Below are 144,179 nucleotides of genomic sequence, written 5' to 3'. Positions count from 1 at the left end.
CTTTTAAATACCTCCAGAGATGCTGATTTCACCACTGCCCAGGGCAGCCTGTTCCAGTGCTTGTTAAACCTTCTGGTGAAGATATTTTTTCCTAGTATCCAGCCTAAGCTTTCCCTGGCACAACTTGCCCCAAATACACATGGTGCAGGTATTTCCCTGTTTGCCTCCATACCAGTTGCTACACACACATATCTTCCCATCTTCTGCCAAAATCCAATGACATCATACTGCTTTAAAAGCAGTGAGGCACATGCCGGGAAAATGAAGGACACGTCTCACACAAATTTGAAATCAAGAACCATAAATGGCAGACATTTATTCAAATTACTCAGCATCACCCTTCAGAAGTAAGAGCAATAATATATTTTTGCCACTCACCATTATATTGGGCATGCTACACTTTGAAAAAAGTATCAGTTCCCCATTCTATCACATCTCATGTTGTATTTAGCTGAACCTACCCAGTCTGTGGGTAAACCATAGCGACATAGTCACTGCAAGGCTGACACTGCCAGAGGGCTGAGCAGAGTTAAGAGCATCATCCATTTCTATACATGGAAAAGCCTGTCTACACAAGGATAGGAGCAGAGAGGAGGGCTCTTCTCCATTATCTGCCCTCATGGATGCCAAAGACTCCGGGTTTCTTTGTTAGACTAAAGCCACAGCATGACAGATATGGACCAAATCAGCTCCAGGCTGACTCCTCTGGCAAGGCTTCCAGCATCTGTGCATTAGTGAGGAACAGCTCATGAAGTTCCTTGGAGCACTGACCAGCTCCAGACTGAAGCAGCAGCAGCACAAGCAGGGACAGCACTCCTCTGCTCCATGCAAAGGCATCTCCTCCTTCCACACTCTCAAACTGCTTCCTAGACAGAGCAGCCAGGAAAGCCCTTCTATCACCATGGTTCTCTCACAATGCACAGGAAGGTGAGGTTCTCAATTCCATTCGCCTCTGCCCGAGGGAATTAGAGCTCCCTTGGGTAGCAATCCTCTGCGTGGCTGCTGCAGGAGTAAATCACCCTGGGGATAACAGCATTTGAATGTCCTGTGCTCTGTCAGAGCTACAGAAAACCTGACATGACAGGTATCACAGTTCCCTTGTGGCAAAGCCATCCTGTAGCTGTTAGGGAGATGTGCTGGGAAATTTTCAAGGTGCTGCTTTGGCAGAGACTTGTTCCATTTGGCTTATATTGCTCTGCAGGAGATGTACATGTGAGAATAATGCTGAGGTTGAAGACATTATTATAAAGATGAGAAAAGGAGAAGCTGGAAAATGTCTTTCACATGTAATCTTCTAGTTTAGATGGATATTAATCCATGGGTAAACCTGGGAAAGAGACAAATTTTGTTTTCTGACTATTCTAAACATCATTTCATCTATTAGCAGAAGTCAGGAACACATTCTGATACTATTATTATCAGACATTACATCTTGAAAACTGCCTATTCTTTTCCAAAGTGTTTCCAGTGATTTTAGCTCAAGGATTCCGTGCTTCTTCAGCTCATAATCTTTTGATGTTATATGCAACTTTGAGCAAACCTCTTGGTCCAGGTCTCCTCATTATGAAACAGAGGAAAAAAAATCCTTGCCTGATTTCATTCTATTAAATGAAAATTGCAAGAGCCGTGTGAATGCCCCAAAAGTTGGGTGTCATCCCCCCTGTGTTTGGGGAAACACTCACTGTAGCCGGTGTGCTCAGGATGGAGCTAATTTCAGTACCAGCAGCCTGAGCAATGCTGTGGTTTAGATCTGAGACCAAAGCAGTGCTGACAGCAGAGCGGTGCTTCAGCTACTGCTGAACAGCGCTGGCACAGCCTCAAGGCCATCCCTGCTTCTCTCTCTGCCCCTCCCCAGGAGAAGGCTGGGGTGGGCAGGAGGGAGAGGCCATGGCCAGGACAGCTCCCCCGCAGTGACCCAAGAGATTTTCCGTGTTCCTGAGCACCATGCTCAGCAGTAAAACTGGGGGTGGTGGTGGTGTGTCAAAACAAGGCATTACTCAGAGACTGTCTGGCCATCAGCTGCTGGCAGGAGGTGGTGGGTGATGGCTTTGCATCAGTAGTTTGGTTTCTTTTTCTTTTCCCTTTTACTAAACTCCCCTTACCTCAGCACACAAGTTTTTCTTGCATTTGCCCCTCTGATTCTCTCCCCAACTCTGCTGGGGGGGATCTTACCTGACAGCTGGGATCCACTCGTCGCACTCTTCTAGAACCTCCAGAAAGAAATCATTCCCAAAGCACAGCTTTCTTCTCAACAGCTAATCAATCATTTAGCTACTCTCACTATCACACAAGTGAGCTCCTTCACTCCACTTCCTTTAAGTTTACAAGAAACCCTTAATTTTGCCTACAGGAAAGAACCATGAACCAAGGTTCGGACTCATTATCTAGTAAATTCAGAGCTTTTCTTTCATTCTGAGACACTTCCTGAATAACTCACAGGAAATAAGAGATGGGGGTGATTATGTTTCACTTTTTGAAAAGCTCTTGGGTCAGCTGATGGCCACACCGTGATGCCAGAAATCTGATTTTTTAAAAAATACCACAAGGAGTTGTTTTATCTCTAAGTCCCAGTATAGATGGTGCAAATGTGGTATACGGATACAATAGAAGCAAAGTTTGTAGGAAGAGACAGATCAACTAATCTGAGGAAGCAGAGAGGATCTCAAAAGGTCTTTGTTCTTTTTCCAGATACAGCAGAAGATCCAACAAAAACACTCGTCCTCCAAATCTTCTCTTGTAACACCTCTAAATATTTTTATAGGTGTTATTTCAGTAAATACAAGATTATGACAATATTATCATCTGTTCCCAGAGAAAAGGGAGTATTTCCAAAACTGGTTAAATGAAAATTGTGACTTTGGTTGAAATCCTTGAAGTTCAAACCCGCTGTTTCTGAAACCAGTCCTTTTAAAGTGTCTATGTGTTTGCACTCCCTGAAACTGTAACATCACAATTGTACTAAATCAGACTTACTAGTCCCCAGATGAGCCAGTACGTAGGGCATTACAGTGTAGAGAACTTTTCTTATTTTTTTTATGCAAGGCCTAACACAATTAACTTTCTCACAGCTGACTTCCAAGCATTTCAGTCATAAATAGGTGTGTCAGTTAAATGGTCATTTTAGGTCATTCTGTTAAACCAGTTTGAAGGTTTTCTCTAAAAATTAAGTAAGGCTAAGCACAGACTGATACAATCTTCATTCCATGGACCAAATACTGGATATTCTGCAGCCTTTTGGCCTTTAAGCCATCTACAGCCATGTCCCTATTGTCAGTACTGGAAGATTCAAATGGCAAAGCAAATTAAGCTGGTTCAAAACTTACTTGAGTCGAGAAGCAAACTCCAGGGCAGAGACAGCAGAAATCAGTGCCAATCAATTCTTAAACTCACTCCAATAGATGGTGGCCTCTGTATTAGTTACATTAAATATATTAGTAGCTCTCAGAAACTTTCATGAAAACCATACATCTAGAATCCCCGACGCTATTTCCTCTACAGCTTCGGGCAAGAAGATGGCAAAGACTTTGCCAAACAGCCACCTACACTAAAATGTACATTAACGCAGCAATAATCATAATATATTGCAGAAATTTAATGTAATTAATTGGGAAAACATTTAATGTAGAGCTAGAAAGATTTATTCCTGTAGACACAGGCATATTCCTCCTTAAAATGAGTGTAAGTTCCTGTGCCACTGGGTAGCTCAGGCACATTCAGCCATGAAAACAGCTGCAGTGGCTTTTTTTTTTTTCAGGAATTATCACTTTCAAGAAATACATTATTTTTTCTTATGGTTTCCTGATTTTTTCTTCTACAATCCATACCTACTTGCATGTCCACATTAGACTAATTTATTGTGCTAAGGCTGAGAAGGTACTGGCATTCAGGCTCTGCAGAAATACTATTTTTCCATATTTGATTAATTCTGTTTGAGGGTAGAAAGTGTCAAAATGCTTCAAGCACGACCTATGACTGAGAATATGCTTACTCTGGATTATGACAAAAACACACTTGAACAAGAGCTGAAGTTTCCAGTAGCTGATATCTGCATGGCATTAGTTCTTCACTTCAGTTTGCAAAACACTACATTAATGACTTGAATTTAAAACTCTGCTGAAAATGGCTTTTCCCTTTCCTGCCAGGATGACTGATGGATTTTCTGCTTTAGGGATGGGGCTCCATAGAGGAACATAATGGTGCTGTTTCTTGCCTCTGAACTAGACACTAATCAGAATTTTAGGAAATGTTATTTCTGTAGAAGAAGAGTGAATGATATGGTAAGGACACTTCCACTTTCTTGTTCTGGTTACTTAATTCTTCCCAACACTTCTATATTATAGTTCTGAAACTATTTCACCACCTAGTTCCACGGACATTCTAAGAAGCATCCAATGTTTCTTTTTCCTGATTTAGAATTCCAGTAGTATTGAATTCCTACTCAGCTATGATTTCTTCTGAGGTTCCCGATAGTCTTAGGAAATCGCTTTTCCTCATCATCCTTTAAAAAAAACCCATTTAAAATAAGACATTTAAATCAAAAATTTATCCAACCAGAGGCTGGAAGTGTGTTTGCTAAAAGGAAAAAGCTAAAGATCAAAAATGTTGAAACTGGTTTTGTTTTAGTTAGAATGAGTGGTCTTGATCAGAAATATCATGGACACCACTTTAGGAAGTTTCATTACACAACATTAACATATCAAACAAATCTGCAAACAACTCAGTTTTTACCAGCAAACCTTTTGTTTCCAGTCTTGCAAGTGAATGACAAGTACTTATTTAGACATAAGAATTTTATTTTTTCCCCTCAGTTTAGCTTTAAAATTGACTGGTCTTTGAGGAAAGGTGAATAACTGAAACTCACATCATTCTATATTAACCAAAGCAGAAAATCCATTTAATATATACAAAATTGGCAAAAAGTCTGTAATATGGATCATATATTAAGAGTTAGGACAGTGTTTCCTGCAACACACAGACACACACACACAGAATTGTCTGCAGTATTTCAAATCATCAGATTTAGGAAAAGGTGTCCTGTCACAGCTACAAGCCAAGATATCCTGCACTGCTCAGCTGGAATAAATAGATGTGGGCAAACCCCAAGGTTTTATCCAGAACAAGCTCAAAGAACTGGCTTCTGAGTAGGAGTGAAGTGATCTAAGCCTGGGAGGAAGTAAACAGCCTCCACTTGTTGATCACTTCCATGCACCAAAGAGCTTTTTACATTCTTGTAAATAGAACCACAGCTCAAAAATCAGCGACATAATGATAGGGTTTCCTAAAGAACCAAGAAAACTCCTCGAACTTCTTGGATCCAGAGGCAGCAGCAATAAATTCCAGTCTGCAAGGTCAGGCTGAGGCGGCTGATGCTATTGTGCCACGGGCAGACAAAAGGGAAACTGCAAAAGTGAGATTATCCAGGGGAAACTAAAGCAGGGCCTGAAATGGCTGAACATTTGGGGGGATACAAACTGTAAACTCAGCAGGGTGAACTGCAGCAAAGAGCCAAAGCACTGAGGCATAACAAAGCAGAACAGAAAGCTCTTGCCTGGATGTGGACACAAACAGATCAAGGGCTGTGTGAGAGACCCACATATACCCAGTGTGTATCCAGCTTATCTAAAACACCCATAAGCATGAGACTGAGCCACCTTAGCCCATAGAAATGTGAAAAAAACCCTCTTAGGGAGAAGTGGTGGGACCGCTGTGGATCTGACCGATGTCATGGCTTTGGATGGCTCAACCTGCTTATTTCAGCCTTACTGTGATTCAGAACATGGGCCCTGGCACTTTGCCCTCTGCATCAAGACACTTTTGGTTTTTACATCCTCCCAAGGGCAAACCATGGAAAAACAAACAAACAAAAAAAACCCCAACCAAAACCAAAACCCAAACCAAACAAACAAAAAAAACCAAACCAAAAAACAAAAGGAAACAAAGCAAAGAAAAAACCGCTCCCCCCCAAAAAAAAACCCCAACAAAACAACAAAACAACCAAACAAAAAAACCCCACCCACCCAAAAAACCCGCCAGGGAAAAATCTTACATTAAAAATAAATAGACCCCGTTCTATTTCCCCTAGCTAAACTAAATCTTTTCATTTATGTAAACAGAAGACTGAAAAAGGAATGTTGTGTTCCAAGTCAGAGCCTCAATGCAGAGAGATGGCCACATGTGTATGTCATAGCAATGAGTTCATCCACTTTTGGGAATCCTGGCAGCCCTCAGGCAAACCTCTCAGTGAGTCTGTCAGTAAAACATGTCCAACATTACATCATCAGAACGTCCGATACAGTGATGTATATAAAGGATGTTTAGTCCTGCCCGTGGAAGAAGTGTAAACATGCCTGTAGCTCATAATTATTGCTAATCTATGAGTCACAAAAGCATCAACACTTCGGTTGTTCAGCATGAAAATCCCATTTTTGGATGCACATAGAGCTCTCAGGCGGCATCTTCTTATGTCAGATTATTTTTCAGGTTATTTTTCCCCCTTTTGCACCGCATGACCTACAGCACAGGAAATGTGCACTTACTGCTTTTCTTTAGCCTACAGCAGCCAGAGGATCACCTACTAATTTCTAATTAGTTCTGTTTAGATAAATGTCTTCAAGGCTATTCTAAGACTTTATAAGGGTCATTATGTCACAACTTATTCTCCAGGACAATTTGTGGTGACTTAAGACCACGGAGTAAACCACAGCTCAACTGGCTGAATGATATCTAGAGTTCACAAGTAAAAAATACAATTTCTTACAAATTGAGCAGAGGTCACTCTTTAGAAAATGACAGAACCCCCCAATATGTTGTACAGACTTGTCCACAGAGAATTACTCTTTTAAACACAAAGACCCGTAAGATTTTGACTAATGTTACAGAAACAGAACTACTACATTTAGAGGAAATATTCTTACCCCCTCAACAAATTACTCATGCTTAAAAATGAAATTTTAAATACGTGTAACCCTTCATTAACCTAACCATACTGTTTGCCTTTCTTTCTTCCTGCTTTCCCAGGAACAGCTTCACTTCCTTTTTATTTCTAGGCAGTATCTAATCCCTTTTGTTCATGCACTCTATGATGCATCTCACACATTACAGTAAGTTGTGATGTGCACAGAATTACTTCTTCAAAACAACTTTGTTAAGAGTTCTTTAACAAAATCTGAGGTTCAGTTTTTCCCACATCGGTTAAGTATCCTGTTGCACCCTATACTGAGAATGAGTTAAAGTGAACTTCACTTCATATTTCACGTTGAAACCAGTGCAGTACGGAAAATAGAGGGTTTTTTTCTTTATATTAAATCATGCAGAGCATACCTATTGTTCATACAGTGCTTAATAAACGCTCACGATTGCCCAACCCCCAAAAAGGACAAGTGTGCCGCAGCACCAAGCAGTGCTTTATCAACAAAGCGGCTAAGAGCACACAGAGGCCATGCAGGAAAAGCCAGATGCTACAAAGCACAGCTCCAGCTGTGACTCATGCCTTGGTACCGGTTCCTTGGGCTGAATTCCCAGGAATTCCTCCTCCTTTCAGAACTGGCAAAAGGAAACACTCATCTGAGGGCATTCCCGAGAACATGTGGGACTGGCTTCTTACTCAGCATTTACGCAGGACAAATTTCCCTTAAGTCACGGGTGTTTTCCTAGGGGAATGCTGCCTTCATCCAAGGCATATTAACACCAAATTTTCAGTCACGCTTAGTTTTAATATACTGATACAATACTACAAATGTAAATGTATTATAAAGGATTCTATTTGGCAGCGAACTGAATTCCCTGCTGCTTGGTGTAAGGATAACGCTGCCCCATCTGCAAACACGGGATGGTTGAGTTTCCTTGCAGTTTGCTAATTAATTGGCAGGAAACCGAACATTTCTCCAGTGCCAGGGCTTCATCGCATGTTTCTAGAAAATATTTTGACAGCCAGCAAAAGCAACCTTTCTCCAAATTATTCAGTTAGCTCTGACTGTAACACAATAATGAAAATGTAACATGAAGTCCATGTGATTTTTTCACTTTTCTTTGTAATGTATATGAAAAACATAAAGTACAGATATTTTAAAGCAGAAACTTGACTTTCTTCACAGCAAAATCAGCATCTTAAGGGTGTAGAATATAATTCTGTACAAGTAAAAAAAAATATATATATATTCCCTCAACTTCTACACAGATTTTTTTCATTGTCCTAAATCATTTGATATTTACAGTATTAGATGAAATAGCAAATATGCCAGGGACCTGTATCATAAACAAGTGCTTTACCCTTTTCTGTCACACCAGGGTCTTCTGTGCAACAAAATTCTATAAAATTCAGTTGTAATTTTAGAAACAGCTAACAGACTGTTTTATTATTCCTAGTAGTTTGGATAATTATTAGAATTAATTACTAGAATAATTAAGGTGACAAAGTAATGACTTTCCACCTCAAAAAACTTCATTGAATCACAAGATAATTCATGTTAGGAGAAGCCTCAGGAGGTCTTCAGCCCTCACTCTGTACTTCCAATATTTGATTGCCCTTACAGAAAGTTTTCCCTTGTACTTGATTACAACTTTGGTTGTTTGTATTTGCACCCATTCTCCTAATGAAAGGCTGAAATATTCTATCATTTATCAGGAGCCTCTACCATGAGGCTCCTGATCCATCACCAGGCAACTGATGGTCTCAACTTGGAAGTTCACCATCTTTTCCTTTCATCATCTTCCCATTCCTGTAAATTCTTCCACACAAATTATTCATTGCTGTGTCCTTTAACCGAGACCTGCTAACACAGGAGGCTGCTCTCTATCACATTGTCCAAAGTCTTCTCTTTTTGCTGCCTCCACCAGTAGCACGTGGTGATTTTCACTTGCCGTATTTCAGGCACTTGGGCCAGAAACCCTTGTGCACTAAGGCTGTGTGAGCACATGGAGCTCCGCATCGTACATGTTATGATGCACACGCATACACGTACGCACAGTAAATACTATTGCCAATAATAACCAAACATAACCTGGGACTTATTTTTGTACTGGTTTAAGGCTCTTTCCTCCCACTTGGTTCTATCAGAATGGTAACACAGACATAACTAAACCAATCCAAAACAGGCTTTCTTTCAGTCCACTTTACCACACCTGACAGTGATGCTCTGGATTAACAAGTTCTGTCTCTACGCTGCCAATAAAAGGGTTTTCCACCACAGGGGCAGCCGGCGGGCAGCAGTTTATTCGGTTTCAAGCAGCTGGTTTTGCACTCATCAGCTCATCCTGAGAGTATAAACACTGGCTGGTGATATAGATTTTGACGACCGAACATTTTGATCTCTTCGAGATCTTTGCTAAGGAAGTTCCTGTTCTACACCTGCACAGGTACGCGGCTCGTGAGGAGGGACGCGCTGCTCTGCCTCCTCCGGAGCCGCGTCCTCGCCACCGACGCAGACACAACACCGACAGAGGATTCCCGGGCGTTTCTTCTCCCGCTGCTGCCGCCGGGGCTCGGGCAGGCGGAGCGGGGAGAGCGGAGAGCCCGGGGGTCGCCGCCGGCGGGGAAAGTCCCGCTCGGAGCCGGGAATTCCCGCAGCGGCGCGGGGAGGACGCGGCGCTCCGCGGCTTTCGCAACGCGGGGCCGGCGCCGCCCGCCGGCCCCCGAGCGACCCTGGCTCCGCCGGGACCCTCCTCCCCCTCAGCGCCCCTCCTGCAGCCCGCATTCCCCCCGCTCGGCCGGGACTTCCCCCGTGCCCGCCGAGCCTCCCGCTCGCCCCGCTCGCTCGCCCCCAGGTTTCTCCCCCCGCCCCCGGTGCCGGTTCTCCCGCTCGCCCCTGCCGGGGTTCCCCGGGCAGCGCTGCCCGCGGGGCCGCGTCCCGCACGGGCTGCGGGGGAAAGAGCTCCCTGCACGCCCGGGGTTCTCCCCCCGAAGGCGGAGCGCCGCCCGGCCCGGCCCCGGCGCAGGGAAAAGCAGCGGCACGGGCGGGTCCTGCGAGCCCTTAAAGGGAGCGGCCGCCTCCTCCCCCGGCGGCGAAGGCGGAAGAGCGAAGCCGCCGCCTCGGTTCTGCTCCGCTCCGGGGTTTATGCACCTGTCCGGGCTCCCGCTCGCCCTGGAGAAGGAGGAGAAGCGAGCTGCCCCCGCCATGTGCTCGGTAAGCGAGGCCGGCAGCACGGACCCCTTGGTGACCCGCTTCAGGCAGGTGGAGGAGACGCTGGAGAAGCTGCACAGGGAAAACAGGATCTTGAAGAATAAAGTGCCTCGGTACAACGCGCTCTGCACCTTGTACCACGAGTCCGCGCAGCAGGTGAAGCACCTCCAGCTGCAGCTGGCGGCCAAGGAGGCGACGATCCGGGAGCTGCGGGGCAGCCTGGCCCGGCAGCGGCAGCCGCAGCCCCCGGCGCCGGGCGGGGATGCGGCGGCGGGCGCGGAGCCGGCGCGCTCGCTGGTGGAGAGCCTGCTGGAGCAGCTGGGGCAGGCCCGCGACCAGCTCAGGGACAGCGAGCGGCTCTCGGCGCGGAGAGTGGAGGCGCTGAGCCAGGTAAAGCGCGGGGAGCGCTGCGGCATCGCCGAGAGAGAGAGGCGCTGGGTGCGGGGGTTCTGGCCCGGAGCGCTCGCTCCGTGCTGGGAGCAGCTGGGGGCGCGCAGGAAGCGGCGCTGACAGCGGGGCGGCCGCGGAGCGGCGGGGGCTGAGCGAGGCTTGAGCCCCTTCCAGCGATGCCCGCTCCATCCCCGGGTGCCCCAAGCAACTCGCCCCTTTGGGGCCAAAGGTAGCGCCCCTTGCGTTCAGTTCGGAAAGGCAAACCCTAAGGTCCTAAACCAAAAACTGAGCGTGGCACTATAGGTCTTCATGCTAAGTTCTTCAACTATTCTCGCAAGGAGAAAGAAGAACGGTAAAAAACTCCTTGAATTTATCAGATGCAATTTTGTTCTCAAAGAGAATCAGCTGCTGCCACGAATTTTTTCTATTGAAGTGTTTCGTTTGAAGTGCTCTTAAAAATGGATTTTTCTATTGACAGGGAGGTAGCACGTTCATATTTGAAGAAGTAACTGACAAGTCTGGATTGCGTGGAGGTAGATTAGGGAAATCAGTCTCTTTCTTGACAGAAAAAAACCCTGAAAACTGCATCCCTCCCCATCCAGCACAAGTGCTGTTTTGGTTACTGTCATTAAGACTTTCCCAGGTTCAGTGTGAAATGCTCAAAGATTTTTAAAGCATTTATTTCTAGAGGAAGCTGCATGAAGTAATTTCCAAACTGAGCAGCAGTACTTAAAACTGAAACAAGTGTTTTTGTCATAAGTAATCTCTTGACCTAATGCTTACACAAAACATTTTCCATATATGACACTCACCTAAAATACATTTTAAAAAGTTCATGTTTGGAAATTTGTTAGATAATCTCACTGACCCTTTGCAGACAGATGACAACCTGTGGTATCTGAACATATTTGAAAGGCTGATGCTGAATATCTTTAAAGGGGAAGCGTAGCATTCAGCATGACGCTAAAGAATTTAAACTTCAGTAATCAGAACAAGTGCTGTTTATTTATGTCAGTGTTAATATTCATTACTTGAAAGAATGAAATGCTATGCCCAATCACAACACTGATATTGGTACTAAATGATAACCAAATTTTAAAAAACCCCACATTTTTGTGCAGCCAGAGGCCAGTGTGCTGGCAAAGAGTGATCCCAGTGATTTACAGCTCTGTTAGCACTCCTGAGAACTGGGAGGATAGAGCTGAGGTTGGAGCTGTCTCATGGTCTGCACTGGCATCCAGAGATCCTCGATGCTGGAGGAGCAGTGCTGCAGAAGTTTCTGGTACCGGCATCTGCTACTCGAGGGTGTGTGAAAAACCAGCTTGTTTGTTTACAGTCAGGACAGGTGCCTTTCAGGAGCATGGAATTACAGGTGGTTTGCAGCAGTCACAAGCAAACCTCTTCCTTCTCAAAACACCTGCAGAGGTGTTAATGCAGTGTGGATGCTCCCACAGGGCTGTGATAGGACAGAGAGATGCAGAAACAAGGTACACAGTTGTTTCCCAGGGCTGTGTCAGACCCCCTCATGTACCTGGCAATCAGTTGTGGCCAAACTAGAGCCCCTGCTGCCACATGGGGTTTATTTTCTGCTTGCTTGTCCTTACCATTCCTATCCAGGAAAGTTGCTCGGTGTGCTGCCTCTGCTTTGTCCTTGTGACAGTGCCAGGCAGTGAATACACTTCACAGGGTTTGATGACTTTACAGTTCCTTTATTTCTTTTGAGGAAAATCTCTTATCTGGTAGCTTAGTGTGCAGGACCTATAAGTATTTTTCAGTTTCCACAGTTACTCATCTTAAATTACTTTGTTTCTTGTTATCGTTGCTGCTGTACAGTCATAAAACCTTCCTGAATTTTTGCTGCTTGTTCATCCATTCTACTGATTATAAAATGCTTGCATGGCTCCCTGAGCAGCTCTTGATTGATTGATTCACCAGTTCCAAGGTCTTGTGATCATACAGAAATAAAAAGGATTTAGTCTACTTTTAAAGTACTTTGCAATGAGTACAGAAGCAATAAGGAATTACTACAATATTGAAGTCAGTCTTAGATATATTTTGGCTTTTGAATTTATTTTGCTTTTAAATAACTTCCCCTCCCCCCTCTGTTTAGGAAGTGCAGAAGTTGAATCAGCAGCTAGAGGAGAAAAATGGAGAGATACAGCAGATGATAAATCAGCCTCCATATGAGAAGGAGAGAGAAATCTTACGACTGCAGAAGACCTTGGCAGAGAGGGAGAAGGCTCAGGCCACCAGTGAAGTTCTGTGCCGTTCCCTCACTGATGAAACTCAGCAACTTCAACGCAAATTGGCATCCACAGCAGAAATGTGTCAACATCTGGCAAAATGTCTAGAAGAAAAGCAGAGAAAAGAGAAGGGGAATTCAGATGACCAGATACCTACAGAAAGATCTAATCAGGTATTCTTACAGCTACTGTGTGTGTGTCTTTAAAGTCTTATTAGCTTCTGAGATGTTAATTACAATATGATAGCTGTAACTGGGGAATGGTGAGAAACAGCCCTTTGAGTAATTTCATGTAGGGTGTGCAGACTGCCATGGCAATGGTAAATACTTCTGCCTATCTAAAATTTAGGGTGAAAGATGTTGTCTACCACTTCAACTTTGGCCATCTCATCATCAGAGGCTTTTTTGGAGAGGAGAACTTGAGAGGTTTCATCCAACCTCAGCAATTCCCTGATTACAGTTCTTCCCTCAATAACACAGGAGACAGCACCCACCTTTTACCACCCCTGCTTCCGTGCAGCACTAGATGGTGCTGTGATTTTGAAGCTGATCTCTCCTGATTACTTGTTTAAGTATCAAAATCACAAAACAAAGCAGAGATATTTCAAACTGGTATTTATATTAAGAATTCTGTGACATGTGATCTTCTCGGGTCAGGATTTGGCTTTGCACACGTAGTACAGACCTACAGAAAAGTTGGTTAGGGGAATGTGAGTCAAGGTGTCTTACCATTTTGGTTTTTTTCCTCTGGGATTCCCCCTGGCCCCTGAGTGAAGGGCAATGCTTCTCTTTGGGAGGAATGTTTGAAAAAAAAGCTTCATAAGAGGACTGTGTCAGAAATGCTAGTGCAGGGCACAAAGAGACCCCTGGAGTTTGGTGTGCTTTGCTAATGGCTGTTGAGGCTTCAGTTAAAGTAAAGGTAGATCATTGTTCTGTTGTTCCAGAAGTCCTGATGGCTGAGAGTCATTATGTAATTCATTAAAACACCATAAGGAAATAACATCAGCAGTGCTGCCTCTAGTAACACATCAGAGCATCGAGTAGGGTGTTACAGACAGTTCTCACGAAAAAGAATAATTCTGACTTCTGCTCTTACTGCGACACCGCGGTAACGCTGTTGTTCACATGACCACTCATCTGTGCTGTTGTGATGAACTCTATACACACTCATGTCTGCTTTGTCAAACATCCCAGAAGGGTTCCCAAAGAAAACTTTACATTAAAGTTACTTGTAAGAAATAGGGGTTGAGTAGATAGAAGAAAAAAGGACTTTTTAAGGGACTTGAGGCATTTGGCCTTATCATATTTAACGTGTAATTGATAGACAGGAAACTTGATTGACTTTGATATATGCAATAAGAAGCTAACCTTGTGCAGTGGGGACTTCCCTCTTGAAGAGGAGAAATTTCAGATGCCATTACTAGCTGATTCTAGGGAATTTTGCACAAAAGTGTTCTATATTACTCATGTACACCGGGGTTTTTTTAAGCAGATGTCACAACTGTAAAAAAGAGGTATCATTTTAGTCAATTATTTAGCAAGCAGGGTTTTTTCCCCTCAGTAATTTCTTCCTAGTACTGGCCAAAATTGACAGTAATAACAAAGCAAGACGAAGGCATATCTGTGCCTTTGTCGTGCATTCTCCCACTTCAGATTAGTAGTTTTGCAAGGAGTTTGTGTAAACTCAAACTCTGTTTTCATGAGGTTTATTTAATAGCAGTACCACGGTCATAAAAAACTAGATATATGGCTTATTACATAAACCATAGTAAGTAATCTACACATTGCTTTAAAAAAAAAAAAAAACTTCCAGTTAACAGCACAGCCAAACAGCCTCTGAAATTTTTTATCTTAAAGTAACACCTAACTTTATCTGAAAATTACAGCTTTTAGACAATGAAGCTTCACTTCAGGCTCTTATCTGCAACCTACGAGAGGAAAACAGGATGTTAAAACAAAAAGTAGCTCACGTGAGTACTTTCATTTCATCACAGGTTAATATTTGTTATTAGATTAAATTTGGAATAGATAAGGTCTGGTTAATCTAATTACGTGGCAGTTTAAAGCAAGACAGTTTTTCTTAGTCCTTTCAACATGGCACATACTTTTTGTTCCCTTAGCTAAGAGCAACTTCTTGCATAATTTTTAACACGCTGGGTTTTTGTTGTTAAAAACACAATGCAGACGAAAATTTCCACGTCCCTTCCACGGATGAGTATTGCACCCCAGAAGAGCAGCACTGTGCCCGGGGTGAACACCAGCCCCTCCCCTTCCACTTTATTGAACACCGTCCCTTTGGACTGGGAGATGGGAAGGTTGCCCACGAAGAGTCTGCACAATCATCTCCTGCTGTACAGTGACTTACCCACCCTCAGGGCTCGAGTCAGCAGGTTACATTATCCCCTAGAGAATTCTGGTCCTGCGCACACAGCCAGCCCGTGAAAGCTTGGAAGTTTGTGTCTTCCTGCTCTTCATGCCTCTCCCGGATAAACTTTCAGGTGGAAGATTTAAATGCAAAATGGCAGAAGTACGACGCCAGCAGGGACGAGTACGTGAAGCGGCTCCACTTGCAGCTGAAGGAGATGAAGTCCCAGCTGGAGCAGCACCATGGCGGAGCTCCAGCACAGAGGAATTCTGACCTGATGCACAAGGAGATATGCCGGTTAAACAAGCTACTGGAAGAAAAAATGAATGAGTGCATAAAAACCAAGAGAGAACTGGAGGACTTGAAGAAGGCTAGCGAAGGAGATAATGAGCGCATACAAATGCTGGAGCAACAGGTCATTACGTTTCTTTTTCCTAGAGATGGGAATTCTTAGTTTCTTCCCAGACCACTGAAGTCCAAGGGGGGAAAAAGGGATTTATTTTTTGGACATTTTGCACGTGTCTGTGCACATTTGGCTATATAGATACTTAACAACACAGATTTAAAGGAAACTCCCTGCTTAAAGAGCCCCATGCAGTTCTGCTGGCCTTAATACAGAATATGAAAGATCTGTAAAGGAAATACAAACACCTTTGAAATACAGATACGATAGAGAAGATATACTGAGATTCTGGGAATAAGTAATAAAGGAATCATAGTCTCAGCTTTTCAATCTAACCTCCCAATGCTCTAATTTATAAAATATTAACATAATAATTCTATTTCAGGTCCTGGTTTATAAAGACGATTTCACATCTGAGAGATCGGACAGAGAACGGGCACAGAGTAAAATACAAGAACTTCAGGCAGAAGTTGCATGTCTGCAACACCAGCTAGCAAGAAGACAGGTAAGAAAACAGCATGCTCCTTTTATAATTTAAGCATGCCAACAGGAGTTGGGATTAAAATATACTTTTAAGTATATTTTTAAATTATCTTAGTATTTCTAAAACAGTTTCAGCTCAGTGCAGCTATCAAAAACTTCAATTGTTTCGTAGTCAGTTCTGGTGGAGTTGCTTCCCAGGTCAGATGTAATACCCCTTTCCAGTCCCTTTTCTTCTACTTTTGGATCAACATGGGAAGGGTGAATTCTTAGAAGGCAGAGGACAGCCATGACTCTTGGCATCTTTAAAGTAGCACACTGGCCGTATTCTGTGTTTTCTACAAACCTTCTTTACAATATTAACACTGCCAAAACTGATCAGTAATTTATTTACAAGCCCTCAGATCAATATTTGAGTGGTGTTTCAGATGAAGGTGATAAAATATCACCCTTTAAAGAATGGATTTTTATTACATCTTTCTCTTTCTAGGACTCAAGAGACACAAGCAGTCATTTCAGAGTTCACGCTGGTAACCAAAATCATTTGTACGTTCAGACGAATGTTGAGCACCTGCGAGGCAACAGCCCAGGCCAGGCAGGCACGAGAAGAACAAGCTCACAGTCTGAGCAAGCCTCTCCTCCTGGGGACAACGGCAACTTGGGGTCTGAAGGCAGAGTACAGGGTGAACTCAGATGCCCTCATTGTATGAGGTTTTTCAGTGATGAACTCAGTGATGAATTCCTCAAGCATGTTGGTGAATGTTGTCAGTGACCACAGGATGTGAGGGGTGTAAGTCAATCACTACTTTTATAGACATAAAACTTGCTTTATACATATCTCCTACAGTCCTAAAACAGAGTAATTCAAATGGAGAACTCTGGGGAATTAGGAGGATGAACAATATCTACCTCTTGCTTGATTTTGCCTTCTCTTGGACTGTGTGAAAGGCTTCAAGAGAAAGCAAAGTGTTTTTCTGAAGAATTATTTTTGACAGCTACAAGGAAGGCAAGTGTAATGGAGATTCTACTACAAACTAAACTGAAACCTACGGTGGTAGTTTAGTTTCAGAGTGCAGCTTGACTTCATTTGGGTCTAATTGTCTACCACAGTCTGATGTGAAAAAAAATTACTCAAGTTGAAATTTTCCTCCTCTTCCAAAAAATGTAGGCTGAAGAACAGGAAGGAATATTTGGGCAGAAGACAGGAAAAATCTTGTTGTGCTTTGTCTGGATTAAAAGCGAAAGTATTTTCTTGACTCTTGAGGCTGAACCTTCAAACTTCTCATCTGAAAATCCTTCTGTTTAACTGAAGTCAGAAGTGAAGAAAATGTAAAAAGGCTGGTTATTGACTAAAACTAGCCTGCTTTTTTTGCACAGAAACGAGGTACAGGGATATTTATATTGTCTGTGCCATAAGTATCTATCTTACAGATTTGTAAATGTGTATTTGTGTAATTATTAATTGTATTACTATTTGACCTAAGGATTATTTTTATAATAAAAGTGATCGTGCATTTGCTTTACTACGTTAGTAAAAGGGTCAAAAAAAATCTCTTGGTGTAAGTATTTAAATGTGAAATAGTAACTATACTAAGGGCTAATTAAATGTCATGGTTTCAGATATGAGTTATTTCATTACTTTAGTGATAACCAGCTTCTCAGACTATTTTCAAATATGTTGAAAAAAAAAAAAAAAATCACTCCATCTCTGAGTGGAAGATTGACATTTCAGACACACAGGAACATATTTAACCCCCTACCCTGCCACACACGTGACTATGTCAATGCTAACTTAAATTTCTTCTTATCCTGTCAGCACTGAAGAGAGCTTCAAGCAATAGCAGGGGACTGTTTTGAGGAGTGTCAGCAATTAAAGTGTTCAAATATAAGAGTGCCACAGGTTTTTGCAGCCTTGGCTCCAGGTGTTTCTCACTGTGTCAGAGCAAGAGTTAAGGAAGGGACAGAAAGTAAAGGCCTAGTGCAACCACGACACTTCACAATTAAAGAAAACTCACTTTGTGTAACATCACTCTTGTCTTCTGCTTTGCTTCATTCCCTTTTCCACACGTCAAGAGGAATGTGGATATTTTTCTGAATATTTCCTTTTCAGGATCCTGTTGTAGCCCCAAAGGAAGATGATGGTTTATGCCACTGTTTTAGGTGGGATATTACCCAAAGCAATCCTGGGCCATTGCAAGCATCAATGGTTACTATTAATCTAATCTACAACAACTGCAATCCTGTGATTCACGACCAGCTTGTTCTTCCCAACAGAACATGCACAAACATACAGAAGGGTTTTGGGGTTTTTTTCCTTTATTGTTTTTTTTTTTATTAGTGACCATTTTTTTACATTGCCTTTTAAGGTCTTAAGAGATCAGATTCAGCCCAGAGAATATAAGCTGAGAAACACAATTAAACTTCCTGTGGCATAAGCTAATCTTACTTTTTTGATTGTGCTCATTAGACAAGCCTGGTTTACAGTTTCAGTGTACATCGATACGATAATGCCAGTGATTGATGCAGCAAAACAGGGACTTGATTTTTGGACTGATTCACACCAGAAGACACTTAAACAAACACAACAGTAAAGTAAGTTAGGCCTTGACAGTACCTTTTTGAAATTGCATTGAGATGATGACTACTTTAACATATCAGAAGCTGAAGTCTGCTATAGGTTTCCATTTATGTTAATCCCTGTGGGTATAGTTGGATAGACTGACCTACAATAGTAAATAATAGTTTCTAATAAGAAACAGGTGCAGGAATTAGACAGGAGAATATGCAGTACACAGAAATGAATAGTGCCTATCCTTGTGAATTTTAATTCTGTGAATTAGTCCCTAGTCAAAGCAGAGGTTAGTTTCACACTAATCCTGGGAAAGGAGAGCACTTTAGTGTTGGGAAAGTGGCTATACCTCCAGCAAGGACAACACTGAACCAACAATAAAAACAGGTGAAGTTACAGATCAAGCACAGATTATAGCTACCACATAAAGCAGTAAGTGAGGACCAGCATTTCACTACCTGTGGCATAAATCTAGGACAGATCTGCTGGTTTTCTGTACAAAAATGCCTCTCTTCACAGCTGTTTGACTTTTACCTCTACTGAGGTTTTTGGGTGGGGTTTTTTTTTCCAGCTGGTAAAAAGCATGACTGTTTCTTGTTCTGGCTTAAGCAAGAAATGTTACACTATGAAGAACTATCACTGTCTTACATGCAAATTTTTGTTTCAGATGATGGGCCATAAACTATTGCTCCTAAGAAAAGTAGTCTGTTATGCAGTGCTTTGACTTTTACACTAAATTCAGTGGTAGGTCTGTTGATAAAACACTACAAAATCTTTACGTGCTCCCTCCTCGCCAGGCAAAGCACACACACCAAGGCATCCCCAGCAACTGCCACCACCCCCTACTCCACAAGTCAGATTTCTCAACTTGTAGACCAGAGTGCATCAAACCTGTCAGCTCCACTGTCCCAACATTGAAGTGAAGGTGGCTGTGAGTTTCCAGCGCTTTTGAACCCTTTAAACTAAGAAAAGCTCCTTCTGGCCTCACACTGGTGCTCTCTTCTTTCTGGATGGTTGTCCAAACAGTGTCTTGCTTGCTTGAATAGTAACAGCAACCCAGCTCCTTTCCTAAAAGAAAGCAATAAAGGCATAGTGAGTAAGAAAGTAACTGCATGCAGTGAAAGGAATTTCAGTGGCATAAACTTTGTGAACTTTCATTATCCATTTGTACTACACTCGTTCACTGAAATGCACATCATCTGTAAACCTGCAGAAAGACATCCTCACACGAGGGACTCTTGAAATCATACAGAAAACCTGTCTGCCTATATGGACGGGGCTCAGTTCCTTATTTGCTGTATTGGTAACAAAAGGCATCCAAGAGAAATGAGCCCTGTTTCCAGGCAAAGTTAATGCCTGTTTCAGCTTCTGTAGATCTCTCATTCAGGTGAGCACTGCCTGTCCTGCAGTGGCATGCCGGTACCAGACAGGAGGCAGGCAGAGACACTGCACTCCCACAGAGGCTGAGAGCAGGCAGGGTAACTGCCTCTCCTGGGATTTGTAGGAACGTGCCTTAACATACTAAAAGCTGCCAAGATGGATTTGTCCAATTACCTTCATGATTAGCCCCTTCTCCTAAAATTTCTCCTTCACCAAATGACTGTTCCTCAGTTTTGCCCTCCAAACCAACCTGAGTTCAGACCCAGGGCAACTCAGCTCCTGAGGATGTGTCTCACCTCAGCAGCAATGAGATTTTCAGACTGTATAATCTCCAGCTCCTGGCAAGCTTGTTCTCATTTCTGCTGGACCTAATTATAAAGCACTTTGCTGAGGATTTTAAAGTAAAGGCTGTTTACTAATAACCACGCTGGTTGCCATGCAGAAGCAGGCCCTGAGCACACAATCACGCCAGCAGCTGTGGGCAACACTGACTCACTGTATCTTAGAAAATACAAATGCAAGAAGCCTCAGAAGTTGGTACCTACCCCAAAAGGCCCAAGGGATAAAAGATCAACAATAATGCTTTTTCCTGTAGCATGGGCAGTACGGAGGCTAAAAGGTTTCTCAAATAATGTTCAACTTCTAAGTCAATGTCTGCTTCAGGCTTCAATGATTTAGGATGTCACAACTTTTAAAATAAACCTTAAATAATGCCTCAAGATAACATGCTCACTAATAATAAAACCAACTACAAGAATAAAAATTGTTCAAGAAGCAGATACCTATACTCTATGCTTTTTTTTTTACACTTCCATTTCCTGTGGCTTTGCTGCATGTGTATATATAGAAAGTAAGGGAAATTCCAAACAAGATGCCACACCATTATACTCAGAACAGCAGTGCTTCTCATTCTAAAAAAGGGAAGTCTCAAATGCTTTTTCTACAAAATCTATGTGAATTCAAAGTATGCTGTAGTAATATTTCATAGTACCATGCTCCAGTAGCTATCAGCTGGGACATAGAGGGTGTTTCAGCTAAAAACCTAAAGTGTAAGAAATGCTTATGAAGCACTAGGTCAGCCCAGCAGGACCTCAGCAGAGCAATGGGATATAAGGCTAAGCACTCCTACCTTCTTACCTGATGCCTCAAGTTCTTCTCTGAGGGCAGAGCACAGCCCAGCACCCTCCCTGGAGCGTTCCCTGAAGCAGCCTGTCCTGGGGGTCAGGGCTCCAGCAAGGTCAGCTGGGGATTTGCAGGGTGCTGCAGGAATTGCTTACACAGGAGCTCCTGGAAGCAGCAGCCATCCCAAGTGCACAGCACTTGTGTCTCCACTCCCACTGCTGCTCAGGGCCTTATTCCCCTTTCTCGTTAGTCCACTTCTTACCCCTCCTTTTACACTTGCTGGTAAGAAGCTGCTGGTGCAGGAACACTCCACAATATGGGAAGGGTGTATGGTGTCGAGAGAGGCCAACAGCCTCCCTCAGGAGCCTGAGATACTCCCATGGCTCATGGGGCTCTGGCGTGGGGAACACCAAATCAGATGGGGGGTTAAGAGAGGTGATTTCAAATGGGTGTTTTTGGTGCCTTCTAGAAGTGTGTACTTAACCACACTCATTGCCTCACCACCCTGCCCCAGACCAACCCTCCAGCCCATCTTCTGGAGACCTGGCTGATGGCTGAGCAGGGCAGCTGGCTGCTCGTGCTGACCCCCAGGGTCACAGGAACTCAGCTTGCCTGAGGCTTCCACCCTCTGGTTTCTGAAGGACTGGGAGGGAGGAAAGAGCAGTGGGACCCTCCTCCCCCACCCTGCACTCATCAAATCTCTTTGTCAAATCTGTCTTCATATAAAAAGCATTTTAATTCTTTTTTTTTTTTTACTCATAGGCAGATACCTTGGTTACACACAAATATCACAGGCCATTTATACAGGAGGGACACCAGGCAGCCTGGTGGGTGCCCCACCAGCTCTTTGGCCAGCACTGGAACACCCCATGCCTTGCTTAGCTTCTCGGTGCTTTCTGCAGCCAGGCTTCCTTCAGCCACGTCCCAAAATTCCCCTGCACAGCCCAAAATGGCACATGTGACTGGAACAGTGAGTTTCTCAGCTCCACAGCAGTCTAGACTTGGACGATACCCAGTTACCTTCTCTGCTGAGACAAGACCCTACACTATGGGAACGGTGCCTTGATGGCACCGAGGGCAAGGTCATGAGCTGTCATCTCCCTCCAGCTGTGCCCCCACAGCCCTCCCTGGGTCGTGCCAGCTGCAATTTCAACCAGCCAGCCACCTGCAGCCACCACCTGGGCCCTGGGCTGGGGGGAGAGCCACAGGCACACAGAGCAGCTCTGGGAGCTGTGGTGGTCCCACTCACAGAAGCCTGTTCGTTTCCTGCCCAGTGCAAAGCAGGAAGGAGGTCTCAGACCATGCTACAACAGGGCAGGGTCTCCATCTCTTTTAGGACTCACAGGTGGAGAGGTGAGAGATGCTCAAATCTTGGACTAATTGAGCCCAGCTCATACAACACAGAAAATGAGCAAAGAAAGGAGCTCAGACACTCACAGAAGAATCAGCCCTCATTCTATCACTCACACATCTCAGGGAAATTCAGACCTCCAGAGAGGCATGCGAAGGTCCACAGACATGCAAGGAAAAAACATCACCTACCAAGAGAAAGTGGGAGCCGGTGGGATGTGAAGTGACTCATGCACACGCAGCTGAGCAGAGTCTAATAGAGCATCCTACTCCTCCTTCCCACCACCTGAGCTTGCCCTCAGTGATGCAGATCTAATTTAGTGATTCTCAGCTCCTCTTCTGACCTCAGCGCTGAGCACCTGCTCCACCTTCTGCAAGGCCCGTTCTTACCTCCTCAGGTGGAAGGACAGCTTGTGTCACTCCCAGTGACAGCAGGCAGGTGGGAAGCAGACATCCCTGGAGGAAAACGTGTCTTCCTTTTATCCTGGCTGCTGTCATAAGGGATGTCCCTGTCCTCCAGTCTCTCTCTCCTGAGCAGTCCACTTACCCATTATCAGGACCCACTTCTGCCCTATTCCAATCCCAGTCAAACACAAATGGTTCTTGGGGTATTCACCATCAGTTCAGTGTCACCCAGAGCCTGTGACACTGGCCAGCCCAGCTGGGTGCCTCTAATCACCAAGCTTGGCCCCAAAAGCACCCTGCAACTGCCCTTCTTGCTTCTTCGAGCACCTCTCCTATTAAAGCCACGAGTGGTCATTGAAAGGCATTTCAGCTCCAGCAGTAACATCATCACTTTCCCCTGTGGCACATTTCAGGGCCAGTCTTCTGGCAAGAGAGACACTCCAAAATAAACAGGGCACAGCTGGGGCCTGGTGGTCTGCTTGGCCCAAAGGGGAGGGGTCTCTGACAGCCCAGGAGGCTTCTGCCACGTGTGAGCCAGGAATGGAGGGGATGGTTCTGGAGCACTTGCCACTGAGCAGAGAGGCTCTGGAAAGGGGAATGAAGTAGAATTTGTTTTAAAGAAACGCAGAGGCAAAGATATGGACTAGACTATTCTCTGTTCCAGAGAATAAAGTCTGTGGCTGACACCAGGAACCAATGTGGGGTGCAGGCAGGCTTTCCCCTCCCACACAAGATCTATCCTTTGATAACCAGGTACGGAATCCCCTAAACTCTCGGCATGGTGACAGCTCCTGGGGACAGTGGAAAAAATTGATGAGCACAACTACCTCGTCACCCAAAGAAGGAGTGACAGGTTATTTTGTGAACTGTTTTTAGGCTTTGTTTTGTTGCACCTACACACACCGGTTGCATGGCACCACGCCCCCTCCTTCAAAATGTCAGAGTCTTCGACTCCTAACAATAACCACTGAGAGGAGAAAATAGTGTGTGCTGGCCAGGGTGACTCCTGTGCAGTGGGGACTGTACTGGGCTGGCCTTTCTCCTCAACTCAGATTGCACCCACCTTGTCCTAAGTTTCCTCCTGGTGGTATGTCCTTTGATAAACAGTGGGCAAATATTAATTTTTACCTCTGTAGTTTCCAGGTGACTCTCTCAGGGAAAGTTTACTGGAGCTTTAATCTTCCTGAAATGGCAGCAAGACTGAATAACCACTTCCTCTTAGCACAGCTGAGGAACTTGAAACGTGCAGTTGTTGCAAAAGGGTGTGAGGACACTCTCCCCTCCTGCCTCTGCTGTACTCTCCTGCGTGCACCAATGTCACTTGTTACACACGCTGGGCAGTAACAAGGTTGGGAAACACTTGAGCAGTAAAAGCCACTCTGACAGCCTGGAAAGACAGGCAAGTGCTACCTTTTACTCCTACCCACGGTCAGCCTGTGCCTTTGCATGCCCAGCAGCTGCAAACAACCTTGATCAGGCACTCACCGTAATCCATACCTGGAGCTCTTTCATAGCCCGGGCAAATGAATGATTTTAAGCCAAGCCCCAAAAGGATTGCCTGCACTGGAGGTACTTGCAAATATTTCTGTTTTGCTGCAATAATGCAAAGACAAGTAGCAAGAACAGACAGTAACTTGCAACAGGTGTTCACAAATCTGATCTCTTAGGTTGCTTCTGTAACCAGAGGGGCACGTAATGTTCCCAGAGTGCACAGAAAAGGACCCCAATGCCGATAATAAGAAGCTGGGCTTGTGTAATTCTTCAGCAGTTCTGCATCTTTGAGCAGCCTTCTACAAGGTGGAGTTCATGTTCTTGAAAGGGTTACTATTAAAATGGCTCATGTTTGACTGGCTTTCAAAGTTCCTGTCTCCTCTATGCAACTTTCTGCCTAAGGAAGACAGAGGGATATGACTTAAGTTCTCCTTGTCACTTGCTAAGTGACAACACAGGAGCAACCCTGAAGTGTTTCTAGAGACTGTGCTAACACAAACCAGAACAAGTTTTGTGCAAAGAGTGCCGCTGTTTTGACACCATGCCAGTGAGACAGCCCTGTAATTTAATGAGAAAAGCCCTGAGCTGGATACACTAAAAATCTCAGCCTCAGGTCACCTGTACAAGCACTTCATATTGTCACAGGCTACAGACTCCATTGAGGCTCTTCTTTCCACAGTTTTCCACATTATTGAACAGTTTATCCTCCTCTGGTTCCATACTTGAGTTCTCTTAGCCAGTTTTTGCCAGGACCAACAAGTTCCCTCCACGTGCATTTTTTGGCACTGATGTGCCCAGGGTGAAGAGGCTACTCTGGGCCTTGATGCACTGCTGTAGTTAAAGGCTGTGCCCAAATTCAGAGACAGCATACTTAAATAATTACAGGAATCATGCAACTTTTTAAGTGCACTATATAAATAACAAAACACAAACCCCCACTACCTTTGAAAGCTGTATTGGCTAAAAATCCCAGCTATAGAACACAGAGCAAGTCTCCAGTACACCCAGCCCCATTCTACCACTTGTTGTCCATTAACAGGATGTGGTTCAAAACATGCCTTACTCAATATATATCAACACATCATTAACACCGATTTCCAAGCAGGCATGGTTTGAATAGTGAAAGTTCAGCTACAAACAAGTTTAGGGAGCACCTGTAGTGGCAACACAACCTGCAAGTCACCAACAAACTGTTGAGGGCTTCAATACACCAAACCAGTACAACCTGTAGCTACACAGTTGTTTATCCTGGTGCAATTATTCCAATTCCTGATGCAATGGCCCATGAGTCAAGAAGAGTCTTATCTACACAAGAGGCTGACAGTCAAAGCAAGAAACAAATTCAAACTCCAGGGTAAGCAGATCCTTCACACTTGAAAGCCAGAATCTCTTGGAAGTAGCATCTGTGCACTACAGGTTTGGAAAATAGCACTTTGTGTGTCCTGGAGATTGGGATTTCCACTCCAGCACTGTAAGTGAGAGGTCAAAGAGGGAAAAGGATAATATAAACACAACAAAAGGCTATAAAAGCTTATGGGTTTGGAGGCCAAGACTGACCATAAAGGAAGGGACTTTTAGGAAATAAACAGCAGAATATCTTTAAAGCATCCATTAAATCAATAATGGAAAATTCTGCATGCATGCAAGAGTACTTCAGAGAAAAAGACAAGGGCATGCAGCCAGTACCTAAAGGAAACTCAGAAAGAAACTTACTGGAACTTCTGAACAAAGACAACAGGTCGAGGCATGAATTATTTGCCTAAGCCAAATTTATGACTGTCACAGTCAATGGAAAGTTTTCAAAATCCACAGAATAGCTGAACTTGGGAAGAGGAAGGTCTGAAGATCATGTAGTTCAACATCCCCTACTCAAAGCAGGGTCAGCTAGAGCAGGTTGCCTGGGCCTGTGGCCAGTTCAGGGTTTGACCATCTCAAGGATGAAGAGTCCACAACGTCTCCATGCAACCTACTCCTGGTTCAATCATCCTCACAGTAGAAAAGGTTTTCCTTATGTTTAAATGGAGTTTTGTATTTCAACCTGTGTCCCCTTGCTCTCTTGTTTTGTCACTGGATACTGCTGAGAAAAGTCTGGATTCACAGTGCCCCCATGTCAGGCATTTATACACATTTGGAAGATCCCTGAGTCTTCTGTTCTACAGGCTGGGCTCTCACCTCTCCTTGTTTGATGGATGCTCCAAGGCCTGAACTACCCTGGTGGCCCTTTGCTGGACTCTCTCCATGTCTGTCTAATACTGGGGAGTCCAGAACCAGACTGCTCCAGATGTGTCTCCCTGGGGCTGAGCAGAGGGGAAGGATCATCTCCCTTGACATGGTGGCAGAGCTCTGCCCAACAGCTGCCACCTTTAGTACAAGGGACACAGCACTGGCTCATGCTCAACTTGCCTGCTGGCAACTCCTGGGTTAACCTGAGCTTGAGCTATTTGGCACTGGTCAAGAAAGGGAGAAATTAGTCTGGTTTTCATCCTGCCCCTCCTCTCTGACCCAGATCCTGAGACAGATTTGATGTATTTATTTATTAACTATCGCATTCAACGTATTCAAGATCTACTTGCAAATAAATAACCCATGGAGGGACAGAGGAGACACTAAAACATCAGCTAAAACACGAGACAAAACACTTATCTCAGGAACCAGTGCTGAATAATCAGAAAAAATGGCACACTTAGCATGGTTTTAAAACAAGCACTTATGGAAGTGTTTATAAGAAAGGCAACACAGTTCACTGTTGGCAGGATGGATGGTGAAGGAAGGAAAGAAATCTTCCACTTAATTTTGGCAGACTATAGGAAATCCTCAATTGAAAAGCTCAGGCTTATTCTGAAAATGCAGCTAACAGACTGATAGAAAATGAGAGAGCCTTGAAAACCTGGGAGGTCCAATGCAGGAACCCATTTTATAGCTAAGGTCTCCTACATCACAGCAAGTTAAAATCCTAATAGAACAGTTTTACTACACTATACATTCGACTGTATGTGCTTCTGAAACTCACATGTATCCACACGGCATTTAGGACCTTGACATTAAACTGAAAGGTGAAAACAAAAGGAAGGACTTGAACTCTGACTAAGAGGAAAGGACTGAAACCTGACAGAAGTGCAGAGTTCCTGCTGTTCTTACCAAAGTCAGCCGTAACAGAGCAGAAAACACAACAAGCACAAGTGATAACAAGGAATCCATGAATTTAAACTAGGGATTTGTGGGATATATTCAGTTTTTCAAATGAACTAGGCTGCTGCTACTCATCAAAAAGTTTATAATAATAATAATAAAAAAACCCCAACTGGTTGATTTTTTTTAATTCCCATAAAGAATCAATCTTGTTTGGGAAGAAACGGATGAAACTTCACAAGCCCAGAAAGGACAAATATCTTAAAAATGACAACAAACTCACTTAAATCTCCCCTCAAAAGAAAAAGCAGATGATTTTTAGGCGCCTACCTGACAATAAGGTGATTTATTCTCAACAAATCCATATTGGCTGCTACTCATGGTGGAACTGCTGACTGTTTGTTTCCTCCTTTTTCAGTGTAACAACAGCCTGGTGAGCAGAGGCAAAACAGTAGATATCATGAAATATAGTAAGAGTTTCAATGCCTTTTTTCACATGACATTTCAGTAAGTAAACTCTGAAAAACATTGTTTTCAGGGGTGCAAAAAGTGATGTGGGAGAATATAGCAGCAAGGCTCCTTAAACATTGGTCCTGAACCTAACAATGGGATATTTTCATCGCTGCTTGGGGATGGGACAGAGAAGATGTATTAAATACACATGCAGATCCCAAATGCAAATAAGGTGCCAGCGCATAGGTGAAAGGAATCAGAATGGCTTTGGCAAATAGATGATTTGGGAAAAGCTGGCAATTCAGCAAGTACAGACACAAATTTACATTGTTTGAGGACAACAAACTACACAAATATGTAACACTAATGGGCTAATTCCTCAAAAAGGATCAGATGCTGGATTGAGCCACAGGCTGCTGTGCATAAGTCAGACAAGAAATTTCAGATAATAAAGAGAAGAGCTGTCAGCTGGATGTGAAGAATTTCCTCTGGTCTGCCTGGGGTTAACAAAGCACAGCTGAAGTACCACACTATGCTTTGAAAATTGTACAGCAAGAAAAATCTGGAGAAAATAATAACAACAACATAACAACACTGCCTGCAAAGAATCTCCAAAATCCTTGTATACATATGTAACAGGAGAGTGTATATTTGATTAAATCTTCAACATGTGTATGGACAGGGCCAGTGCTCTAAGAGACAGGTTGTTCAGGGGTGCCTCTTTCATTCTGTCCTGGTGAAGATTTTCCACCACATACAGAAATCCTGACAGGGGCTCAGACAGACTGGAAGGAGACCTGAAACTGACTCACCTGACCTGCAGATGGGTCCTCTCTTAACCTTGACCTTCTGGTTCACACAGCCTCTTTTTTCTCTCTCTTATGTCCCCTGGTAGAATAAACAGTTCAACTGAGGTTGAGTTTCAATAAAAGCTTTTTGGTTCTGCTAAGTTAGCTTGCTTCAAAACCACCAGCTTTTCAAAACTCCCAGCTATCTCCAGGCCAGGTACTTTCACTTCTTTCAAACATCTCACTCAGATTTCGTTGATTCCTCAAATATTTTTATTTGGAAATCACTTGATTCCATGTTCTGTGAAGTGCATATCTGGGAGCTGCATCACTTGCATGCATCCTCTAATCCAAGGACACAAAAGACAGACAAAAAATATTGCATCCCCATTACACTAGTTAGGACCAGAGAAATTATAAAAGCCACGATTCTTCCAGCTTCCTAAAGCCTTCAGCTACACAGACCTTAATTGTGCTCTCGAAACTGCACAGTTAGAAGAACCTGAAACTGCTTTGCCAGATCTACAGCTCCTCTTTGTGCCCACCTCCTCCCTTCTCCACTCTTCCAGGCTTAACCTTTTGTTCCTTTTTTTCTTGGCTCCTGCACGAGCTTTTCCATTAAGCACCACCACCTCAGGGATGACTGAAATAAGGGCTCTTATTGCTGGACTCAGTGATTGTGTCATTTGATCAGTTCCTGCTCCTTGACACAGTGGTAATGAAGTCACCTCAATACATTTAATCTGGGCTGGGCTTTAATCAGCACCAGTGACTAATGTAAAACAATTGGAAACTAGAAAGGGGAAAAAAAAAAAAAAAAAAAAAAAAGTACACTCCCTGTGCTAACCCTCTATCTGTAATAAAAACAGTCCCTGATCCCAATGAACAAAGTTCCTGGATTTTTAATGCCTGGATCCAATTTCTCAGGTTCCACTTTCCAGATGTCAGCCTCACAGCAGCAGGCTGTAATAGAGTCTCATAGTGCTTAAAGCTCCTACTGCTGCCTTAAAACACAGCTGAGACTGGAGTGACCTAACATCCAAGAAGCCTCCACTGCCAGGGACAGCTCAGCAGCTGCAGCAGAGCAGTGATGGGGTTCCACCACCCACAGCGTGGGTGAAATGGGTCAGCACACAGCAGGATGCAGGCAGGTCTGCAGCAGCAGAATATGGGCCAGCTTTGGAGCCTCCCAGTAACCCCAGCCTGTCCAGCTGGGTGTTGCTAAGAGTGCCCAGCATTGCTGCAAACAAAAGACAGCAGAGAAAGGCACTGAATTTATGGACAAAAAGATGAGTGGAAGGGCAGATGTGGAAGAAAGGCTGAGAAAGCAATCCTCTCTTTGGCAGGGCTGGTGAGAACAGCTTGTCTGGCTTTACCTCCTGCTTCCCTGCAACCTATCCTTGCCAGGTGGAGGTGGCTGTAGGAGCTGGGAACAGCCAGGGTGCTGCAGACACCTGCTACTGCCACCTCCCAGCTAAGGGGAGCTGCCTCTGGCTGCAGCTGGCTGCTCCAGCTTCAAAAACAGAGGCGTCGCATACCCGAAACCAGGAGATGTCTGCCACAGGGCTGTCTCTTCTGATGGAAAAGAGAACACTTGCAAGGGCTGAGAAAAGTAAATAAAAAGGCTGGGGGTCAAAGCAAAAGGCAGAAAGGCAAGGGGATTTTGTCTGATAGCAATGAGATGAATGGCAGGCAAAATCTTCTAAGGAAAAGAACAAAAATCAAGTGAAACAGAAGAAAACAGAACAAATACGTAACGCTGGCTTTGTATTGCACCCCAAATACAATACGACTTCACAAAGAGACACAGCAGAGGGGCTGGAAGGTAAGAAAGTCCAGCAGAAATGGCAGTTAAACACCCAACTAAAGTCTGATGTCATCTTTGATATTATTTCAGGATAAGGGTTATAGAAAGGTGTTATCTTTCACTAGACCAACTAATACCTTGGACAGAAGTCCAGCCTTGAGTCCAGAGAAGGGCAATGGAGCTGGAGAAGGGCCTGGAGCACAAGTCTGATGAGGAGCAGCTAAGAGAGCTGGGGGCTTTCAGCCTGGAGAAAGGAGGCTCAGGGGGGCTTTATCACCCTCTTGCAACTGCCTGAAAGGAAGCTGTAGCCAGGTGGGGGTGACAGGGTGTTGGCCTCTCCTCCCAGGTAAACAACAGGGCAAGAGGACACAGCCTTAAGCTGCACCAGGGGAGCTTTAGGTTGGACATCAGGAGGAATCTTGTCATGGAAAGGGTGATCAGACATTGGAACGGGCTGCCCAGGGAGGTGATGGAGTCACATTCCTGAAGGTGCTAAAAAAAAAAAAAAAATGGATGTGGCGTTCAGTGCCACGGTCTGGTTGACAAGGTGATGTCAGGTCACAGGTTGGACTCGATCCCAGAGGTCTTTTCCCACCTACTTAACTCTGATTCTGTGAAAACAGCCATCCCTCCCCTTCGGTTTGGTCTGAAATAGTATTTTATTCTTTTCCATGTAATACATGCATCCTGAGCCATCTCTCTGGGACAGCAGAATTTGCTTTACTTTGTGGTAATGCTGAAGAATTACTCAAATTTTCCTTCTGATTTTTCCAAAAAGAAAAAGAACAACTGCTTCAGAGTAATATTACTGCTTCAGAACATTTTAAGTTTATTTTAAAAATTTCATTTAAAGCTTCAACAATAGTACTGCAGTAATTGTCTTCTATCACCTTGCAGAGCTTTCCCGAACAGCTACATTTCTTAGCATATACGTGGACTTTTCAGTACACCTGAAAAGTGACCTAGTGCCCAAAGTTTTCATAGCATCAATGATATCAGCACATGTCACTGACCTTTAAAGTTTCTTTTTGCTTCTACATTCCCCCAAACCCAAAAGTAGTTCAAACTAGTAAAGCCAGTGATGAAACTCCTTAGTTGCTGCAAAAATCACAGCACTTTCCATCCCTTAAGTGTAATTTTAGGAAGGTTTTTGAAATCAAATTCCATGCATGCAAAACAGATTGGACTGCCAGGATCACCTTCCTGTTTTGTTTCAGTTCCTCTTGTTACAATCAGGAGAAGAAAGTGATTTGCTTTTGTATTACTGGGAATCATTGATATTCTGAAGCAGAGCTCAGGCGTGTTCCTTTGGAATCAGAAAAGAAACAAAAACAATTTTAGGGAAGATTTTCCTTTCCGTTTCTTAAGAGTTGTGTCATTTGGGAGGGGAGAGAGGGAAGGAAGGAAAACAGACATGGAACTTGGAGAAGACCAGTATAATAACAACAATATAAACCCATCCTCTCCCTCCCTGGCAAGTCAGCTTCTGTAAGAATCACAGATCCTTGTCTTAACTGATATGGATTGGCACACCACTCCAAACACAGTCTGAGCTGGTGCTTATAGGCTCTCTCGTGAGTCACTGAGGAAACATTAAGTTGGTTTTAAGCTCTCTGAACAAACCAGGGCAAGGATCAGGTGCCACAACAAAGACAAAAAGCAGCTGGGAATTGGAGAGAGAAACCAAAGACATTGTACTAACTTATAAATCTGTATCTCATCACCACTGTACTGTAGGGTTGCCTTGTAATAAATTACATAAAGACAACATATAAAACACATTAGAAGGGAACCAAATAGATACAGAAAGGCTCTAACCCAAGGAAAGATTAAAGAAGCTCAAACTTCTTAAGCAGGAAGAGAAACGGCTGATGAGTGAAGTTTATCAAATCAGGAGTGAGCAGTGCGGCGAAGGGAAGATTAGTACGTGCTGCTTTTCATAATGCAGGGATTCAGGGTCAAGAGAAAAGAAATCCCCAACCAAACCCAACCCAAAAGGTCATTTCATAACAAAAGGTAAGATCAGACTTGGGAACTCACTGCCATGGGATGTTTTGGATGGCAAAAGGATAAAAAATGATCAGATGAATTGAAGGAAGAAAAGTCTATTTGCTTTTAAGCACAAGTGTGGATGACAGGATCTGGCTCAGGAAGTCCTGAAATCACTAACTGAAGAAAGCCAACAGGGAATCCTCAGGGAAATAAAATTAGAAAAAGAATAAATACACACTCATCAGTATATTATTCGTTACTGTTCTCTGTCAGAGGCTGCTCCTAGATTCCTTATCAGTTTTCATATTCTGGCACACACAGAAAGGGAACAAAGCTCTGTACCTCTTCTTGTTCTGGGAGATTCCTACAGAAATTCCGTCTCGGCCTGGGGGTTTGCACAATTGATTTTAGTCCTGTTCACTCTAGTTGTATCTGGGAAACTGACACAAGAGATAAGAAACCAGATTCACAGATAAAGCAATTCATTTTATCATTAAATCATCTGCCGGTACTCATGTAACACCGCTGCAGCCCAGCTACCTGAAGGACACACTGAAATTCCAAAATGTCCAACATTGTGTAATGCTCATCTGGATACAGAGGTCCCTTTACCCAACTTATTTCTGGAAAACGCAGCAAAAGGTCCAATCCAACTGAAAGGACAGACATCCCTATGGTACAAAGCACGCAGAAATAACTGGTTTCAGGCCATTCATCTACCTTCCCCCCTTCCTTTAAAATCCCTCAAAGAATTCTAATATTTATTAGAAACAACCCAAGACCTGAAAAATGACCAGTTAGATTTTCTTTATTGTAAGCCACCTTCAGATAGTTTGTCCAGCAGATGAAACATTTTGGTTCGTGTTTGTGATTCAGCAGAGTGGTTCCTGGCACTATCAGCACAAAGCAAGGAGTCAAAAAATCTCCAGTTTTGTACCAATGCTTTCAAAAGGGACTTTTTCTGAGGAATTAATTGTAACGGCGTTACTATAAACACATCCTTTGCTGAAGGTGCTTGGAAGCAGTGCCCTTTACAACAAATATGCTTTGACTACAGTCTGATTATCATGGAGTGGTTTGGGTTGCCAGAGATCTTAGAGACCATACAGTTCCAATCCCCTGCCACAAGCAGGGACACCTTCCACTAGATCAGATTGCTCAAAGCCCCATCCAGCCTTGGACACTCACCACTTCTCTGGCCAATTATGTATCTTGATATCTCTAAAAAACACAGAAGAGTTCAAAGATATCTGTGGCACAAGACATCCCTCTCCACCCACTTAATAGAGGTGTATGGAGTCTCTGAATGGGCTAGAGGAAGCTAAACCTGAAATTTTTATTATGTTCCTCACATCCTCCACCCCCAGGATTTTTTCTGTGAATGCCCACTGAATAACCTGGAGGAAGACACACGTATTGTGGTTTCCCATCTCTGCAGCAAAGTGAAATTCCCTTTGGTTAACCACCTGCTAGCTGTATAACATAGCATTTGCTTCACAGCAAACCTTAACCGAAAGGCACACGGACACCACAGCTGTGGTAGGTTCACAGAACTCCACCGCTGGAGATTTTTACTGTTGAAAATCCAGGGATTTTGCATCTGTTTGCTTGAGAAAAAGAGCTACTTCCCTGCAGTTCTCTAAACATGCCCTCCCCTTCACCCCACCAGTTTTACCCGGGTACTTTTGACCATGAGACGCAGGCGCACAGAACGTTCACTTCCTTCTCGGGCTCGCTGAAATTCCCTGATTTCATCACGCACAACCCGCTCTGACAGCCAGGACGACGCACAGGAAGCCAAGAAGCTCCCTTGTTAACGACAGCCTGAGGACAACCAGCTGCCTGGGAAATCACAACAAACACTTCAATTTATTCAAACAAGATTTGGAGGCAGCCACGCACGTGCGTGCACACAGAACACACGTATTTATCAGGAAACCTAGGGGGACAGATAGGAGAAGTGTTTACTGCCACAGCTACAAACTTTTCCTAGAACATTGTGTTTTTAAGCTTTCCATGTCACAAAAACTTGCTGAAGTGGGGAGCTGTCACCCCATCCACCTTAACTTTTATTTGACCGTGGGTTTTCAAACCATCCCAGGAATGAAAGTGCAGCACTAGAATCCCATTAGTCACTTTGATACCACAATGCCTTCATGTTACTTACATTGACATATGTTATATTTGTAACAAATAGGTTAAGAATCCTTCTAGAGATTAGAAGAATTGCCTGAAGCGATGTATTTCAGTAGTGACTTGGAGAAACCACCAATAACATCAGGAACTGAAATACTGAAATTGGGGCTAAGGAAACCTAAGGGTGGGGTGGGTGGTCCCATTTAAACAACTTTAAACACATCTTCACAGCGAGTCAGAAGAGCAGGAGGGAGTCTTGAGGTGTTCACCTTTAAAAAGCAAACTACCAGCCACAGGAAGCTCACACAGAAATACCATCTGCTTGTGTTATTACCCTGCTATCTACTGCTGAGGAGCTCTGCTCACGTCTGCTCAGAGAAACCAGGAACAACATCTCAGCAGCATTACTGGGAACACAGAGGGCCATACACAGCCCTTCATTCCTGGAAGATAAAGCACAGAGCATCACTAAACACTCCAAGGCAACATAACATTGCAGGGGCAGTTTCATTCATCCAGAGAGCTAACCAGCCTCCTCTGATTATACAGGAACAGGAGAGGATTTCCCACATTTCCTGCAAAAGAACGTGGAACGTCACTCAAATCTGTTCCCAAGGTAGGAGTACTGGCGTCCAAAATAAAATCCCTGCATGTTAAAGGCTGTTACAAAGCCATCAACATTCGTGTAACCCCAAAGGGCTGGCGTCACTCTGTATAACCAAGGGGACTCTCAAGCAGTGTGGAAATTCCATCCTTAAGTCACTGACTGCGACATCCTCTGGCAGTTTTCATCACTGGTACTTCATGCCAGAAAAAGAAAAAAAATCTTTCATCTCAGAGTGGCCTTTTTTATGGCTCGTTACTTGAACTCTTACATGTACGGGTTTTTTTCTGGTTCAGTGTGCAGCCAGAGGGTCAAGAGGTTTTTTCTTTTTCCTTTTAAGCAGATTTTAAAATTCTTCTGGGTTTTCCCCCCAGTCTCCCCATCCAGAAACTGAATTATGTACCTGCTGTCAGAGCTGCCATGTGCCAGACGTTGTCTTGCAGTCATGTGGCCAGTCTGCCCCATCACAGAGCCATGTGGGTTGTGTCACCTCTCCTGAACAGATTTCTGGTGCTGTTTGTCCACTCTCTGTGACCAGGGACTGCTTGTTGAAAAATGCAGGACCACAGACAGCAGAAATACAAACCATGAACGGGCTTCAGATCATCTCTCTGACATCATATTCAGACCATGTTTCTGAGGCTCAGAAACAGAGGTATAAAGGCTTTAGAGATACGGGGCAGTCCTGAAGCAGGAACAAATGACAGACCATGGCTGCTACATTCACTACATCAAATCAAGCTTCTCCCACACAAATCTCTTCTTTCTCCTGCCTTGTGATTCTCATATTTTCACATGGTTTCCTTTTTCACTCTGGCATGAGCCACTAGTCCAAGACAGAAATGTACATGGTAACAACCTTTAACTCTGCAAAAGGTCAAGAGGAAGGATTAGGCAGAAAAAAATAGGAAAGAATGTGTTTTCCCTCCTTACATGCATCACAGCTCTTAAGCTTCTTTTCTCCATGAGTGTTAAATCCAATTGTTTTGGTCCTTTTCCTTAGCAACAGAAGAGAGAATGAGACTTTGGAGCTTGTAGAAGACACTGATAACTCTGGTGTAAACTCCAGAGCAAACACGACACAGATGTGAGCTCCATGCTGCCATGGTGACTCAAGAGAGAGGGGAGGTTGCAGTCACTGCGTGCAAAAGAACACTGATCTCCAAACATGCTCCAGCCCTGAAACAGTGGGGGCTGAAAGGTGTCCTCCAGGTCAGCAAGGTTTGTCCATGGGCTCACAGCTTATCACTGCTCATTACTGCCCTGGGAAGGCAAACCAAACCACCTCCCCACCTGAGATTCTGCCTGTGACAAGCACCAGCAGGAAAGGCAGCCCTGCAACACCCACACAGCTTCTTTCCCATCTCCTGGAATGAGAGAAGGAAAGTTTTGCTTCCAAGAAGGTACAGAGAAGCAACAGAATAGACACTAGATAAGAGGAAATAAACCCCTTCATGGAAATGTAATTTATTCAGAATACCAGAAAAAAAAAGCGGCGTCATAGTGATCAGGCCTTAAGAGATTACAGAAAAGGTGTTATTTATTATAGGAAATAAATACTAATTTAAAAAGGGTAGAAAAAGTGATTTGTTATGTGGTCAACACAAGAAGAAGAATTTGGGCTTCCACTAACTCTCTACAGATCTTGAGACTAAAGGAGAGAGTCTCAACAGTTCAGAAAATGAACTGTGAATGTTGGATAAATCAGAGGAAAGTTGGAAAATTCAGATAAAGTTGAAAATTATGAGAAAACCAAATTAATCAAATGTGACAGCACAGGAAGAGAGAATTTCAATGGATAAGTTGGAGTGTCATGCAAAGTCAGTTTCTTAAAACCTCACTGTTTTGTTAGAAAAAGTTATCTTACTGTTCCATGAGGATGTTGTAATTTCTGTGCAAATATTTCTGAATGCAAGAAGGGGTGGGGAAATTGTTAGCCTATTAACTTCTGGACAAGTCAGGGTAGACATGTTTTACATAATTCCTAGTTCCAGTTCTGACTTGGTGCTAACTTACTATGGTACCTCTTTTGGGTTTTGTTCAAATGGTTCCTTAAATCATGAAAGAGTGCTAATGAATGATTATCATCCTTCAGTATCCTAAAGAGCGGAAACAACACAACTTGTATTTTCTATGGGACAGGATACAATTTTATTACTCCTGGTCCCGTGGAGAGTTAGCACTAACATCAGTGATAAATGTCTTTTTGTTAAAAAATAGTATTGAAAATGAAATAGTTTGATCAAATATGAAACTCACCATTACTGAGAGGAATATTTTCCGTGATCTTTTGTTTGTGCTCAGTACATTACTGGCCAATATAGCAGCATTACCTGAAATCAGAAGCATGTTAAAAGGATGCCTGACAGGTAGCATTACCTCTCAGCAGAAAAAACCCCCCATCCAACCATAAAGGCTTGTGAAGGACAAAGATGAATAGAGGACATAACTATGGATACCTGGCACACTCCCAAAGCAGGGCACCACCAGTATAAGTGGAAGGAATACCCAGTTCTGCACTGATGGTAGATGAGCTGACATACTAAAAAAAATAAAAAAGCCACCAGGCATGGGAAAGAAAAAGATGATGACAGTAGGCAACAAATGGCAACTTCAAAAAGGTTCCAGATGGCAGCTGAATTTTTGTCCACTCTAATCAAATCCCAGCATGATCAACTTGCGACCTCTTCAGCACACACACAAACTGAACAAGAACTCTGCCCTTTGGAGTTCACTCTGATGAAGGTAGAAGCAATACCTCTTCTCTCCTCACCCCAGAAAAAAATACCACCCTCAACACTCTAAGAGGAATTGATATGAGCCTAAAGAGCACTGGCCCTTTTTGAGGCAGAGACAGTGGAACATCTTGGGATTTCCTACCCAGCGTGTGCATTCCCACTGCAAAGCACTGAAATTCTTAAGGCTGTGAAACTGTGCCACCTATGTGATCTTTGAGATGGTTTTGGGGAGGGGGGTGTGTGATAATTCTGCTGCTGTGGTTTGGTTAAAGATGGTTTCCTGTGAGGCTGAGCCTTCAACATACTAGTTTCAAAAGAGAGGAGAAGAAAAAGAAAACCAAAAAAACCCAAAAAACTGACGAGCAAGCAAGACGCAAGCTTGGACTCTCCAGGAAACCACAAAATAACCCCTCTGAAGACTGCATGAAGTGCTATTTCTGTGCCTTTATCATCTTTTAAGGAGACAAGAATGGAGGAGGAACAGCTAAAGAGGAGAGCTGAGCATGAAGCCAGAGCTGAACACATGCTGAGCACAAAGGAAAGAAGGACCAGGGAATGCCAAACCCTACTGAAGCCAATGGGAACTTCAACAGCAGCTTCGTGGAGCTGGGGCCACATATAAGGATGAAAGTCCTTCTAGACAGGAACAAAGACAGACACTGACTGTCAGCATCAGAGCCATGCATGGGAATGCCCCTGCTGAGATGAGCAAGCGATGCATGAATGGTGTGCTGGAATTACCAAGGTGGTTTGAGTGACTGCAGGGCAAGGCCACCACAACCAGACCATGGTTGAGGGATGCTGTTATTTTAAGCACATCTTCTGCACAGCGGGAAGACAAATGAGGTGTGCAAATTGTTAGTGGGATACCATTTGTGCATTAGCTACACAAGCCATTACCACAAGGGTTTGGAAACTAAACGGTCAAGAGCAGAGATTGGCCTCAACCCTGGCTGTAGCAGAGATGTATTGTATCTGCTCCAGCTCAAAAGCTGCCAGTGAGAGACACACACCTTGAAAATGTAACATGGGAGTATGGCTCATCTGCTTCATTTGGTTTTACCACTTAAAACTGGGCAACCTTTCAAAAAAAGATCAGCTAGAAGAGGAAAGCATTTATATGAGACTAATGGCTCTTAAATGACAACGACCTGACCTTTGCCTCTGCCATGCCTCATAGTTCAAATTAATTTTCTAGCAGTGAAAAAACAGAGGATACTGCATTCATTAGGCTGAACTCCAGCTTTAAATGATACCCGCACTTCCAGAAACCACGGGCACCTAACAATCTTCAAATTATGTTTGTTCTACTAAGCATTGGAGCAGAATCCAACCTAAAAAATTGACAGATATCAGTTTAAAAGACCATCTGACCAAGGCAAAACAGTGCCTGCCTTTCTGGAAATTATGAGAAAGCTTTCCCCCATAATTTTCAAAATATTAAATAAGAAAAGCTCACCTAAATAATGAAGTCAAAATATTAAGTCAGAAAGTCCTCTGTAGCAGATGACAGATCTAAGCTGTAAAAAAGGAAGCATAGAGCATTTTTCAGCATAACTAACTCCTTTCTTAAACATCTGTTTTGACCATTATAGCCTTTCAGTTAAGTGAATGCAGTTCCAAATAGATTCACATTTTGCATTTGAATCGCATGAAGTTTTGTTTTAAACTTATAGTCACAACTGTATTAATGGTAGGAAGGTAAACTCTGCTTTTTAAAAATCTTTTGTTCCAAGTGAAACAATAAAGCTATAGGGGGGAGAGAAGGAAAAGTACTTTTTCTTCTCATAACAGGAAACCCTCCTTAAGAATAATGATTATTGCATATTAACACAGACGCCCCTAACACGATGCATGAGCAACCTCTGTGTTTCACTATTGCTACAAAATTATTTAGTCTGTGTTCAAATGGGCCTCTGGTTTGAACACAAAGAGGAATCCATTGATAAGAAAGGGATGCTCCATGCTCTGACACTGACTACTGCTTTCAGCTAGTCATTTAACTCTGTTTACTCTCCTATTGATCTTACAAATGTCATGCATGCCCTCAGCATCCATCTGTATATGAAAAGTGAAACTAAGAACAAAACAATCTTATCAGACCACTTCTTTTTTGGTCCTTGTTTATTAGCATGAACTACACTGAAAGGTTATTAGAGTTCCAAGTACAAACACTTTCCAAGTTAAGAAATGACTCTTCAGCAAAGCATCAGTTCAGCTCTTTCACAACCATGCTATGGCTGCATTTTTATAACCATACCCAAACCAGGAGATTCTTGCTTCACTGGAAGTTTAAGTGGACTCAGCTGGGGGCAAGACTGCTGCAGTGAAGGAGACATTGGTACACCACACATTCTCCACATGGAGGCATGCCACAGAGAAGTAAGAAATCCTAGGAAAAACCCTTCCTCTTTGCTGGTACATCCTATCTTTCATCTCCTGAAATACAGCAGCTCTGCATTTGCCTTTGCTTAGGAAGAGCTCAAGCAAGGCTGGAGCACAGGTTTACTGTGCCTGCAGCAGAGAAGCCATCTGGGTTTGGGCTGCCTCTATTCCTTTGGCCTCTCATTGTGGCTCAGGTCTACTTCCCACGACATCGATATGTTCTCTGACAGCTGTCCTCCCTTGGCCCCTGAGGAGGGATCATAAGAGACAGAACAAAGCAGCAGCACACTGAGGAGCAAGGCTCCACCCCTGTGCTCCTCTGCAGAGACCGATGTGCCAGGTGGGATCAGAGATACACAACAAATGCACCCCAAGTGCCAGACAGGAGTGGAGATACAAGCTGTGAGATAGACAGCTAATGCTCCAGGGGATCAGAGAATGCAGTGTAGCTCAGAGGGTGAAGCTGGCTTGGCAGTGGAGGGGATAAAGCTTAATTTAGCAGTGGGTGTGGAAGGGTAAGTGTGCACAAGAATGAATGGAGCCAAAGCTTGCTTTGATAGACCTGGGTATTTAAAGTTACTTTGGACCGAATACCCTGTTACCACAATACTGCCACCATTAAGGTACACCGTGCCTTCTCAGGTCATGTTTTAAGGAGTCAGAAGTTAAATAAAATAGATGAAAAACATTACTCAAAGAAGAGGAAAGGAAACAATGGTTTGCACATAAAGCCTAAGTGCCCGTATAGAACATGGGACAGATAAGGACAGCATTCTTTACACCACAGATCAGAAAATGACCCCAAAACACTACTCTGGAAATCTTTAACAACTGAAACAAGAAAAAAACCCCCATAATTATGATTTCATCAAAACATACATGCCCTTAGATAAGCGGTAAACTGAGGAAATTACAGTAAGATATTCTTGTCCTCTCAAAGCATGTGAAAAGCTCTACTCCTTGTTGAAAAGGATGCCACTAATAACAGGCTGTTCCTATCTTCATGTGTGCCTAGTGACAGGCTGCATGCAATAACATGACGCAGCCAGACACTCCTTCCCAAGCTTTTATAGCTGCCACCAGACTCTGATCCATTTTATTGCAATGTCTTCACCACCATCAAGCCTTGCAAGACACACTGTGCTGGATATAGGCAGGTACAATAAAGGAGAGAAGAAAGCTGAGCAACCTGCTCACAGCCACTGTACAGCCCAGGGACACAGCACAGCTCTAAGAAAGTCTCTCAAACTATGTACAGTAAAATCCCCCCAAAGAGAAGTTACTAAGACACCTCAGCCAATGAGCACATTGTAACTTCCACAGCTATGGAGAAGTGCTCAGGGGAAGTGCGCACTGAGCTCCTAGCAATTGTTCTAGGATAGTTCCTCTTCAGATCGTTTTGGAGCTATTACAGCCTGGGTGGAATTCACCTGAAGAACCCTGGACATGAAAAAAAATTATTTCTAATCATCAATAGCTACACATGTCTGAGTAGAGATGAGGATGTGGGAGCAGGGAACTGCAATCTTCCAGCTTCTGAGAAGAGAAGGAGGAAGTACAGGGCCAATGCCAGCTGATTCTGCTCCCTTACACTGGAGAGAGGAAGAAAGAGCTTCCTTCCATTCTTCCTCATTGGGGACTAAATCACTGTGGGACATTCGTAGTCCACTGTATGGAAAAATGCCGAAGAAAAGCAAACTCTGCTTGAAGAAGGCAGAACAGAAGTTATCACAGAGACTGAACACGTTTTTGCAAGTGCATCAAGTAGGTAAAAGAACATATTAAAGTAAATCATCCGGAATTTAGAATATTTGAGAATAATCATAAGGAGTGACCAATCTCAAAGAGGTAGACCAGCATCATTCTACAGGTACACAAACCTATGTCACAGAAGTTGAACACGAAAGAGCTGGATTAGAAATGCCTCTATCTCCTTCTCTGTGCCTCACTCACTCGTCCCAGAAAGCAGTTATGAAAGGTTTCTCCTCGGGATTCACAGTACCCAGGAATTCCATTCCTGACATTTCCTACACAAGTGGAGCAGTTTCTTTGCTTCACAGAAAGATTAACAATGTGACACCAGAACCTGTTCCACAGAAAAGGAAAATTAAGGAACAAATAGTAGCCAGCGTCCCTACTCTCTTCCCAAGACTCTCCCTTTCCCACCCTCCAGGTGTGGGCTATCTCTGAAGGGCCTGTACACAAAAAATACTGGAAGTCTGTGTGCAGGCACAAAGCTGTGATATTTTTAGGAGTTGAGATATGGTGGGATAGTTTACATGACTGCATTGCTGGGATGGATGGATGGATGGATCTCCAGGAAGGTGAAAAGAGAGAAGAGAGGGGCCATGTTCTTTGCAAAGAAGTGACCTTAATATGCAGAGCTCTGCAAAGCAATAGGTGACAGTCTGATCAAAAGCTTAAGGGTCAGGACGAGAGAGGAGACCAACAAGCATAATGGCACAACCAGTCTGCTGCAGCCACCAAAACCAGGAGAAAGTTGATGAAATCTGCTGTCATCAGCTGGGAGGAGAAGCCTTTTGACTGTAGGCCCTGTTTCTCTCAGACACAGGGGAAGTGGACAGAACCTCAAGGTGTGCCAGGGAGGCTCAGGATGGGCATCAGGAAGAATTTCTTCACTGCAAGGGTGGTTAAGCATTGGAACAGGCTGTCCAGGGAGGTGGTGGAAACATCATTTGTGAAAGCGGACAAGAAAAAACTGGATGTGGCACTTAGTGCTGTGGTTTAGTTGATGGTGCTGTTCAGTCAGAGGTTGGACTCTGTGATCGTGGAGGTCTTTTCCTACCTTAATGATTCTATGATTCTCTCTCAGGGGTTTCACCATGCCAGTATTTGCCTGGGAGAGCAACAAGGAAGGGTGTAAGTAATCCCAGAGAGCCATTCTGAAGGGCACCTTCTTCATAAAAGTTATAGACAAGTCAATTAGGAGAGGCACCCCCTGCTCAATCTGCTACTCATTAATGTAGATAAAACTAGCTGAAGCTGTGAAGGTTGATTACAGCCTTGGCTGCAGCAGTCCTGAGGGTGATTTAAAGATCCTGAAAGTGAGGTAGGTGGGTAGCAGAATAGAGATCTTGCACTTCAGGACAGCAGACCTATGCTTATGCAGGAAAGGATCCCACTGGAGCTAAGGCAAGGGGACCTAGGAGGACAGCTGATCTCCAAGAACAAGCACTTAAAGCAGAACAGACAGTTCTGATGTGCAGGAAGTAATGCAAACGTGGCAGGCAGCCAGCTCCGCCCAAGGGGGAATTCCTGACTGAGCTCAAACTCTAATAGGAAGTGTACAGGAGGTGGAAGTAGGGACAGGCTACTTGGAGTATTGAGACAGTGGCTGAGCATATAGGAAGGCAGGAAAATAAAAGCTTATCTAGAGTTGAAACATGGACGCTGTGCAGAATGCAGCAAGTATTTCAGCAGAAAGGAAAATACTGATCCAAGGGTAAAAAAGACAAAAACCCCCAAGGTATAAAACATCTCCTTGGCTGGGAAAGTCTGCTCTCAGATCTCCCTGACGGTAGAGGCAGTGTCTGTGCAAGTGCAGGATGACCAGAAGTAGAGAACAAGTGAATTAGGGGCCACTTCAGCAAATGAAGCATCACAAAAGGTAATGGGAGGCTGGACTAGATGACCTGCAGACATCCCTTCTAATCTGAATTAGTTGTGATTAAAATTCCCAGGGATCACTATTAACTCTTTTGCTATCTAAAGAAGAAGCAAGCTAGAAGTGTCATCTCAGTCTATCATCTTAACCACAACTATGCCAAAGCTAAAAATGTGCTGTATTTCAAGACAGAGGACCTAACAATGCATGCCCCAAAATGGTGATTTTAATTTCACTAACAGTTCTTACCCATATACACTACTCTGTCAGATGCTGATATCTCTAGAGTTATGTTTTCAGACAGCAATGTCTTGGGTGAGAACAAGATGGGGCCGAACATAGTGCTGCCCTCTAAACCACACCAGAAAAGCTGGTAACATCATTGCTTCCCCCATTACTGAGGGGTTGACATCAGAGATCAGGTGGCTGAAATTTAATCCTGTTATACTCTAATATTAAAAGGTCCCCAAGCACTTAAGACTACATCAGAGCAACCATTAGAACAAAATAGAGCGGAAGAGGCCCCTACAGGGGCGCCTTCCACTGGAGCACAGTAATAGCCAATTTGAAGGAAAAATACAGACAGGTATACTAGCTCTGTGAAGAGAACAAACCAGAAAAATATTATGAAGTAAAACATCAGTATAGTAAATCATCAGTATATCATCAGGTCTCTGTAAAGGTCCCTTCAGTGAACAGTCAGCCAGGCAAGTTCTTGTACACATTCCAAATTCATTGTTACCTTGCAAACACAGAAAGCCACCGTTTTAATTATAATTTTTAAATAAAGCAAGGTCAAGCACTAAGGCAAGCCTGCTGCAACAATCAAATATCAACTACACAATTAGTCCCAGGGCTACAGCAGGAGGGAGCTGAGCAGTAACAGTCTGTGCCTTTGGACAATAAAGCTTTTGAAGTTCAGGCCTTTTTCAGACCCTTCTTAGAAGCTGAAACATTCTCAGCTGAGTACATGCACTCATAGATGTTCACTTTAATGAACTGAAAGTGTCAACTTCCCATTGGCGCATCAGACGGACTTTTTCTCAAGCAGTGGAAACCATTGTCTAGGCAGCCCTTGCGTGGGGCTGCAGACACCACCGAGCTGCTAAAGTACCTTTTATAATAAATTTGAAACTGTGAAGAGAGACCATTCATTCTTTACCTCTGAAGCAGGAAGTCCACTCATTCAAGCAATCACCAGCTCCACTAGCAAAACACGTAACATTCACACCATCTCCGCCACTCCTCCTCCAGCCATGAACTCACAAAAACTCAGAGGCTTCCTCAAGCCCACCTGGAAAACTGACAGGGGCTTTTTGCAGATGTAGTTCATGGTACTGTAAGGTCAACAGCTAATTTCAGCTAAGGAAAGCCCATTGCCATTTCTTTATTATTTCCTTAATGTAACTTACACAGAGTGAGTAGGTTATAGAGGGAAAGACCTGACACAACTATGATGCAGCCAAAGTGAAACAAGGTTCCCCATCAACAAACCAGCCTGAAACAGTATTAACAAACACATCACATCACATGCCAGGTTAATACAATATTCCACCACAAACAGACACTACAGGTGTAATGTCTACACCATTACCATTAGAAAGTGGAAAAATCTGCCACAGGAACATGATCTCTAGGCTGATGTAAGCCAGGTGCTTCACAATGGCAATGCTGTTTAGTTTCACTTTGAAACTCCTGAAATGCATGGGTTAATCCCCACTCCCTCCCCAGAACTTGCTTAGAAGCCATAAATAAGCTTTCTGTCTCCATTGGTAAAAACAAAGGCATGAAAGATGAGTCTAAAGGCTAGAAAGTAAATGAACAATAATAACAAATAGAATTCCAATTTACTAAAAACCAAGAAATCAACAAAGAGATTGCCCAGAACTCTCTGTTCTAAGGTTTTCAAGGTCAAACCAGATAAAGACCAGAGGAACCTGATCCCATCTCAAAGCTGATCCTGCTTAGAGCAGGAGGCTGGACTGGTGAATTTCTCAAGCCCCTTTTGCCCTGAATTATTGTTTTGTATTCCTGCTACACAGCTTTCCTGGGTTCAGCCTCTGACTAAACAGACTGAATCGAAGAAGTTTAGCAACACCGACATGCTCACATGCCGTCTTCAGAACCAAAACTCCCCTTGCAGGCTCTCCAGCCTTTAAGTATTCAAGTGAGAAAGCCATGAACCCTGCAGAGCAGTAAAACTGAACCATCAGCTCCATGATCACCTATTGCCGGATGGTGCTGCAGCTTTGAGAGCGCACCAGCAAGCTGGGCTCTTGAAACAGTATTGCAAAGGTGCTAGGGAGCATCTAGGAGGAGGCCAGGCTGTAACACACATGTGCTAGACTTCACTACCCTGCCAGATTTCAGGGCTCACTAGAAACCATAATCCCCACGAAGTCTGCAGCCCACACTTCACGTCTGCGGGGCTGACGTACCAGCACAGCAAGCAGGGTGGCAGCGGGTGGCATCTTGCCACCGGTGTGGCCTCAGTCTGTCTCCTGGAAGTGTCAAACTAGACTGAGTCACGCAGAATCAAAATTTGAAAGGGAAGCCAAAAACCTCTGCAAAATGCCTGTTTCCTGATTACTGGTGGCCAGCCCTCCACAGGGCGCAGACCTTCCCCGACTGCCGCCTTGTGTCCTCTGAAAGCACTGCCAGCAAGAGCAGCACGCTGCACCAGGACTCTTCTCTAGAGCTATCAGCCCTTACTCGGCTAAATACTCATTTTCTTAACCAAAACAGGGAACACCGCATTTAAAAACTAAGCTAGACTTTTAACACGAATCTCTGTCATCTGTGGTTTTTTTTTTTTGGTTTTTTTTTTTTTTTAATCAATTCCTGGCTAGCAGCACCCCAGGCTAATGGCCTTAATGAGTCAGATGTCTCTTTGAGGATCCATTGGTTGTCACATTTATTTTGACAATAGTGTCAAAATACATTTACACTTTTATTGGTACATGAAAATTCACCACCTTTTTTTTTTTTTCCTCTAGAGAGAGTACAGCTAAACTCTGCTCAAAACCCTCATCTCTGAATTCTCTTTGAGGTATGACCACTGAAACACCACCCATGAAATGCCAGGAACAAAGAACTGGAAATTACTTTAAATTTGGACAATATTTAGGACATTCCTGATGCTGATCCTGAAACATCTAGTGTTGGCAATGGGAAACAGAAGGGGAAGACAACAGTGAAGAAAAAACAGGAAGTCCACTCAGCCACAAAGCACAAACTACAAAGTACTGGCCACACGACTCTCATTTATAGGCAGAGTATTTCCTTTCCTGGGTGGTTTTTCCAACAAGGGACTGCCAGAATGCCACCATAAAAGGGAGCAGGGGTGTTTCAGTGACTCATCCTAGAGGAAAAGTAGGCCTAACTTCCACACTCCAAAAGAACAAGAACCACACAAGTTATTTTTGTTTCCAAGCAGTGAAATTCATATGAAGTATGTTTTGAAAGCTTGGTATCCAACGTAACCAAGCTTCTGCCTTGGTTACACAGAAAAGGGCAAACCAAATTGCACCTAGGTGAACATTACCCTGAAAAGGCAATTTAACCTTTCAAGTTAAACACTGGGTCTCATCACCACTAAAAACAATTACATCTTTTACAATCTTGATAAAGTCCACTTTTAGCTGAAACACAGCAAGTGATATGACTGATAATCTTCTGCATAGATAATGGCAACTCTTCAGCAATCCAAAAGTACCACACACTCCTTACAAAAATCTAACATCCAATATCCTTTCTTGTTGGTTCTAAGGTGGATTATTTTCTCACCAGAAGACCAAGATATGAGAATTTTTCTTTTTTTTCCCCCCAGTGTTAAATTTCATAGTGAATTCTCATTAAACAGCTTTAAGAGGTAACTTTTCATTCTATCAGAAGTTATCCCACCAAACCAAGATGCTTAAAAATACTCGGCCAAGCTCTTCCCAGACACCTGCTACCCTTCCTCTGTTTGCACAGATTATTTCAGCTCCCTCTACGCTTCTCAGCAGGAAATGCACGTACTAGCTGAATTAGCTGAACCCGTTCTGAGCTGATCACTGGAAATTAGCTCACTCCCATGCAAATAATTACATCTGCTACGAGACAAGGGTCCTCATTCAATGCAAAACTCGCTGTTGCTGATGAAAGCTCTCAGTTTCTTTCTATTAGCAAAAGTAAAGTCAACCAAGTAAGTCATGTGCTTTCCTGGAAATTCATTTCTAGCGAGTAGAAACCATTGCAATTCTACACAGTCCACAATCACTGCTGCAGATCACTTATACCATAGCTGAACTACCTGAGGTCTTTCACACTTAGAGTTTTTTAGGCAGAAAACATTTAACCCAGATGATTTGCTTCCTCATGCATTGGGTGGTGATACTGCACCAGGTAGCCAGTCCATGCAATAGTGATCTCAAAATGCAACCTACATCATTAATCAGCCTTTAATGTTCCCATCACTTCACTTATTATTTCTGCTACACTTCTACATGACACCTTTCAGGCAAAAAAATCCCCCCGTTGGCTTGTTCCACGATCTAAAGATCCAACACCTTTCAGGGGTGCAAAAGAAGTGTTTAATAAGAACTGTCATTATTTTAGAAGTAGTAAAGTGATACTCAGTTTTAGGGTCACTTCACAGTTCCTATTCCCAGCAAGAAACGTGATCACATATGATGGTAAACAGCAACCAGATTAACCCAACACTCTGATATGGTAAAACAAGAGACTGATTTACTTAAGCCAGGAGCAAGAGGTGAGACCAGTCCATAGAAAACTGAGCACTAAGGGTTTGGACTGCAATCTGGCCACAGCTTCTTCATTTACAAGAATCTAACAAAAGAATAGTACAGACTAGAAAATCCACGGCTCTCATCTATCCCAGTGACTGTCTCCTCCAGAAGAGGATATTCTGTTATTGTGGCAGGAATGAATGAGATAAGAGAGAAACACCAGACCCCTCCTCTTTCCTCTCACCAAATGCTGTTTAGAGAACAATGAGTTTTACTTTGTTCTGACCCTTCCGAGGCTACTGACAACGTGGTCTGACTACAGCACAGGGCACTCCATCGCTTTTCAGTGATGTCACTGCTCACACATGGGAAGAAACACTACAGCACGATGCTGGCACTCGAAGCATGCACAAAATAACATTTTAACTGAACAAATTAAGCCCCACTGGATTAACTCTGAAGTTCTGCTGTCAAAAAGCCTGAGGAGAGTATTACTGCTTACACAACCCAACCGCTCTTCAGCTATTTCCAGGGACCCTCAGCCACAAAGTCTGTAGGAGCAAGAAGGATCAATGCGATGATGTGGGAGGTGCTAGAAGTAAAGGGATGAGAACAGAACACATCGTGCAAAAATCACCTCAAAGCAAGAGTATCATGTTTCACAGGGCTGCTCCTCTCTTTTATCCAGTGACAGTTCTTGTCTAAATCCTCGTGACGTAAGACAGGCTTGTAATTCAGCCATAGACATAGGTCTCTGAATGTCAGTGTTCAGTTTCCAACTCCACCTCAGAGATGCACTGAGCTGAGGTAGCTCTGAGGTAAAACTGTTTAATCTCTGTGCTGATGCTGCTTCTGTAAAATGGAGTGGAGCTGTAGCTGCACCATGTCTTTCCTGCCTCACCTGTTCCAGTTGCACATCAGTGTGGGACACCAGTGTCAGGCTGGAGACATCTTTACCACAGTTCAGATCCTCATCAATAATCCTCCTAGAAAAGACCAGTTCTCAGGGCAGTGATGGAGCTACTGGATTGCATGGACCACAATAAACCAGAAATACTGTCAGCTGGTTAGGACAAAAATCATTTCAGAAAGTGATTAGAGTCCTTCACCAAAAGTAACACATTTCCTAAGAGTCAAAGACACAAAATCTTGTATAAAATTTTACAACAATCTTTTCTACATGCTTTACAAATCAAGTTAAAATGCAAAAAGGAATTGTTAAAACCCTTATAATGAAGAAATAAAAATATTTTTTAAAGCTACTTCAAAATAGCAAATTTTCTCCTTCATTTTACCCTCAGCTACCTCATTTCAGTTATTGTACAAGATACAGCATCTGAAGTTGTGCAGAGCACAATACTTGCTCAGTATAGCCATGAAATGGCACATCTTATGAAGTTTAGGCCTATGAAACACTACCACAGTAGGAAAAAAAATACTAAAGAGGAAGTAGGTCATCTTTGTGCAATGTTTATGCCCTACACAGTTTAAAAAATTGGTACCTTTAAGACCAAAACTATTTTAGATCATTACATTAAAACAGGGCATCAATATTTACACATGTAACTGAATTAACATGCTTGTTTTTCATACTTATGTTGCATTATCTCCTGCAATCTCACACACAGAATGCATTCCAGGCTATACCCCAAAAGAATTAGGTTTTGTGGTGGCGTTTTTTTTTCCCCCTCACAGTCATTTCAAAACACTATCACTTCCACAATTTCTCAACCAGCTGCATGGTTTCCTTATTGGGCGACTCTGCAACATTCAAGATTGCTTAAGTCACCAACAGCCAAACATTCTGAAGTGTCAATTGACATCAAAACCAAATCCAGAGTAGAGATGATCATCTCCCCATCTAAATACATATGAGGTCCTGGGTTTATTGTTTTTTTAAAGAAACTGTGCAATAAACAAAGTCAGCCAGCTGCCCTGGAGACAGCAGTCTGCAACTGTATTTGGGGTTCAATTGGTTTTAGTAAATGCTTCACCCACTCATCAGACCATGGCACACTCATACATGGCTGGTATGAGAAAAGGGAACTGGCAGCAGGTCAAGCCAGACCTTCTCTCTCCCTACACCACATCATTTAAAGGATTCCAACCCAAGGACAAACATACCTCTGTGTGGAAATGACTTCCACTTTTTAAGGCTTCTCTTCCATGTCTATTCTATCTGCATGCATCATACTAATTTAGCATGTCCTAGTCCAATGCACTGCCAAAATTTATTGCCAGTGCCTAATCCTTTCAAGCCCCTGACTCCTACGCCTAAAATGTTCCAAGGCACGCAGTGATGACACTCCTGTTGCACAAGTGTAGATTAGTGTCCAAAAAGGCATCTGCATGAGGAAAGAGAGAAAGAAAAAAAAAAAAAAAAAATATCAGGCTATACTGGTTAACAAAAAAAAAGACAAAGTTCAGACCACATGAGAACACGCCAACTCTCTCCAGTAACTCAGCTGTGACCAGTCTGGATTGACCAATTGGTAAGATGGGCTAAAAATGGATTTCAGAAGAGTGATTACAGTAATGATCACAATTGGTGGTCTCTATGTGAACTGAAATGAAGAAATAGCTTGGAAGAGATGAACGGTCCTGATGTGGCAAGATGACTGACTCTCACACTGCACAATCAGTACAATGACCTGCTTAACTCCTGCATCTCCACTTATCTCCTTATCTAGCATTACATTCCCAGCTGTAGCTCTGCAGCAAATGTAATAAACATCTGAAACCTCTTATGACTTTATACATGCATTTACATAACTCTTCCACCAGTTCTCAACTACCTGTTATGATTTTGTACCACTTAAAAAGGCAGCAAAAGACAGTATGGAGAAAGCTGAGTGATGTACTCAGAATTTTCTCTGACAAGCTGTTCAATTAATGACTTTGTTTCATGCTAAACAAAAGCTCTCAGAGTAAGGAGCATCACGTAACAGACTTCAGCCCTTTACCTCACAATTCTTTTCTTGCCAGTTCAGTTTATTAAGCCAGCTTCTCCCAGAATAACACTTGAATACCGAAGGCAGTCCCATTTTTTTATTACTATTATTATTATTTTAAAAACCCTCCCCATCCCCCAGTCAATACACAATTTCACGCCTTTTGACTCAAGGAGCATAACTCATGATACAGAAAGGGTAAGATTCTCTGCAAGACTGTCTTCAGAAAGCTTCCCCACCTGGGGAAATATGCAAGTATGACCAATGCAAATGACAAAAAGGCTCACAGGCAGCTGGAGAGAATGAATAAAAGAAAGAATTTCACTTTAGACCACAGAATGGCTTGGGCAAGTGACATGCACCACAACCACATTACTGAAAAGGTTCATTAATTCTTCAAATGGACTTTTCAAACATGAACTCAGACCCTTAGAAGGAAAGAGACATCACCTTTTAAAGCTTTTGAGACAGATTGATGGCAGAAAAATGAAAAGGTAGAAGGCCCATATAAGATAAATGCTAGCAAACTGCATTTTCATTGCTCTCGTCAAACGAAAAAGCTTTTCTTACTTGCTGGCTAGAACACAAGGACTTTATCTGCTGACTGTTACAGAAAGTAAGAGTACACCCAATTAAGAAATCTCAGAAGTGACCTTGCATTATCCAAGGATAAAGGTGACAGAATTGTCGCTCTGTTAGGTACCAGGCTACCAGGGTGCACTTTCCCTCCCACTTTCAGTACTCCTAAGCCATCACATCTTTCAGTCAGCAAGTCTACACAACTCCCACTCTGCTTCCAGCCATGAAATTTCACTCACAAGAGCAAAGAGCTCATAGCCTGATACAAACAACACTTGTAAGTAAAGAGGCTGATGTAATGTTACTTAAAACCTGGCTTTCCCTGTTATTCTCTTAAGACTGTCCCAAGAGGACCTTTCTTGCAAGCTGGTTATATTTAATTTGCCCTTAATACAAAACAAACCATCCATAAAAACACAACAACCTCAACTTAACTGCCTTTAGCAATACTGTGGAATTTATTTAGTGTTCAAGCAATAGTTGGACAAAAACTTGTATCAGGTCTTGAAGACAGACTGTATGAGACAAGGTATGTATGGTCAAATATTTGACTTCAAGTGACTTGATTCCCATGTTTTCTCCCTTTTGGTAGAAGAGGGCTTTGCTGTTGATAGGTTTCTATCTAAACCACTCTCCCAAGAGCTGACAGAGGTAAGTGGATTGAAGCAGGAAGTCTGTTGGCAGCAGGCAGCAATATGCTCATCTGGTCTGATGAGTTTGGCAGCTTTTCTACTCCAAACCCCCGGATTCAAATCTTGTATTTCAGCCACAAGCAGAACAACCTTGGACAATGTCATGTTGTTTCCATGCAACTCCTCCGCTCCCCCTAAACCAGCACAAGCCATTGGAGCAACTTGATTTGAGTGAACGGGCTTTTAAAGGGAAACCAGAACAGGAAAACAAGTCCAGACATCTTTCCCTCAGAAAAACCAAACTTGTGTAAGCTGGTTGAGTGACACACTTGGTGTGGAATGCATACTAGTTTATGCAGTTATCGGTGATAATCATTTGTGAGAACATCAGTAGAGATTTTTATTTCTTCTTCCATTTAAATTTTACATGTCTCTTTCTTCACAGACTATGCACCTGCCCACTGCCTCCTCTCTTCATTGACAGCAGGCTGGATGAAAGTATTTACATTACATTGTCACATGTTCCTTGCCAGTTAATGAATCCAAAACTGTCAGCCTATGGGTATTACAGCACTGACTGAGATCTTCATTTTACTCTTCTGTTCAGCTTCCAAAAAAAAAAAAAAGGCCAAGGAAAGGGGATTAAGAGTTGATATGAGATTCCCAAACACTCCTCACTGGCAGAGGGTTGGACTTTGGGCAGTTTCTAGAAAAGAAGTGTCCAGCAGATCCCTCTATGCAGATCTGTGGACTGCTGTATTTCTGCAATACAAACATACTGGAAGGAAAAGGCAGGTTAAAGAAACATCTAGACTACAAACCCTCTGCTTTCCTGGCAACTTTGTCCAAGGAGCCATTAACAACACATAAAAAAGACTGCGTATTTCTCATGAAAGAGCAGTGTTAAAGGCTATGGACCTGTGATTCAAGTGTGAAAACCCACTTCAAGCCATTCTAAAATGGGACATTCAAACTAGTAGGTGGTTTTAAAACATCCTTGAGAAGAACCTATCAGAGACGACACAATCAATATAACTCTTTTGTTTTTCAGAGATAGAAATTGACACCATCCATTTAAAAATCCCATTTGTATTTATCCCTTTGAGCAAACCAGTAAAAAACTCAAAAGTAGTTACAGGAAAACATAGGTTTACCTGTCATGTTTTTCAGCATGGGTATATGTAGATCCAGAGTATGTCAATGTGTTTCTTTCACATCTCTAAGCGCTGAGCTAGGAGAGGCCCAGCTCTCCTAAAAGCAGCAGCAAAGCTGAAACTAAACACAGAGACCTGTGAGAAACAGAAATGAGCTCCCCCCACTCTGTCCCAGCACCACCCCCCCCCAAAAAAAAAAAAAAAAAAGGCATTGCTACTTCTTTGCTCACTGGGGAAAACAGAAGAGAAAAACACCTTGCTTTCAATGACAGTTCACTTACATCAGGGGCTTGTAACTGCAGTACAAAATACAATATTTTTATGATTAACAAAATAACAAATGATACCAGCTGACAGACGTGCTGTTGGCCATTAGGAAGGCAGTGAAAATCTGGAAAACTAGAATTCTTCTTAGAAGTCTTTTCTGGTGGGCAGGAAGAAGAAAGGAGAATCACAAATCAACAGTTCTGTGACTTCACTTCAAAGAATTCCCCTATCAAAGGTCTGAGTTTTCCGATTTCCTGGAGGTTTAAATAGAAAGAGCCAAAGACAACAAAGATACTACACACCTAATCTTGCTAAGATGTATGTTATAACATAGCGAGCAGAGATTTTTTTTTTTTTAGAATAGCTTCTGCAATTGCAGGTTGCACACCTTCATTTGTACTGGGAGATGTGTGAAATTGTGAATATTACTGCAAACATTTATTCCGGTAACCATTAAATTTCTAAATTCATAAATTAAATTATGATACAACGTACTAAAATGAAGGCAAGCTAATCTTTCTCTGAAACTGAAGGTAACTTGCTAAGCCTTTCTGAACAGCAGTGAGCACAACAAACACCTACACACTCAAGAGTCACTATATGAATTAATTTTTAACACAGGAGTTTTCTTCTCAGCCTATGGTGAGATCTGTGTTGCCAGCACGCTGAACCTCAGCTACACAGTTTTAGGAACCAATGATGGCACACCAAAAACACGTGCTGAAGATTTTTGAACTCTCAGTTACATTACCTCAGGAAGCAGCAGCAGGGAATGCCAAGCAGAAATAAGACATCCCTGTTTAAGGGTTGTCTTAGAGCATCCAAAGTCAACACTGTTCAAGGTACACATCTTTTGTGCAGTTATGCCCTCTTCCATTATGGAAAAGCCTGATAGCACCACACCCTCAGATTCAGCAGCAGCACTGGTATCAGCAGACAGGCATAAAACAGATAGCCACCAGCCACCTCCAGAACTTGGATTCCATCTTTCATACTCATCAGGTTAAAGTGAGTAAGGAACAGGGGGATAAGCTACAGTACAGCTAGCAAAGCAGGCCACTCTCAAACTTGGAATTATCTCCCCTTTCAACTCTCATGAGAGCTCTTAACTTAGTCATGAGGTATTATTTAAAGAGGTCTCCTCTACTTAAAGTTAGCTTGAAATGTATTTTATCTGAACTACACAATGCCAATGAGGATGATTTATGCTTCCAAGAAGTTGTACCTCAACAGACTTTACAAAGGCACTTGCTTAATTTAGGCATTAAGAAACAAGCTGGTAATTCAGCAAACCCTTAATAAAACCATTTAATGAATGGAGTAACAGTAACTAACTCATTTGCCCAATGCCACAAAGCAGTAGAATTGAAGCCAGTATTTTTCATAGACTCATGGAATCATTTGGGTTGGAAAAGACCTCAGAGATCATCAAGTCCAACCTTGATCCAATCACTGCCACGTTACCACCAAACCACTTCCCAAGTGCCACATCCACGCATTTTCTGAATACTTCCAGGGATGGTAATTCCATCATCTCCTTCACAGCCTGTTCCAATGCCTGACCACCCTCTCTCAGTAAATATTTTCTAGCATTGAACCTAAACCTCCCCTGGCCCAACTTGAGGCCATTACATATTACCATGTCACTGGTTACCTGGAAGAAGAGACAACATCCCTTCAAATCTCCCAGAGTAACTACGCTTATCTTCACTTAATTATGAAATTATTATAAAAAATATGATTTGCCTTTAACCTCTCATCAAGGTGCACAACATCAACTCCATGGAGACTTGTTCTTGGTGCTTTCTCTTTAGAGTGGGAGCATATTAAGTGTACCAATACACCACAATGGAACACATGGCAAATATCTTTGAAGGATATTACAAATACATACATACATTCCTCAAATGCAAAAAGAACAACTTGTGTTGTCTTCATCCAGGATCTCAAAAAAAGAAAAGCAGTCATTTGCATCTGTCACTCTTTAAAATGCTTCGTTAGTAGAAAATAAACCTAACTTTCCTATCCAATTCCTAGTGGAAACAAATGCTATGAGTTTTCTAGTACCATTAAAAATCTCAGTACTTTCAAAGCATTTCAGCTCTAGAGAAGGTATGATCTGCAACCATATTCACCCATGTGACATCAAACAGATTTCCCAACCCAGGTCTCAATTTCTTGAGATCCTTGCCATAGTGATGACATGCACTGCCATCTTGTGTTATGGTTTAGAACTGAAAAAGTCAGAGAAGCTGGGTTTCACATATGCTTCCAGCTTCTGCTCTTTTAACAGCAATTTCTTCCCCAGCACTGTTGCACATGAAGAATCTCTCCAGTAATGTGTTTTTTTAATATATATATATATAAAAAAACCCCCTAAGATCTAACTCAGGTTGCAACAGGCACAAGCCTCCATGATCCCAAGAATAAAGCTCATTCTTTTCCACTAACTGATGCAGGTGTCTTCAAGAGCAGAGTTTTTTAGTTTTGCTGGGACAGCTGGTGCTGAGTGGCATGGATATTACCTTTTAGATTTGAGCTGCTATTCCTCCAGCACAAGCAAACAAATCCATTGACAAAAAAATGTGAATCTAAGATATTAATCCCTTCCTCAACTTTAATCTGAAGAAGAATAGAAGATGTCCCTTTTATGTCCCTGAATTATATTTTGAAAACAGGTATTGTTCTCAAAATCCCCTCTGCAGGAGGAGACTGAGGGTCCATTTACCTACAATGGCTGCATATAAGCTGAACAACTACGTTCTGCACCAGGAGCACACACTGGGATAGGAGCTGCAGAACAGACAAGACGGATGTGAAATTGTAGATATTTCAGTGGTCTGCAGCCAACCCAATCCTGCTACATCTGTGCCTCACAGGGGACATGAAAGCAAACGTCTGTCAAACCCTCCTCCCAAGTCCAAAGCTGAGTGTAATTCAATTGTGTCTTGCAATTCAGTCCCATGCCCAGGGGGTGGATCACAGAAAAATATGTTAACAAGTAGAAGAAAGAAAACTGTGCAATGGTTCTGGGAAAGGACATTAATGGGCTTTGAAGCAGTGTTGTACTTTTAAATATGTGCTGAGCGGAAGATCCGAAGTAAGAAAGCTTCTGTCTTCTGAACTGATTATCAGAGAACTTCTACTAGTACTATCTTTACACAGCTCAAACTCCTAAATCACTCATCTTCTTTCTCACTGGGCATACCATGGAACTGCAAACCCTTACTATATTGTTAACCATTTACCTGACAGCAGCATTGAACCTACCTACCTCACTACTGCACTGATATTAAACTGGATATTTTTGTATTACCTGGTTTCTCACAAATTACCCACTGAAATAGAAACATTACAGTAATTCACAGAAACTTGGTTCCAGCAATCAGGAGACATCTTTCTTGCACTAGCAGATGCTTTTTCCTATCATCTGAGTTGGCAAACAGAATACGTTAAAGTCGAAAAGCCTTCGCTGACCAATTTTGACAAAGCTGAAATTCAGTTTACAAAATTGTTCTGTATGTTTCTTTCTTCCATTTCCCCACCCATGCAGAAAAAAGCAAGACACAAGTCATCTGCCATACTAATGTATTCCATCTTTCAAAAAGAAAGACATGATTTTAATATTACTTAACAATATGTTAAAAAAGTAGCCAGTTAGGCTTCAGTGTTAATACAATTATACACTCTATAACAGATTTGATAGTGTGAGTACTGTTCTTTTTTAAATTTTCTCATTCTGCAAGTATTCTTACACAAGCTGGCTACAAGTCAGGAAGAAAAAAAATCAAAACACAAATAGCGTAACTTGTACACTCTTAAACAGTAGATTGTGAAAGAACTGAGGGAATACTTGTCCCATAAGAGCCTCTTTTTCAAGAAGTCATGTCAGGAGAATTCTGGAGCAGATGAAAGCACAACTGACTAGGTCCATTCCTTTGTCAGGAGTCAGAATGACAAAACATAGCTAGATGCAGAAGTGACAGGAGCCACTGCAGATGATGCAACCTAGTATTTTGGCCTCCACCCAAGCCTAAGCAATTTAAAGTCTCTGAGGCCAAGGCATTCAGAAGGAGATGGAAAAGAGCTATTGTTCCAACTCCAACGGCATACAGCTACAATCAAGTAAGTCTCACTCACAGACTACAAGCACACAAGCTAACAAATTCAGGTAGAAAGTGGCAATTTTTCAGTCCGCAAGAATTATCAGGCCAAAGGGTTCAGTGCAGATCCACACAGCACTGGGGACAAGGCAAGGCAGCACTGGCTCAAGACCAGGTAAGCTCTCAGCACAGCAGGACAGGTAAGTGGAGTTGTCGTTCGTTGATTCCTGCAGGGTTCCCTCCCTGTATTGTGTCATTTCAATGTGCAGCAAAGGTGGTTTTTTTTAAGCTAAAATTGGACCAGTTGATGGAAAGTCTCTGCCTCGTCTGTCTGGCAGAATCCAAGCAGAATCTGAAAAGAAAGAAAGCAATAAAGTGAAACCAATATACTTAAAATCAAACCACATGTATTATCCCTCTTTTGGAGAGAAGCTCTCATTCAGAAAGACTAAACATCTTAACAAAATCATACATAAAAAAAAAATCACTTATCCATCACTCAAATACATCATAAACCAGTTACTTTTAACACCACTGCATTATCAGGATTAAGTGAAGGAGGTAGGCAAAGAATGCTGCACATTCAGCAGCACAGAAGCAAGTTAAATGTCAACTGGAAACAGAAATGGCATTGCTGTATTCATCAAAAGTTTTGAAAGGGTAAGAATGAGTGGTAAATGGTGTGTAAAGCAGCATCACCAATGGCACGGAACACTGCTGCTTCTCTTAATACAGCAACGCTACATTGGAGACAAAGACCATGGGAAAGGAAGTCTCTTTATAATACAGCAGATAAGTAGCTCATGTGCCTTGAAAAAACATCCCTAGAACAAAAATCCTCTTATTTTGTTTTTACTGACCACAGTTTATGGAATAACTCTGGAAAAAGTTGCCACATGCAGGCCTTACAGGGACTGTTAATCTGAGCTGAAGAACTTTCATGAGGTAAGGTGGAGCTTGTTGAGACTAAAGGCTGCATGACTGCATCAAAGCAGTGCAAACCTCTGTCTGGGAGGTTACAGGACCTCTGTAACAACTGAAAGCCAAAAAAGGGGGGGCAGACAGAAGGAGCACAATAAAACAGGTGCAGTGGAAGGTTACAACTGGAATTATTTTGTTCTTTCTGTGCTAAAGTCAGAAGCAGCATGGAATATTAATCATGATGTTAGGGTGTAATTAAAGTATCCATCTATTACACCACTACAAAGCAGGAAGAAAAGATGATTAATGAACTGTGAGTGAAAAATATGACTTCAGCTGGCCTGTGCAGCTCAATTGCCATGCAGGGTTACTAAAACAAGCCATGCTTTTAAGCCTTCCAAGTATTATGCTGGGAATTACCAAATAGCAGAGAACCTAGGCATTAAAGGTGCCTTAATGGCATTAAGTAGCTGAAGGAAGCTGAGAATATTCCATAACAAATGCTTATGCTATATCAACACTGTCAGTATCTAACACATGCCGTATTTCACCTACATTTTGTAAAACCTACACTTTGATTTAAAACAGATACTTTAATTGGCACCACTCAAAAAAAATTAAGACTAGAGACTATGTACATGTGACAATTTCATTGTCTTGCACATTGCAACTCCATACATAATCAGATACAGGTATTTTGTAGCAATCATAAGCAGTAGCTGTACTCAGTTCTTTCTAAGATCCAGACACACGTTACATCCCAGGCATGTAGGCTATGGAAACTATATAAATTTAGAAAATAAATCCATACTGAAAGTCCTTTTTTGTAACAAGTGGCTTGTGAAATACTACTGTTGAGTCCTAAATTATTTAATTGCAGGAAACCGAGTTATGTGTGACACTACAGATTTGGCTACCATAATGAAAGGCTCACTAGACATAGTCATGGGGAACCAGCACAACCAGACACCACTGAAGAACAAACCTGAACAGATTTCAGTATTATGGAAGAACATGTGCTACACTATTTAAATATGAGCTGTCTCCTCATATTTGAGGAACTTAGAGGTAACTAATATCACAGAACATTCTGAGTTGGAAGGGATCCACAAGGATCATCGAGTCCAACTCTCAATATGATGCACAAATCCCAGAATCAACCAAAAAGTACAGAAGAAAAAACTTTCACAAGCACAGGTTTGTGCTGTTCTTTTACTGTCACTGTACATTCACACTCAGATGAATGAGGCTTTGAGCAACTTGTTCTGGTGGAAGGTGTCCCTGCCCATGGCAGGGGGGTTGGGATGAGATAGTCTTTAATGTTCCTTCCAGTGCAAACCATTCTATGATTCTAGGATAAGCATCTCCTGTTACAGGCACAAGACACTATCCCACAGTTATACATCTCTACTTCATGTACAGTATAAAATTCCCAACTAACAGCTTCTGCAAACAAGGAAGAAAAAAATGAACAAACCTTTCTGAAGTACCTGTTTGGAAACTTAGTAATTTTTTTTTTAAACACTAATCAGTATTTGGCTAATAAAGGAAATATTCACACAAACTTTGCTTATAAATAATGGTAATTTAGAAGATTCTGAAGGCCTTGATGAGAACTTGGGAGTCACATAAATAATTCCAGCACTCACTTCTGAATTTGTTCTATTCAGCTATGAGCTGTGCCTACAGAGCACAGCTTTGGTGATTGTTACAGTGTTCAGAATGCCAGCTGTAACAGGATTTGAGGTGTTACAACACAGGCTTTTCTGCCAGGAGTTAATAACTAACTTATGACTTGGTGTGGTGTTGTTTTTGCTTGTTTTACAACCATGACATATGGGAAGAAGCAACAACAGCTTTATGCACAGAGATTACTTTACCTTTTAAAATACTCCACTTCTCGCTCTGTTTCATCCATTTCCACACTGTCTAGATCAATGTCTTTGGGTAGAAACACATCATCTACAAAGGAAAAATGATGACACTGTTAGATTCCACAAGGAAGGGGGAAGAAGAGAGAAAGAAAGATGCATTAAAGATGTCTTTGGAGAACTGACTAAACCTCATAGACTATTCATTATTTATATTTATGCTGAATTAATACACACTTATAATTAAAAAGACACTTCTTAAAACCCCTGTACTAGTATCTCTGCAGTGACTTGAAGGAGTTACACTGGTAAAGAAGAGATGATTTGACAGTAAATGTACTGATTGCAAAGGCTGCAAAAGATACCATAAACCTGGAATACACATAAGAGTAACCAAATCATACACAGGGCTTGATGAATCAGATAGCTGAAATTATTGGTCTTACTACTAAAAACGTAGCCCTAGAAACATTTTTAGAACAGTATTTATAAAGAAAAATGCTTTGAAACTTCTGGGTTGTAGAGTTGCTGTACTCCCTCTGGGACATGATGATCAGGCTATGTCTGCAAGAGTTTAAGTCACACTAGCAACCACTAGAATTTATTAAAATAATAAAAACCAACAAACCAAACCCAAATATTTAACACATTAATGTATGACTTGAATTGTATGGCCTCAGCTATAGCAAAGAAGTCACCACAGTGCCTGTTATATATTAGTTATATACTGTACTAACTCAGCATATGGCTCTCTTTTGGACTTTAAAAAGAAATGCATCAGAAACCACACATTTTTGCAGAAACCAATTTGAACATTGTCCTCTTGAAGTTACTTTCTTGCTGCTTATACACTCCAGTCTCATTTCTGAAGCAGCTTTACAATACATTCCAAAAAAAGGGTGAGACAAAGAAAGGAACCAAAACCACCAAGTAAACACCTGGGCTACAGAATCCTTGAGACTATGAGAATAGGCAACTCACGGTAAAGACACTCATGGTAGCTTCAAAAGTTGCATGTATTTGCTATTCAGCTTACTTCTGAGGAAGCAGAAAGCCCTACAAACACAGGGCTTCCCTAACACTTCTAGATTTCTTCAGTCTTTTTATAACAAGGAGTAAAAATACTCTGTCAGAAGAAATTTCTTTAAGAAACAGATCTCACCAAAAGCAGTAACATTCACTGCTTTAACACTTCATTTGAAAACTCAGTTAAAACCCTCTAGCTTTGTTTCCCTCTTTTCATGTTCTCTCAATTACCCTAATTCTAAACTTGGTTTTTTTCTCAGTTCAATTTTTGTGTCTTTGCTAATTTGGTACAATAACCCCTTATCTCAAAAACAAAACCAAAAACACCTACATAAAAAATCATATATTACAGTATCTTTCTTGTAGCTCTTAAGTCAGAACTACTTAAAATCCAGTCCCAAGTCTACTGAGAACAGCACATTTTTTTCTTGACAATTTCAGAAACATGGCCCTGTTATTTTTTCACATTTAAACATTAACTTCTGGAAATTTTAAGTACTCTTGACTTAAGCAGGAGAAAAAAAGGGTGCAGGAAGGTACCCGCATCCTCCTACACTAAACACCCTCTCCCATATTTTTCCTTCAAATGTCTCCAGTGTTCTCTTTCTGCTCCCAGTTCTGGAGTTGCTCCTATCACTGGAGTACACTCTTCTTGGTAAATTAAAAGAGCCAAAACCCAAACACGCCACAACAGAATATGCACAAGAACTAAGAGAAAACGGTTCCATACTGTATTGCTGCCCAAATTACATGGAATGGAAACATTAGGCATCAGATTTAAAAACAAAGATAGTGGGCTGACCCAATCCAAACCATGAAATCACTAAAAAACTCCTAGCACTTCCTGCAACCAAGAATTAGCTTTCCACTTTTGTAACAAAGCTTAACAAACATAAGGATTCTGAAACACTGGCAGAGACTGCCCAGGCACGAAGGTCTCCTGTGTTGCTGTGCTTACCAGTCAGAACAGCAGTGACAACTGGAGTACATTGAATTTACGCAACATTAGCGCTCAGCTAGCAGGTGAACCCTGGGGAATGACCGGGTGCTCCAAGCAGACATATCCATCCCACAAAACTGCCATCCCAACTGGAAGTCCCAGTAGGGACCAAGGATGTGCAGGGACAAAGAGGTACCTGAGAACAGCAGTTTGACTATTGTGCTGACAAAGCAAATGGGCCAGAACTGTGTGTGCTTCTCAGCTATGGTATTAGATGTTGGATGTGTTCAGGCAAACAAAAACAAATTGGAAATAAAATTATTGAAATGCAACTTGCTCGACTTAATCTTGTATGGTTTTATTATTTCTGAGAAATAAAAAAATCTGTTTACTAGAATGAGCTAATATGGAGAACACACTCAGCTTTACCAACTAATTAACGTCCCACTATAACTTGTCACTCTGGCAAATAAAAAACAGTAAATTAGTTTCTGAATTGATTTACTTACCTGTTGATATAATTAATACAAGAAAGGAATTATTTCCACTGAAAAAACCTGCATATTTATGCATGAATGACCATTCTTTGACTGCAGAATCCCCTTATTTCCCTTGCCTAAAGAGTAAGACCAACTTCATGCTATGCTCTTAATTCTGTATGAGAAACAATTTTGCTTTTAAAGAAATTCAAAATAGATTTCAACATACTATTGAATTAATATATTTATTTTAAGTAAGAAAAAAAAGCCGGTCTCCTGGAAAGCCTGACAAAACTCCCTACAAAACCTAGAGCATACATTTATTCATTTGTTTTTGAAAGCATTCTACACTTCTTAAACTAAAACAGTATTCATCTCCTAATTGTAATTCCGATGACTTGAGTTTTTCTGACACCAGTTTTTCAGTTTCTCTGACTTATATTGGCAGGAATGCCTGAAGATAAATATGTCAGACTTCTGGAATTAAATGGCAAGAACAGAAAATAATCCGAGTTCCTCAACTTTCTTACACACTTACCAATGGAATTGTTGACTTTGTCCCCTTTTTTCTTCTTGTTTTTCTTGTTCTTGCCTTTTGGTTGAGGAGAATCTGCAAGTATTAGCTTATTATTCTGCTGCTGTTCATTTGGTGACGGAGATTCACTTGTTACGGGTGCTTTCTCTTCCTTTACATGGTTCAACTGTTTTTTGTTGTTATTGTTTAATTTCTTCTCATCTTTTTTAGGTTCTGCAAGTGGTGGGAGCTCTGCTGCTTTTGCTTTGGATTCTATTTGGTTTCTGGTTTTAGTCTGAATCTCAGCTGCTTTGGGGATTTCAACGGACTTTTTCACTTGTTCAACACACTGTTTGTTCATCTGTTTTAGTTTCTGTTTGCTGTTTCCTTCTTTATGTTGATGCATAATATCAAGCAGAAAAGAGAGGGGTTCATGCTGCTTTACACTGCCCTCTTTCTGATAAAGCAGCTTCGAGTCTCTAGTGTTTACAGGATTGGACAGTTCACAGCTCGTCTCTAGAACTGGCCTCTGTTCTGTGTGATTCACATGTCTTGACAGTGAACCAGCTGAGGTTTCTATCTTTTCTGATTGCTCAAGGGTACCATTCTGAATGTCCTCAGGTGAGTTTGGGACAGGTTCCTTCACTGCCTGGCAGTTCCTAGTGAGCAGGTCTGCCTTCGGACAGTCCTTACTTGTTCGCTCTTTCTTCTTTTTCTTTACAGCCCGCAGCTGCTGAAGCTCTTGGAGCCGTTGTAATTCCTGTTTCAGTCTCTCCTCTTCTTCTTCCTCACGCCGCCTCTGCTCCTCAAGCAACTGGTGATGCTCCCTCTCTCTGGCTTCAGCTTCAAGTCGAGCTTTTTCTTCAAGCTGCAAAGCAACAATAGTTTTATTGAAAGTGACAAATGTTTTGGAAATGAAGAAATGAAGAGTTTTAGGGATTATTACTACTTTTCTTTATGAACACTCTAAATCCTAGGATGTGAACACATGAACATACTTTAATCTGCAAGTCTGCAGAGCAAACAAATAAGTGCACAAAGGCTGCCCTTTTAAATACATTACAATCCTTTCTCTATTCACATTTTCTATATTTCTGTAACTCATTTGACTATTGTTAACACCAACTGTTGACCTTCCCTACTGCTAAGCCTAAATTCATGTCAAAGCTCTCTATAGCCACAAAGCATGCAGCTTTCTTCTCAAAGACTGCATGTATTTCTAAGGTAACTCCAGTTTGCATCAGGTCATTTACCTGTTCTCTTGTTATGGTAGCAGAGTTGCTCTGTTACAGAGATCAGGTATGTTAGGAAGAAAAATCATTAAAAACATTCTGCGCCGAAACACTAAGTAAGTAATAGTTACATTAGAAGTTGTCAAAAATTCTAAGGATGGTAGTTTTCCATTGTCAGCCATCAGTTCATTAATCAGAACAAAAATATAAGGGATTTTGCAGCCTTTAATGCCAATGCCTAAAACTTTGCTGTGCAGTATTCATCTTGCATCATTAGCAAAATGAAACAAAGCCATGCAACGAGAACAACCATGACTGTTTATTGTCTTGCACATTTAGAGGCACATGTATGGCATTACTTTTTCAGTTACAGAAGTCATTCAAAAAATGAGAATGACTCTTTCAGTTACAGAAGTCATTCAAAAAATGAGAATGACTCATGAGAATGACCCCATGAAATTTTTCCACTTCTTACGCTCAAACTGCACTGTAAGAGCAAAGTGAATTCTGCATTGCAAATTTTACAAATTTAAATTTATTTGTAAATAATCCACCAAACCCTCAAGATGCTGAATAGTGCTAGAATATGAACATAAAGAACTTAACTTGTGAACATCAGGTCTTCCAAACCCATGGAAGCATTTAAAGAATTCAGAAGCAGCGCCAGAAGAAAATCCAGGAACGAGAAAATATTTACAGTGTGGTCACATAACAGGCTTACCAGAAATCAAAAACATTCAGCCACCAATCACATTGTGCCTTGAACTTTATACTTAGGGCTGATAACTTGAATTGTTCTAAGAAAAGGTTTCCTGCCTGTTCCAGCTTAAAAGAAAAGGGTATTTCCTCTGCTATTCCTCTTTCGTATTTCCTCTATATTATCCTCAGCAAATACTGCTTCCAAAAAAATAATTTCACTGTTACACATTGGAGTTTTTTAGAAATCTTTTTTGCCAATTTTTATCTGAAAGCAACCTGTAATTTTTTTCTTCTCTGCCCCCTCTCTGCAGCTTGCCACTCCAGCTCGGGATAACCCTTTGTGTCATCACGTGGCACAGCACATAACCTCTGTCAATCAGGACAGCAAGGTCTTCAGTGCAATTATTCTAAAAATACCAAATCGCAACTCTTCCTCTCTCATAAAAGCACTGACTCATGTTTCCTGGCTTCCCACAGAGTTACTTTATCAAAATCATTATCCCAGGACAGGAACACTGACTTTCTAACTTCCCCTGCTTTTAAACACCAACACTACAAACCAATAAAATTTGTAACATTTCTAATACTCAGAAATAACCTTCTGAAGTGTGAGAAATTCCAGTATAAAGCTGACTTGCACCAAAACACATGACAACGGCATTCTGATGAATCCTCCCAGTCTAGTATGTAACTCCTCAGGTAGCATCAGAACAAGTAAGCCAGTTGTGTAAAAATAAACTGGCAATGCACCACAAACAACAGAGAAAAACAATTACAGCATTAGGATAAATCAGTATACAGTGGCATACTTAAGGGGAATGCAGAGATTCAAAAATGTGAGGTCTAGAATAAACATACTTTTATGTCTTACCTTTCTTTGCTTATGCCTGGCTCGCTTGGCTGCACGAGAACTGCTTACGGGTTTGGTTTCAGAGCTGTTTATAAATTGCAGCAAGTCTTCCACCTTTCGATGGTCAACAACACTTTCCCTTTCAGAGATCTGATCCGGTTTCTTCGGCTGTTCCTCTTTCCTTTTCGTTAAACGTAAACGAAGCTTTTCTCGCATCTCTGCATAATTTCTACTGGTTGGTGCAGCTGGAGGCTGAAGGACATGACAAAAAATGAGTGACTATATGGAAAAATTTCACTGACTTAATGCTTTTGAAATTTCAAAATACTCTCCTTTCAAATAACACACGAGGCCCAAACCTGACTATCAAACTCATTATTTGTATGTGAGCCTAAAGTGTATTTAACAGGCAACAGATCTGCCAGACTTGGTGCTAGCTTCTGAACTACATTTTCCAACTAAAAAAACAGCTGATCTTGAGGAGGACGGCAAGAGGGAGAAGAAAAAGAAATAACCTCTAAAAGCAAGAAAAAAAATATTGTGACTTTTATTTCCATATTCTCTTGTGATTGGTATGCTGTACCTGAAAATTTCAGAGGAGCAGACGTTTGCTCTGTTTTTATTACCCATGAAGTCTGTTTGAGAGGTTGGGCTACAAAGGCCTTTGGGCTGTACCTGTGAAGGGCTGACTACCCTGCACAGAAGCCTGCCAACACACCCTCCAGCAGAGTCCCATCAATAACTTAACACTGCTGCAAGTGGAATCCTTGCATCATGTTCCACATCTGTATTCCCAACTGCTGCTCCTGCCTCTCAACTCCTCACTGCTCCTCCCCTCCTGATGCCTTACCCTCTCTGCTGCTCCTGTACCTGGTGCCCATCTGTTTGCAGATGGGCTGGTTTAACTTGCTAAACCAGCAAAACAAAGCCTATTAATTTAAAAATCCTGTCAAGTGCTGCCACTTCAGCAAAATTAATAACTTACTATGCAGTCAGGTAACTATCAAACACAAATCAAGCATGCACATGGTGGGAACATGCAAAGAGAAGTGGGATTCCCTTCCTGGCCCCTTTGAGCCACAGGGCAGGGGCTTTTAAATCACTAGGAAACTGACCTGATCAAATACATAGCACATAAACTGAGTTTTTACTTCAAATAGGAAAAATGCCAGTGACTCAGACTGGACCAGTTTGATTACAAAAACAGGCCATATATAATATTTACAAGTTAAGAAAAAATTAATGTGCTATATTTTAGCTAAGAACCTAGCGTTTTTTCTGGGGTTTTTTTCTCATTTTTAAAAATCGTATTAAAGTGAATACTTTGAGGATTGCTATTTTTACAGATGGCAGACTAGCTCATAAATTGCCATAAAGATTTAAACTAATACCCTATATAAAGCATACTTTTACCCAACCTCATCATATTAATTGTAACTACAGCACTACAGAGGAGTGAATGAATTTTGTAAAGTTATTTCAATGGCTCAATGCCCCTGCTTGCAGTTTCAGTCAAACACGGCATTTATTATCCAAGTCAGTTGCTTCCTAAATCTTCTAGTCATTTTTATTGCTCTTAAATGCTTTGAACTGGAAAGGTTTATTTCAAAGAGGAAAATTACTTTTTAACTCTTTTTACGACTTCTTGAGTGAGTTCCAATGCCACCCCCGAAGACGCAGGCTGATAAATCACATGCAACCGATGATGAGTAAGTGACAAAAAAGCAAACAAAAGCAATTTAAAGTACAGAAACTTACTCCTCCATGGCCGAAGAACTCACAGTAACAGCAGTCACAGTATTTTCCTTCCTTCTGATTTGTGGAAGTTGAGGTACTGGAGCTATGCTCTGAACAGCTGTCTTCATCCTGGCTCTCCTCTCCATCATACTGCTGATGGTCATACGTGTTATTGTTCTCACAGCGATGGCCCTCACAATCAGGATCACTATGTTAAATTAAAAAAAAAGCTTATAAAACCCTAATGACAACAAATAAGGTATATAATGTTGTTATTTTTTATATATATATATATATTTTAATATATTACATGTTCCTGCCTTTACCAGGAACAATGGTTCTCAAACTGGGATATCAGCCACCAGTGATGCATCAAATCCTAAAGCCTTCATCAACTAGCTTGGAAATGGATTAATTCAAAACCAAGCAGAAGGATAAAATGATACACAGAAGGGTGATCTATAAAAACCAAATTTAGTGACTCCCTGAACAAGCAGCCTAAAGAGTTTTGGAACTGTTTTTCTTGGCTTTAAACAGGTGAAGTTTTTTAGAAGTAGTGACCCTAGCTTTTTAAAATTGAATAGTTTTGAAACTGCTGCCCATCTCACCACTTGTGGCATCAACAGGGTTTCAAATGCAGTTGCAAATCTCCTGGTTTTAGATAGATGTTCGAGCTCCTGACTTAAATCAAAATTCCAAGATCAGCTAAAACCTAAAAGGTCCCATTACTCTGTCTGCACCTTGATTTTGTAGGGGAAATACTAGCACATCTCTTCAATAAGCAGGTACATGGCAGTTGGTTCCCTCAGAGCTCTGTGTAACTGGGCACATATTTCTACTGCCCAGGTCCTCTAAAACTGAAGTGTTTTTCTTCAGAAAAAAGTCGTATGAAAAAAAATCCCCTTTCTTGTCTATCATTAGTATTTCCTTGTTCTTATGTAAGAAAGGTGAAAACAGGGCATAGTCTGCCTTATCTACAGAATATGTATAAATCTTTCTAGCCTCACTCCTCCTCCCCAGAATACAATCACTGCTCCTGGTCTCTCCCAGTTCATTTTCTTTTTTTTTTAACAAATGAAAAATATCATGTTAGCACCTGGAAACAATGATAAAAAATGGATTTCTACTGCAACCATATTCAATTATCTCCCTGCACCAGGTAAGAAAAATTCTTTACAAAATTGCAATAATTTCTCAAGTATGAAAGAAGAGTTACTTATCTTGAGATCTCATCAATAAAACCAGTTAATACCAGAAATAACGATATTTTAGAAGCATTTACCAAACTCTGCCTAAATCTCACATCTTCCGAAAATTTACAGCAGCCAGGAGACTACATTCATAGCATCCATGATCACAGCCCTAAAGGTCACAGAGAGCTTAGAGCAATGACTCAACTGCTTTCCTGTTATGCCTCCACCCTTCAGACACATCAAAGAGCTGGCACCCTTGTCAGCAGTACAGTACATTAACACTACAGAAGACAGCTCCACCAAAGTCCTTCCCACCTCCAAGACCTCTGAAAACCTTCAGAAATCACAATATCCTTCCACACTCAAACCACTGTATAAATGGTAGGACTGATACCCAAGGAGACTTAAATGTAGTCAGGAAAATGTGTCACTACATGGCAGGTTTCAAGACCATGTATGACCAATTAATATTTTGAGCTAAATTACAGATTTAGATTTACAACTTACAATTTACAACTACAGATTTAGAACTTACAATTAAGTTTTCACAGCTTTCCATTCCCTCTTGCCATGTAATACCAAAATGACTGAAAACAGGTATGTTATACAAGAGGAGGCCTGTGTCTCAGCAGCAGCAATCATTAACCAGTAATTAGAGTAAGAAAGAACAGTTTGACTTGTATATAATAGGTAACATTTCTAAAAGTGAGCAAACACTTGTTTTCAAGCCTCTAAATTCAGTAACTGGACTCCACGATGGAAATAGCATTTGTCAAGTCTCACACCAAGTTACATAAGTATCTGCACTTTGTTTCATGTGCTGAACACAAACACAGCTTTCACACTACAACCCGTGGCAAAGGATAAGAGGCATCTGTATTTTCATTTCCTTCCTATTGTAAAAAATGAATGGCAAAAATAACAACAAACTTACCTGCAGACACTTGGTGGGGCACTTACAGAGCTGTCTGTGGTTGAAGTAGGAGGTGCAACTGTAGTAGGACAAAGACCTGAATGAGGATCCACAAATCCAGGGGCTGTTGCAGCAGTTTTGGGGAAAGAAGGAGCAGAAAGATTTGGAAGATGTGGTGTGGAGGCTGGAGACAGTGCGGCAGGAGACAGTGAAGGAAGGGATGCTAAACTGGTAGGACTATTTCGTGGTGCAACTGGTGCAGAATGTCTATGGTCCTCTTTATTAATATTGTGAAACACTTCACCTAAATGACGGGGGAAAAAGAAAACACAGTTAAAAATAATTAGTGAGTTCCCATCAACTATCCATAAAATCATATAAAGTACTGTATATTCTCAGCTTCTGTAAAAATCAGCAGTACTTCAACTCATTTCTATTACCAATTTCTAACTCTACCATTAAAGTCTTTCACAAAGTTCTTCCATCCAGAAGTACAGAGAGTAACTCGAGAGTAATAACAGCAATTGACAAAAATCATCAAGATGCACAGTGTTACTAAATTAATCACTTACATAAATCCTTATGGTTAGCTAAATGTACTCAAGCCAGTTACTGAAGCTGTATGTGAGTTACAAATCCTTACCTATCGATGAAGGTCTCTTGGATGATACCTTGAACTGGTTGCTGCTTGACTGCACTGTAGTTGCTGTGCAGGAGACAGAAGAAGTGGCAGAAGAGGTTGCCATGACAACTTTATTAGCTTCCATAAAGGCATCCTGGAAATTGTACAGACATTTCTTCTTTGCAGCATTTTTTTTCTCCTTGCTGTCAGTAACTGCTGTTGTTTCATTGCTAGATGTAGTAGGAAGTGCTTCGGGTCTTATTTCTGAGAGTGCCGGTGCTAATATATCACTCCCTTCAATTGAAACACACAGAGTAATTAGCAATCACACAATTACTCAAGTGTCTTTATAGGATTTAGAATTACACATTCAATAATTCAGATGCAGACATAGGATATATTGTTGATGTTGGCTTAGTAGGATTAGTGAAGGGAATCCTCCTTTCCCCCCTCTATCCTCCCATATAACGTAGCTGTAACGAAATGTGCTGGGAAGTCTCAGAGCAGAATCACAAACCCTAAAGATAGAATTCTAAGGATGATACTAAATGAGTTAACAAGTAGCAAATGTGCTACAGATATCTTCATCCATTTATAATTTAAAAATTTTAATTGGACAACATTTTACATGCTAAATATATAATCTCCACTATCTGAAATCCAGGTAGGCCACAAAAAATTGTAATATCCTTTTATCAGTACAAAATGATAAACCATTTATTTTTTTATTTGAAATTCCAGTTAACAGAAACACCTTTTTGATAGACCTTCCAGATGAGTCTGCCACCAATCATCTCTTGGAACAGCTACCCACAACTACATTTGTAAATGGATGAGCTGTCCTACTGGGGAAGTTTTCTGGATGTTTTTAATGCCTTTCTTTTTAAGTACCACTGTAGTAGTTTGAACAACTAAGCAGCAGATGAGTCTGAAAAAGAAAGCCAACACACAAAAACCCCAAGCCTCCTTTTTGATACAAGTCAAATAAAATAAAAAAGGCTTTTCAGTATTTGCTAGGATGTGAATGGGAAGATTTCTCTCTTTCTCTAATTTTCCTTTTATTCTCTTTCACTTTAACCATTAGGATTTCCAAATGCTTCCTGGCTTAAATTAATCTTTTTTTTTTGATTTATGCCTCTGTCTTTCTGAATGACAATGCAGTTTTCTGTGTGCATTATAAGAAGTAGGACAGAGTGCCTCGTTACCAGCGCTCTTACTACCCTGTAGAAATCAGGCAGGCGTTCGAGGAGAAGTCTACAAGTTATTTAAGTTTCCCCTTACTCGCCATTTCTTTACAATACTAAACTTCTGAAGACAAACATAACTCTACAATGGCCACAGGTGAAAACCAGCACATTATTTGTTTGCCTTTAGCATCTTTTCCCCAGTATGTAGAATTTATTTTTCAATTTTCAGACCAACTGGAGTAGAAGCGGCAGCAAATCTGCCAGAATCTCATCTTAAAAAACCACAGTGATAAAACCCACCATTCCTGAAAAGAAACATAAAACATAAGGCTTTTAACTAGTCAGTGTGAAGTAGTAACAAACCCTCACCAGGAATTGTGTCAGGCAAAAATGTAGCAGGATTCCAGTTCTTGTCATTCATCACCTCTGAACCCCAAAGACTTATAAATTTAGAGCTATTCCAATCTGGAGTGCTCCCAAAACAGCTTGGATAAATATGATCTTGGAGAGATGCATTGAATACTTGATGCTTGTTTGTATGATTCTGAACTGGAGCTGGTGGTAATGCCTACAACAAAAACAAAGTATTTTCCCCATTAATATTCTGTTTGCTTACACAGCCACTCCAACAGCAATATTCAAATCATAGTGTTTTAACTGGGAAAAGCATTATCAAAAGCATAACAGATAGTATTTCCCAGAAAGATAAAAAGACTTGATTTGCTGATAATTAAGGCATATATTACTCAGATTGTATGAGTACATACAATGTACATATTTTACACTCAAAAAGCGTTGCTTTTAGAATCAACTAACCGATGAACACAAACTATTCAAATCCCAAAAACTAGTTGTGTTAATATATAATTAAAACTAGGATTTGTATGAATTTAGAACTTGCTAGGAATTACTACCTTTCATAGCACAAGCTGCCTAAACAAACTAATCTTCTCTGACATAACAATCATTACCATAGAAGACAATTGTGAAAAACGGATTACAAACACTTCAGCATTGAAAATAAGAGCAAGAGAAAAAGAAATAAAACACATAAAACAAAAGTTGATTATCTTCTTCCTTTTTTTTTTTTTAATTTTCAAGTATTAAGTAGTTCCTAACCTAAAATTAACAGTCAAGAAATACACCCTTTCCTTTTAAGAACCAGTTAGGGCAAAAAAAAAGAAGCATGTGGTTTTTCTCATTTTATAGGGATAAGTTGTTTGGGCTCACCCCATTTCTTCTTGGAAACTTTCAGAAATCACAACCAAGAAATTGTTTCTACATATTCTAAAATGACTTTTCTCCCAGAGGCCTCATGCAACATAAATATTATATTCAATTACTGCCACCTTTAAAAAGGCCAAGTAAAGCAGGTTTTGTTCTCTTTTTATACTAGACGTGATGCAAATTAAAAGCTATGCAGAAGTAGATATAGATATCAAAAATATCAATTGAGTCCAGTGACATTTCAGACATGAAACTCATGGCCAAACAAACTACTTATATACCTAAGTCTCCCATTTTCATAAAGAAGGATTTTCATTATCTGCCTAATTGTGAATGTGGGAGGGACTGGAATAACCTGCATTAAAAAAAAAATCGTATACATGGGTGGAAAGAAACACTTAACATGGTTGCAAAACAACAGCAATGGGCTGTAGGCTGTTGCCGGTACATTGCAGCTATGGAACAGAGGTAAGGAAGGGACACCCAAGACAGGAAAACCCAAAGTGGATGTTTAAGAAGGACAAAAAGAGCAAGTAAGAGGCATCTTGGTGGACTATTCTACCCTCCCTGCAACTTTAAGCATGTATCAGACCAGGAGACAACAAAGATGTACCCAATGACAAAGCCTTTGCCCCTCTCAGCAGCACCCACCCTTCAGCTGCTTTAAACAAATATGTGAAACAACATCCCCATTAACAGGAATGCCTGAATATGAGTTTTGACTCATATTTGAAAAGCTGCCACTTGGTCCCAATTCTTGTTCCACACCTTGTTTATTACTTGAGAGTTTAAGGTCAAAAGAATTTTGCAGAACCTGCAGAAATTCAAGTTCTCTTGAATGAGAAAAAAACCCTTACAACTATGAAGTAAGACTCCTATGTCTCTGTTTCCGCAAAAAACGCAACAAACCCCAACCAAAAAAAAAAGAGAATTCACAAAAATTTTAACTACAAATCTCACGATATTATTGCCGAAACGGAATACTAAATTTTTCTGATGTATATGAAATGAAGATTTAATTAGTTCTCTTACACTGACTGAAGTCCCATCACTGCCTCCAACACACAAGACTCATTTGACTCAACATGCTTTTTAATCACAGTGAAGACATTATCAGTCTTCCTGGCAAAAAATTACCCTCAGCCATTCTGTACGAACCCTCCCTTGTCACTCACCATTCCTTGCAAAAGGAATATTACAACCAAACCACAATTTAAAGCAACTTTTCATTGTTTCACTGGTACTGGGTCATGCTGGTTTATACAGTTGTACAGCATTTTTCCTAGGATGGGCATGCATCAACTCCTTGGTCGGTATTACCTTGTTGTGTGTGAAGGGAGAAGCAGTGTACAAGGTGGGGTGGAGAAGTGGACGAGGCAGATGAGGAATCGTATGCAATGGTATATGTCCATGGATGTGAGGATAAAGATGAAGTGCAGGATGTGCAGGTTTTTCAGGATTCATAAACTGGTGCCCAGCAGGCAGGCGTCCAGTTGCAAGTGCAGAGACTGTTAGTCCTGAGGCTTCTTGTTTGCAAACGTGACATTCACAAGCATTTGGACCTTGGTCAGCCTATAAAAAACCCAACAAAACCCATTAAAAAATTCAATCTGCTGACAAATTTTACTGACATAAAATCTTAGTAGTATTGTTATTATTTGCACACATCAAATATTTTCAGAGCATCCACAGAATTTTTTCTAGTACCAATGGAAAAGCCTCACAGTTAAGCAAAAGCACTAGTGAAGAATCTTTATCTCACTTAAAAGAATACCCTAAAAATTGAGAGATTTTGTACCATACAGAGATTTAATGTGACAACAAGCAAAATACCGGTATAAACCTTGACGGCATTTGATCATTACCAGGTAATCACCCTGGTATAAAAAGAAAAAATTGAACTGAATTAATATTTTGCACAATTTTCCAAGCATATGGAAAAAACTAGGTGTAGGAAGTAGTGGTAAGAGTTGATCAGCTGATAAAAGTGGAAGCAGTCCTCAGGTGCATTAGGCAGAGCACAAACAGCATGTCAAGGGAGGCAAGCTTTCCACTCTGCTCAGCACTGGTGAGAGCAGTGCCAGACTCAGTTCTAAGCTCCCCACTAGGAGAGACATGGACACACTGCTGTCAGAGCAGTGAAGGACCACAAAGATGGGAGCATCCATCACGGAGCAAATGAAAGCACTAGGACTGTTCAGCCTCAGAGGAATCTTATCAATGCAAGTGGTAATCCTCTCCCTCAGAGGGATCTTCCATGACTGGGTGGAGAAGGGAAGAACAGAGAGGACAGGCCCAGGCTCCTCTCAGTGGTATCCCATGAAAGGATTAGAGGAAATCCACTCAAACCACTCATTTGTGAGAGTGGCTGAACACTGCAACGTATCACCCACAGCAGTTCGAGAGCCTCCACTTGTGGTGGTACTCAAAACTCAACTGGACACTGTGCTGACCAACTCTCTCTAGATGATCTTGCTTTGACCAGCAAGGTTGATCTGGATTATCCAAACTCAACTACTCTGTAAATGTGTGAGGTTGACATTTCTCATGAAAGTTTTGCAATTGCACCAAACATGAAAAATCCACACTTCAGAAGCTTGTACTGCTCTCAAGGTATCATCAGCCTCTGTAGTCTCAAAAGAACTCCAGACCTAGAAGAAAAGAAGCCCAGAAAGAGCAGCTCCATTTCCCTTTCAGCTCATTACTTCTTCCTGCCACTGTCACCTGACATTTCACTGGTAGATAATTTTACCAGAAGCAATAGCAATAATACTTCCTAATTTCTCTTTTTTCCCACCAAAGTAGCAGTTCACATTTTTCCAAAAATGTAACATTCAGTATTAGCTTTCTAGAGAAGAATTAGCAGGTGATGCTCTTCTTAAAACATCCCTTCCTCTCAAAAACAACCATTATCACTTAAAAGCATTACAGCCTTTAACACAAGGTATATTTTAACAAATAACAGATCTCATAAACCAAACACAGTGGATTAATTTTGTGTATAAAGAGAACAAAAGAAACCCCAACTTTATAATAAAAAAATTAGTACTCTCCAGAAATCAACACTAATCTACTAACAAATGAAAACAGAAAAAAAATATTTCAAACAAACTGTTGAGACTCAAAACCCAATTCTGAAAACTGGGTACTGAAAAGAAATCCAAGAGAAGTAGATACTGAGTAAATTAGCAAACCCAAGGTGTAATGCCAAAAATCTCAAATTCACATGACATGTACCAGAGAAATCAATCACTTAAATACAACAATATGCTACTCAGCTCTGCTTAAGAGATCAGACTAAAAAAAGAAAGTCATTAAGAGTTCCTCAGAGTAATTCTGAGAATATTCTCATTCCTCAAAGAAAAGAAAAAAAGAGAAAGACTATATCCATCTTTTTATCTTGCATTTTAGTTTGCATCCCTAAAGCAAGCAGGCTTACATAATCTCATCTGATTTTCCACAACAAATACTGGATCTCTTCACCAGTTTCAAACTAGTCTGATAGAGGTCTCACCACATGTAATTTTTATGGCATTGGTCAGCCACACATAGAAAAAACACAACATACTTGCTGAAAGAAAATTAGTTTAATACTCTTAACACATGAGGAAAAAACTTTCAGTAGAAGGTCTTAAAACATCCTAACCAGAGGTTAACATCTGCTGGGAGGTGATTGTTGTCTAAGCTCTCAAAGGTGCACCAATATGGATTCTAGTGCAATAAGAAACAGAAGTGACAGCCCTCCCTCAAAGCAGTGAGCCTATGTTGTAGCTGCAGGTTCCTCAGATTGAAATCCACATGGTTACAAAGACAAATCCAGGGGATACTTTGCTTTAGTGTTCAAACACAGCTACTTGCAGAGCAGATAGTCTAGGCATGGTTCTCTAGGTGGTCAAATGATCGTGCAGTCAAGAGGTTCATCATCTTAAATCATTAAAAACAAACAAACCAAACATCCCCAAACCCATGACCTTAAGTCATGCAACTGATTAAGAAAGGGTTTACACCAGGAAAGGTAATCCTGAAACAGAATTTGAAAGAAATACGTGTTAACTAAGTATTCATGACATCCACCTCCCACCCTAATTTCTTTCAAATAACATAACACTAAGATTTAGCAAAGACCAGGTCAATCTTCCAAACAGAAATGCTTGTTAGTTTATGTTTCTCATTCAGGTAGGAATCAACTTTTTCCCCTTTTCCTGAAGCAACTTTCAATATAACTAACATATTTCAGGTTTTGACTAAGAGATTATTTGACATGACAACGTAGCAGGTAGTCATTCTAGGTGTCACGCTTACCCACTGACAAAATATTAAGTTAAAAAATTAATTGATGATGTATATGTGTTCTCATTCAAGAGCCACACTTCAGAAATTATTCTACTGCAAGATACTTTTAGATGACTGTACCTGCTGACTGGGGTAAGAGGGTGGTGGACTATCCATTTTTGTTTCATCTTTCCTTAATGCCCTTTTTCCTAGAGACATTTCCTCCTTTTGAGTCCCGGGTGGTTCACCACTGCTCTCCCCATCTGCTTCTTCATCATCTGCTTCTGAGGAGCTGCTGCTAGTACTGCTCACCTGAGGAGACTGGACAACATCACCTCATTAGCATGGGGACATTAAAAAGGACAAATATTTCTCCAGTGAGCACATCTAAAAACCAGAAAAAAAAGGACACAGTAATTGCTGTACCTCATCTTTCAATGCCAGGTTTTCGCCGCCACCGTTTAGCTCGCTGTGGATTCCATTCATGTTGGCTACAACCTCTGCATCATCATAATTATTCAGTGGGTAGATATCAGCAAATTTTGCTGATAATGGTGCAACATCATCATCATCACTACCACTGAGGGGAAAAGAGGCTTAGATGAATCACAGTGCTCAGTTACAGTGAAAGCAGCAAGAATACCAAGATGAAATAAAGCTGAGGGCATCCCTTGTATAAGTGTTCCAATTAGGAGTCAACATACGGTCTTCCAAGTTGTTCAACTGAATTTACTTTTTCAAGCAAGTAAAATCAAACAACCTGCCACATAAACCCACTGAAAGCAGCAGTCACATGCCTGAATGACAGACTCGATTGAAAATAAGATTCTCTGCTGGTTTTGGGTAAAACATTTTTCAAACACTGTCTTCTGACCAAGAATCTATGGAATTAGTAATTCCAGGATATTGATAACCTTTAATTTGATGAAAAAAGTCTTATAACAATGTCCTCCTTCACAGAAATTGCGAAGTGGAAAATCCCACAATATATAAAATTTGAGTTTTTCCACATGTTAAACGTCACACCAGTAAAAAGGAAACACTGAACATGTCACAGTAGCTCTTAAATTTCTCAATAGCATTTAGTTTGTAGACAACCCCACATCTGCATGTTTTTCAGAATCTGCTCTAAAATACTTAGTGGATTTTTTTTTACCTTACAGATAGATAGTAAAAGGACGTGTATGTTTTATTACTCACTCCAGGGAAGTGCTGCAAAGATTGGTTAGCTCATGTTGCTACAATAATCCAGAGCTCTTAAACTGTGCACTTTTTATCTTGTTGCATTCCATAAAATACTGAGCCAAAATTTAATTACATGATGGCACCATTAGGCATATTTCAAATGTGCAATGAAGAAACAAATCACAGCAGATAGTATGAGACATAAAATGGCACTTCCCCAAGGAGCAGTGGTATTTCCCTAAAATAGGCTTCTTACAGTAAATAATACTTGGATTCAGCTGAACTAGCTTCTGAAGAGACAAACTGAAGCATTTTTGACATTTCAGCACCAAAATTAGTGAGAGTTTATAGAAATGGCAAAGCACACATCTAGGAATATGTAGCTGTTTCCAAGTGCTCCCCAAATGGGTTCAGAAACTACAGCTCTGTAATGAAAGATTAAACCACTGGGGGTAGTAGATAAATGTTTAGAGGAAATGGAACTTAGTGACTGACAGTCACCAGAAACATCCCACACATCTGCACTGTCCTTGTTCATCACAGCGTTTGAACATGGAACACTATGGAAAATTCCCCTGACTGCAGCCACAGCAGGTATTTCATTATTTCAGTGTCCCCACCACACAAGTAACTCTGGTTGGGTTTTTTAAAGTATTTCTTTAGAATATCACATAACAGAAGAGAGTCCTGGTTAGCTGTATCCATACTGAGTACAAAAGACAGCCCACCAAGCAGCTTTAACTCTTCAGAATTACAAAGGGGTGAAAGTCCACCATCAGACTAATAGGTCAAATCTGGTCATGACTTTGGAGAGTGAGAAATTGGGTGGCAGATACTTCTGATAGGGACAATAATTTTTGATGCAAGACACATTAACACAGGTTCAACAATCCTAAAAGCCATATAATGAAGGCTTTTTCTGGAACTAAAGCGATTCATATGAAATGATGATCCTTCAAAGAAAAGAATGCCAGTTCCCTCACTCAGTTTAGGAAAATCTGACATTTTAACATGATGGTCTAAAGTAGATCAGTATCTGATGTCCCTGTAATTGCAAAGCAGTAAACTGCACACTACAAAAACTTCTAGCAACACTGGTAATACAGTATCTTCAGAAATTTTCAGGTATTTGACAGCATCTTTTTTAATATATGTACGTTTGCACAACATACAGCTGGAGTTGTGGCCAGCTGAATACAGTACCATTATTAAATAGTTTTCTGAGGCAAAACTAGCATTACATAATGATAGCCTGCCAATGTCATTTGCCTGCCTAAGTTCAATTCAATGTAAAATTTCAAACAGAAGCAGGAACTTACAAAGTTGGTGCAGAACCATTATCTGCGAGGATGAGTCTGGGATGTTGCTGAATTGTGATAGGTGAGCTGGAACCCGATCCCGAACTTGCTGAAGACATACTGGGTGGGCGGATCTCAGATAAATAATCCGGAGCAGAATCAATTTGTAGCGGCAACTGGTTAATGTGGATATCATCCGTTATGGGAGAATCCATGATGCCACACGTTAAAATGTGTGAAAGGCTGCAGTCATCACAAGTGCATCTGTTCAAGAATTAAATTACAGATTTTTTTATGACCTTGTTTAACTAGCATTTATTTAAGTAACCATACTCTTTGTTCCAATAACGTATTTCTTTTTTCCTTGAAAAGGAAAGTAACGATTATGATTTCATGCTAAAAACATCAGCTCACCTTCTTCTATAATTACAGTTGGGACAGTCAGGCATGCTCAAACGTGATGACAGCATGTGTCTCATTGTGTCTGTGAAGTTGTTCTCCCCAGATAGTGCTTTCTTGTTATTAAGCTGAAGTAAATGGTAAAGGCAGTGTTTTAGTAGTGCAAGTCTTCCCATTAAAAAAATCAATAGCACATAATGACAAGTTACATAATCAAAAAGAGTTTTTTGGGCAAAATAATTTAAAGGCAGAATAATTCAGAATAATTTCATGAAGGTGGTGTTTTGATCACAAAAAATGAAGTACAAAGTTATAAACAACAAACTCACCCTGAACTTGCAAATGAAAAAAATTAGGACTAATTTGGTAGCTACACAATGGTATAGACTCAAGAGCAGCTGCCCAAAACAGGACTTGACTGCATTAATGAAAAAATACAATCCAAATAATCTCCACCTGGCAGAGGTCTAATCTTGAAAGCATCTAATTTCATTATATACCTACAAGCCTTAGGTTAAACAAGGATGTGCCTAAGCTCCCACTTCTATCGGTGACTAGACCTGATCCTTACCTAAGCAGCCATGGTCTTACAGCTCACTTAAGGGCCAATTAGGATCAAGGAAAAAGAGGATTCTTCCTCAAGTCCTCTGAGGAGACCCGTACACCAGATGTTCTGAAGACAAGGTTAACACAGGCTTATGTTCCTTATGAGAAAAAGTACTTACTGATGACTGCTTTGACACATTGCCAATTTAAGCTTAAGTTTAAGTTTATTAATATGTACTATCATACTCTCTCTGGCTCATGACTAGCGTTTCTTTCTGCATACTGGTACAGGAACAGACAGGTTCTCCATCCAGAGTTGACTCTATCTGAAGCCCACTGTACTCTTACGGAAAGCATGATGCACACTTGAACACTTCTAGGCTGCAGAAGAGAGTACCGAGTCTTAAACAGCAGTTTTGTAATAAGGTAGAAACTTCTACTGGCCCCTCTTTCTGGTTACAGCTTAAAAAAAGGAACACAGTTCTGCTCAGCCCTTTCCCCAAAAAACAGATGCAGGAGCTATCTCTGGAGTCTCAACAGGTGGAATCACCTGCCCTGATACTGAGGCTCATTGTCCTTCACACACACAGGCATTTATTAAACTCTCGAGCACGACATTCCCTACCATGTATGTCAAGACAGCTCCACACTCAATGTATTGGCTGTTTTGGATCCCACTCTAAGGCAACAAAAAGCCCCCATTTTTTTTGTACAAAGATCTTAAACACCTGCCATTCAGTCCTAAGACAACAGTGTTGATGTTTTACCTTGCAATAACTGAGATTACATACTTTACCTGCCCTTCTTGGCTCTCACTGTTCTGTATCTTAGCTGATCAAATGTCATGCCTGGCCTAGTTGCAGAATTAGACTGCACTGAACAAATACAACACACTACACTCATGTTTGCATCTTACAAATATATGCGTGGCATTAGTATAACTTAAAATAGTATGAAAAAAATCGTACCTGCTCTTCAATAAAACGCCTCTGTTTAAAAAATTCCCAGTCTTCCTTTAGCATGCGTTGTTTTGTTTTCATTGCCATCTAAAACAGAATTTGAGGAAAATTCATTGATTTAACAATAGAAAACCTACTTTGTTGTCAATTGACCTATCTTATCTATACTATTCTGCAAGTACTTACACACTTAGTCAATATGAAATGTGTTTTATTTGCTAATAATCTGAGTCACTTAAACAAAAGATTTTATATTACTTTGCATGATTTTTCACTTGCATTTTCCCACTCTTACTCCTTATGTTAATATTTCTTTTCATTAAATAGTTTTATAGTATTTTTAATAAACAGTGATTGGTATGAAATACTCAACATCTCAGATTCACTACAATGCATTAAAATCTAGAGAAATTTGACTTACAGTAAGGCCTCAATGCAGGCTCAAGTGTAAACCCTGAAGTACCATTTGTGGAACGAATCAGTCAAAGAGTCAAAAGAACCAAAGGTAGTGACCTAGACTAACACTATGTTTTTCATTGCCCCTCATGCCCCTTAATTTAGCTAAGGCTGGAAAAAAACACTTTATAATTACTTGTCTCTCAAATGATACCACCATAAATGCACATGGAGTCCATAACTTTTTGTACTCAAATGATATTTTTCTGATTTAGTAAATAGACTGTGAAGGAACACAAAAGCTTTCATGGACTTTAACACACCAAAATGCATGAACAAAACTCTTCCTGTTTTACCTTATAACATTTTAACAGCATTACTTCATCAGTGAGGAAAAGCAACTACCTGGATTATCTTTTACAGTTCTTTTTTAAAATTTACCTAAATAATAATAATCTATCAGAGAATATAAGGAATTGCTTCATAAAATAGGTTAGTGAGCCAAAGACCAGTAGGTTACACCATTAGCAACATTCTTTTTATCTTCAAAAGCATGCCTCCAGAAATTTATACTTGATAAAAAGATTAAAGTCCCACTACTAAGCTAAGTATATTATTGCTATTATCATTATTTAACTTAGAAAGACAAAATTTTAAGCTGGGGATCTGAAGTATTAAGTGGAAAAAATTGCCTAATTAATTTCTGAAACTATCAAGATCATATTTTAATGACTACTGTGGATTTGCATTTCCTTTGCTCCAGTGAGACAACACTAACACCAAAAAATGAGTTTACCATGTTCATGTACGTTTAAAAAAAATAAGAAAAAAAAAAGGCACCCATGAAATATTCTTAGATCACTCATACCATTTCTTAGACACACTAAAAGGTACCGCAGAGCCTGTGGCAAGCAACATCAGAAATTTCATCCTGGATGAATTATCAGCTCCTGAGAACCTCTGAGCTATATTTAAAGCCAGCAACTCTCACTGGTTTGGGCACCCTGACACCTGAACCCTCACTCTCAAAGTCAGCCACCTCCATTCACCATACTTCATAAGAGAAGACTTTTAATGGCAGAGAAGGCTATTTAAAACAGCCAGTGCATTAACTGGGAGCTGTCTACACAAGCCTGCCAAGAAACTGTCACAGCAAACAACACCATGGGATGAGTCCTGGTACCTGAGCATTAATGGGAACAGGAGCTGACACTCAAGTTTTCCTTCTTCCATCTCTGCAGCCACTGCAATACTCCATGTCTACAAGTATCTTAAGTTATTGATTCCATAAATAATAGAAACCCACTTCTCTCCCTCCTTTCTTTTCCACAGTGAATTTTTATTTCACCAGAGTAAAGCAGCTGCAATACAAACCATGAATCATGCCCAAGAACTCTGCTAGGGAGTGGGAGATAAATTCAAATGCCATCAGAAGAAAGGATTTACACTTCAGTCTTGTCCATCTGGACTGAATATGCTGCTACTGCTGCCCAGTGGAGAAGAGAGGGCCACTACCACCCTCTTCCTTCCTCCCTATTTATTTGAGGCTATATAAAGTACTTGAACTCCATCAGACAAGCAAGACAGACAGGTGAACAAGTGTTTTTCCATTCTGAAATGGATTTAATCATGAAATGAAGCCAGCAGTCTGGTCAGAACAGAAACGTAACATTAAATCATCTGTGAAAACTCTGATGTCTATACATGTATCATGGGATGCTTGTTCCTTCCAAATTCTAAAGTCTGTACCAAATGTAAATCACACCTTTGAGCTTCCCAAATTCCATGTCTGAATCTATTTTCCTAGACTATTTCACTAGAAACAATAAAAATAATTCCTCCTATCACAAACTCTGAGCACACAAAAATACTGACTGCTTCAATTATCTATGCAGCCACCATAAAGACAAAAAACGATTTTGTCTATTAAGAGGACCAGGACTGTAAAAAAAATAAAAATAAAACATTAATATGGAGAGACAAGCAAAAAGCTCTGCCCAGACAAAAGCATTTCAGTTTGGTTCTTTGTTGTTTGTTTTTGTTTTTGTTTTTTTTAAAGGAAATCCTTTGGCACAAAGCACATATGACTGTCTAGCCATTATTGATGAAATAATCCAGGACCTCAGGTAAATGTACTGTCAGTTTGGTAAGGAAATCAGGATCTGGATGTACAGGCTGCATACGCTTAAAACTCTCCTGTACTCAAGGTACTCCAAAGATTTTCCCAGGATTTAACACATGATTAATACAGGCACTGATACAGATGATTCCGCACCCTAAACTTCATCAAAGCATACACACATTGCCCACCAGTGTATTAAGTTACATTGGTGCATGACATAGCTATCTTATACATTCTTTAATTATTATGTGTATTGCTTGCAAGAATGATTTTTTTTTTTTACCAACAGGTAACATCACCTACTGTAGCGGAGGGTCCATCAATTATCTTTGCTGATGCCCTGTTTTGGATATAGTTTCACAATACATAAATGAGAACCATTCTTAAAGCTCCTTTCCTTTTTAACCTTTGAAACACTACCAACGAAACCTCACAATTTTGTTGAGCCAAGAAGCAAGCAGGTAATGAACACGCACTCGCTGTTAAGATCCACAGTTTCTATAGCAGCGTGGCTTTCTCATTTCTACCTCGTTGACAAAAATATCACTGCAAATTCAGGTGTGATGGTTATACTGAATAATGTATTTTTGATCAAGAGAGTATAACCACAAGTTATCACCAACACAGGGTTTAAGGTATGACTGCGAGAATGCTTTTTCCTACAAATAAATACCAATGTAAATATCAGTATTTTCTTTAAAATTTCATGGTTTAAATTTTACAACTGTTTCCCCTACACAGTCCCCCATCTTTGCAGGTACTTTTATTCATTAGAAAATAAGTCATCACATGAAATTCCCCCAACTGGGAGAAGAGTGCCTGTTTGCATAGAATACAGACTTCACAGAGCTCATTTAAAAAATGCTGCAAGATGGGTAACTTGTGGCAGCTGCATGGGCACTTGATAAAAAGAAATACAGAAAAGTCAGTAAGGAGCTGATTGTCAAGTGGTGCAGAACCAGAGAGAAATCAAATATGAGTGTGACTACAGAAATATCATTTAAAAAAACAGTTGAATGATGGCAGTGAAATGGGCTGCCTTCTTCTCAGAGAGGCAATATCAGACAGCCATGACACCCTGACACCATGGCAAAGATGACTTCTAATAGCATAAAATGTGAGGTGATGACATTTTACTGAGCTGCAATCAAATATTTAGATGCACAACAGCAGCCAGGCCAAGAAAAAACTTCTTAACTCAAAGCTCACAGATGCAGTCCCCAAATATAGAGCAAACTTTAAAAATAAAATTAGTTATATCCTGTCTCCATCATTAAGGCACTGGAATTAATGGTAAAAGTTCACTTAAATCTTGAACACAGGAACAACTTCTAAAGGACATTTACAGTGTATTGTAAGACTAAAGTACGCTTGACATCTATAGAAGCAACATAACATTACTGAATCTCAAATTAGTTCTCCATATTCCTAATGCTCATAAAACTTCAAAATAGAAGGAAAGTTCTATAAAAATCTCCAGTTATTTTCAAGGCATTATTTTCTTCTAGAACACTTAAGATTGAACTAAGCAGATTTCCACTCATTTCCTCAGGTGTTTTTAAAAAATGAAGTTTTTTGAGCATGAGACAAAAGCCACGGAAGAAAATTTTGAAGAGTATAAACAACTACTTGCAAACTAAACAGCTATTTTTCTGAAAATGAAGCTCTCAGCAATGTAGATGTCAGCACATTAACATGATTATTTTCTGAAACGTAGCACAAATTTGGAGAAATAAGCTATCAGATGATATACTTGATTAAAGGACTGCTTCAGAGGTCTCAAATATTTATGCATCAACACAAATGCAGCTCCCATTTTGACAACTGTACAGTGATCATTGTCACACTGTGAAACATGCCATAATTTTTAAAAGCTACCTCCTCCTCCGGATTTCATTTAGTGCACTTATTTATTTTGAAAGCTTAGGGGGTTTTGTGGAACGGGTTATTTTGATTTCCTATGGCTCATTTACTGGCTAACATAATTATAACATGTTCAAAGACCATCTCTAAACAATAACACAACAATCTGCTTCAACAATTTGAAGATGTCATTGTACAATCACCACTAAGTATTGGTAAGTTAATGCTTTTCTATTGTGAATGACTAACATGAATGAAACAAGTTATATTTTTTTGCTTCAAAACCCTGGATAAAAAAACCCAAGAAATTATTCTTCAGAGATGTCTTCAGTCCTTCACAGGCTGCTCCCCTCATAATCAGTATTTAGACTGTTTACATGACTCTTACCTGTTCATCAACATAATCATCTATTCTTTTCTGGCATTCAAGCCATGCTTCAGCAACTTGGCCCATTTCCTGTTCCAGCTGATGATACCTTTGTAGCAAGGTACTATACATATCTTCACTACAGGAATCGTGTGTTGTTCCAAGCCTAAAAGTTCAAATAGCATTTGTTACAGAAGAGACATTTCACTGAAGAACCACACTTTTAAGTTCTGCCAGCCAAAATAAATGTGAAAATGTGATTACTGATACACCTAGGCCCACACAGCTGCTTGTATCCCAGAAAAATGAGCATTTTTAGTAGTTTTCAAAAAATATCCAACCCCTGCTTATTCCAATCTTCTGTAACCAACAATAGCAAGAATGTGGGAAGTGCCACACTGCTAGAGCCTCTTTCTCATGAGCAATCAGATGACAAACCTATTTGTTCAACTTCTGCTGCTTGATATATTCATCTTTCCAAATTCTGTGGGCTAAATATACATGTTGACTATCCACTGCAGAGCTACATAATAAAAATAAAGCCAGAAGCTCGTTAAGCAGAACTCTCATGACCAGTGCTAAAAAGACTACTAGACGAGTTGGAGTTCCAGGTGGGAAATGTGCTGTAGAATGAGGCAAGAGAGATACAAGCAGTTATCTACTATCACTTGAACAGCATGGAATTCAAAACATGGGTATGCCAGTCACTGCTGACTGCCTCTGTGAGGAGCCCCAGAAATAGGAGACAGACTTACCTCCCTTCCTACTGCTGCATCTTTGTACAGCATAATGCTTCTTAAGTAAATATGCCAACTCCCAGTACACTAACTTTACAAATAATAAAAGACAAAATTCTACCCAGTAACGTGTTTAAATCGCACTGAATTGTAATGACCTGTCAAGTGACACAAATAAAGTGAAGCTTTACAACATTTTTCAACTCAGTAATTAAGAAGAAACTGTGTGATAATTAGTCACAGAGGTCATGTAGCAAATCAAAGACAGTACCGAAACAACAAAATTGAAGCATCTCAAAATGTGATATTCAGGTCTGGTTCCAGCATTTCAGGGACATTTTTTATAGATGTTCATTGCAATAGGATGTTGACCCAACCTCAGAACCACACAGTTCTACCTGTCACCTGGCAAAGAACTAAGCCCTTAATTTTAACTTGGCAATTAAGCATAATGAAGAGCTGAGCAAACAGAAAACTCAGTAAGCACCAAGTTACAGTTGATAGTGTGAATTTGTCAATAAATTCAAATTTGCTTTGTTGTTTTCGCCCAGAACCTGCAACACAACCATTTAAGAACGGTGCACAAGCAACTCTGCGCATTAAAACTTAGGATGCCCGTAGGTTGAAGAGTACAAAAAGAACTTTCAAGGGATACAGTGCAGTGAGTTCAGGATCCAACACTTCCTTACTATTAATGCAAACACTTCAACTCCTGCTACTAGACCACAATTTACTACTTTTTTTTTTTTTGGAACCTCTGTTTCTGATGTGATGTAATTAGGTGAAAATTAGATGCCTACCATATAAAAATCAGTAATTTGTTCTCATAACTGCTCCTGACTAGTACTATTCTTTCACAAGTAGTTGCACACAAAACATTTTTTAAAACACGCTCAAGCATATGAAGCAAAAACCCTCAATTTAAAAAAATCTGTATTAGCAATGGCAACAGCATTTACACTTTAATTTTTTATTGTGACTCTGAGTAAAGCTAACGTGATGCTAACACTTCCACCCCGCAAGGCAAGTGTAAAGCAACAATTTAGTTAACATTTCAGTCCTCTAAACGGAGGTAGAATATGTTGACTGCAGTAAAAAAAGGAAATAAAAGGATAACATACATAAAATTTATCAGGAATTGCTCACTTTAAAGTAACTGAGACTTCCAAACAATACCTGTTGAGAAACTGTATACCTACATATTTTGATCAGGAACACATAATGTTTTTGGACAATGGCATTTAACCGAAGCTCTGCAAAATACCCTCACTACTGTCCCATCCCGCGCTGGGAAAGCAAAGGGGACAGAGAAGGCAGATATCAGTCACCTCATTGGTCACCACATCCCAATAAAGCACTGTGGTGAACGCAGGAGGCATGTCAGAGGCTACATGTAATCAAAAGCATCTTAACCCAGTCAGTATTATTTAACCTCTAAGAAATTCTTCATACTGACACTTTCATCAGGACGTACTACGCACTCACCTCTGAAAGGACTGGATTTCCTCAAATACTCATTATGAAAATACATCCTTAGGAAATGCTGTGTCTGACCTAGAAGCTCTGTTGACTAATTAACTCTTGCTAAGCCATGGGCAGCCCTTACAGCTGGTCTGCAGGCTGTGCAGCTGAGCTGCCTCCTAAACAAGCCACAGACACTGACTCTACATAGCCAAACAAGATACAGCACATGAGGACTCTGGTAGTTTACCCCAGCAGATGTCCCCTGTCAGCTGTGGAATACTGACACAGCTCATCTCCCATCAGCTAAGCAAACGCCATCCCCACAAGGCTGCTGTTTAAACCTCCCTGTGTGAACACCTTTTCTAGTCTGACATCTGATAGGCATCCTTGGAACTAACCACAGAACACCAACTACATAATCTGGAAAAACCAGAGATACACAAAAATTTTAGTGATTTAAGCAAAGGATGAAAGAAAGGACAAACACCCAAAATCTAAGTGAAGCTGAGATGTCAAAATGCCATTTCATATTTCTCTTCAGGAAGAGAAAATAATGAGGCCAATACTCTTTTTGTAAAGCAACTCTGGCAATAATTTCTCTGCTGCACATAAGTGACTCTCTGTTGACCAAATGTCCAGAGGGTTAGATTGATCCCTGCTTTTCTGAGGCTTCTGTGATGGAACATTTTCTCCACTAATTTCCAATGGAAAGCAGAAACATATTTCCCAGAGAAATCTGTTACTTGAAGACACAGAGAACTTAACAATAAAATCCTGAGAGTCCATAAATACAACCAAAATCTATGTTTAACAAAGAAAACCAAGACATACACTATATAACCAAGAAATTGGACGCTTGTGCTGAACCTCTCCTATCAAAAAATGATTCCTGTCAATCAAACTAGGCAAAATCCTAAGTTCAAGGGTGTTTCGCATAAACTACCTAGCAAACACAAACGCACTGGAAAAGAAACTCCTGTAAGAAGAGATTCTGATTTCATCATATTTGTAAGCTTTGAAGGTGGCAGTCAACCCAGTGACAGCAGAAAAACAACTTCTGTTGCTCTGATTTTAACTGCAGTAGCACAGAAACAGTAAATAAAATAAAAAATGCCTTTGTTAAAAAATAACCATAAAGTTCACTAAGAGCATTCTCAGCTCTGCAGATAAAGGCAATATAAACATTTTTATACAGTCAGGATTGCTGGAGTAAAGAGATGCAGACAGGCCTTGTCAAAAAGCATGGACATGACTATCAGGATAGTCACAGAAAAAGAAGCCACAGATCACTGGAAAAATACACAATTAAACAACATGCTGTTGAACACAGCAACAAAATCAGCTGTTGGGGCAGGGGCTTTCAACATCAACCCAGTTTCATCTCAATAAATCGGGTAACTTATGACAGATGTTAGACTTCTTGCTGTGCCTGGCCACAATTCAACTTTGTCTCTTCCTTTTTCCTTTCTAGTAGCTACTAGCAAAAGGAGGACTCCAAAGAAATTTTTTTGTTCACTGTGCACAACATCTCTTGTAACAGAATTAGCCAAACTGCTCTTGTACCATGGTAAATTACACAAGACAAAACCTTTAAAACACGTGCACACAGATCATAAATGTGTTTTCATCACAAACAAGACTGAGAGGTCAACATGAACCACACACAACTGTATTTTAAAAATGTTCGGACTTAGGGTAAAGAAAACTTCTATTAATACCTCTTCCCTAGAAGACCCAAACACTTTGGCAGTACACAAATTACAAGCAGAGCAACCCTACTAAGAAAATACAGCTTAATGCCTTGGGAGCTTTAAAGCCATGAGACCTACAAGCATACAGCATGGGGGTTTCTCCAATGAAAAGATGGCTTAAAACTCCAAATTCAGTTCTGTGCACTATGGAGGGTAATGAGGCTTTAATTTGCTTGTAGAACTGTAATAACAGCAGCAATGCCTGATAATTGACAACAGTACTATTCAGTCACACCATCAGTATTTACACAGGATGCTGTCATTTCACGGGGTAACTTACAACTAAGCAAATTAGGGTTGTAATTCTACTGAAAAGCAAGTTATGACAGCACCCTACTCAATCAACAACACTCATTTCAAGAGAGATCCACAAAGATTTTTTACCAATTCAATTGTAGCAGCATATGTTTTTTTAATGCTGTGGTTGCAAATATGGGTTTTCACTTCTTCTTGAAACCACAAAACAAAAGTTCAACTCTACCTTAGCTGTGACACCAGTGTTGGCAAGCTATTCTGCAGGAGTGGCTCAGAAAACACCAGATTTTCAAACAGATGCTTGTTGTGCAATTCCCATGTCACCTGAAATTTCTTCAAATGTTCATTTTCCTATAATGATAAAACAACCAGAAATCAACCAGGGTTAAGGGAAAAAAAAACAAAATTCAAGCAAGAATGTTTTTAACAGTCTAATTTCCAGCCTACAGGCTGTATGAACCAGCTCAGATCTGATGCAATTTTAATACCCAAACCCTCAGAATTGAAGTAATTTTTAATGATTTAAATAACCATAGCATCATTTCTTCTAAATTGTCATGAATTAAAAATAATTTAAAAATATCAGTCTACATTATTTGAAGTTCCCATTCATTTTTGCATCAAAAGACGCATTTTATTACCTGACCCTGTAATTCTCAGGTTTTCTTGTCAAACAATTGTCAACTTATGATTATTTTTCAGGTTTTTTAACTTATCTAGTATAAGACACATATGCAATGTCAACCTATAATCTTTATTCAAAACTGACATAAAATCAAACAGCTCTCCTCAACTATAGCTTGAAGAATGAAGTTCTCTAAATAGATCAGACCAACAGCTTACTTCTCTAGTAAGCAGAACATTTTTGTATTTGAGGTTATTTAACACGTAATTGTATGTCATTTCAAGAGCTAAACTTTAAAACTATCATAATTAAAACACAAGATTCAAAACACATATACTTTTCAAGACAGCGAGTTTTCCTACATATAGCCAGCAGTATGCAGGTTTTCTATACCAGGACTCACCCACAGCAGAATTAAATGCAAGCATTCTGGCTCTCAGATCAGCAAGTGGAACTTAAGCACTATAACCCCAAGCAACCCAGAAACACCATCATACTCTGGAATTTCAAAGTTTTGCTCACAACAGTGTGTTAAAAAATAAAGCAACCGAACATACTTACATCCAACCTGAAGACAAGACCATCAGCATTTTAAAAAAATTAAGTTCAAAGTATTATTATTAAGAAGGGTGGGGTTTTTCGAGTTACACAAGACACATGTACTTTTTCATTTTGAGTATTATGGCTTCCAAATATTTTCAATTTCTATAAAATGCTAATAATTCCTCAAGGTTCACTGAGACAGGCTGATTTCTTAAGGAATTTCCATATTATGCTATGAACAAAACAATCAACACTTATCTACAAACTCTTGTGTATCAGTTGTGCACATTATGGTTTTTCTCACAAAGAAATACCAGGCAAGTTCTCTTCTCTAGTCTGTATACTGTGTATTTGAGGGCCCTTGTCTACTGATCAGTCTTTTCAAACCGCTGTCAGTATAATCTGTCATTCCCTGCATTGGTGGGGCTCAAAGCTTTAGTTTGTGCTCTTGAAATCAGATGGATTCCTTTAAAAAGGAAGGACAACTGTTCATCATTTCACAGGTGAAGGTTCAAGGCATTACATGCATCACTACACTACATGCAAAGCTTTCATCCTTAAAAGGAAGGCAGCACCAAGTTTAGAGAACCTGGCTACCTGTTATGTATTTTTGCTGAAAAGATTACTTCTTCCATAGTTTACTGGTATCTTGAGAGGAAACATCAATGCACACTGAAAAAGCTAGTGACCCTACTACCTGTACTGAAAGCTGTGAATACTACTTTGCTTAATAAAAAGGTTATTTAATAAATCAAAGAAATGCATGACAAGAGACAGCATCCTACATTCTCACATTCCAGTTTCTCAAAGCCACAGCTTAGTAGAAAGATGTTTTCAGTAGAAAGTTTTCAGTACTGACTGGGGTGCAGAAGGAAAAATACAAGAAAAATCTGGCACATTTTGTATTTCCTTATGCTTTGTTTTTTAAAAGAGGAGAAGAATTTTAGTTTACTTTTAATTTTGTCAGGAAAGGAGTTGACCAGGGAGCTCAACCATCTTCTGTTTCCTCATGGCTATTATTTCAATCTCCCATACCTACTAGTTCACAATAGTTGCCAGGAAAAAGGTATAAAATGGTTGTTTTCTGATCAGCTGTGTAATTCTGGTACTCATGGGTTCATTATTGGCAGATCCACTTGGAGAAAGCTAAGGTGCACTGCAAACCATTCGCTTTTCAGCTACACAAGCTGCAACACCAACGAACCTCAAGAGCAACCTTCGCAGAAACTCAATGACTGTTAAAAGCAGCCAATAAACAGGAGACAGCAGTGACCTCACATCTGTATCTAAGTGATAAAGCTGGGAAAGATAATACAGACAACAGCAAATACAGAACATTGACAACGAAAAAAACCCATCAGATATGCTCAAGTTTCTTAGAAGAAACATCTTCAAGCTTTGCCAATTTAATTTTATTGACAGCCCCACCTCAGCAATGAAACTGCTTCCTCTCCACTTTATATCCTCACCTATGGCCATCATAGTGTATGTTCCATCCATCTTTTCCTCTCTTTACCCATCCAGACAGACACTTTCACCTAACTGGCAATAAAATCCAAACTCCCCATTTTAACCACTTTTTTTTTCCAAAGCACAAAGCTTACACAAGAAAAGGGATGGACAAGATGATGACATTAACAAAGGATATACAAGAAAGGAATAACAACAAAATAGGATTAATAATCTCCTAAGAGGTTAAACAAATAGAATTACAGAATTTGTTTATGATATTACTCACTCAATAGACAGTTACTCAAGAAGAAATTTTTAAGGCTACTGCCTATTTTATCTCAAAAATGTTATCCCAAGCCTAACATCACTATCAGTTGACAAAAAGAAGCATTTAGGAAGGAAAAACATTTAGGAAGCAAACGGAAGAACATGAGAAATAATAAATTACATAGCAGATTAAGTCTGAGGCAACAAAATCTCTTCAAGTAGCATCCTAGATTGTGAGTGTAAAGTTGAACATTTGAAACAATTTAAGTTAATGCTACACACAGAAGTTGGTGTCACTTAATCATGGTTGTTGAGGGGCCATTAAAGATCGACAGAGAAGCGTTTTCCACATTAGGATATCTAATATTTTGTAAATCTGATAAAGATTTGTTTCAGAGTAAGTGCCACAAACAACACCTCACCTTTTTCTTTGTGAACAAAAAATAATTTCATCAAGCCGCTGTAAGAGACGCCTACTCCACACTTCTCTAACTGCATTTTAAGAACCTCCCTGTCTCTAAGGATGAACACAAAAAGAACCTTACAATTTACAACCAGAGAAGACACCTGAAAGAGCCCAGGAACAACTGTGTCAGCATTAGCCCTGGCAAGCAGGAGCACAAAGGCTGTTTCCTCAGTCTTACCAGGGTAACTAGGAAGGCGCTGATTGTACACGCTGCCTGACAGAGTGCACTGTACTCTTCAAGGAGGAGTGAGATGAACTGCTGTGCCTGCGGTGGCCCTTCTGTCGCTAACGTTGATGCAACCTTAGATCCCAGGGACAAGTGTCTGAGCAGGCGAACCTTCATTTCCAGCACATATTCCCTAGCTTGCTGCTCCAACCGTTGGTAAAGCTGGTACGGATCTCTTTCACAAAGCCTTCATTTTTAGAGTATTTGTGAGGAAAAAAAAAAAAAGAAAAAGAAAAAAGAGAGCATGTAATCAACAGTTTTCATTTTCCTAGAAGTATTTACCAGTTAGTATTATCATCATCAAAAATAACCTCAGTAGCTCAGGTTTAGAGAACTACTTTAAATCTCAGAGAGCACAGTCCGGTCCCCTACTTCTACACTTAGGGACTGAGATCCTGTGTACCCTTAGGACTAGGATGTCAACACACATGAGGAGCAATCTGATTTAGGACTTTACAATTTCACCTCAACTTGTGAGTTCAAAATCTTAACTCCATTTGCATCCAACCCTGCAGGCACCTAGACTCTTCAGATAAGCTTCTTCACAACTTCTCCATATTGTTCTTAACATGTGATAAATTCGTGTCTACAGAAGAAAACTGAACAAGATGGCTGCTTTGAACCACTTTAAATAATTCAATTTCACTCTAAATTTCTGTGCACGGAATATAAGCATGTACAGAATGCTTTGGGTTTTTTACAGCAGAGGGAGGTGGGAAAAAGAAAGGAATGGGGTAAACACTTTAGAGTTAGGTGAATAGAAGTCTGCAGTCTGCAGCTATCTAATCTGTGCTTTTTCCTCACCACTCACAAGGCAGTCCTATCATACCACCATCAAGCATCCCAACACACAATAGGGACATTACTTGGCACACTACTCATTCCAACAAAAACGACTAGACACTCCATTTTTTGCCAGCTATGTCTAACAAGAGCCAAGCAAGCAAGTGGGAATTTCTGTCTTTTAAACAGTTACTTGGCCACAGCAGGGTCTTCTGGATCCTACCTAAATGGAGGAATTTTTTTTTTTTAATGCATTCAATACCTACATTGGCTAGCTTTGTAAAAATATTCTGCATGATACTAGCACTACAGACTGGACACACGGCTGCCTGCCCAAACCATATCCTTTTTTTATTTTACACTTTATACACCATAAGGAACTCACATGAAAAATAACCAAACTGTCATTTAAGGTTTCTTTGAGATCCTGTTTTTATCTTTGCATTTTAATAATCTCACTCAAAAGTGAAAAACAGTTCTGAGTAATGAAAGCTCCTGAGTACATAAAGTTAAACAGTGTATGTTCTGATTTCCAAAATTTTCCCATTAAAGTGACGCATAACATCAATAACCACTTTAGCTGTGATTCAGTTTTAATTACCAACACACTATGCAACACTTAAACATCTTTGATTTCTAAGCCTATATTGCATGTTTTGATCACTTAAATAAACAAAGTGTGACTAATAGGGAGGGACACTATATTACTCTGCTTGTACCAACTCACTCTCAAAACCAAACAGTTTTTACATAAACGAAGTGCAATATGCTTATTTAATTATCTATTACAGCCAGTTCAGGTGTACAGTCATATTAACAGCAGTGCTAGATGAATTTCGCTTTCAAATGTGTCTTTACCTCACCAGAATTTAGGTTCAACTAGAAATTGCACATGAGAACTACAGCTGCTCACATCTCAGTATATCAAGCATATAGGGAACCTAGCAGAAAAAAACCCCACCTTGACCACACATTGAGTTAGAGAGAAACTGAGATGATCCTAAATCCTTTAAGGTTTGCTATATTATTCTTGAAAGCAAAAAACCCTAAGGATCACTGAGGCTCTCATTAAGCCCATTTTCACTTCAACATCTACAAATGCTAAAACTGTAAATGAGAATGAAATTGGAATCTGCCTCATCTAGGGGTCAATGTCCAATATAACTTTTTTTTATTTTTACAAAATTTCTTCCAGGTGTTACAATCATGGTAAGGTGCAAACACTAACTACTACTACTAACTCAGGCTAGTTCCACAAGGTAAGATTTTTCATGTGGGCCAATTCAAACTTAACACTGTCATATAAATAAGGCCTCTTGAAGAATAACATTCTGGGACCCTTTCATAATTATGCATTTATATTCCTACGACAAACAGCATATGAACTTAACAGCTTCCCATGCATTCAAACTAGTATTGAAAATTCCTGAATAAAACAGAATTAATGTTCTTTGAAGTTAATAATACCTATCCACCAGCTCTTTCATTCCTTCTTTATCTGGTACCAACGACTGGTCTTGGTCATCTGCCAAAGGGGTCCCAGCTTGACGATAAATACACCGAACCATGTATCTGACTTCGGACCAGTAATTCTGAAGCTGCTGAGGTTCACGTTCAGGCTCTGCTGAATTTTCTCTGCATGTGAAGACAGAAATAATTACCCTTGATTTGTATGCATCACATAAGTGTATTAATCCCTACTATTCCAGAAAAAAGAAAGTACATCTGAAGATGCCTAGAATAAAGTATGAAACTGGGTAAATACTGCCATCCAGGAATTACTGTTACTGTCAGACAACCTGTTTCAAGAGTTTAAGCACACTCCTACAAACAAGCTAGAACACTGCCAAAGGCTGACTGCATCCACCGTGCTGCTGAGGTTCAGTTCTTACCTGCGTTCATTACAGGCTTCACAGTTGCACGCTATGTCTGAAGGAGAGGAATTGCTAAGATCTGCAGCAGGCACTGTCTGTGCACCAACAGTTATCCTTCCTCCTCCTACAGATTCCTGCTGTGATCCACTGTTTCCAAGAGGCATGTGCAAAAGGAAATCTTGGCTCTGGGAAAAAAAAAAAAACAAACAACCCAAACAGTTTATAAGGTCTGAAATGCTATTAGGTAGACAAATATTAAAGGAACAATTCTTAGTGCTGCATGTATTTTGGGAGGACTCAGAATCAGTCTTTCAAAAGCCTAATAAATGCAAGAGATGGACAGAGACCAACAATACAAACAGAGCTTCATTTTTAATGACCATAACACACTGGTTCTAATTATCACCTTGATGTACTTCAGCATATACAATGAACTAAGCTAAAGGAAGGCTTGCATCATCCACACAGTCATAAACCAGCACTATCTCTTCAGTCTCCATGTAACAGAAAGTTTGGCTTCTGGAGCTTAACAATCCCTTCTAGCAAAAATCATAAAATCTCCTTGTTTGTAACAGTGAGACAAAATTTTATCATAGCAATGGATCTTAGAAAGCTGCTGCCACTGGAAATGGTATGGAAGTGGATGTGATCTCCTGTGCACAGTGCTGTTCAATTCTAGCACAACACAGACCACTTGTCCAAGACTGCTGCTATTTTTGTCTCCAGTTTCTCTCACTTCTCTGGGCTCCAGCCCCACCACATGCCATGCTTCTCTCCTGTGCCCTCCCAAGTCTGCCACCAGATTTCCCTGGCACCAGGCAGAGACTTCTCTCACATCAGCAGTGTGACTGCGGGTGGTTTTTTTGTGCCCCAAATCCTGGATCAGGATGCAGACATAGCTAAGAACAAAGCTGCATGCAGTTGCTACCAAGCAAGCTAATGAGAGCAACAGCAACCTGAACACTGGAACATCTTCAGCAAACCACCTGCACTCTGACTTGCAGTCAACTGGGAACAATTTGTATTTTTTTAGCTAATTTTGGCTTTTTTTCCCAGCTGGCTTCTCTAATTTGACTAGTCACCTAATTCATATAGTTGCCTTTTTAAGTCAAGCTTCTAATCTTAGAAAATCTATTTGCTGTCTGCTTTTAAAAATTCTTCTTTAAAAAAAAACAATTGCCAAATTAAAAAAAATGTAGTTTTTTTTAAACACCTGGAGTATCTGTAACTTAAGAAAACATTTAGGAAGCAAATCCTGCCTTTCTTGCACATCTAGGATACTCATTTTCTCTACTAGTTCCTTAACAGAGTTTAAATGTGTCAAAACATTTGACTCAACTGAATGATAACGTGCCTCGGTCTTGCTGTGCTTTGAACTCTCTAGGATGTGTTTACCACCACATCAACACCATAATTTCCTTAGATGTAAGATCTTTTGATTAGTTTACTACCCTTGTTAACAGCAACGTTATCTGTAAACACAAATGATACACTCTTAAATTTTCTTCACAGAAAATCCTTAACTATATTTTTAACCCGAGTTCAGCGACACTCCCACAATCCTTCTTCACAGTGATTTACTGAAGTAAAAACCTGTATGTGCCTGTTAGCTCTCTGCAAGGACATGTCAGCTGGAATCCACACTACTTCCAATTATCCCAAGTGTGTGACTTCCCAGGTCAGTCGTGAAGACTTGGTTCTGCAGTATAACATTTACTTCTAATGAGGTTTTGCTGGACCTGTCAACAAACTTCTAGCATCTTCCTAAAACACTAAGCACAGCTCTTACATGAGGTTGAATTCACAACTTGAAATATTAGCACCACGTATTAAATTGGTACTTGTAGTGCTACCAAGACTAGGAAACTGTAACATTCATGGCATGCAAAGCTGTGCTTCTTTATTAAAAAATACAGAAGAGAAAAGACAGCAAAACTCAGAAATCTGCAGGGAGGCATCAGTGCAAGTGCAATGACTCAGTAAGTCCACTGAAAGAACAAGGAAAATTCAGACAGTTTACATCACAAAGAGAGGAAAACTCAATATGAGCACACAAAATAGAAAAATGTGTAATGAGTAAGGTCATGTTGCTAAAGTAGAAGAAATTGAATCTAAGCACAGGGGATAAGAACAAAGCTTGAGATCCAATGAATTAAAAACCAAAACTTCAGTAAAAAACAGATCCAAACCTTGCTCTACTTAAAACTCCACAACTTAGAACCAGAACTCCTCACTTTCGGAACAACTTCCCTGTTCAATTTAAATAAAACCAACACTAAATCGGCTAAAATGCTTTTTAAGCACAGTTCCAGCGGTTCCAAAGCACAGTGACATGCAGCCCATAATTAAGCATCTTCTCTGTCTACTGTGGTACTTGAACTTACCACGAGAGACTGCTCTATTGTAGCGTGCCTCTCCTCCTTTTCGACTGTTCTTCGACAGTCTGGACACACCCACAGTGGAAGATGCAGCATACTGTTGGCTTTTGGAGATGTGGAAAGTGCTGTTTTGCTAGAATTTTTGATTCCGCTCTCTGAAAGCGAAGTATCTTTTCGTTCACTTCTACAAAGAAGACAATGCTCGCCAGTTGTATACGGTGCCCTTTGGCCCAAGCCAAAGGTAAACGGTGTCTGCAAATAAGTGTTTTGATAGATGAATGGTTATTCGGAGAATACAGAACAGAAAAGATATTCTGATATTTGAAACAAACAATGAAACCCCTAAAAAACAACACACATATTTTACTAGTCATTATAGAACGGTGAATACTTGGAGTGTCTCAATATCCATGAGGCAAACAATTCTGATCATTAATACACTCCCATTTAAAAAGAAAGGTTTTCAAGAGCATGGTCTACAGTCTTTCCCTCCAAAGTATTTTGGCCTAGATGTAATAATCTAGTAAGTAAAATTAAAAAGGGATATTTACTTTTACTGTCACGGTTTACAAATAAAAAAGAAAAAGACCTCCTCTTTGAAGCTCTGTGACACTTCCTTTTATAATACTACCTGAAACAAAGTCACTTTCAGCTAAGATTATTATAAAATAAAAGTTTAAATCAGTTTCAACAAAACAAATCAGTAGGGTCCTAAAATCCACCATCAGCTATTGAATCAAGTAGACTTGGCAACTTACAAGGACAGAGGTACTTCAAAACCTAAATTCTTTTCCAAGATGCTACTGTGCATGAACCTACGGTTCAGCCATGCAATGCTGATTCTTCACCAAGGCTGATAACCAAAAACAACCCAGGCAGCACAAGACAAAGAAAACCCAACTTTATGAGACATAAGAGAAGATGAGTGGAACAAAATATCATGTAATGACAGAATCACAGATTTGCCCCATTTTATTACCACTACTAACTCAGCCTTAATTAGTAACATCTTCTATGTAGGCATCAAAACAGTTTAATTCTTTCTCAAAGAAAAAGCAAACTTTTAAGTAATTCAAGCATTGATCTTGATGCTACTCCAATCTCAATACCAACAAAAAATATAGCTTTAAAGATCTTGTAATTTGAACTGCACAAGCACAGGTGACCAGTTCTTTAGGGCAAAGGACCAGTTCAAGCTAAACCACCCACTCTTGTCTTCACAGCAACAACAAATCAATTCTCTATTGCTGACATCTAAAGAAAAACAGCAGAGCATTACAAACTCAGATTTTTGTGTTCTTCACATTTGTAAAACTGACAGACTCAGCAATATGGAAAGGAAAACTAAGAATTCTAGACATAAAAACCCAAAAGACACACTGATTTCATCTCCACAAATACCTTCCTATCTTTCCAAAGTTCATGAGAAATCTAACAGATTTAGTAAGAACAGCTAACCTTTACTCACTGCTACCACTTCTAGAATTTGCACCTAAGCACTAAGGCAGGATAAAGAACACAATCTCTCCAGGAGTCTACTGCAGGTTTTTAGAAAACCTTTTCATGCAGGGAGACTCCCCCAGCTGAAAGGCTGGGACTGACCAACTCCTTTATAGGCTCTACAAGCACCTTGTAGAGTAAATTTCCCAAGTTAGACATTCCTCTTGGCTGACCGGCACCGGCAACTAAAGATCTCATTGCCTAAATCCCCTGCAAGCAGCAGGATATGGCTCCTTATCCCTCAGCCCTAAAACTTTCCTTCTTAATTTTTTTTGAAGCCAGATTAAGTCCCTGTTGGAATGATGACATCTTCATAGCTAGTCTGCAGGCAAATCCTTATGAACACCATTTGCAGGACATCTTCCAACAAATAGGAAAAGAAGAGGACAAAAACGTAAAAGTTCAGAAGCTAAGACAACCTGACACTTAGCTCTTCTGCAAAGGTAAAGGTCATGGCAAACACACCTCAGCCACTCTGTAGGGACTCTAGAAGTTGTGTGTGTGTAACTTGCTTAAAGCTGCACCACAGTCATTAAAAAGCCATAGCAAACACAAGAGGTACAACAATCTTTGTTCTAGCCAGACTCAGTGAAACCGCGACAATCTCCCCACTGGGCCCATATTTACAACAGATGTGAAGCTCAAATTAAAGGCCTTGGTTCCTACAGCACAATGCAAATCAAGAATCAAAGTCAGAACTGTGACAAAATCTAGACCATAAGCATCTCAAATACCTGTTCTTACTCCATCCTACTAAAATGAAGCTATAAATTGCAGTTTCTTATTTATTTAAAGCATGATGAACGCAGTGGCTGTTCATGTGACCATTTCAACAGGAGCAGGTAAACTCTTGCTGGATTAGGAGAGCTTGCAACTAGGTCACATTTGTATGTCTCTTCAGTGTCATCAGAGCAAAGTGCACATTTTGTGAAAAGCATATTTTTCCACTAGTCAAGCTTCAAAAAATGTGGGATGCATCTCTGCAAGAAAACACCCCATCTCACTTTGTCTCTGAAACATGTTCAGATATAACATTCATAAATGAAAGCTGGAAGTAGGACAAGTTGGAACAGAAATAACTGCATCTCTGCTACGTATTTAGATTTACTTCCAAGAATAACTTTATTACCATAAAACTGCATAGATTTTAACATCCATGTCCAATTTCAAGCGTACTATAACAATAAAGTTTTACTTAAAAAAAGCTTTCACTGCTTTTTAAAGCTTGAATAGGAAATCATCAGAAACTGACTTCAATTAGCAACATCCCAATCTTACACAGCGTTCTTTCTGAAGAGTTGGATTTAGTGCCTTTAATACTGCGTAACACCTTCTCCCATTAGTAAATAATTCTGCTTTTATTTATACCCACAAAATTTGACTGCACATACCTGAGAAACACCTGTGAATTCTGATCCAACAGAACTGTCTGTAAACTGCGTACCATTTAGCGAAACCTGGAAAAAAGTAACAACAGATTGGTTACAACAGTTGAGTTTATTGCTAAAAGAGCTTTATTGAGTTTATTGCTAAAAGAGCTTTATAAAAATTAAGCAAAATCTTCCTCAATATCTGAAGATTGATACAACAGCTTTTGAAATTTGAATCATTGCTCAACTGCAGAGATGGAAATATTCTCTTTTGTAAAAAAGTTCTACAGATGCAAAAGTATGGATTTTAAACTTTTGCACTATAGTTGCTTCAGCAGCAACTCTAAGCTGGAAGAACTGATACAGGAAAACAGCAAACTCATAAGCAGAATTCCATTTTTCCTTCAATATTTGATTGTTTGCACTTAGCTTTTTAACCTAAGCAATTAACAAAGATTCTTGCCTTTTGAAAGTTGAATACCATACTGCTTAGAAACATATGCAGTGCTAACCAGAGTAGTCCACAGCAAGCCTCCCCGTGGCGTTGAGCTATTCCACTGCAGCAGGTTCCCTGCCCCAGGTTATAACTCATACAGAAACCTCTGAGACCTCTTCTACACAAATGCTACAGAGACTACACCAGACAGCCATGAAGTATCTTTTACAAGCCCCAAGTGTTCTCCCACAGCATTATTTGAGGACACTAAATCAAGAGTAAAGTCAAGACAATGTATGAATTCAAGTCAGTGAGAATGAAGAGCCCTAGATCATAACAACTTGAAGAGAAGCCATTTCAATTTTAAAAAATGGGAAAGGAGAAATAAAGTCAGTCAATTATTTTAGTCTCTCCTTTGTCTTGAGCACTGGTTGAGCTTTTGAATTTCAAATATCAATTATCTAATGCCTCTGTTCCACCTTTCACATGTTTTTGCTAAACTTTTTTCCGCCTCCAGTTTCCCACCCATTGCTGTTGGATATTAGTGTTTCTAAGACAACTCTAAAGACCACAATAAAACCATTCTGTCTGACCAAGAACCCCCAAATCTTGTGCACTGTACTGACAGGATTCAGAAAACATTTCTGCCCTGTGCCCAAACCATAAACTCTAACTGGAGCTGTCCTCAGTGCAAAGAAGCATCTTACAGTTTTATACATCTCACAGCATTCCCAATTGCTCAGTTTAGAGACAGGGAGATTATGGCAAATCCACTGTCTCCAGTTGAATTTTTCCAAAGGCAAAGTGGGGGATTGACAAATCACTGCTAGAGAAAGTACAAATAAGAAATCACACAACTTCACTTCCATACCCTCTGCTATCTTTCCAGAGTCAATATTTAAGAAAAAAAACCTCATATGCAAGTCTAAAATTATGGGAATAAAAATGCTGATGTGGAATGAGTTCTCTATTTTTATTTAGACATTTCCCAAAAAGTCGAAAAAATGAGGGTTGTTTGATTAAAAGAAGTCTTCATCAAGAAAAGATATCTTCCAGTCTGGATATCCACTGGTTATTGGCATGCATATACATTCAAAAATAAAGAAACCAGTATGAAAATTTAGAATGAAATAGTCATCTGCAGCTAAAAACACTTTTTTGGAGAAAAGTAATAAAAAGAGAAATTTATCCAAAGACATTACTTATTCATTAAGGGACAACATTTACCTTCTCTACATCCAAGATAATGATAATGAGAAATGCATGAGCCATCACATCGAAACATGCAGGCATTGAGTGACCAAGCTAAAGGTACTTCAGAATGTTACGAAAGTAAATACAAAAACTATGGGAGGTCTTTTAATCCACTAAATGTCACAGAAAGCCAAGACAAAATACTGAATATTGGGAATTATTGCTCCATGGAACAAGCTGTCAGAAAAGACAGCTCTTGATCCTAAGCATTGTGCAGAATTTGCTTAAAAATATTAGTGTAAACCCCCCCAGAATTTAATAGTGACCTAAATATCTGCAGGAGGAACAAACACCAAGGAATTTAAAGAGAAGAATTAGACAAATAGGAGGAAACAAAGAGAATCAACAAAAACTAAGTGTCTGTAGGCAATGAGATATAAGACATTGTATGTGAGGCCTAGAGGAAACATAAAAATCACAAAAAAGAAAGACTTAATTGGGGATGAATAATTGACAGACAAGCAAGGAAATGGCTAAATAACAGAGAAAATATTAGAAGAATCTTGTAAAAGTTGTCCAAATGAGGCTCAAACAATATTAAGCTAAAAACAGAAAAAAATGAGACAGTCTCACAAATAATTTGGGCAGGAAAGAAAAATATAAAAACTACAACTACATCCTTTCTTGCGACACACGAGATGCAAGGAGCCTGTCAGGATTGGTAAGGTTACAGCAAATAAACAAACACAAGCATTAAAAAAAAAAAAAAAAAAAAAAAAAGGCAGCTTAAGTAACCTAAAGTCAGGGCAAAACCATCAGAATTATTTTTTGCATGTTCATGTTCATTAGGAGGAACTTAAAGATATTCTCCCAGTGAAAGGCCTTTATGGAAAAGCAAAGCATGGCAAGAAAAAAACCAGAACAGTACAGAGAAAATAGACAAGTGAAAAATTAACAAACCAAGAGTGGATGACATTCAGCTAAGAGTCCTAAGGAAGCCCAAAGGACCTCAGAGTTGCACCAATAACTACAATATGTTACTGCTTGCTTTGTGCTTCACTAGTACTAGAGGAGCAAAAGACTTTTTTTATTAATTATTTATCAAGTTTTCAAAAGAGAAATTGCAGTTATCCAAAGTCTGCAACAAGAAAGTGCCTGAGATGACAAAGCTAGCTAATAGCACTAAATTCTTCATGTAACTAAAGAGACTGGAGAATGGCAGAAGGACCTTCCAAGATCTAGTTACTCTGCCATATGTTGACAGATACAACTCTGTGCAGAGAATTCAAGTGGCAGTGACAAGCTACACAGCTGTCACTCTAGATTACTGTGACATTTTTATTTAACTAAAAAAGCCTTATTTTTTCATTCCTGAGTATCCTTTTTAATGATTTTAATGTTTTGTATTTTAAAATGCTATTTTGTGAAGGTAAATGCCGTAAGGAAGTCTGACATGGATGATGAGGAACATCTGAATCTCCACAAGCATTCTTCACCATAATGGAAAGTGTGTGTATGTGAAGTATTTCTGTTCTTACTATGAACTTTATTTACAATGGAAAATATATAGGGAAATAATCTTGTGTTTCTTGGAAGTTACTGTCACGCTAACCCACCTTCTCCGAAACGTTGATTTTCCTGGAGAATAAGGCATGCAACATCTTGGCACAGCATAATTCGCATCAGAAAGCATGAAGAAACAGGGAATCACAGGTTTAAACAATACTGCCTGATTACACCAGAATGACCTTGAAGAACCAGTTGAGCAATTAGAAAATAAGCACTCAGAGACTGCCATAATTTGCTCTAATAGCCTGTCACTATTGAAAGCAGACCTTCAGGAGGCTGAGTGACACACTCCTAGACAACACACCCCCATCTGTCTCACGACTGAAGCCTTGTGAAGCCGCACAAAGATCATGAAAGTGAGTGTGATGCAAGATCTCAGGGGAGCTCAGGAAAAGAAAAGCACAGGAAGGAAAGGCAGGTTTAATTCACCATCACTGAACCCTAAACTGTTCAAAGGAAATGTGATGCTTAGGGGGAAAAAAAAAAAAAAGGCAAAAAAAAAAAGGCAAGATTGAATGAAATTTCTTCCAGAGAAAAACAGCAAGGATAAATAAATTGCACTGGTTTTCTCACAGGCAATAAAAAAGACAGATCAGAAAAAAACCGCAATGTTACCAAGAGACACTTAATTCTACAAGGTCCTAATATGATAACTATATTCCATATCACTTGAATCAGTTACCTTATTTTTTAATAGGGAGGTGAAAAATTAAGTTTGTTGAAACATCTGTCAGTATCTGAGTAACACTAAAGAAACTTCAGCCCTCCCAAAACCCATCCAGATGTCTTGTCCACGCCACTCGTTCTCCTGACTGCATTTTAAAACCAAAGCCCATTTGCCACGGTTTTTCCGCGCTCAGCCTTGCCTCAGGGAGTTAGAGCAGTGCGCCCACCACAGCACTGCCCGGGGGCAGCCCCGCCTCACCCCGCACTGCCCGGGGGCGGCTCCACCTTCATCACCCCGCACTGCCCGGGGGCAGCCCCGCCTCACCCCGCACCGCCCGGGGGCAGCCCCGCCTTCATCACCCCGCACTGCCCGGGGGCAGCCCCGCCTTCATCACCCCGCACTGCCCGGGGGTGGCTCCACCTTCATCACCCCGCACCGCCCGGGGGCAGCTCCGCCTTCATCACCCCGCACCGCCCGGGGACAGCCCCGCCTTCATCACCCCGCACTGCCCGGGGGTGGCTCCACCTTCATCACCCCACACTGCCCGGGGGCAGCCCCGCCTTCATCACCCCGCACCGCCCGGGGACAGCCCCGCCTTCATCACCCCGCACTGCCCGGGGGTGGCTCCACCTTCATCACCCCGCACCGCCCGGGGGGCAGCTCCGCCTTCATCACCCCGCACCGCCCGGGGGGCAGCCCCGCCTTCATCGCCCCGCACCGCCCGGGGGCAGCCCCGCTTTCATCGCCCCGCACCGCCCGGGGCCGGCCCCGCCTCACCACAACACAGCCCGGGGGCAGCCCCGCCTTCACCCGCACTGCCGACACCCATCACCCTCCGGCGGCCACACTCTCGAGTCCCACTCTCTGCTCAAGACCTCCCGCCCAGCAGCCCCAGTGAAGCTGTGACTTGGGCACGCTCCAGTCGCAGCCTGAGCTGCTTCTGTCCTCTTCCCGACACAGCTAAATTGGTGACAGAACTGCTGCTGGCAGCTGAGTGACGCTTACAAAATCCTAAGTGACTCACAGATATGAAGAATGACTTCTTTATGCCTTTAGTTCAACAGATAGCAAACGATCTGATTTCAGTAAGTGAAAATTTAGGATCCTTCCCCACTAAACCTAACTGATTTAACGATAAGCCATTGTAAAAGTCAAATGCCCGGTGGATGAGGGGAAAGAATGATAATAAACATAACAGAGGTACATTCAACAGTAGATAACAAACAAAATCTGATGCAGGGCACCCTGGGACTGGCAACACCTGTGAAGGCACACAGGTGGAAGATTATTCTACACATGCACTGTAGTTCTCTTCATTCTCTAGCAGCAAGCACTGTCAGACAGGACAACAGGCTGGCCAGACCTCCAGGGCAGCAAGGCTTTGGGTTTGCTTTAAACACGACTCCTGAACACAGGCAGGAGTGACTGCAGCCTCTGCAAAACACATATTACAGCACTGAAGAGATATTATGATGTAAAACACAGCAGGTGAACTATCAGCACTTATCCCTTCCTTAATCCTCTTCTAAGTCCACATTATACCCAATTAACACTTGGTACAACCCAGTTTTTTAGAGGAACAGCAAACTGAAACAGTTCTACTTGGCAGTGCCATCACTCTTGGCTACAAGATTTCATTTATTTCTATATACTGATGATTATTTTTCATCTGCTTTAAGATTTTGACGGCATAGAAAGTACACTAGCAAGAGGCTAAGTAAAGTTCTGCCTGGTTTCTCACAGAAAAGGTAGTTCTGGCCATACTCTAGACACGCCAGTGCCATGCACCACCTGAAAGCAAAAACAAACTCCTGCACCAAAATGCTATAAGCTTTGCAAGATATCAACTACTGCAAAACTGAAGAAAACCAAAGCATATGCCCAATAAAGCAGAACATACTCTAGAAAAAAAAAATCAGTGTATTTCATCATTTTTTCATCAAAGTACTTGTTGTTAAGGGTAGTCTAATACTAAAAAATATAGTCCAGGGAGGTCTTGGAATCAGATGAATGTTTACCCAGAAGTACATTCAGGAATCCTCTTGTAGAGGATGACCACATCCAAATACTTACGGTCAATAACAACATGGTCAAGAAATGCAGAAGTGCCCTCTAACCCAGCATGCCTGGGCCTGCTGCACTCCAGCCGGGCTGGCCCGAAAATCACTGTGGTCTCTGTCCATGGTCATGAAAGTCTCACACTCAAGCAGAGATGAACAGGAAACTTTTGTAATAGAAGGGAAGACCAAAGTCTGCAGAGAAGTCTGCCTCTTAATTTTAATTTTTAAATAACCCCCAAAAGTACAAAAGTTTTTGTGACAGGAGAGCAAGTCCTCTAAGCAAAGCATACTAAAATGGTATTTTTAAAAAGATCCAAGGTAAGAGTTTTCCTTCTAGCACCGGAGCAAGGAGAAATGGAAGATTAGCATGCCCAACAGCAGGCAGAAAAATAATCTGTAATGTGCAACACATCTCCAGGTTCATTAGCAAAGCAACATTCAAGAGGATATCAGAGTCTATGATTACTGGTTTTGAGGGGAAAAAGAAGTCTTTTGCCATCAGTTACATAAAATTTAATTTCAAACACTTTTGTATCAGTAGCTTGAAAATAGGTAAATGTTTGATGGGCAAAATGGAAAGGTTTGGAGGTTCCTGCTGCAAACACAGCTATAGTTTAGTGTGAAGCAGTAGTGAAACACATCTTAGTCGGGGAGGAATGAATAAAGACCATCAGTTAGTTTTATTAGCTATGAAGTTAAAGGATGAACAAACTAAATAGTACCCCTCCCTGATTTAGAAGCAGGAGTGTTTTGCTTAAAAAATGGACAAATATCTGAATTTTTCATGCCATAATCACGATCTCTAGTGACACTGAACAGAATGCAGTTGCTCATCCTAACACAGACTTGTTTGCCAGGGAGTCTCAGGATTACAGGAGAGACACTGACAGATAAAGTGGTTACTGATTATCTGCAACAGTCATCAACAGGGAAAGCTGTAAAGGCTTCCTATGCAAAAAGATCCTTAATTTTACTAAGGGTGCCAAAGTACCAAATAAAAACCAGCACAAGCAAAGACAAGGTGGTAATAACTTATTATCCTTATATAGGCAGCCAACACTTGATGTGGTCAATTGAGTAACTTTGCAGACAATCAATTCACTTTACCAAGCATTCTGTCCTTGGCATTAATATTCACAAACACCTAAATTATCCTTTCCCAGCCTAGCCTGCATTATTGTAGTGTAGTCTACACTCCTGAGATTGGAAATGTTTCAGTGAAGAAAAAAATACACATTAACAAGCCAGTGATATCACAAGTCAGCCCTTGGTACTCCTTTGAAAAGCTACTGGACTACACATAATTTCAGAAAACCTTTAAATCTTTATGTCAACTATCAGGGATATAAAAAAGCAAAAGCTGAGAAAGAACAAGCATTCCAAGGAGAGTTACAAGGCTTTTGTGACTCTCCTGATATTTAGATTTTTAAAAAAAAAAAAATCGGTATTACTCTCAAATATAGGTAAACCAGCTTTTAGATATGAAATAATTTAGAAGCAGGAGAAACAGAAGTTGCCAGAAGCTGAACAACAGTCAAGCGTAAAGCATTCATGAGAAGCTTGTCAGAGCTCCAGAGGGCAAAAGCTCTGCACATGAATACAGCCAGCATGCTGACTCAACCCTTACTTATATTGCTATCTAGTGCACAGCACATCTATGCTCAATAGCTATAGGACTTAACAGAAATCATAAAGAAGCAGATTTGCTGCAGAATACTATGAGGTCCATTAACTAGTTCTGCAAATCTGCACGTTAGGGATTCATGTACCATCTTGTGCACATGCATTTGGATGGGGCAGGTAGGGAATCCTGAGACTGTAGAGCACACCAGCCCTTTCTATCACCCTCCCTCCATCAAGCTTAGCCAGAGAGAATTACATAGCTAAGGGCTAAACACAGGAAATGACCTATGAAGAAAGAAGGAGGAAGAGAGACAATGCTGGGTCTAAGATTGTTCACCTAACTTGAGAATTCACACTCGCTTCATTTGTAAAGACAAGAAAGAGACAGAAACATGCAGAGCAGAGAGCCAGTGCCACACTCAACTGCAAACCCAAATACTTGCAAGGAGCTAACAAGGCTATTGTTGAAGTTACTTAGCTTAGCCCTCCAACAGGTGAAGTATGATATTACTTCATATTAGGGACAATATATAAAGATATATTTGGCAATAGATGGCCATCATATTAAACCAAAATTAGGTACTCCCTATCCAAGCATCTTCACAGAAAGTGCTTATGAGCAAAACTTTCTCTCTCTTTTGAATTGTGTTACTGGCAAAATAAACTTCGTGAGATCCCAGGTTAAATCGGATTTACTCTTTAGCCAATATAACTAACAGTCATCTTATACAAATAATGAGGAAAAATACAAATAAAATCAGCATTATGAGATTTCAATAATTTAACTGACACCTCTATTGAAATTTTATTCTTTTTTAATGTAATAGCATTGACTTCCAGTATTTTCCTTATTAAGTAAAATCACACCATTATAGAATCTGACTAATCTGCAAGACAGATTCTCTGAAGGCTTCCCGTCTTCAACAAGTCATATTATTAAAACTTATCACTTGGCTTTAAGTAAACATAACACTATTTTCATAGTTTAGTAAAAACTAGCCCTAAAGTAAATTGCTGATGTCAAGCAAGCTGACAAGCTGAGGGTAGGGAGGCTTAATCTAAAAAGTTCCATTACCTTGCATGTAGGTTATGAAGAAGTGTACCGTGAAAGGCCCAAATTCCCAAAATAATTCCTCTCCTCACACCCCCAGGATCTCAAATTTGAATTGTTTCTTTTCCAACAGTGAAGCCCTTTAAGACTTTTCATACTAATTCAAAGTATCAATGGAAATTTGAACAGAAACAGGAATTATTTCAAATGATACTTTTTCCAGTTGAAGTCTTTGATTTACAGAAGTTCAATTTGTGGAGTGGAATTACAGAAGTATAAGTAGCAGGCAGGTACAGCACTTGTTTGAAAGGACCAATACTTTCTGCTTTAGCAGAACATTATGAATTAAGAGGGAGGTCAGGGTGGGTGGGGAGGCTGTCCCCATCTCACCCATTTGGGGAGATATCCCAAATGACAAGATGACAAGATATCCAAGATGACAAGTGCCTACTACCTCCTGCTAAAACTCAAGTCTAAGGTACTTGGCCATCAAGACTTTTTGCCCAAAGAATTTTTGTAAGATGTAAGTATTTACAGGCTTATCACAGGGATGTGGAAGAAGGATAATAATCACCTGCACACAGACCTGTTTTTCAAAATGAGGCATATTAGTAGTCTGAGAGAGTTAAAGGCATCTTTTCCTCCACAGTTTGCAAAAGCGTTCCTCATGCACTGTCAGCTTCTGGCAGATCAAATACATGGATGACTTCTAAAAGTCTGTGCAAAAAGTATACATAATTAAGTTTTTCTTTGCCCAGACATACACAAACCCTTTAAAAATAGAGCAGGGAGGAAGGAAATCAGACAGCATTGGACAATGGAGAATTGAAAGAAAATCAGTTTTCTCTCTACTTCAGCTCTGTAAGACTCAAGTCCTCTGAAAATTAAGCAAAATGACCACCTCTGGTAGATTTACACAGAACTGATTATTTACCTGCTGCATTTATTTTTCCTTTGGATCCTCAGTGCCGAAATAAAACAATTCTACTGTAGCACAATAATCAGAACAGAGTGAAGTCTAAACAGCTATTTAAAATTCACATACCCATCAAACCTGTACTGACAAAATCTATACTCAGGAACACAGCCACATTAAATGACACAATCTACACTGCAAAGAAAGGTGCATGCAACTCCCCATAAAATTTTCTTTTCCTCAGTAGTACCTCAAAAAGACAACTTTGAAGTAGTACTTTGAAAAGAACACAGATATGGTTACTCTGAAATGAGTTTTAAGGAAGCAACATCTATATCCTGTGCCATCTCTCCCACACTTCTTCAATAGCACACTCAGTTTTCTTTTAGCTGAATCAACCTAAACTACATCCTTCAGGAAATGAACACCTCTTGGGAAATGAGTTCACAGGTTATAGTCACGAAAATGTTAGCACACATCAAAAAGCCATGATGTCTACAGGAATTGGGAAGAATTCACAACCCAAAATTAAGAAGATGAAATTCTGATCTGTATCCTGTTATAAGACAGAACGATCTACATTCATACAACTTTTAAAATGGACGTTAAAACAAAGTTTTACTCAAATAAGCTTTTCTTATCTATTCCACTTTATTGAACAAAATCAAATTAGTTCTTTGGCCATTAATTTGAATGATGCCAACTTTAACTATTTATTCCATGAAACTTACAGATGGGTACGTTCATCCCTGCCTCAACCACTGCCATAGAATTCACCTCTCCTGTTGTTTTTTTTTTTTTTATTTTAAAAAGTTTCATGTGACAACTGATCACTATCAAATAATACTCTAAGGGAAAAAAACCAAAACAGCTGTTTTGTAGAACTGAGTGTACAGATCCTACCAGAAGTCCCAGCTGTGTTCCACAGATGCTCTTGAGATGAATTCCACTGCTAAAACCAAGCCTAGATAAGTTGTAATTAAGAAATGTATCTAAGCACTGCCTGGCACATGACCTCATGAAATTTGTCTTGACAAAGGCCAAAGACCTTCCAGAACTAATTATTGTTGGGTGCTTTTTCCATAAGATATGATCTGGCATAACCCTTATTTAGAAAGTGCAAGTAGCAAATCATTTCTAACAGAATTCATCTAGGCTCAGAATCAAACATCAAGTAGTGCCCTTCATCATCACTTTTCTCCTGTTACGTATTCAGATGATTTCATTTGAAAAGCCATTTTCTTCTTATGTTCCAAGAAATTGGAAAGGGTTAGACAACAGGCCCTTGGAAGTCAGGGACACAGACAATTATATCATCCTTCCTATAAAGTACTCACAAGAACTGGTAATTCTGGAAGAAATCCCTGCTGGAGACCCAATAATCCCTCACTTGACACCACTGTGAATAGATTAAGGGACCAGGACAGCCTTTTTTTTTTTTTTTTCCCCCAAGATATTTGGCAATGCTTCCATATGAACAAATACTGGGTTTTGTCAGGCTCAGAGTTCTGATTATCCCTCTCCAAATCACTATATGCCCTAGAAGCTTTATCAATATAATTTCATGTTTTCTTCCAATACAACACAAAAAGAAAATCAGCATTACCACAGTTCCCTATAACCCACTACTGAAAGTTTTCCATGACAAAAAGCTGGAAGATCCATGTCATCTGGGAACAAAAATACTCCTACTGCATCTGAAATCTAACAAGCTGAGGTGTCCCTTACTTTTGCAAAAGCAGTGAACAGTAGGTGCAATGCTGCCTCACCCTGAAGATAAAAGTGCCCAGCTGTCTCCACGACCCTGCCTATGGCCCTTCTCAAGGAGGATGTATGTGTCCAAGCAAGGGTTAATAATGCAACAGTGAACCTCACTGCAGGCTCTGGTAGTTAATGGTTAACTGCCTTCCAGCAGAGAAGGATCACTACAGGAGAAAGCAACAGATCCCTGATGCCATGAAAAGTGCCTATGCTTGCAAATCCCCACTTGTCATTTTATCTTCCTTTGAACCTAAAACCATCTGTCTTATCTTACAAAAATCAAGAAGTATTAGAATCACAATTTCTACCATGCTTACATTTATAAAAATATATTAGAAAAATATATAACATCTACCATACAGAAATACATATTGTATTGCAAGAAATGAAAGATTTTGTCCTTGGGGAGCAGGAGAGGGAAGCGAAACCTAAACTTACGCTTTTATCCAACTGTCAAGCTTTACTTTGCAAACTGCAGCATCACTATTTGTACAAATGGCAGCTGCAGCTGATGAGCCACTTCCTAATAGCATCATAAACAGAGAAAAAATGCACTTTCACAGTATAATAAAATTATTTTGGTCATTAAAAATAAATTCTAAAAATCTACATTTAAGCTTAAGGGAGTAAGTTAAAACAGAAATTAGCACAGAAATATTACAGCCCATCTAGCGTAATAAATAATGACACTTCAGCAAAGAAATGGTGAAGATAGTAAGACTCAAAGCCCTACATTTTGAAGTAAAATTTGAATACCAGTCAGAAAGCTGCAAACCATAATGTAAGCTTGTGCTCATCTTCTTTAGGTCTTCATTTTTCTCAAAGAAAAATGTTTTTAAATGGAACAAAACTCAACCAACTACAAAAAGCATGAGGCTATCAGGTCTTAAATTGTGTGAAACCAAGACAATATACCATGCCTATACTTGTGCAACTAACTTGGCTAAATAAGACCATTTATGCAGATTAAAGCTAGTAGAATTAATATCCTTATCTTCTTTGTATTTGCTGTTGCACTGATCTGCATGTAAATTAAGAATACATTACCAGAAATTGGTTATTTTTTAACAAGTACAATTGTGCATGTGCATATTTATTTGTATTGGTGATTCCATAATTTCTTCTCTTTCACTATATTCAGCCCATTATTCATAGTTTACATTTCCAACTGTCAGAACTTTTCAATTCCCATCTCCAAATCAAAAAACTGCACATTTTAAAGGTGCATTGACACTGAAAAGCATCTTGTTCTGTATTTGCAGCCGAAGAGCCTTTCTCAAATTAATTCCCTATCATGACTGGGAAGTGAACAGGGATTTTGTTATTCCAATGGCTGATGCTCATCACTACAGCTGTGAAAAGAAAACATGATTCCAAGATGCATCACACTGTTTTCAAGAGGAAGGAAGTATTAGTGCTGCTTCACAGCCCTCTGAAGGAGACCTCATTTGGTCAACCATCCTCAAGAAACACCAAAATGGAACAGACATGGTGACAGCCAAACTGGGTCGTCAGCAAGAGGCCTGCCTCGTTTAGCTTAGTGAAGCAATTCAGTTCTCTGTGAGGGTACTGGGGATGGGCAGAAAACAACAATTAAACCAAGGACAGGGAAGCAGAGTCAAGTGTCCTGGAATACACTCAAACTGAAGGACAAGACTCTCAGTCACAGCACAAAGGATATGAAGTAGAACTGAAGATCTGGACAGTGAAGGTCTATTTCAAATGAAGTTGAATCAGCTAGTGAAAGGCATTTTACATTTTTCTACAGACAGACAGAATCAAAGCAGCTGCCCCAATCCCTTCACATTCTTATTGCTATTCACACGAAAAAGCTTTGCAGCCACCCAAATACATCCGCAACTCAACTGTAATGTAAGAGCTGCCTTTGTCTTCTGGGTGATTTTTTCAGCAGCAGAGGAGAGGAAGGAAAATTTGCCTAGAAGTTTTTACAAAGCTATTACATATCTTTTAAAACCACATTTAAAATAAAATAAAAAATAAAATAAAAATAAAAATAATATTTTGTATAAAGGTATGGAGAATTTGCAAGGTAAAGCAAAGTTGAAAATCAGAAACCAAAATAAAATCATAGAAGAAAATCAGGTCTTTAATGAGTTTCAGCACAGCATTAAATACAATCCCCTAGCTAACAAGTGAAATAGCTGCAAATATACAAAATAACAGAACTAACTTAAGTGAAGAGAAGCTTCCAGGTGAGTGAAAACATACCTCTATCTGTAATACTCGCATGTGCAGCTACCAAGAGCCCATGATTTCCAGGGGAAAAAGGGAGGGAAGGGAACTTTGTTTTAATTACGCACATTACAAATTCTTTAGAAGAACATATCCCTTCCCACATGCAATACTTCCCTTCTTTGTAGCTAAATATGACACAGCAGAACATAGCCAATCCACCTCCTACCAGGATTCTGCCTTTTCTGTTCTAGGAATATGTTCAACATTTCCCCAGTGATTTTGCAGCCATGTGCTAAAAAAAAAGGTACCAAAAGCTAATAACGAGCATGATTCAAGCATTCATTTTCCCAAGTACAATGAGCAAAGTGTTCCAAGCAGGTAGTTAAAACACCCCAAAATTCTCGCAACTAGCCCCAACAGGTAACAACCATGCATATAATTTTTTTTTCTAGTCAGAGTTGTTAAGAGCTTTAATCTGTTGTTTCAACTTCAATCCTGAACAGAAATATGTAAAATTAATAGGATTACACAAAACCAACCCAGCCCCAAGATGTGACAGCAGTTTCTTTATGCACAGTAGAAAGCAGTCATCCAAAGGCAAGTTTAAGATGTGTAAGACAACATCCAGGAATTAACTATCTAACTATGTAACTTTAAATGCTACAACTGTAGATGCCCTACTCCAGAATTGTGTTACAAGAAAACGACCTCACTTGGTAACTGTTAAAGGGTTAAACATACATACTCCCGACAGAAAAATCCCATAAAGCATTAAGTAAAGACACATTCTGGACATGGGAGAAGCCTTTTTCAGAATGATCCCCCAAAATGCAATTTCTAAAACTAGCCATGTTTTTCCCTCAACAGAAAAAAAGAAATGTCAGGCAAATTACATATGCTATACTAGGATACGACACTGACAGCACAAGCCAGAGAAATAATTCTCTATTTCTAAGCCATTCCAATTCTGCAAAAATTAGCATCAGTAAGATACAGTCTTAGTTTTAACAGTTAAGAGCAATCAGCAAAATTACAGAAGATGCAGTAAGCTTTAACACCAGCAAGTAAGAATTAACATAACTGCATTCAAAGTCTGTGTTTCTAACAATCATTACAAAGTTAATAAAGCCCCAAGTTAAGCTAATATCTACAGAAGATGACCTCAGTCCTTGCACTTCATTATCCCCAAACTGCCGAGCTCTCAATGCTCACCATACACACACAGATCATGTCACATCACTTACTAGCTTCTTATGGCCACACGAAATACACTACTGAAACACGACACATGGTTTGCTACAAGTACCACCATGGGAGGGAGCAGACATTTACTGAATCAAATGAAGAAACACGTAAAGCTTGAAGTCCTTTCACCCAAATTTACTGCTGCAACTCAAGAATCAGAGATCAGAGTGTCCAAGGAGTCTATTCAGCTATCTCTCACCAAAATGCAGGGGTGTAAACGGCAGGAAGATAACAATGATTCCAACACATGTACAAGGGGAAAAAAAAAAAGAAAGTGGCATCTCCATTTCATCTGGAATGTTCAATGCCCCAAGGATGAAAAGGTTATCATAAGACAGTGAGACAAATTTTTATCTTGGATTCGTAGGAATATTTACCCGTATTTGCCATACTGAGGAAGATTACAAGGAAAACATACAGTGCCCACAGTTCTACATTACAAATTCTTAGAAAGATTTTTTGAGATTTGGATCGTGGGGTTTGTTTTGGGGGGGGAGGCATTAAGGAGAAGCAGGAGGCAGCTGAGCCAAGACATCTGTGACTGCGAAGTCTTTAAGGCGATTCAAGAGGAGTCTGCAAAAGACAAAGCCAAGTAAACAGCTGTATCAGAAAAAGCACCATAAAGAACAAGATGTCAACTGGCCCTACTTGGGTGCATACCGCTCCAGATGTTCTTTGCCTCTTTCACACCCGGGAAAATAAAAGCTGTTCAGTGGTCATTCACCACACCAACTACTCTTCATGGATACCACTAACACCAATTGAGAACAAATAAGAAGCTCCCAATCAGCTCTCCACGCCCCAACACTGTCAGGAACAAACTCTCCTTGCAGACAACCCCATGAATTTGAAAATGCTATCAAAGGACAGCTTTGGCTTCTCTGACCATGCAATGAGGTTCTGCATGCCAGTAGGTGAGAATATAGAATATTACAGGGAATTAACATACAAAAAAAGCCTTTCCTCATTGTCAGCTTGAGGGAAGACTATTTTTCACTAGGATCATGAACAAAGCATCAAGAGTTCAAAGATGATACACCAGGGCAAGAGCCTAGAAATAAGTACAAGTACTTATTCACAAAAATTCATAAAACTCAGGAAACCAATCCATCAGTCTTAGACAAATGCATACTAATGTATAAAGCATAAGAAAAGGAGTTAAAATTCTCTGAATGTGATTAACACTAAGATTTACTCCATAAGAGTCCCTTTCCCACTGGAATACGAACAGAAAAAGGATCCAGTCAGTTCACCAAAAAACACAACAAAACCTTAAACATATAAACAAAAACACAAACCAAACAAATCCAGGTGCTGAGGAGTGTTATGCCCTATACCCAAAGGATACAAGCATCAGAAACGCAGAGAGAGGTATTCTTCAAGTCTGCAAATAGTAAGAAGAGGAAAGCACATGAGTGCTATCAAGCTGCAAGCTTACTACAGACCATCCAAAAAAGCCAACAGATAGATGTTACCCTTTCTGAAAGGAGGGAGGGGGGGTGGAAACCATGATATTTTGTTACACGGAGATAATAAGAATCTAGGCATCTACTGGGAATGGCTCAAGGAATGTACATTTTAAAACACAGAAAGCAACTGGAGACACTTCCTTTAGATGTAGCAGTGAGAAAAAAGTAGTTGGCAGTGAACAATAAGTGACAGTTTCACTGGAAACGAGCCATCAGTTCAATGGTTACTGAAGAGGGGAAGGAAGGAAGGAAGAACAGCAAGAGACATCACTAAATAAGAGCGCAAAGATGACAAGTCTATGGCAAGGAAGAGTTAATTCTCAAATGACACAATAGAAACAAACAAATTCAAGAAAACCAAGCACAGCAAGAGAATAATGACTCAGAAAAAGCACACATGAAGTGAGTAACAAGCATAATGGCAAGAGAATAAAAGGGACAAATATGAAAGGCTAAAGGCACAAAATGAAAGAATTCTCACAAAACATCTTGAGGCTACTAAGAAATCTTCTATCAGTATACTACTACTACTACTACGAGAACTTCTCCATTACTGAATGAAGAGAGTAAACAGATTGATAAAGATCTTTGTCCTCGCCAAAGACATCAACTACTTTTGGTTTCTCTTCTGAGATTCAGGTGGTTTTAGAGTCTTTTTGCCTTTTGCAAAGCCTTGAGCTAGACACAAGAAAGAGACGGAGTCTTCAGGTTCTGATTTTTCAAGGTTGCATGCTTTGTTTATTGTTTTTTATCTTACAATTTTCTCAGTGCCCAACAAAGGTCTGTGCAGCTGCTCGGGCATCTGATGACTCTTCCCACACTGGGCTGTCTCTATCTTTTATACTAACTGTTACGTGTTCTTTATTTATCATTAATTGCTAATACTTATCACTTATACTGAACAGGTCATTCCTACTTTGACCCAATCTCCTTAAACTACTTTGTGCTACTGTTACTGCAGAAAATGGAGTGAATGAAGAAGAAAGAAGAAGCAGAGACAACACCTAAAATCCTCCATCTTGCTCCCATTCACTTCAATACTAAAAACCCAAACCTACTATTTTCTCACCCTGTGATAAGCTAAACTACTCTTTCACACTCTTGTGGCTTGCAATCCATTCTGCAGTGCAGGAAGCCTTTCCCATGGACTGGGATCAAAGCCAATGTCCTTCTGGTCTCTGTGCCAGGGTCCCAGACCCCCCTGCCCAGGTCTCTGACCCTCCAGGGCAGCCAAAGGAATGCCCTGGACTCCAACAAACTACAAGCAGGTGACCAGCACAATTAGCACAAGTAAACGAGTAAAAATATGCACCCAGAATCAGCTGACTATTGGAAAGAGACATACTTATATTTTTTCCAAGTAGGCTAGATCTGATAACATTCAAGAAACTTCCTCAGGAAATCCTTTGAGCCACCTCAAAATCAATAATCCTATCTTGGAAAACTCATGGAGGATGTCTTAGATAATCAGAAGCTTAGAAAAAGGTGAACTATTTAAACTCTTTCTTTAAAACAAACAACCTCACTCCTCAAAGAAAACCCAACCCACAAAAAAACTTTAAAAATCCCAGAAACAGAGGGAGAAAAAAAAAGTATAGTGAAGGTAAAAATACCTGAGGAATGGCTTGTCTTCAGTTCCCAGAAAAGTTAAATGCACCCAAACAATCCTTTTAAGCACTTAAATTATATGGAGCAGAAGAATAGTGACCTTGGTTATGTCAAACCAGTAACATTTTCTTCAATGAAAGATTTACACAGGGGAGGAAGAATAAATGTCATGATTTACTTGATTAACATCTTTGACAGCCTTAAGTACTGAAACTTTCTCATGACCAAATTAAATAGCAAGATCTTGACAATTACCATGAATTTCCAGAGAGATCTAAGTGACTATATGCAAAAGAGGAGTCAACAAGGTCAGACTGATGGAAAAAAACTAATGCTACCTTGGAATGCATAGCTTACGTACAGGACATAATCCTTTCACCTAATACTGCTCCAGTAAGTCTCAGAGGGACAACTGCAACTCATTTTGAACACAGGTCTTCAAGCCAGACAGGAACAGCTGGAGAAAAACCACAACAGAACTACCACCAGACATAGACAATACTACCTGCCAGGAAAGGCTAAGAGGACTGGGGACACCAACTTTACAGATCAGAATACTGAGGAGAGAGGAAGAGTCAGTTCTCTCTATCCACAGCAAACAGAATAAGCAACAAAATGTTTGAATTGCAGCAAGGGAGAATTTTATGCAATAGAAAATAAACAGCAAAGCAGTTAAGAGTAAAAATAGAGTGCCTTGTAAGGTTGTGGAGTCTCCATCAAAATAGGTCATTTTAAGAACAGGTTAAACAAACACTGGCCAGAAGACAGATGAATGAGATAAAAATAAGTGTGGAAAAAAACTTGAAGACTTTAGAGCACTGATAAGAGATTTTGGTGTCAGATTTAAGGACCAGGTTTACAAAGATGGTTGCTTGGATTTTTGTCTATTTCCTAATAGTGCGATTAAAGACCCCTGAACAACAATGACAAAAAAATTTCAACAAAAAACCACAACATAAAATGATCTTACAGAAAATCAATGATTGCATTCTTCAGACAAATCATCCACCTTTTAATATGTATCAAGGTATATAATTACAAATACTAATGTGCTTTAATATTTTAAAAGACGATTAAAAGCTCAAGAATTAGTGGAGTCTACCTGATATGATTCACAGAGGGTAAAAACGGAGCCAGAAAGCTCAACTCCCCTAGAAGCTCCTGATACACCGTGGTGGTCAGACTACCTTCCTGCTCAGTACCTGCTCACCAGCTCCGCACACACGCAATTCCTCACGTTACAAATGCACAAGAAAAAGCATCATTAGGAAAATGGAAAAAGAGACAGCCTATTTAGAAGGATAAATCCACACAGTAACAGTGGGACAGACATCCTTTCTGCCTCTCCTACCCCTATTTATGACAATATAGTGGAGTTGTAAGCCTATCCAGTATGATTTCCATCTAGCCAGGCCAACTAGCTCAGGAGGTCTGACCACGAGGACTGGTTTTCCATAAAGAAGAGCTACCGACATCCTTCCTGTTCAACAGCATCAGTGAAGAGCAAAAGAGTCCCAACAGCATATTGGAAGGGTAGACACAACAGGTGCCAGGAAGACAACTTCCAGTGATCCTCTCATGCTTTAATCACAGGGATTTGTGCTGCACTAAACTCCAGTAAAGCCCACTAAGCAGAGACACCTACAAAAGAAATAATCATCAGACCTAACACCTTTCTGATCATGTAGTAACACCCGTTAATAGATTACTGCCATTAGTACGCAAACTCTCTCATGTCACAAACATCACCCTACACAATATCTATTTTGGTGAAAAAATTAAGACAAGGACAATTTCTAGTCATAAATAAAGTATTAAAAGCATCAACAATGCCAGTCCATTGCATCACCTATTTTTTGCTGATCATGAGTTAATACCATCACTAAAATACTTTGCCTGTAACTTCAGAAAGTTAAACTACTCAAGCACACTATACAGAGAACATACTTGTGGCAGAAGTGTCAGAGACAGGACAATGCAAGCAAAATAAAACAGTGAAGACTAACTTCCTGTTATAAAAAAGAAGGAAATACGTGAGTAACAAAGAAACTGTAGAAATTTTTTTTTCCATCAGACAAATTCATCCCTAACTTGGGAAAACAATCAAAATGTAAAAATACAATTATCTGGGAATTATTTTTTAATATTAGGGCAATACATCACATACTGAGGGCTGGAGTGGGAGTGTTGATCTGCTGGAAGGTAGGAAAACTCTGTAGAGGAATCTGGACAGGCTGGATCAGTGGGCCTAAGGGTCTGAGGTTCAACCAGGCCAGGTGCCGGGTCCTGCCCCTGGGTCACAACAAGCCCTGCAGTGCCACAGGCTGGGGCAGAGGGGCTGGAAAGGGCCCGGTGGAAAAGGACCTGCGGGCACTGGTGGAGAGTGGCTGAACATGAGCCAGGTGTGCCCAGGTGGCCAAGGAGGACAATGGCACCTGGCCTGTGTCAGCAATAGTGTGGCCAGCAGAACCAGGGCAGTGACTGTCACCCTCGGCACTGTTGAGGAGGCCTCGCCTTGAGTCCTGGTGCTCAATTCTCAGCAGCTCACTACAAGGAAGTAATTGAGGTCCAGAGGAGGGACAAAAGCTGGTGAGAGTCTAGAGGATAAGTCCCACGAAGAGTGGATAAGGGTGCTGGGGGTGTTTAGCCTGAAGAAAAGGAGGCTCAGGTGATGTTACTGCTTTCTATAACTCCCTGACAGGAGGCTGTAGTCCAGCTGTAGCCAGTTGCTGCTTCTCTCTTTTCACAGGGAACCAGCAACAAGACAAGAGGAAATGGCCTCAAGCTGTGCCGGGGAGGTTTCAGTTGGACATTAGAAGGAATTTCTTTGTGACACAGTTGTTCAACAGTGGAATGACTGCCCACGGAAGTGGTAGAGTCACCACCCCTGAAGGTGTTCAAGAAATGACTGGACACGGCACTCAGCGCTATGGTTCAGTTGGCATGGTGGTGATCAGTCAAGGTTGGATGCCATGATCTCAGAGGTCTTTTCCTAAATTAAAGAGGTGATTCTGTAGCCTCCATTTTGTAACATTGTACACTATTTATATGCCATTTAACCAAGTCAAGACTTCATGGAAAAAACTCATGATAAGGATGTTGACTTTCTCAGGATTATCAAAAATATAAACATGGTTGGGAGTAACTTTCTTTGATTTTTTTTTTTTTAGTGTTCCTGGTGCAAGGGAGGTCTAACACCAGTTAGGATCCCCTAGGCTTTAGCAGAGGAGACACAGACTACCATGTACTTTTGCAATTTAGCTGTCCAATCATCAGTAACACCGTACTGACTGAGAGGATGAGCCAATCTCACCAACGCTTAACACCATCAAGTGCAACCCACTGACTTTAGAGTTTGTTTCAAAACTGACTTCACATTTAGACAAATCCTCATTTCTGTGACCTTAGTTAAAAACCACAAAGGCAAGCACACATTCAGACTTCTGTCTGAACATTCTACCTAAAGAATAAATTACCAGAAGCCATTTCTAGCAATGTTTTAAAATATTTCTAGGGATCAGAACAATCCCCTAAACCTTACATAATCAACAGATGTTTCACCTAAATAAAAATAAAAACATAGGCTCAGAATTACTTTTAAATATTGACAGAAGAACGTTCCTCTTCATTTTTTAAGATGCAGCCAAGTTTACAAAAAACATACAATAAGCAGTCTAAACAATATTCAACGTATGACTGTCATAATTTCCACATAATTCTGAAAAGTAGTCAGTTGAGTCACCAATGACAGCACTTCTGAAAACATTAAATAATAATTAATATTTAACTTAGTTACTATGCAGTGTTTCTCAGTATAAAGTTCCATATCCTCCAACATAAGGTTTCAAATCTGTAACTACTGGATACTGTATAGGTATGGCAGTCTGTTTTCCAGATAGAAAAGTAATTGTAATTTTTTTTCCTTTGAAAGCCCAAGAATCTTTTTTGAAAGGGTTTTTTTTTTTTTTTTAGTATGTAAAAATTATGGAACTTTAACTTTGTCCACTTTTGTTCTTGTAGTTCAGGCTCTTATGATGCTAAAAAAAACCCCAACCTAGTCAGCTTCAGGCTGCTGCTGAAAGCTGTCTCAAATCACAGCAGACACCAGTAAAATTCCCTGCAGACTCCCTGAAAAGAAGTGGAGAATGACAGTATAGTGGAGACAAATCTTGGGAATAGCCAGGAAAAAATGTGCAGATAAAATAAAGATGATCACACAGATAAAACTGCAAAGTTTCTTTGTCAGTAAAGTAGAGTTCTAGCTCTTGCTGGGTGACAAACTAAAACCTTAATTCATCTGAAGCCTATTCCAGTGAAGATTTGGGTTTCAACTACACATTAGCTATAGCCACATAGATAAGTTAAGGCCATTAAAACAAAATAGTGAAAAACTTCTAGTGAACCTCAGCTAAACCACTAGTTTGCCATCTGTTGTGGCAGCAGCTTACTGAAGATAAGCAGCCTGGAAGCATTATGGCAATTAAGAAATCTTTTGGTCATTAACTCCACACCAATTAAACACTAAAGGCTGGCAGAATCCTACTGTTCAGAGCTGTTTTTTAAGATGAACTCTTCTGCTCCCAATGACTGGTTTCACCATGAGACACATTGCAGCAAAGAACCTTTAAACATTTACTCAGGCATTTTTTGTCCATGGGTAGCCCACATATGTTTGTGTTCTCCTATTCAAAAATAATTTCCATGCGCACATACAAAGCATTTACTTAATTCCTACACTTACATAGCAATCTCTTCAACCCACATTTAGATATACCATGTTTCAAAAGGCCTCAGTACATGCATACACACATTCTCACTCGTTCATCTGTACGTGAAAGTCTCTGGGCCTGCATCATCATTAGTGTTATCCAAATTCAGAGCATTGTATCTATCTCAGTGAAATATTCCCTACAACACATTTGAAATAGTCAATAGTTTAATATGGTTATAGAACTTGAAAGAGGTTCCTTAACTTCCTTTAATATTTATAAACTAACAGAAGTCTGCCTATGACAACATATTTTACTCAAGGCAATTTTAAATTAAACTACCAATCTCAGTGGAAAAAAACACCTAATATTAGAAATATCTGAAACTACTTATTCAGCCTTGAGAAGAAGAGAAGACAGAAAGTACATCTTACCAATGTCTATAAGCATCTGAAAGGAGGACACCAAGAACATGGAGCCACGTTCAACTCAGTGGTGCCAGCAATAGGACAAGAGGCAGGAGGTGGAAACTATGCACAGGAAGTTCCACCTGAACATGGGAAAAGAACTTCCTCATTATGCAGGTGACTGAGCCCTGGAACAGGCTGCCCAGAGACACTGTGGACTCTTCCTCACTGGAGACACTCAAGAACTGCTTGGAAACCATCCGGTGTTCTAAGAAGACCCTACTCGAGCAGGCAGCTTGGACCAGATGAACCCACCAGTGGTCCCATCCAACTTCAGCAACTCTGTGTACAATTCAATGTTATCATCACCTTTCTAGCTTAGGAAGACCTCTGCTCTGAGAGCTCTATTTCTGCACATAGGGAAAGAAACGAACCCAAAACCACCCCACCACCAAAATCCAGAAAACAAGCTTTGGCATTAAAAAAAAAAAAAAATCTTCATTTAAAACCTTAATTATTTTAGCCTCAAAATACAGAAGAAATCATAAAGGTTGCAGTGCCCACAGTTAGTGCACTAACTACAACCACATAAACATACAGCTGTTTGTACTAGTTCTCTCTTTGAAAAGAGCTTGAAAGAGAGAAGTAGGTGGCAGAGTGTATTCAAGTCTGGCACCCCTGCCTAGAGACACATCTTTTGCTTCTAAGGAGCCACCATTGATGCAGTTTGACAGCACAAAGCTGAAAGCAGAACAGGAGTCAAGGTAATGCCTTACAGCACCTTACAACACTACATGTACATTACATTTAGTATGGTTTCCAACATATTTCAACACTACATAAAATGAGATATCCCCTAATATACAGACTTTAGAGTCATGGCTTGCATTAATTAAGAGATTGCTTTCAGGAAATTTATTCAATTGGCAGCCTTCTTTTCCTTTCCTCACTTTACAAACCTGGTATCATGACAGACATTCAAAACCTGAGGCACATGACCAAAACTTCTCAGTCAAATTCGAAACACAAGTCTACATCATGCCATGATTAGCTAGTGCATTCAACAGTCTTTCTTTCTTGAATTCATTTGCCCATTTCAAAAGGCCAAGCATATTTCATGCACCATCAATAATGCTTGCTCTTTTACAGCTTTCTCCCCTTATTCACATTAACTCATCTCCTACTTCATCCAAGAGGGAAAAAACACATTTTAGTCTTATTCTGTCCTTCCAAAGACCCCACCCTCATCCAGTATCCACAGACTTCTGTTAACTTACCAAACCTGTAGCTACCGCCTGCTCCTTCTGACATATGAGGAGAGTAAAAGCAGACCAAAAATGGCCAGTCCCCAAGAAAGCAGTGCTTTCCTACATAAAAAGGTGCTGCTTCTGGGTCTTGTTCAGATGTCAATCTAGCTGGCAAATATCCATGGTTAGAGCTCCTAAATGACTGCTGGTGGGCAGAGCTCAACATTAACACTGAGTTATCCTGCACTAGCTCTGGCAGCAGTCAGCCCCGCCAGCAGACAGCTGTGCCAAGCCCACTTGAGAGCCAGATTACTACCCTAAATCCAGACCATATATTAGCTTAGATGACCAATTTTTGAAAAAAGCTGGCTCAGGATGGTTCTAATACAACAAGCCGTATGCATTCCCCCCTCTCAATAGCTTTATGAGTGTTCTAACTGAGATTCCTAGCACTGTAAAACATGCTTCAGCTTCTGATGCTGTAGACAAACATGCCTACTACTCTACTCCTTACTTCCCAGAACTTTCTGAGGACTAATTTCAGAAGTTACTTCTGCTATGACTGCAGATCACCTAAAGGAGGTGAAACCTTTAGGGGGAAGTAAAAAGATAACTACAGAAAAACATATCTCAATTAATTCACTGTTGTCCATAGCAGTCTAAGTAGTAAAACCCTTCAAGCGGACTTCATTTGCCAGTGTTTCCAATCCTAATTCAGAAAATGACAAATAGGTATAAGTCCATGGAGCCCTTTACATTTTTTAAATGACAACTACTGGATTTAATTACTACAGCTAACTTATCAATCATATATTATTTAATAAACAGATATCAATCAAAAGTTTTATATTCTAGTAATGCAATATGTTAATAACCCATCTTTAGAAAGCTCATGTCTACAGCACACGTACAGGTTTGTGACATAAATCAAACACTGCCCAGTTCTCTACAGGTTGGTCTTACTTTAAGTAGAGAAGCTACTATTTCCAAAAAGAGCAACAACTGACGTGGGAATGCAAGTGCGTAAAGCTGACATTGCAATGCAAGCCATAACTAAACTATCACTTTTGATACTGTAGGCATAATTAATACCTAGAATAAAGATGAGTACCTGAAAATTTACATCTAGAACAGTGAAGTCCCCTGTGCTGCCAGCCAGACACTTTTATCCAGCCTGCTACCTTTCTCTGGAGAAGACACGAAACAGCTATTTAGAGCAGCAAACACTGCCTCAACAGCTGATCACATCCTCCATCTGTCTGCAGCTCAACAGAGACCACTGAGCTGCTGCCAAAGCAGTTAAAGGAAAAAAAAAAAAAAAAGCCAGCAGCTTTTTCCTAAGAGCCATTGCCAGCCATGAACCCTCCCAGAAATTAGTCCTCAGCGCCTAGTGTGGCCCCTCCTGGACCACAAGCAATTTACCTCCCACAGCCACTTTCCAAGAGGAGTAGGAGGTGAGTCCGCAAGAGAAGCCCTGAAGTCCAGATGCCGTAAGTGACAACGTTGCTCAAGATCCAGGCAGTCCACAGCTCTGGACTTCAAAATAATTACTTCTGTGACCTTGCAAAAACTTAATTATTTACCTGGATGATTGTGGTCTCATGTTTTTGAACATCCTTCACAAGTAACCACCTGTCAAAGCTACTACTAGCCAGTTCAACAGATTAGTGTGTGAAAGGAGGACAAATGTAAAGAGCGACTGTGCATAAGGAGTTTGTGACATTCCACAGTAACAAAGAGGCACCTACAATCTATTGTGGTTTGCTCCTCTAGGCCTGAAGAGAGACTATGCACAGGAATATTTCATGGAACCACACAGATTTTCTTCTGAAAAATGTGTAATGAAGTAAATATTTTGTTTCCTCCTTATAAATGAGCAAAGTTACTCTTTAAGATATGACCCAAAGGGGCACGTACCATAACCTAATTGAGCTCCAACTTTGTTTTTTTTTAAGAGAAAGAAACCGTAACTGAGTAGGCAGCTAGAGGCTAAGCATGGCCTCCTACATAGGATTTTCACCTTACCTGACTTCAGGCACTCAGCTTGCACCAAAATCTCTCCAGGCTTCCTTTAATAAAGACTGGAGAGTGGCGGCCGCCTCCTGAAGAACAGGAATGCCTTCCTCTCAGATGCTTGAGTGGGTTCTATCACTACTAGGCATTTTAAGATGAAGAGAACTACCTTTGTGGCTTTTGCAAAAGAAGAAGAGTTGATTATTTAAGAACATGGTTAAAATTCCCACCCCAAGGAAGTTTTTCATCAGTGCTAACACCAGTCCAACATGACCAACTTCAGTTCAACAGCTTGGAAGAGGCTCACAGGTAGCCCCATTAATTTTCTCCCTAAAATCCACTTTGCAAAACACTGCCTGGACTAACTTCTGCATCACTAAAGCAGCTGTACATTCTCTATTTAATAAAGTAAATAACAAGAAAATATTTAGGAAAAAACATTTAGCTCAGGTAAATGTTATGTTGCTCAGATGCATCTTTAATAGTATTTCTGGTGTGTTTCCTCACAGGTGAGGGGCTGAAGGTCAGAAATGTCATAGGCTGCCTTGAATTTTTAAAACACAAAATTAAGTAATTGTTGTGTCAAAAAAAAAAAGCATATTTATTCTACTGCATTTTCAGAAAAGCCTCAGTTTGGGCAGTTCCTGTAATACCATTAAGAGTAACATCATAAATGCCATTTCCCTGTTGAACCCTGCATTTACAGCAAAGAAGGAACTGAACTGTAGTATTCTTCTAAACATTTAACTCAAATGTTTCATTACGTTCAATTATCCTAGGAAAATTCCACATATGAAATATTCTTTGTCAAAACAGACCAGTCCACAGCTACCTTGCTGAGTATTAAAATTAAAAATAAATTTAAAAAAAACACCACAAGAAATGAAAATGTAGGGACTCTATTACCCTAATAAAAGGGGATATATGACCTCCTTTCCTATCAGCAAAGGAGCTCCAATAAATATTAAACCTTCTTTGATTACTCAGATCCATACAAACCCAGAACACTGCCTAGCACATCCATGAAGTCCTGTACATCATAAGCAAACAAGTTTATTTCCCAGTTATTTCCCCCAATCACTTCTCCACAGTATGTTTTCAGTAGGTCTGTATTTATTCAGGACCACCCTTGCTAAACACACGTATCTGAACATTAGTCTCATAGGCACCAAGCACCAGCAAACTGAATTTCCACATCCACTCAGCTCTCCTTGCCAGGCCAGAAGAGAGGCTGACTGGATCTCTCACTGTAAAGGAGAGAGGATCCAAAGACTCCCCCCAAGATGGGATACCACTACAACAGGATAAATGCCATAACCAAGGAAATAATGTAGTATTAAATACTTAAATAAAGCTTCAGGTACTGTTTGGGGTCAAAAACTTGCAGGAGAATAACTGGACAAGAACCCTGGATATTCTCTCAATATACACTTATTTGAGAACTAACTTTTCAAACTAGTCTAGTTCCAAATTAAATCAACAAGGTTTTGCTTCCTCAGTCACAAAACAAAAGGGAGGAGGGGAAGGGAGTGACTATGTTTTTTAGAGTAAAAAAATTCTCTCTCTCAATCTCACATTTTGCAACCAATACAGCAAGGGAAAAAAAACCCTCTGGTGTCACACCCGGAATTGAATGTCTCCCAACAAAGCCAAAGGAGGATCCTTAGTTTATACAGATTAGACACCGCTGAACCAGGTGCCATTTTTTCAGACACACTTTTGGTATGTTTCATTTAACAATTCACAATTGATCATTCTTATTATCAGTTGACCATGATTTTGCAGCTGCAGGAGGTGGGGGAGAAATGGAATGCTCAGGGATTGGATATACATCAAGGTCGTGAGTACACACAGGCACACACTTCCCAGGAGCAGCATTATGAGATGTGACCCAATCGCTGGTACATGTGCCTCTGGTCTCAGGTCTATTAGCTGAAAAATGCCTTAACAGAGCATGAGAAGAAGCTATGAAAGAGCTAATAACGTGAATGTTATGCAACCACTAAGCTTGTTTTAAAGTTTGCAATGTTCTGTTTAGATTCTGCTTCTAAATTAGCAAGTTAACTCAACCGTACCATCTAAAGCAAATTCTAATAGTTTTATCCCATTCTGTCTCCTTTTATTATAAAAAGCAGAGCATAAGCTCTTCAGGGCAGGCACTGCATGTCTATTAAAAAGAAAAAAAAAAAGTACTTAAACTACCTTTAATCAGAGGAACAAATTTACTACCTGACTGTCACAAAGGCTTGTTTTTCTCCAAGTCAGTGTTAAAAGAGTTTATAAGTACCTGCTGCCTCAGCCTGAGGAGCAGAGGTTATAACACTGTTTTAATAATTGGAGTTTATCTAGCCTTGACAAAAATTGGCCAAAATAAGTTTGCTTTTGGAGAGGAGGAGGCCCTACATAAAAGGACAAAAGCCACCTATTTGCTGAACTTCTGAGCTCCTGACAAAGCTCCTCTTTTGAATGTTTCCTTCCTTTTGAATGTTTGAATCATGGAAGGAGAAGAGTGAACAGGGAAGATCTGAAATCACAAATCAAACACAGACATCACTAAAATGCAATGAGCTACAAAGCTGTTGAAGAAATTGGCAATGTACATTCTGCTATGTATAGAATCTCTATTTAAAAAGCAGTACCCCATAATAAAAAATAGTCTGCTGAAGTATTTTATGAAATTCTAAAACAGCTCTCAAATGTAAGAAGATTCAATACATTACTACACTTGACATACAATACTTTGAAAAATGCAAGTGAGCGAACTGTAAAATGGCTACTAAATTATTCCCTTTAATAACACAAGATTGGTCAGGCCTGTAAAAAAAAGTATTTCTGTGGCTGATCAGCTACTGACATACCACTCTTCGCTCCAAAATACCTGAACATACTAACAAATAGCCAATTTTGCTACAGTACATGTATGAATTATGCAGCGGTCGCTAGAGATAATAAAATGTCTCTCACAACATCAATAATCCAACTGTCTGTCAAAAATTTATAGGATCAAATTAAGAAAGCCTGATGCAATACATTACTGAATTAAAACAAAATCAAAAGAAAACAGAACAGAAAGCAAGACCTATTTCTATAAATACGCATATTAAAAAGAAAAAAATCCCAAAGAAGTCCTGCAGCAGCGCTGGACAACTAAGTGACTTGGTTTCCAGTTGAAGTTGACACAGTTACAGGTTTTCAAAACTGAGACTCCCTTGCCCTGATACACTGCCAAAGCACCCTTAATTTCACTAACATCCCAAAACATCTGACAGTGCTTCAGAGGATGAATTCAGACACAATAAAGCATGTGCAAGGAATAACATACCTTCCAGGAAGATTCTGTTAGGAGTTGCCCACTCGCATCCCAGAACAAGAATTAGCATGTGCTCTAATGCAGAATTTAGCCTACAGTCTTAAAAAAAACTCCAGATAAGATGTATAAAAAACTCAATTCAAATTTATTTGTTAGCTCTAACAGGGTTAGCTAGAATTTCAATACTGACACATGAGCTTTTAGTCTGAAGCATAGATACATTCATTTTTAAACTACAGTCAACCCGTTTTATAAAGCAGTTTCAAAGTTAACATTATGCTGAACAATTATTGACACACAAGAACACGTAGGATCACTCCTTTAACATCCTGTTTTGGTCTACCTTTTAGCCAAGTTTTGGAAGAAACACCTAAAAGAACACTAGTAGAAGGATGTGCCTACTCCATTCTGAACAGCTGCCCTAAAACCAGGTAAACGATAAAAGCTGGAAACTACATGAAAGCATGAGAACAAGAACACACTATGCTGTGCAACAAACACTAAATTTGTGGGGGGCTGGTGGTTATATTTTACATTTTTTCAAAGATTAAACATTTGAGTTTGTTCAGCAGAGAACTGGCTGATGATTTCTCTTACCCACCAAAGGGAACTTCACATTATTCTGGCTAAGATGAAAGTAAAGCAAGTCTGGTAACTACTTAACAGCTATTAGTGTGTTCCTTACTCTCCATCCAGCCAAAACAAACCTAATTTAGAAGTGATCTGTCATGTAAAATACAGTTTTCTTTCTCAATTTCATCCAGAAAAAAACATCTGCTGGTCTTTCACTCAAAAAATCAAGGCTTGTTTTGACCATGTACCCTAAACGATCAAATTTTTACATACCATTGAGGTGATCCGATTTTCACATCAGCAAGAGTCATGCAATGACACCTTAAGGTTTCACGTTTGCAACAAGATAATCAGTGAATTTTTAAGTACTGGAAAATTTTATGTCACAACCATTGGAGAGCTATTGAAAGTGTCAAGAAAGAGGTCACTGAAACCACTACAGAGGAGGCAACACCAACTTTAAAGGAGCATTATGCAGCATAAGCATTTACCTATCAAACTGAGCACGGGGATTCACCTGTTCTCAAAATCTCATTCCAATATGCTTCCTGTTTGATTGACCAAGGTCTCTGCTGCAGGTTTATTCTAGTTTAAGTAACTGATCTGTTTGTTTAACTGACTCAACTCCCCATTTGCCCATCAGTCTTCAGAACCACTTGAATCACACTACAAATGGAAATGGAAATGTTTGACAAATCACATACGCATCTAAGAGCGGAGGCAAAACCAGATCAATTAAGACAAAGTCACAAATGCATTAAGTCACGTTGTGTTCACTAACAAAAGTACGAATAACATTTAAGCAAGCGTAATAAACAGATGCATGCTCCCAAAAATTTAGTGCTGAAATACAATATTTAATTTTTAAGACAAAACATACTTTCAGAGAGACTGAGAAATTTTATTAGGAACTACCTAGTCTGAAAGAAATATGGAACACAAAGTAAGTAGTCTAGCAATGATTTTAGCTTTTAAGATGAATTTCAGAAAGATCCCAGACTCAGTCTGATGAGAACCAAAGTTCCAGACTACACATAACCACAAGTCACAAACATCAAAATATTGGGGGTAGTGAAGCCATATCTATGTCCCATTCTGAGCATCACTTCACTGCTGGTTTTATTTCCCTCGGCATGATGATGTTTAATAATATCTAGGACATCATGCCGAGGGAAATAAAACTAAGATGTAAAATAAAACAAGACACATCTTCTTACTACAGGTTTAGTTAGAACAGCGTTGAATGATGACTTGCAAAGTTGCAAATAAAAACCTGCGCATCTCTTTGCCATAGGCACATCACTCTTCTGGATATCTAAGTCATATATATGTTACTGTCCCAAAAGGAAATTATGTGTGAAGTTAAGTATCAGATTAGGACAGACATACAGAAACAGTTAATCTAGAGTACAGTAGCCAAGTATGAAAGCATATGAACCCAAGTTCTAAAGAGAAGAGAGAAAAAAAGTCAACCTACAATCACCAGACTGATTGTTGATCCAGAAAAATAGTTGGGCACAAAATTATATGGAGAACAAAATAAACCCATTTGTTACACCATGGTATTTCAGACATGCTACACCACAAAAGCCAATTCTTTAATTTTCCCTTCATGTGCTCAACAAGTTTATGAGAGCAATAGGAAACGAGCAGGTGGTATGACATGCACATGGAAGTCTGAAGATGCTGTCAGCAGGAAATGCTGCTATAAATATGATACCTAAACACAAGCTCTGTATTGATAACAAAAAAGTTGAGTTAACCTTTACAAGAGAAAGGAACATGAACTTATTTGCTCTTTTGCTAGTTGAACAAATAGGACATCTTTTTAAGGGCTTAATCCTTGAGTATTTTTTCTTGGGGGGGGCGGGGGGAATCAATTAAACTACACAATCTGGTCCCAATAAATTTCACCATAATGTGAAAGAATATAACAGATCTGAATTATTCCAAGGCACTAGAGTGATAACCACAGTCCAAGCTACAATGAACCTCCTATGCTTAATAAAGAAGTTGGCTACTGCAAAAAGGGCGTAATGGAGGTGTCTTTTTGCTTTCTCAAGGCCTGCCCGCCTATTTCTTACAGCTCCTCCATTAAGGTGAGACCCCGCGGACTGGGACGCTGAAGCTGCTTTCAGGACAAACCCCAGGACGACGCGGCCCCGCGCAGGCGGCGCGGCCCTTCCCCCACAAAGGGTGGGGGAGCTGAGGACGCTGCCCAGCCTCGCCGCCCCCTCCCCGCAGCCCCAGGGCCCAGCCCAGAGACCCCCGCCGGGACCCGAGCGGGCCGAGGGCAGGGGGGGATGTCGCGGCACAGACCCCTGGCTGCCAGCGCGGGTGTGCGATGTCACCGCGCCCGCCCCGGCCCCGCTCACCTCGCCGTGTCCCGCCGCGGCCCCGGCGCCGCCCGGGGCTCCGCTGCCGCCGCCCGGAGCTGTCAGCAAGGCGCCCACCGCGCCCGGCGGGGCGGGGGCCGTTGCCGCCGCACCCCCGGCCTTGCCCAGCCCGCCGGTGCCGCCGCTGGGTCCCGGCCCGCCGGTGCTGCCGAGGCCGCCGCCCCTCTTGTTCTTCCGGCGCTTCGCTCCGCGCTTGGCGTCGGCCGGACTCATGGTGCTGACACCCGGGCACAGGAGGAGGGAGCGCCGGGGAGGAGGAGAAGGTGGGGGGAAGGGGCGCGGGGTCGCGCCAAGCGCCCGGGGGTGGCGAGGCCGGGCGGGGCCGGGGCTCCCCGGGCGGCGCGGGCGAAGCGAGGCTGTCACGGCCACGGGGACTCGCTCGGCCCCGGCGCCGCTGGGCAGAGTTACCGTCCAATATGGCGGACACAAGGGGAAAGTGATCCCCCTTTACGTTGGGGGGCTCCCCCTCGGCGCTGACGGGAACCCGCCGCGCGCGGCACGCTGGGAGACGTAGTTTCACGCCTCGCTAAAACTTACCGCTGCTACTGATATTGGACTACAATTCCCAGCGTGCATCGCGACGCCCGCCTGGGCGCGGCGGATGAGCTCATCCGTCCCCGCGGTGGCTGCTGGGAGTCATAGTCCTCCGGTTTGCCGTTAGCCGCGCCGGCCAGCGTTGCCACCCCGGTCAAGGGACTACAGCACCGCCCAAGAGCCACGTGACGCCTTAAAGGGGCCGCAGTGCTCGGGGATGAGGCGTGAGGGGATGTTTTAGGCAAAGCCCCATATAAGGGGCCGCAGCCCATCCGCCGTTTCGACATAGCACAACCCTTGAGTGTATTGTCATACCGTCTCTGTGCAACCATTCCTCAGAACCACACAGGCACCACCGTCCCCAAATCCATGCAAGGCAGGCTGAAAATGGAGGTCACACCACACACACTGGGGCTGAAGGCACTGCTGTACCCTGAAGTGCCGTGAGGCCTCTGCTTGAGTCACCATCCCCGTTCATAAACGTGTAGATGTGGTGCTTCATGATAGTTCAGTAGCTTGCCACATGTTCTAGTGGTGGGCTTGGCGGTGCTGGGTTAATGGTTGGACACACTGGTCTCAGAGGTCTTTAACAGCCTGAAAGACTCTGTGTTGTTCCTCACAGTGCAGTCACACGCAGGCCCAGGAAAGGAGAAATTCTGTAGCTCTGTGCTCTCTGCTTTTACATGTCTGGGTGGCATGATGCAAAAATCATAGATGTGAGCATGTTAAAACTGGTGATAACTTCCTGGGATCATGGAATCCCTTAGGTTGGATAAGACCTATGCGATCGAGTCCAACCTATGACCAAACATCACCATGTCAATTAGACCACAGCACTGAGTGCCACGTCCAGTCTTTCCTTAAACACTTCCAGGGATGTGACTCCACCATCTCCCTGGGCGGCCCATTCCGATGTCTAATCACCCTTCCTGTGAAGAAACTTGTCCAAATGTCCAACCTAAACCTCCCCTGGCGCAGCTTAAGACTGTATCCTCTTATCCTGTCAGTTTCCTAGGAGAAGAGGCAAACCCCCATCTGGCTACAACCTCCTTTTCTGCAGCAGGGATCAATAAGGTCACCCTTGAGCCTCCTTTTCTCCAGGCTGAACATCCCCAGCTTCCTCAGCTGCTCCTCGTCAAACCTGTGCTCCTGACCCTCCACCAGCTCCATCACCCCTCTCTGGATGCAATGAAATGCTTTCACTTTGGCTGGTGTAATGCAAAAATCGTAAGTGTGAGCATACCTGGTGATTGCTTAGGGCAGTCTAAAATCTCTTTTGCAGGATTAAAATTGTGAAAGCATTGAGTGGTTGTGATAGTGGGTCAAAGGATAGTTCAGCAGCACTGACATACTTGCCTTTCATTCACCGATGACCATACACTTTAAAAATATCATGGGAAAGACAGCCTCAGGAGTTTTGGGAGAGCAATGGAACAAGACACTAATTTCAGCATGTCCTGATGAGTGGTTGGCAGTGCCAATAGAAGCTGCAATCCACACTGAAGCTGTTCCAGGCTTAGTTTACTTCAGTACACATAGAGGCGCTTTGCTTTTACACACAGACAGCTGTGAAACCAGGAGAACACGTTTGTTCGTTCTGTGGTCTAGTAAATGGAAAGGGTTTTTTGTTGCAGGGCCCTGGTCTTCATAAATGCATTCAGTGCTCAGCACACACAGCCCTGCATAAACAGCAAATAGCAGTGGTAAGAGTAGCTGTGTACACATAAGTGTACACAGCCTTTTGCCATAAACAAATAAATTCCAGACCCTGAAGTATAAATTTGAAGTTGACTTATCTTCGTAACATACAGCATTATTTTCAGAGCTAACATCTTTCACTTGAAATGGTGTGTCCTAGGTTACAATGTAAGATGTGCCCAAAGTATGTATTCTGTCACCATCTACATGAGCTGTTGAAACTAGGTTGGGCAGTGTTTCTCTTGCCCCCTCCCTCCAGATTATCTTCTGTTAATGGCCCATCAATGCCCTGCTGCATGACTCATAGATAACTCCCTCCAGGAGCTATCTCTGTTTAATGGGCAATCAAGGACCCATTGCAAGACTGATAAAATGATATCAGCCCATTGTGAGATGCTCCACCCAGGGGGAGGAGCCAAGCATTCCCACCTGGATATAATCTGGCATTTGGGACAGCACAGGCAGCCTTACCCACTGGATTCCCAGAGGACAAGAGCTACCAGACCTTTCTGTGGGATCACTGCTCCAACAAGACCACTTCATCTGGATGGCTACCACCACCCTAACTAACAGGGTGTCAGGTTGTATTCTGACTCTGTCAGTGATCTTTTATACTATTGCATGTGTTTTTTGGTTGGTTTTTTGTTGTTGTTGTTGTTGTTGTTTGTTTGGGGTTTTTTGTTTGTTTGTTTGTTTTCTCTCCTATTAACTTTTTGTTTTCTGACTTGGAGTCTTTCGCTAGTTTTGCCTTCAAGCCAGCACATGGTGGCACAGTCTTATATAGAGTTGTCTTTATCTTCCTTTCAAAATTATATTTTCACTTGAACTCTCTTCATTTAACACTGTACTTCTGAAAGAAAGATTATAGCTTAGTCAGTCAATCTCCTATGTATTACAGATAAAAAGCATTATTATGAGAAACTATTATAGTAAAATCACTCAACCATACAGGAGCTGAAGTAATGCTACTTAATCTGCTATCACAGTGTAGAATTCTGATAATCTTATTGCAGAAACAAACATATTCCTTTTCCACTTCAGGAAATAAGGGACATCCTTATGATTTGTTCTTAAATCCAGCTTTCAATATTAAAATTCACAGTGCAGGACAGTAAGTTTTTATAAACTGTGTAGGTCAGGGTCCTTTTTTTAAACCTGCAGGTAAATACTCAGAGAAACTAAGTACTCTTACGAGTTTGCACTGAACTTATCTACCACACCTTGTTTTTAATTTACAATTAGCTGCTGAGCCAGTAGATTGTTTTAGAAATGAACTTGCTACTTTGATGGTGGATTTGAATGTTTGTATGAATCAGAACAAAAGGCAGAGGAAATTAATTTGCTGTGGAGACCTACAACTATGTTTCTTGTCCTTACTTGAATTAAATTACTTATAACATTCCACCTCATCCCTAAGAAAATAAACTCAATCATTTGAGCAAACTAGCTTCAATTTACCTCATTGTTAATCTAAAGCATTGCGTGGCATTTCGAAACCCTTTTGGGGGCAAAATTATTTATTCTCTGAAAATTTTTCACATTTTCCAGGAATGACATGTATAAAAACTCACTGCATAAACAGTGCAGATCACTGCAGGGCTTTCTCATGCTCTTCCTTTGAACCAATCCAGTTTCAGCAGCATTGTAATTTTCCCTGTGAGCCATTAAGTTAATAAAAGGCTGAATAGAGAGGCCAGGTCATGGTTACCTTTGAATTCTGCCTTCAGCATGTCAGGGTGGCTGGAAAAATTCAATGGTTTTACCACTTCTCTGGAATATTTGTACTGGTCTCCTGTTGCACAGAGAAGGATGCAAGCAGTCTATACACTGAACTGCTGTTATAACCTCAAGTGAAAATTAAGAGACCTATTAGTCATTACTGTTTCTGAAATAATAGACTCTGTTCCAGGGTGGTTAAAATTTATGGTTTCTCTAGTTTCAAGGTGTTCTTAATTATGCATTTATTTCCCAATTTTGCAGGTGCTACCTGATGACATTGGCAATAGACTGAACTCAAAGCAGCAGCTCGCACGCAAGGCAGCACCATGGGGAGTTTAAAGCATATCTGGTTTTTTTAGGAATCTTCTGGCCTGGGTTGTACCAGCTGTGATGATTCCAGTTAATTTCTGGTGAATTGAAGTCCCTAATAAGGATGAGGGCAGTTGACTTGGAGGTATCCCTTAGTTCCCCAAAGACTTATTTGTCAGCATCATCATCCTGGCTGTAGGTCTATACCTGACTCCCATGATGACTACCGCATTAATTGCTTGCCACTTGATTGTAATCCGGAGGCTCTCAACTGTGCTATCACAACCGTGAGCTCCATACATTCTAACCCTTCTGTTCCATACAGTGCCACCTCTTCTGCCCTGCCTATCCCTCCTGAGGAGCCTAGAGGCATCCGAAATGGCACTCCAGTAACAGGACTCATCCCATCAGGTTTTATTTATGCCAATGATGTCAAATCTCTGGGACTGGGCCAAAGCTTCAAACTCCTTGGGTTTGTTCCTTATGCCTTGTGCATTAGTGTAGAAACATTTTGGGTGTGGTACGTTGTAGCCAATACCTTGTAAAACAGATTAAGAGGACCCCATTAGTGCTTACTTCCACAAGTTTTTGGCATGCAGTGCCATCTCTCCTCACTGGTGAGCCTGGTTTTATGCTTTTCCCTGTTCCAAGCTAGTTTGAAGCTCTGTCAAGGACCCCCACTAGCTCCTATGCTACAGCTCTTTTCCCCCTCTGAGACAAATGCATTGCATCAGTGGTCGGTAGACCAGGTGTTGAGTAGATCATCTTAAGTTCAACAAACTCAAAATTTTTCCATTTACATAACCTTGCAGCCACATATGAGCTGACAGATCTGCCTAAGAGTATTATTCCTTGTAACTGGAAGGATCAAGGAACTCAGTACCTGTGCTCCCAATCCCTCAGCCAATTGTCCCAGGGCCCTGAAGACTCTTTTGATTGCCCTCAGACTTCTTCGTTATTTCATTGCTGCCAGCTCAAACAACCTATAGCAGATAGTAATCAGAGAGCCTTACTAGGCTGCAGAATTTTCCAGTAATGTCCCTTGCCCAAGTCCCTGGGAGAGAGTAGAATTTTGTGTGAGTTCAGTCCAGTCTAGACAACTTCAGCAACTCGCACTAATTTTGCTGTCCAAAAAGCTGCCATTTTAATAGAAGTTCATTTTTCCTCTACAGGAGAGTGAACATGCAGGTGTGTAGGTATAGGGAAGGATGTATTTACATATAAGTGTGCAGCATCACAGCATTTATGTACACTGGCTGCCTTTTAATCCCCTTGCCTCCAGCTTTTACACCCAGTTCCAAAGTATCTGAGCTTCTCCCGTGTACAATGGATATTGACAGCAAGTTCCTGGATGGCCATGGAGTCTAGGCACTCCCTCCCTTTCAAAGAAAGTAAATGCTCTCAGGGTGAGGTTATCGATTTATTGGCTTCTATTGAAAGAGTTTCTGGTTGTTCGGTGGGACTAAACTGAAGAAGAATTGGAAGCAGCATCATTCTTCTAGCAAGGCTTTCTGTAAAGCAAAAGACTGCGGGTTTTCCTTTAGGTGGCCAAAATTATTTTCACCCAATCTCCTCTCAAATTTGTTTCACAGCCAGATGCCTCAGCTGAGAAGACTTTATCTAATGCTGAAGAGGTTTAGGGCAAAATAAAAAGAATCTCACATGCTGAATAATCAAACTTCATTTCAGGAGCTTTATGACCCCTTTGACTTTATGGTTCTTGTTGTGGTTTTTTTTGTTTGTTTTTCCTAGACAACCTTCGATGGTCCTTAAACTATGTGTTTTTTAAAGCCATGAGCACAGAAGTCTTGCAGAAAGTCAGTCTTACTCCAGGACATCCACCATGAGAACACTATGCCAGGGGAACCTTGACTTGGTGGCTGCTGTAGCTGGGAAGATGTGATTCCTGTCTTCTTGTTCTCAGTGCCTGTGCTGAAAGACTGCTGTGCTGAATTTATAAACAATAAATGCAGAAGCACAAAAGCAAAAAAGTATTTTTTTTTCCATCAAAATAACCGTAAAAAACTAAACGAAGGTCCTTTTCTTACAATGGGAATGCTAGAACATACATCTCTACTGAACTGATCTTAATTCAGAACTTTTTTCCAAACATTCCTTTGATTCTCAATTTTTCCCCATTTAGAGTAGACTCTTTCAGTTTATTCTGAAGAATGTCTTCTGAAGTCTGCATTGTATAAGGAATTACCTAATTCTGGCCACTGAAATAGTGGTTATGTCATGTAATGTTGCTTCTCTGCCAGCTGGCATTTCACATAATGAAATACCTTGCCTTCTCTGTATTGAAAAGCAACATTGCTGTCCCCTTGTTGCCCTTGTGAGACAAAGGAACATTTTGCAAATCAGTACTAAGAGAGCAGGTAAGACTGTACTGGTTCCAGTTTTTCCTAACTAGAGCACGAGGTTACCCCTGTTTGAGGGAAGGGCTGTGTCTGCAGGTTAGTGTTACACAGCTGGAGGATGTCCTCCTACCAGCAATTCCAGCAGCAGTTCAAAATGAGACAGAGCAGCTCAGACAAATCTGCCCTCAGATGCTTTCAAACCCTTGAAATAAAGTGTATAGGGAACGATGTTTTGTCTCTCAGCTAGCATTTGGGAGGAAAATCCAATTTCCACCTTTCAGAATAGGTGTTAACCCACACATTCAAAGCTTTGATGGTGTGCTGAGGGAGTGAAAAGGATATTTTCATACTGTGATCTTCTCTATTCATAGAATCCCAGTGCAGGAAGCAAATAGAGCAGCAGTTTCCCTGCTCACAGTTTCCAGTCCTGCCTGCCCAGCCAGCCCTCTGCCTTCAGGAGCCCAGGCTCTCCCCTCCCTCTGAAGGCCACAAACACCAGGGATGTTCAATTTCCCTGCCTTTTCCTCTCATTGGTGTTGCCATTAACCCTTAAAATGAAGCACTGGCAGCCATTCACTGAGGGGTCTCCCAGCATTTTTGGTTGGTTCTGCATGTCAGGTTCAAAGGAGTCTTCCTCCTGTTTCCAACTACTGCTTTACAACAACGTTTGGGGCCTTTTTAGCCTTTCATTTCACCTTTTTAAAGATGCCAAATCCATCCATGCATCAGTTTTAATCCAGAATATGACAACTGAAGGATCAGAACCTGCTTCCTGGCAGCTGTTGGCACCTACAAGCACATGTCCAGTTTCTTTGTGAATTGTACCAACAGAAACATGTTCTGCTTTTTCACTCTTTTCATTTGGAGCTTTTTAACATTATCAAAATGAATGGTGCAAGTTTTGAATCATTCTTACTGTTTACCTTTCTGATTTGGCTTTTAAATTTATGATCACGGGGGGAAAAAAGAGTATCCTATTGTTCTTTCTTCTGTCAGCTGTTTCTCCACTAATTAGTTTTTTCAATACTCTGCCACTGAATTGTCATTTTAGTGGCAGATCTCCTCATACCATGAAGAGACAGAGCTCATGGATTACCTACCCTATGTGTAAGAAACGCAGCAGAGAAGGAGGAGAAAAATTTCTTGTTTGTTCATCTCTGAGGAATCAAGCTAATGAATTTTAATTGACATTTTTGAAGTAGTTGAACCTAGAGTAACAGTAAGGGGGTTTATGGGTTCACATGATCTTTCTTGGACATCAAGAGGGATAAAGTCCTAGATGAGAACATCTCCACATCAGCAAGACCCTGGGGAATTAACAGCAGTCTCAGTCAGCATCATTTGTCCATCCTAACACAACAAGGTGGAGATCTGGGCTTAGGATGCTGTAGGTGTAGCTTTTAAGCCTGGACAAACCAAGTTTAGCAGACCACCTTCAACATAATCCTTAAAATTTCTCTTATTGGGATTCCCCCAATCAGTTTCTGGATGACAATGTTTTCCAGAAGGTGTCTGGCACCAACCTTAAAAAATACCAAGTAACAGAGGACACGTGGTCACATGGCACTGTTTATTATGGCACTGGTTTTTATGGTGCCCTGCTGAAGCAGAGTAGCAGGACCCTAGATGAGGCTGATCAATCCTGTGTTTCCTGCTCTCAACTTGTGCCTCTCCTCCCCAGGTCTTCTGAATTGTGGCACTCCCTGTTTCTGAGCAGAGCCTGAGACAGAAGAGATCCATCTAAAGCCTTTATCTCCTTTACAGGAATGGAGTCAAACCCCCATGAGCCTGTCATCTTTGCACCCTAAGCTGTGATGCACTGCCCACCAAACCATGATGCTTCAGCTACATGACACAGTGGAGGACACAGCACCAAAACTAAACTTTGCTGCTTTCACCTCTGACACAAGGTTAACCTGGTTCACACAATGCCATGCAGTGGACAGATCCCATGTGTGGAGTGGGTTTTTTGGCTGCAAAAGAACATACAAATTTAAGCACTAAAAACCAAAATAAGCTAGGAAAGTAATTCCTACAAGCTGTTTATAGCTGTAATGTGCAAAGGAAACCAAACCAATGCTCCCACCTTGTCTCAGTGACCTGATTAAGAATTTTTTAATCCACCAATCACTTTCAGTCCTGTTTGACAGAGGCAGCAATCCCACAGGATGCTATTCTATGACTTTTAGGCAGTTATTAGCTTTCACATCCC

General features: G+C 40.7%; 2 protein-coding genes across 4 annotated transcripts; one reads left to right on the top strand and one right to left on the bottom strand.

Moving 5' to 3' along the window:
• The first annotated feature begins 10,009 nt into the window (after window positions 1-10,009).
• TNIP2 (TNFAIP3 interacting protein 2) lies at window positions 10,010-17,683 on the top strand. Of its 2 annotated transcripts, none has more exons than XM_040065858.2 (6): window positions 10,010-10,121; window positions 12,619-12,924; window positions 14,637-14,720; window positions 15,249-15,530; window positions 15,904-16,023; window positions 16,489-17,628. In XM_040065858.2, exons 1-6 carry the CDS (start codon window positions 10,053-10,055, stop codon window positions 16,768-16,770), a joined length of 1,143 nt encoding a protein of 380 aa, XP_039921792.1. In that variant the 5' UTR covers window positions 10,010-10,052; the 3' UTR covers window positions 16,771-17,628. The 2 variants fall into 2 exon arrangements, with proteins under 2 accessions (XP_039921792.1, XP_039921791.1); XM_040065857.2 differs by having other exon boundaries at window positions 10,011-10,508; window positions 16,489-17,683.
• Window positions 17,684-57,876: 40,193 nt separating this feature from the next.
• FAM193A (family with sequence similarity 193 member A) lies at window positions 57,877-136,019 on the bottom strand. Of its 2 annotated transcripts, none has more exons than XM_040065270.2 (22): window positions 135,885-136,019; window positions 102,919-102,984; window positions 100,034-100,279; window positions 97,668-97,834; window positions 97,243-97,410; window positions 94,945-95,179; window positions 91,640-91,764; window positions 87,228-87,372; window positions 82,468-82,545; window positions 80,969-81,081; window positions 80,576-80,818; window positions 78,498-78,651; window positions 78,213-78,392; window positions 75,120-75,371; window positions 72,942-73,140; window positions 71,407-71,679; window positions 70,785-71,067; window positions 68,679-68,865; window positions 66,942-67,172; window positions 64,164-65,007; window positions 61,190-61,271; window positions 57,877-58,740 (listed from the first exon to the last, which is right to left on the bottom strand). In XM_040065270.2, the coding sequence occupies exons 1-22, from the start codon at window positions 135,921-135,923 to the stop codon at window positions 58,647-58,649; spliced, it is 4,404 nt and encodes a 1,467-aa protein (XP_039921204.1). In that variant the 5' UTR covers window positions 135,924-136,019; the 3' UTR covers window positions 57,877-58,646. The 2 variants fall into 2 exon arrangements, with proteins under 2 accessions (XP_039921204.1, XP_039921205.1); XM_040065271.2 differs by lacking the exon at window positions 135,885-136,019 and adding an exon at window positions 135,327-135,382.
• Between the last annotated feature and the right edge of the window lie 8,160 nt (window positions 136,020-144,179).

This window comes from Hirundo rustica, chromosome 5, assembly GCF_015227805.2.
Source record: "Hirundo rustica isolate bHirRus1 chromosome 5, bHirRus1.pri.v3, whole genome shotgun sequence".
Lineage (NCBI taxonomy): Eukaryota > Metazoa > Chordata > Aves > Passeriformes > Hirundinidae > Hirundo > Hirundo rustica.
Note: the sequence above shows the minus strand (reverse complement) of the source record. Positions and strands in the feature narration are given on the sequence as shown.

Bases quoted from the DNA above. Each gene is read 5' to 3' on its own strand.
- TNIP2 (XM_040065857.2), top strand. From the start codon at position 10,053: ATGCACCTGTCCGGGCTCCCGCTCGCCCTGGAGAAGGAGGAGAAGCGA. The intron at 10,509-12,618 runs GTAAAGCGCGGG...CCCTCTGTTTAG, and splicing joins GAGTGGAGGCGCTGAGCCAG to GAAGTGCAGAAGTTGAATCA. The intron at 15,531-15,903 runs GTCATTACGTTT...ATTCTATTTCAG, and splicing joins TACAAATGCTGGAGCAACAG to GTCCTGGTTTATAAAGACGA.
- FAM193A (XM_040065270.2), bottom strand. From the start codon at position 135,923: ATGCACGCTGGGAATTGTAGTCCAATATCAGTAGCAGCG. The intron at 80,819-80,968 runs GTGAGCTGATGT...ATTCTTGAACAG, and splicing joins AACTGTAATTATAGAAGAAG to ATGCACTTGTGATGACTGCA. The intron at 75,372-78,212 runs GTACAGTCATCT...GGTTTTTTATAG, and splicing joins CCTCTTACCCCAGTCAGCAG to GCTGACCAAGGTCCAAATGC.